The following is a 121359-nucleotide window of genomic DNA, read 5'->3' on the forward strand; positions in this document are numbered from 1 at the left end:
ACGTTATTTGTCTAATCCACTGTTTAACTATGCACTATTTGAAGAAGTAATTTCTTTTGTCTGTCTTGAAATATTTAAGCCTGCAGCTTAAATACAAGTCCCAAGGCCTAGTATTATGGGCGGGGGCGGGACTTTTCTCCATCCACTTGCCCCATGACATGTTTAATTTTATACATCTCAGTCATGTCTCCTCTTACTTGTCCTTTTTTTCTAAATTGAAAAGCTGCCGACTTTATGCATCATGCAACTTGAGCACTATGTTACTTCGGCATCAAACCTTGACTCAGCTACCTCCTCCAGGTTGGTAGCTTTGAATTCTCAGCCAGGAGTCACAGGTTGTGCGCATGTGAGTGTGTTCAGTTAGTGTGATGCAAGGATTTCTGGTGCAAACCATGACAGCTGCTCAGAAATTGTCAGATCTTGGAGCAAAAAAAGAAAGAAAAGAAAAGCATTTCAGTTTTGAAATCAGTAATTAAAAATTAGTGCAGTTTTGAAAGGTTTCCAATTGTATCCAGGCACAGACAAAACCTGCTCCTTCTTCTCAGGGACTATCATGCAAAATTTGCTTAAAGGTAAAGGTAAAGGTACCCCTGCCCGTACGGGCCAGTCTTGACAGACTCTAGGGTTGTGCGCCCATCTCACTTAAGAGGCCGGGGGCCAGCGCTGTCCGGAGACACTTCCGGGTCACGTGGCCAGCGTGACAAGCTGCATCTGGCGAGCCAGCGCAGCACATGGAACGCCGTTTACCTTCCCGCTGGTAAGCAGTCCCTATTTATCTACTTGCACCCGGGAGAGCTTTCGAACTGCTAGGTTGGCAGGCGCTGGGACCGAGCAACGGGAGCGCACCCCGCCGCGGGGATTCGAACCGCCAACCTTTCGATCGGCAAGTCCTAGGCGCTGAGGCTTTAACCCACAGCGCCACCCGCGTCCCATTTAAAATTTGTTTACAATATCTTAAATCTGGTTAAAATCAATACAGCTTTGAAAGGTTTAGTTCGCTGTCTTGATTCAGAATAGTTTCCAAATGTATCCAGACATAGACAAAAAACCGTTTCCTTGAACTGAGGAACCACCATGCAAAATTTAGCTATGAGACAACTTTTCTGAAAAAGGATTCAAATTATAAGAATGGAAATTCCAACTGAACACCAAGAGTAACTTTTGGGCAGTAAGAGCTGTTCAACAGTGGAACAGACTCCCTTGGAAGCTGGTGGAGACTCCTTTCATGGAGGTTTTAATGCAGAGGCTGGATGGTAATCTGTCAAGGATTATTTAGATTTGATGCCTGCATTGCAGGGGGCTGGACTAGATGACCCTTGGGGGTCCTTTCCAACTCTACAATTTACTTACTTACTTACTTACTTACTTACTCTAGTAGATGTATTTTATTGATATTTACCTAAATATGTTCAGATGTATAGAGGTTCTGGCTGTTCTATAATGACCTGCGCATGTCCCCTATCTATACCACCCCACAGGAAGGCCCCCTCAGTAAAAAATGACCGGCTATGGGCCTGCACTCAACTCTTTGCTCAATATGATACCCAGTTCCCTCAAACGTTCCTCTTAAGTACTGGTTTCCAGACCCTTTGTCACCTTCCTCTGCACAGATTCCATAACTGGACACAGTATTTCAGGTATGGTCTGACCAAGGAAGAATTGGGCATTAATATAGCTTCCCTTGATCTGGACACTATACAGTGGACACTTGGGTTGCGAACGTGATCCATGCGGGAGGCACGTTCGCAACCCGCAGCGTTCACAACCCGCTGCGCCGCATCTGCGCATGCGTGGGTAGCAATTTGGTGCTTCTGTGCATGCGTAAAGCGCGATTTAGTGCTTCTGAGCATGCGCGCCAGTTGAAACCCAGAAGTAACCTATTCCGGTACTTCCCGGCTCTGACGTGTCCGTAACCTGAAAAAACATAACCTGAAGTGTCTGTAACCCAAGGTATGACTGTACTTCTGTTGATGCAGGTTTTTTTGCTGCTGTGTTACACTGTTGATTCACGTTGTTGTCTACTAGGACCCCCTAGAACAGCCTTTCTCAACCTGTGGGTCCCCAGATGTTGTTGAACTACAACTCCCATCACCCCTAGCTAGCAAGGCCAGGGATTATGGGAGTTGTAGTCCAACAACATCTGGGGACCCACAGGTTGAGAACCACTGCCCTAGAAACTTTTCACACATACTGTTGGCAATCCAAGTGTATCCCGCATCCTGTATTTGTGAAGCTGGTTTTTCCTGCCTAAGTGTAGAGCCTATTGAAATTCATTTTGTTGGTTTGGGCCCAGTTCTCCAGTCTCTTAAGCTCTCACCAACTTGGGGAACAACCAGCAATGCTTCTTCAGATGGTCTCAGTGATTGAGCTGGGATATAAGAGTTCAGGCAATCCCTGAGATACCCTTGACCTAAGCTGTTGTTCAGGGCTCTGCAAATTAATACAAGAACCCTGAATCTGGCTCAGTAGTAGATGGGCAGCCAATGCAGCTGTTGGAACAATGGTGTTACATGATCTCAGCCAGAAGCTGTCAGCTGTCTGGCCACCACATTCTGCACCAGCTGGAGCTTCCAAGGCAGATCCAAGATCAGCCCCACATAGAAAAACATTACACCAACCCAGACTTGACCAGTGCATGGACTACAGTGGTCAGGGTATCCCAGACCAGGAGTAGTCATAGTTGCAACCTATATGAAGATGGTAATAATAATAATAATAATAATTTATTTATACCCCACCCTTCCTGGTTCAAAAACCATGCTCGGGGCAGCTAACAACAAATTTAAAACACTTAATTGTAAAAGCAGCATAAAATACAGTATAAAAACATGGATAACAATAAAATTCAAAATTCAGAAATCAATTTGGGGAAATAAGCATTAGAATAATCCCCAGGGCTAGCTGGCTAAATTGGTCCTACTTGGGCCAGCGAGGAGGCGAGGGGAGAATTAGCTGTGGGATCTCAGAGCAGGTAATCTTCATAAAAGGGGAAGGGGAAGGAAGAGAAGGGAAATAAAATAAAATAAAATAAAAGGCCAGGCGGAATAGCTCTGTCTTACAGGCCCGGCGAAAGGAGGTGAAATCCTGAAGGGCCCTAGTCTCATAGGACAGAGCATTCAAACAGGTCGGAGCCATCACTGAAAAGGCCCTGGCAGAGGATAGTCTGACTTCCTTAGGGCCCAGGACCTCTAAACTATGGTTATTCATGGACCTTAAGGTCTTTGCGGGGCATGCCAGGAGAGGCGGTCCCATAAATATGAGGGCCCAAAGCCACAAAGGGCTTTAAAGGTCAAGACCAGCACCTTGAACCTGACCCTATACTCCACCGGGAGCCAGTGCAACTGGTAAAGTACTCCTAGCCACAGAAGACACTTTGGCGTCTGGTGACAGAGACATACTTGGACCTGGAGCATCAGCCCAGCCACATGATGGTTAAGAAGTGCAAGGGTTATGCAGTTGGGTCATCATGAGAGCACTGGGTGTGTGGATTTCTGCAGCATGCCCTTTCATACACAGCGCTTTCTCAGCCTCAGTTCAGCAAATGGAAATAGCACTGAGACAGATGATTTCCTGTTTCACAACATCATGGCCAGATTTACACAACCACTTTGCAGACTTCTTTTCTTCTTCTTGAAAAAATTGTGAACAGTAAGCATGTTTCTTTAGAGGTTAAGTAGGTCCCCATCCACATTCTGCATTTAAAAGACTACCATATGACCATATGCAGTCATGGCTCCCCTCGCCCCCAATCCTGGGAAGTGTAGCTTGTTAAGGGTACTGAAAGTTGTTAGAAGACTCCCTATTAACTACAATTCCTAGAGTTCACTGGGAAGAGAGACTGACTCTTAAACCACTCGGGAAAACGTAGCTCTGCAGCAGACACCAACTTTGATGGAGGACGCGGCAGTCAACAACTTCTGGTCGTGATGGCTGGTTACTGCTTCCAGTCCTGGTGGTGATATGCTTCTTAATTAGGCCATGTCCGCATTCCTGTTTACTTTGTGTTTCCGAGGGCTGAGAAACATCAGTCTTCACCTGATGTCATCCAAAAGGCATATGTATCTTGTATTTTGTTAGAAAATACAATTGCTTGATATGTTGTTTCTCAAACCAGCTTCACACCCATAGGAGTCCCTAAGCTGTTCTGAAGTCATCTCTAGTCAAGGTGTGAACAGCTTTGCATAGGGCACATATATCCTCACCCCATCAACCTCTCCTGGAGTGTACAGAAATGAAGCTGATACTAATGAAGCTGTGCTGATGTGAACAGTTGTTGTGCGTGTGGGTGGGGAATAGCTGTGAAACACACTGCAAAAAAACTAACTTAACTGAGCTCTAAGTGTGGTATAGAGGTTAGAGGGGTCAATTAGGGGTGGGGACCTGGATCCATTGAGCACACCAGGTCCTTACTTCCTCCATGGGACATGTTTTTGACAAGTGAGCCCTGCCCACTTGTCACTCACATGATGTCGCAGTGATGCCAGGTGACCCATGACGCAGTTTGGAAGCAAAGAAACAGCATTTTGCAAGTGTTGATGATCAGTTGGGCAGGTGCCAGGCATCCTCATTTGGCCTGTGAGATTGTTCTGGCTAAGCTACATGCACCTGCCCCTACACCTGATATCCAGTGTGACATCAGATGTGGGGCAGGTGAAGATGTGGTTGGGCAGAAAGTGGGCTTTGCGGGCCACTGAAAAACCTGCACGTGGGTTGAAATCAGCACTCAGCAATGATGCCCACTGGTTCATTGTAGGGTCTGATGGGAAGAGTAAAATGGAGGAAAGACACATGTATACCACCTTGAACTTTTTGGAGGAAAGGTGGGGTGTAAATGTAATTAAAATGGTGACAACAACAACAACAACAACCAGTTGCTATGGAATAACACTGGGAACGGTTTTATTATTGGGTGCAAAACAGGAAAAAAGATGCTATGACTCTCAGGCTGTGCACCCAATTACTGTTTACTCCAGTTCCAATGTGCTCTGGCATTTGAAGCCACACACATGTTTAGCCACAATCCACCTGTGTCCTTCAGTTTCTTGAGATGCCTTTTCTCTCAGCCATTCCACCCAGTTTGAACATGTAAGCCATGGCTAAGCTGAGGTGTGTACATTTCAGACATCCATTGCACACCCAGATTACAGCGTGCGCGCAGAGGGTGGCTTCATTGAAAAGGAGCTTGCAGGAATTGCAGGCATGGGAAAACAAATCAGGCCATTTGCATCAGGTTAAGAAATTCATTTCCCCTCCCTGCAGTCTACAGCAAGATTAAATTGTGACATGAAAAGTCTCAGCCTAGCCTTGATCTGATGCAGCAGGCCTCCTGGCTCTCTCCTGCTTTTCTCTCCCACTTCAGTATTGATAATGTTCATAGGTGCACAAGCTAGAGGCTGAAAGGCGCTCCCCCCACCATCTCCTTTAGCAGCAGTGTAGCAGTTAGAAATTCAACAGGTGAAACTTCTCCATCTCATGCCTATGCTGGGATAGCCACATATGTTGAATTTCTGCCTGCAGCAATTAAAGGCACAGGTCAGGACCTCCTGTAACGGCGGCCGCTGGTTAAGTTACAACCCTACTGCTGATCAAGCGAGGAGTTGCAGATGGCGGCGTCTTAAGGAATGTAACTCTGCCCTGTAGCAGGCGTGCACTAGGACCCAGCGTTGCCGCCAACAGCGAGTGCAGACACACCTGTTTTCCAAGATAAGACCAAACAGACAGGGCGAGCGAGTGCGCAGGGGGCGAGACGGAGAAGGGGAGAAATCTCACGTCTGGCTCCCAATCGGGCTGCGCAAAGGGGCTCTTTCTGGCCAGCCTTTCCCTCTGCTTGCTCTGCCAATTCGCGCGCTTCGCGGAGCGCACGGATCGGTCGCTAGCAAGACAGCTGGAAGGAAGCGATCGCCGACGCCTCCAGCCCGACGTCTTTCGTCGTGGCATCTGGGCTGCTTCTCGCCCCCGCCCTCCGCCTCTGACTTCTTGTCGTTTTCTCTTTTTTCCCCTTCAGCGGAGCTGAGCTGGCCCGAAGACCCCCGACGGCGACAGCGCGCTCTGGCGGAGTGAGAGTGACTGCGGACGCCGCCGTCTTCTTCTCAGCGGAGAAGGGAGACACGCCTCCCTCAGTTAAAAAGCGAGGGACTTCGGGTTTCGCTGCGCTTTAGAGCCGGAGGGTGCTGGAACTCCCACGTGGCTTTTGGAGCGAAGGAAATAAAAAGCGGCTGTTTCTGGGAAGACCCTCTTCGCCTTGAATCGGTCGCGAGGGACTCAGGACTTCTTTGGAGGCTGGAAACACGAAGTCCCTCTGCAGGATCGATGCCGGAGAAGCCACCGGGATCAAGCCTGGGTTTCTTCGTGTGAATGTTCTTGACCTCATCGAAGCCTCCTTTCTCCCTCTGAGTCATCTGACTCGCTGATTTCTGGATCTGTCTAGGGTCGCCTTTGCGCTTGGCTTCCCGGTTGTGTCTCTGGGAAAGAGCCATACTAAGTTTTCTGGCGTTTTGGAAGAACAGCCTCTGAAGCCGCGCCCCGGTTGCCGTAGAAACTCGGTTGCCGGGGTCTCAGTTTTGCGCTTCCCTTCCCTTCCGCAAATGGGTGTGGGTGTAAAGGGGAAAGAACGCTTCTGGAGCTGGACCCATTAATCGCCCGCTCTTCACTCCATATTGTAGGCTGGAGCCTGAAAAAAGAGAAACTGTGCAGAGTGGTGCATGTGCTGGTTTGTTTGCAGAGACAGACTACCTGCTGGTGGAAAGAGACTGTTGTCTGTAAAAAGGAACTTGGGTCAAAATTACTGGTCGCCTCCTCTTTAGGGTCCCAAAGCCTCCATTGGAGGAGATCAGCTCTGGACTGGCGGGTCAGTGGGCCCCAGGATGGACACTGTGTGTAACCTTTCCAGTGGGGAATGGTCAGACCAGGTCCTTCCCAGGGTGACAGGGTACAAACCCCGCCACGTAGTGCGCAGAGTCGCATCCCAGACTGTGACCAAGGTGAACCCACCCATAGGGATTGCCTTTATCACCCTCCTCTACTGTGCAGAGATTTCTTCTGCCTGCGTCGTGAGCTATGCCTACAGCTGCTCCAATGATGTCTTCTGGCTCTCCCTGACTCTCCTCTTGATGCTGATACCTGCCGTCATGGACCAACTTACCCTCATCTTTGTGAACCGGGACCTGACTAGTGACCAGCCCTTTATCCTTTTCATGCATCTTGTGTTGCTGGGTCCTCTCATCAGGTGAGCCGTGCTAGGAACTTTGTTTGGAGAAGGTGCCATATAGCTCAGTGGTGGAGCATCTGCCTCACTAACAGGGGGGTCCCAGGTTTGATCCCCAGCATTTCCAGGTAGCATTGGGAATCCCCCCTGCCTGAACTCCTGGAGAAACCCCTGCTGTAGATAGTACTAAGCTAGATGAAGCAGTGGCTAGGGAAGGACTGTAGTAGCTCAGCGGTAGAGCATCTGATTTGCATGCAGAAGGTTCCAGGTTCAGTCCCTGGCATCTCCAGGGAGGGCTGGGGAAATACTTTCTGCTTGAAACCCTGGAGAGACCCTGCCTGTCAGTGCAGACATTACTGAGCTAGAAGGGTCAATTGCCTGCCTCCGTATGGCAGCTTCCTAACTCCCTCCCCCTGCCCACCCCCCTCAACTTTACTCAGCAGGGAGCTTTACCCAGCAGGGAGCTGGAGGGTTCTTTGTGTAGAACTGCAGTCGTAAAATCTGAGCTTAGAAAGAAGAAAGGGGACATGGGTGGCGCTGTGGGTTAAACCACTGAGCCTAGGACTTGCCAATCAGAAGGTCAGCGGTTCGAATCCCCATGAGGGGGTGAGCTCCCGTTGCTCGGTCCCTGCTCCTGCCAACCTAGCAGTTCGAAAGCACGTCAAAGTGCAAGTAGATAAATAGGTACCACTCCGGCGGGAAGGTAAACGGTGTTTCTGTGTGCTGCTCTGGTTCACCAGAAGTGGCTTAGTCATGCTGGCCACATGACCCGGAAGCTGTACGCCGGCTCCCTTGGCCAATAAAGTGAGATGAGCACTGCAACCCCAGAGTCGGCCATGACGGGACCTAATGGTCAGGGGTCCCTTTACCTTGACCTTAGAAAGAAGAAAGCCAAAGGCAGTGGCAAGGTACTGTGCGTGTGTGTCCTGAAAACAGGCAATACCATATTTAATTGAATGTAATGCACACCTTTTTTGGCCAAATTATGGTGTGCATTAGGGTGCGCATTAGATTTGATGGCGGCAGCAAATACTTTTTTGGTTTCATGGTTTTGAAAATTGAGTTGTGCGTTAGATTCGATGGTGCATTGGTTTCGTATAAATACGGTAACATCTTCCATAAATGATACAGCACCCTATTATGCTTCTTAAGGTTGCTGCTCCTGTTCATTCTGCTGAGTGGGGCCCTGGACCTTTGCCACTCAGTAGTGGGGCAGGAGAGCTGGAAGAAAATTCACATCTGGCAGCCAATGTGCCCCTTTGGTTTCAAATAGTACATGGGTAGAAGAGTCTAAAAAGCCTGGAACAAAAATCTTTACAGCCCTCTAGTGACTAGGTTGGCTTATTTACCAGAAGTAGTGTACTGTATTTAGTGTTAACTTCTGACTAAACTAAGCGTCCCAGAGCAAAATATACATCAGGAAGCTGCGTTTGGTCAGAATCAAGTATATACTTCCAGAGTTAATGCTAAATACATTGCTTCTGGTAAATGAGCCACTATAGCTGCTAGAGGGCCATGAAAATTTGTGCCCTGGACTTTTGAGACTCTTTTACCCATGTACTATCAGAAACCAAAGGAGCAAATTGGAAGCCAGGTGTTAAATATATTGGCATTATTTCATCTCTCCTACCCCACCACACAATTCTAGCCTCAGAGGCAGTTTTAGGGTAGTGCAACCCGTTAGGCCACATTGGGCATTGTGCTGCACGGGCCATCACAACAATGCTGTAGAACGGAACGCAGAGGGCACCCCAATTTTAGCATCACACAGGGTAGTGCTGAAATTTGAGAGCCCAAAGCTTGCCACTGCTAGCCTGATGGTAGCTCTGGCCAAGTGCCATTCAGAATGCTAAAAACTCATCTGTCCATTTGGAAGTGCCATTCGGCACTCCTAGCATCATTGCATAGGAATGGGGAACTTCAGGTCTGGGGGGCCAAATACGGCCCTCTAGACATATCTAACTGGCTCTCGAGACTCTCACTAGGCCACGCCCCTTCTCCAGGCCACATCCCCATTCACGGTGCTCTGCTTTTGCTTGGCTGGAATGTGCCCTTGTTAACAATGCCTTTCACTTTCCTGGAGGGGTGACACAAGTGGTGTGTGTGGTGTGTGTGTGTAGGAACCTTTGAATTTTTTTGCAGCTATAATGTAGACCACTATAGAAATGTAAGTATCACACCTGTTGCTCCATCCTCTGACCCTGCCCACCACCAGCAGGCAGCCTACCAGAAGACTGTCTGCAAGGGCTTACAGCTCTTACTCTGACAAAGGTTCCCCACCCCTGAACGAACAGGAGCCCCGGCCCCCACTTCCAGTCCTGTCTTTGCAAGGGCTAAAACACCAATTTCACTATGAAACTGGAAAGCTGCAGGATTCATTGACTTGCAGAAGATGCTGCACTTTTGGGCTGTGATTTTTGAAGCATAAAGCATGCACAGCCCTTGGTTGTCCCACACCTTGGTCCAATTGACACATGGCGCACATGGGGCCAGATTGCCCAACTCAAACAAGCAAAACCTAGCCTTCATGGGATGGGGGCGGTGGGACTGAATGGGGCAGCAGTGCTGGAAGGAGGCAATTTAATCCCCGCACTCCACATGCCATTTTCACGAGCAGAATTTATTCTCCAAAGATATTTTTAGTTCCACTGTGGGGAGAAAAGTTCCTGTTCCCACGGTGCTGCTGTCCTGATCCAATTAGACCTCCCTCCATGAATCTCTTCCAAGTTAAGAAACAAAACAGCAGGAGATCCAATCACATAGGAAGCTGCCTTATACAAAGTCAGACTATTGGACCATGGTGTTGTGTACACTGGCTGGCAGTGGCTGTTAGGGTTTCAGATGAGGAGCTTTTCCTAGCCCTACCTGGAGATGCTGGGATTTGAACCTGGAACCATCCGCATGCAAAGCAGGTGCTCTGCCCCTGAGCTATGATGGTCCCCATTGAACTACCACCCTCACAGATGTATCATCATGTCTACTTTGTCCCTCCATCGTTTATACTACTGTAGGACTTCAGACACAGGTGTAGTGGAGGAGCCAGAGACTGACATGCAAGTTGGACTGATGGGTTAATTGGGTGGCAGTGCAGGAGCAGGTAAAAGGTGAGCAGCCTGCTACTCGAATCACATCCAAAGGCTCTTGTCCAAATGTTTTCAGGTGGGACCCCAGAAGTGAAGGGAGAAGAACTCCAGAGTTTTGAAAAGCTGCTTCACACTAGTTTCTTAAGGGAGCTGGGAGTTGTTAGAAGACCCCTACTCCCCTCACAGAGCAACAATTCATGGGGAAGAGGGATTGACTGTTAAACTGGGAATTGAAGTTCTTTGAGGGGAATAGTGTTAAGTTGTGGGCGAACATATCAGACGACACAGCGATTCCTCAAACAGCTCTTGTTTATTCAAAGGCCAGAACAGAACTGAACTAATGAGCTCAGTCAGCCTGCTTATATAGAGCTCCAGAACAACATAACTGTAGCAACTTTCTAAAACTATCCAATCACTGAACGTCACTTTCAATCCTTCATTTGCATAACTATCTACAGTATCCCCCTGCTGGCCCAGGGTGAGAACTTCAGTACATAACGAATAGGTGTCTCCTAACAACTCTTAGCACCCCTAACAAATTACAGTACCCAGGATTCTTTGCAGAAAGCCTGACTGTTTGAAGCAGGGTTCGCCAAACTTGGGTCTCCAGCTGTTTCTGGACTACAGTTCCCACCATCCCTGATCACTGTTTCTGCTAGCTAGGGATGATGGGAGTTGTAGTCCAGCAACAGGGGAGAGCCAGTTTTGGGAAACCCTGGTTTAAAGTATGATACTTTCTTTTTGCCTTGTGAGCACATCCCAGCTGCCTTCAGAGAATCTTATGCGCTCTGTAACGATGGGAACTTGCTGTTTTCAATCTGCTTGCTTTCCAAGGTGAAAGGTCGTTGGCTGCCTCCTTTAGGCAGCATAACAAGGAAACTGGTTTGATCCCATGAGTCAAACAGGGGGGTGGGTGTCAGCAAAGGCTATAATTCTTAACTCTGCCTCTGCTTGTCCAGATGTTTCATTCTCCACTCCCCACCCCCAGTCTCTGCTTTGCTCTTCTTTCACCTCTTTGAGTGCAGGAAGGGAACTGGGTGGGGAGCTCATTTTTGGAATGCTCTTCACATTGGAACCCCACCCCCCACAAACTTTGGAGGCTGCTGTTCTGTCACTTGTGAATGTGGTTGTTGTGGAACACAGTGCAGAAGAGAAATAACATGCATAAATTTTACATTCATTGTTATAGACAGATGTGGTTTTCCTTGCTCAAGACGCAAGGCTTTGTGTTATTAATTAAAAACATTTATATCTGCTTTTGTCACGCTGATGCCCTCTTGATATTTTGGGCTGCAACTGCAATCATGCTGCTGCCAGCATGGGTTGGAGGCTGATGGGAGTTGTAGTCCAAAACGTTTGGAGGGCACCAGGTTGGGTAAGGCTCCTTTGTAGCCTGCCACCTACCAGCTTTACAATCCACAAGGCAGCTTAACAAAATACTTTTGTTTTGTTACTTGATGCATTAATATTCCACCTCTTCAAGACACTCAAGGCAGCAGATATAATTCTCCTGAACTCCATTTAATCCTCTCAACAACCCTGTGAGGTTGATAAGACAGAGAGATAGTGACTGGCCCAACTTCACCCAGTGAATTTCACGGCTGAGTGGGTGATTTGAACCCTGGTCCTAGTCTGCACACTCCTAATCACTACAATGAATTGGCTGCAATTAAATGATGCAGACTATCAGATCATCATCTATTATTATTAGCCAACCAAAGCAGCAAAAGCATGGCACTCCTTACAAATTAAAATGGCCAGGACACTCCGAAAGCTCCTTGGAAGAGAACTGCCTTGGGTGGCCACCTGAAAGCCAGCAGGGAAGGAGTGAGGCAAATGTGTCCCTGCAAAGGAAGTCCCTCAGTTGCAGTGGACCTGATGAGGAGTCCCATGTACTCATCTACTGTACTTTGGGTGGTGAGAGCCCATGGAGCAGAGCCTCCACACAAAAAACCCACACCTTAAGTTATCAAACAATCCTATGCATGTCTATTCTGAAGAAAGCCCCACTGAGTTCAATGGGACTTGCTCCCAGGTAAAAGTGTGTAATATTGCAGCCTATATATACTTAAGAGAAAGGAGCGGATCTGTAGGTATGCTGGCTCCAGATCATTTGGGATTTTAGAATTCAAACTTTGAATTGGGCTGGAGAACTAACTTGAAGCCAGTGATGTTGTTTATGGTTTAGTGGAACATGCACAGGTTGGAACAAGACCAGGCAAGCCCCAGTGTTGTGTGTTTCCTTTCTTCCACGTGGCCAGGTGTACTTTAGCAGTGTTTACTTGCTGTTTCCCTTAAAGTTAGCATGTTCCTGTGTCTGACTCCAGGATTGTGGTTTGCTGCAACTAATGGTTCATTTAAGCAAGCTAGCTTCTTGCCAAATGCTTCTTCTTTCTCCAGCTTAAGCCTGAAGTACAAATCATTAGGGTTCTTCCTCTCTGTCCTGCCAGCCCTGTTGGCCAGCATTCCTGACTGGCCAAGCCGGGAAGGTCCTCTTCTCTGCCTTCTTTTACCCTGTGCTTTATTTAGCCCTCATTTATTTGCCCTGTGCTCTACCCTTCAATTTCAGTCTTCCCCCTCCCTCTCTCACTGGTGAGGGAATGGAGTGAAGCTGCCGTCAGTACTATTCTTAGCATATGGAACTCGTCAAAGAGCCATTCTTTAAGTTTTCTGTTTGCGGACTTCGCCTCCCTTTCATTCCAGGTTGAACCAAGCTTTGAAAGCATAATGTACAAGGCAGTTTATGGGGCCTTGGGAGGAGTGGGCAAAGACAGAGGGATGCAAATTTAGCATGTTTTGGGGCTGGATCATTCGTGTGAGATGACGAGAGGCTCCCGGATCCCCCAAAATAACAAAAAGTCTCGTGGCAGCTTAAAGACTTTAACACTTATTTTGTGACATAAAAGGCAAATGTAGCCAAGGTTGGTCCATAAGGGAGAAAAATTAAATCCAAAAGCTGTGTCACAACTTTTATTAGAACCAACCAAAATGCCACAAAAATGTGGCAACTTTTTGAATTCTCCCATCAGGTGAGGTATTATACAAAGCAGGGAGGGTGGCAGTGGGAGGTAGGAATGAAGGAAAACCAAAACAGTGCAGAAATTAGGTTGGATGTGGTAGCCATGAGGCCAAATTATAGACTTGGTTCCAAGGTGGTGATTGCAGGCTGATGTGAGTCCCTCCCAGGTGTTACAGGTATGAAGTCACACACCTATGGTTCTGAGGTGGAGAAGCCATGGCTGCTCCTCCCCACCTCTGAGAAATTAATACCTGGTTTGTCATTTCCGGCATCTAACTTGAAGGATTGCTACATTTTCTTGACAATTTGGTTGGTCCCAAAAAGGTTTTTTCCCCAAATTTAGGCTGTGTTCAGACATGGGGGTTTATTGCATCCATTTCTAATGCTCCCATTTATACCTCATTACCTGTCATTTTGATTAACAAGCTGCCATGTTGCACTAAATCTTAGATGGTGGGGAAGAGTTGCATGCTCGTCCCATGAGCAGCAGTGGCATGATCATGAGAAACACAGGGAAGTTAACAGGGCTGTGACATAGACTTCCATGAACAAGAGTTCACTTCATCAGATGTGTGAAGTGGATATACAGACAGACACACATAAAGGAATAAAATGGTAAACAGAGAAGTCAGAAAGTCGGTGAAAGGCAAGGGGTACAGTCTCAAATGTTTCTATGCAAAGCTGAGATGTATACAAAATAAACATATTGACGAATATCTTCCAGCTAAGGACACACCTCATGTATCTGATGTAGGCTGTAGCCTACAAAAACACTGACAGACACATATCAAAATCCGATGCATGCTTGCATCTGAGTAATAATTCCCAGGATCTATTCACTTGGAATGGCCTATGAGGTTATGTTCTGCAATTGCTGAACACAGGTTCTGTCTGAACTTTCCTGGTCTCATCCCAAGTCCCTGTAACCTTTGAGTTATGCAGAAGTTTCCAGGTTCTGTCCCCTGCATCTCCAGCTAGAAGCCGGGAAAGACTTGAGTTTCCTGTTTGAAACCCAGAAAAGCTGCTGCCAGTTGGCGTAAACACTGCTGAGGTAGACAGATCAAAGGTTTAACTCTGTATATAAGGCTGCTTCCTACATCTGAGAATCCTGTGTATGGCAGCACAGGGATGGGGAAAGCTTTACCAGTTGATATTTGGCTGCTGTGGAGCCATGAAAAACACAGAATCTATGTCTGGGGCTGTGTGGACACCATACATTTAAAGCACATGGCTTTTCCCTCAAAGAATCCTGGGAAATGTAGTTTGCTAATGGTGCTGGGAATTGTAGTTCTGTGGGGTGACTACAGTTCCCAGGATTCTTTTGGGGAAGCCATGTGCTATAAATGAATTCTATGGTGTATATGCAGCCTTGGTCAGAGGTACAGCACCTGCTTTGCCTACAAACCGTTCCAGGTTGAATAGGATCAAAACAGACCCTGTTTTGAATCCCTAGAGAGCCTCTTCCTATCCACACAGCTAATACTGGGCTAGATGGCCAAAGGCTAGATGGCTTATTCTGATTCAGAATAAGGCAGCTTCCCATGTTCATATGAGTTGGAGAAAGAGGGGGTCTTTGCCTAAAGGAATGACCTCATGGCTCCCTCAAGACCTCTCTTTCTCTTCTTTTAATTGGCACTGCTGGACCTCAGTGCATTAAACGTTGTCTGCTTTTATAAAAAAAAATATTGAAAAAGAAAAAAAGTCTGCATTAAAAAAAACAAACGGTCAAAAAGCCAAAAAAACAAAACACTGTCAGGTTGGTGAAGCTGAAAGCATGTCGCTCTAGTCGTGGTGAGTCATTCTGGAGGAGAAGCGCTGCTTTGTCCCCATCAAAATGCCTTGCTGGATCATTCGAAGAGGGTGTGTGCTCTCAGTCTCATATTTTGCCTTGGGAGACAGTTGTGGGTGTGCTGCTTTTAAAACTGTGGGAAAGTCCTGAGCGGCGGACGCGTTCAGAAGCTGGATGTTTATCACCTGCTCGTAGCTAACGTTTGAGACCGGCGGCTTCTTGTTATAGTTACTACTACTTCTGCAGCAACAGATAATGAACCGGAAGGAAATAGGCAACCCCAGTGGAGGGCAGAAAGGAGACAAAGCTCTATTTGCAGACCTTTGGGTGATTTGCTATAGATCTGACTCCAAATCGTGCAGCAGCAGCAGCAGCAGCAGTGGCAACAACAACAAAAATAATCATTTTTTAACTATTCTAAATCAGGCTGAAAAATTGTGTGTAAAAAGACATTGAGTTCAGATCTGGTACGATAACCTATTTCTTGGCCAAAATGTATCCAGAGGTATTATTATTAGTATGAAATATTGTTTTATTATATTTACATTTCACATTTCCTCCTGGGAGCTCTGAGCAGTGCAGATGGTTCATTCCCTCTCCCTGCAAGGTAGGTTAGATTGAGAAATGGCGACTGTCCAAGGTCATCCATTGAGCTTTAATGCCTGAGTGGGAATTTGAAACCTGGGCTTCCGGGCACTAGTTCAACACTCTAGCCACTACACCAAGTGTTGCTCTTCTCCCTTTCCCTCCACATCACTATTTTACACCTGGCTTTGGTTGAGAATGATGGTGTTGGACTATATCAGAGTTCTTCAGCTTTGGGTCTCCAGGTGTTTTGGGACTACATCATCCCCAACCACCTTAGCCAATGGTTTAGGATGATGGTGGGAATTGTCCAACTACACCTGGGGACTCAAGGCTGAAGAAGGCTGGACTAAGAGTATTCCAATATCCTTTGCAACCCTAAAGTCCTATGGCTGAAACCCTAGCTCAAAATACTAGCTCACCCATCAGACTTTTACCCTCCCCCCGCTCCCAAAACAACACATGAATATTCATGAGTATGTCTGTTTGCTTCTCCCTTGTGAAGACCTTAAGAGAAGGGCTGGTGGCTTCTATACTGATCCTGACTCTTTCTCTCATGCAGGTGCTTAGAGGCCATAGTGATGTTCTGCAGGTTGGGGAAGGAGGAAGAGCCCTACGTCACCATCACTCGCAAGAAGCAGATCTACAAGGACGCTGAGATTGAGCTGGAGCAGGAAGTGGGTCACCTGGTGCGCAGGCTGGTCACCCACCGCAACGCTTTCAAGCGCATGGCTGTCATCCAGGCCTTCCTAGGTTCTACTCCGCAGCTCACGTTGCAGCTCTATGTCAGCGTTGTGGAGCAGGAGGTCCCCACCAGCAGAGGTAAAATGGAGGGGACTTAAAGGGCACAGGTTTTCAGCTAGGAGCCAGTTTGCTTGTCTGGTGCAAACTATAAAGGGCTTGGGAGGAGGGTCGTGGGGACGCGGGTGGTGCTGTGGTCTAAACCACAGAGCCTAGAGCTTGCCGATCAGAAGGTCAGCTGTTCGAATCTCCGCGAGGGGGTGAGCTCCCGTTGCTCGGTCCCAGCTCCTGCCAACCTAGCATTTCAAAAGCACGTCAAAGTGCAAGTAGATAAATAGGTACCTCTCCGGTGGGAAGGTAAACGGCATTTCCGTGCGCTGCTCTGGTTCGCCAGAAGCGGCTTAGTCATGCTGGCCACATGACCCGGAAGCTGTACGCCTGCTCCCTCGGCCAGTAAAGCGAGATGAGCACCGCAACCCCATAGTCATCCGCGACTGGACCTAATGGTCAGGGGTCACTTTACCTTTACCCTTTTATACCATTTTAATAGCCCTGCAGAGTCCTGGCAGCCACAGTTTGTTTACATTGCTGCCCTCACAGAATGGCAGTTCCCAGAACCCTTAACAAACTATGATTCTGATGATTATCCAGGATTGCTGGATAGTGACATAATAGTGCTTCAAATGTATGGTGTGATTGTAACCTTTCTCTCTCTCACTGCTGTCTCCTGACTCAAACAGGGTCTAGACTTGCAACAGAATAAGGCATTGCAAATGCTAGGATGGTAAGGGTGGGCAGTTGCACTTCAGAATGCATGGGGTGCATATTCCTCATTCAAACAAACAAAACAAAAACACAGTGCTAATAGAAAATTAAGGCATATGGCACAGAAGGCTTCTATCCCAGCTTTGTACCTGCAGTGCTAGGTTTCTGTTTGCAGGGAGTTTGTTCTTGTTTTAAAAAATTTTTTTAACAAGATTTGTATACCACTTAATCTAAAAATGAATCACTACGCAGTTTACAAAAACGTATAAAATCTTCATTAAATAATATTCGTTTAGAGTAGCAATAAAAGTAGATGTAATAAAATTGCTAAAATATAGATACAATCAGATTTTTAAATTAAAAAAAACCCATATATGATAAAATTACATGTCCAGGTAGATTTGTTTAAACCAAAAAGTTTTAAGCAGGTGGCAAAGACATGTAAGGGAACGTTAAAAAATGCAGCCATGTTGCCCAGCTTTCTACAGGCTCTGTTCTTCCACCTTTAATAACCGTGCACCCTGCAGAAAGTAAGCAGGTAGGTGAAGCTTATTTTAGAAGGGAGTTAAAGCATAGCTGTCAACCGTCCCTTATTTGGCGGGAAACTCCCTTATCCCAGCACCATTTCCCGCTGCTGTCCCTTATTGATGATGTCCCTTAAATTTCCTGGGTTTCAAAGGAAGCAGCTCCTCTCCCTCCCTCCCTGCCGGCCAGGGAGGAGGGAGGCTCCAACTGGGTTGCTTGGCTGCGTTGCTCTCCCAATAAGGAGTCTAAGAACGACTGGGGGTGGAGCTTGCATGCCTTGTGCTGATCAAATCAGCCACGTTGCCTGGGGACTCGCCTTTGCTCAGCGCTTCCCAGCAGAGAGGTGACGGTGGTTTCCTTGCTGCATCCCCTTTGCCGGGTTGCTGCGCTGTGGGAACCACCGCTTGAGGCTTCGTTTGGCTGCTGGCTGGGCTTTTTCTGCCTTTGGCTCGGAGGGGCTCAGAAGTTGAACATACCCGTGCCCTAAAAATTCATTGTTTTGGCTGCTGATCCCTTATTTTCAAGGCTGCTCGTCCCTTATTTTCAAATCTGTAAGTTGACAGCTATGAGTTAAAGTAACAGAAAAAAGGAAAACTAACATGAAAAAGCTTCAGATCCTTAAGTTAGCATCTGGCTGCTGCTAAAGGCATGGGAGCACGATTGGTAAGTGAAGCTGACAACTCTCACTGAAGTTATTTGTATACTCTGGGCTTCCATCACAGTGATAACCTGCCTTTTGGCTGGTGCCTGCTGGGCTTGCTACATCCCTGGTGAAGTTCGTCTATGGCTTCCTTATGGTTACAGAAACAGGCTTTCTCTTTCAAAGTGAACTGGAGCATTACAAAACGAAAGCTTTGCCAATGGGCCTGAAGCAGACCTTAAGAACCCCACCCCAGACAGAACAAAAGGACATTAAATCAATGATATTAACAATTGATATGGTCTGCCCAGCAGAGGTCTATAAGAACATAAGGAACACCTTACTGGTTGAGGCCAAAGTCCTATCTAATCCAGCATCCTCTTTCCCACAGCTGCCAAACAGAAGCATCTGGGAAGGCAAAAAGCAGGACACAGGGGGTGGGAGGGAGGAAGAGTCCTCTCCCACTGTTGCTCCACAGCAGCTGCAATTCAGAGTCATGTTGCCTCTCATACTGGAGGTAATAGGCAGCCATTGTAACTAGCAGCCACTGATGGCCTTTTGCACCACAATATTTTCTAACCCTCTTCTAAAGCCATGCAAGTTGATGGCCATCGCTAGTACCTCTTGTGAAAACAACGGCTGGATGCACACCATAAATTTAAAGCACGCTCTCCCACAAAAGCAACCTGGCAGCTGTAGTTCCCCCCCCTCACAGCGCTACAATTCCCAGCACCCTTAACTAACTACAGTTCCCAGGATCCTTTATTTGGGCAGGGGTTGCTTTTAATGTACGGTGTGTAAAAGTTCTATTTATTGTATGAAGAAGTACTTCCTTTTGTCCGCTATGAACCTGTCACTGTTCCAGCGTCATTTCATGATCCTGGATTCTAGTATTATGAGAGAGAGAGAGAAAAAAGGTCTCTCCTCTCCTCTTTTCTCCACACTATGCATGGTTTTCTACATATCTATCATGTCGCCCCCTTTTTTTCCAAAATTTACAATGCCCCAAACATTGCAGCCTTTACTTACAGGGAAGATGCTCCAGCCATTTTATTATTTTTCAACCACTCTCTCTCTCTCTCCCCTCTCTCTGTATTTATAGCCTGCCTTTCTATAGTGAGCTCAGGGTTGCACGCCTGGTTCTCCCCATCAGTTTTATCTTTCCAACAGCCCTATGCGGTGGGTTAGGCTAAGAGACTGTGACTGGCCCAAACTCACCAGTGAGTGAGGACTTGAACAGTGGTCTCCTGGGTCCTTGCCCAGCTGCTACACCACACCTGGAAAAGCACATAGAGCTGGAGGAGGAATGTGAGAAGTGATGCTCTTTCCTCTTTTACCTCTGTCTGCTTTTGGAAGCTCAGTTTGATTCTACAGGGTTTGCGTGCCCAAAGTATTCACACAAGAATCCAAATGTACAGTATGTACCCATGGGACTAAAACGGTCAGCAACCACCGATCTAACTGATTCCACTGGCTTCTACTGTGCAACCCCAAATAAGAACAATAATGGCAATCCTATAGGACTTTTTTTTTTTTGCATCGCCCAAGCCTGATTTTGCTGAATCAGGATGTAGTACTAGCCTACCTTGGAAGCAAAATGAAAATTTTAAAATGGGGCCTCGACTTTGAACTTTTTTTTTATTTTTAAAACAGTTTTTATTGGGTGGGTTTTGTGTTACAAAGCAAACAGATAAACAGGGGATGGTACAGCTATTGTCTCCACGTCAACTTGTTTTTTAAAAAACAATACAGGGCTGGGTATAGGTCCCCATTGAAATATTGCTGTGGAAGTTGCAGCATCAAGGCTACTCCGATTTCATCATAAGTCGAGTGAGGTTTATTGCTTATTTTCAGACTGCAGCTCATAGAGTTATATAATAGTTCTGAAAAAAACTTGTTGATGCTGCCTCAGAATATTGTTCCAAAACTAGAAAAATCAAACTAGAATGATAAACTCATCCTATATTTTCCCCACTCTCAAATTTTATCATCCATTTCATTATTTATAGCAATATACTGCATGTCATTCTGAATGAGCATCGTGCTTTACAGGGGGGGGGGGGACCCACAAGTCCCTATCCTGAGGCTCATACAATCTAAGAGCCAAGATATACTTAATCATGACTTTGTTTGTTTGTTAAAATTTAAAAGCAGCTACAAGAGTATTTTTAAAAAATGCAAATGTGTTAAAGAAAGAAAGAAAGAACAGAGAGAAAAAATAGGATGAGAGAAAGAAAAAACAAACCCAGAGAACCTCTACTGCCCTTCCAGCTCACGTTAACAATACAATACCCCATCCATACATCCATCAGAGGGCAGCACATTATTCTTCCTGACCTGTTAATATTTGCATTTTATGTGGTCTTTCACATGACATAAAAGCCACTCTGGAAATGCAGTTGAATCCCGCAGAAGTTTAGCACTCATTTATGTATTACTTGTTTCCAGAAAACAACAACAACTGTTTGCCACCCTGTTAAATATTTATATATGTATGTTCAAATGTAGCAAGAGTGTTAAGGTCACCAGACTATTGCATAATATATGGCACTGTTTGTCCTTCCAGGCTCAGAGTAGAAGTCTCTTGGTGACCGTAAAGTATTGCAAATTTCTTTTCTCTTGCCATTAATCTCCATGCTACAGGACTATAATTGTAAAGTGCATGAACACCTGCAAATATCAAGGATTTTGCCAAACAAATTTCATATGGACACTACATGGGAATTTTGACAGGAGTATACCTAATCTAATTCATGCCTCCAAACTCCTAAACGTCCTGCACTGGGGGAACATAATACATGTACAGCATCAGGGTCACCTGAGACTCCATTCCTGGATAAACCAAACCAGCTACACATTCTTAGGCTCACTTACAGTAGGGTCATCTTCCGCAACCTGGTGCTCTCCAGATGTTTTTGAACTACAACTCCCATCAGCCCCAGCCAGCAGCTGATGGGAATTGTAGTCCCAAATGTCTGAAGGGCACCGGGGAAGGCAGGTAAGGAGATGGTGCCAAAAGATTCATGGAAAAGGTGGGCTTTGAAGAGGGAACTGGAGGAAGTAGGAGAGAAGGCATCCTAGGAGTGTTCTGAGAGTGTTCCAGGCATAAGGGGCAACTCATTTGTGCGAGTCTGATATCCAAGGCTGATGGAGCTAGAGGAGTGAAGGTCCTAGGCAGAGTTGTAATGTGATACAAGAGTGAACAGGGAGAGTGCAAGATTGTGAAAGGCTTGGAAGGTAAGGGATAAGGGGTCAGGGTTTGGACAGGATGTCCCCATAGGGATTTAAGGATGTGCATCCTTTGGCTAGAATGATGAGAGATTTTGCAGTGATGCAGCTTGGTAATTTTAGATTCTGAGCTCAATGGTCTCAGGGGAGCCTCTCTTTGAACTAGGGGTGAGGAATCTTTTGCAGCCTGGAAGTCACATTGCCACTGGTGCGTGGTGCCAGTAGTAAAAGTAGGTGGAGTCGTCAATCCAATGCTTAATCTTTGTAGAGTTACAATGCAGCCACATAACAGCCAGCACCTTCTGCACACTCGCCCATACTTCACTGTCAGTGGCGTAGGAAGGCAGGGTACGGACCGCCCCGGGTGTCATCACTGAGGGGGGTGACGTCAGGGCCTGGCCTGCAGTGCACCCGAGCCACACGTCTCTCCTGGGGAGTGACACGGTGGCTCGGGCACCTGCAGGCTCCGCGCTGCCCGAAACGGCATGTGGGGCTTGCGGACTCCATGGAGGTTCTGCGCAGTGTGCTCTGCCCTGGCTTGCCCTGCCCACGGGTGCGCCGAGCAGCTAGCTACACTGCTGTTCACTGTCCTCCATCCAGTCAAGCGAGAGGGCATGGACACCGTTCAAGATCATGAAGCGGAGCTGGTGAGGAGGTGTGGCCTGGGGAGAGTTCTAAGAGCCAGTTAGAGATGCTTGGAGGGCCACATTCAGCCCCACACTGAGGTTCCCCCACTCCTGCTTTGGATGGTAATGTGTATCGCTCCACCTACTCCAAAGGATGGAGTTGTGCTTGGAGGCCTTCCAGCTCATTCTGCTTATTGGGGCCCTGGACTGCTGCCCTCGGAGACCTGCCCTGTGCACAGACTGGATATTGGCAGCAGACATTTGGACAAAGATGAAGAGGGCTGAGATGTGACAACTGCAGACTGCAGGGAGGAGAAGGCATCAAGGCAGGAGATGACACTTACCCATGTTTGGCATTTTCAGGATGGGAGATTAGCCCAGGATGAGAGTTAGCCATATTTTCTTGGCCTGCTCCCAGGCGGTTGCTGCTTTCAGGTGGGATTCCAATTGCATACCAGCAAGTTCAGGTTGTGCTACTATAATTGATTGGGAGGTCTTGCACAGCAAACCCTCTTCCCAAAAAGGTGGGGCTTTATTTATTTTTTTTGCAATAAGGGAAGAGATGGAAAAATGCACTGACACAACGGCAGCTAAGCTTCCCTGCAAACAAATCAGAATGACTACTTGTTAAATAGCTAGGGTTGCAGAATTTCCCTGCCAACAAATCAGGACGAACAATTAATAAACTAGAAGGGTTGGATGCAATGTAGCGCTAGGTTAAAGCCACTAGCAACCTACTGTACTTGTTCCGAGGGTGAGATGTTTCGTGCCAGTATAAGGGTGCTGCAGAGAATACACAATTGAGTTGCTAGTAACTTCTTTGCAGAATAGATTGTGCAATCTTTTGCAATGCACAGTGATTTTCCTCTGGTGCAGCTGTTGCATTGGAACCCTCTGTTGCGTGGCAAGGTCCCTAACCCTCCCAGGAAGTTAGAATAAAGACACATGAAACAGTATTTAGAGTTAATGGGCGGAAAAGGTCACAACTTTATTGGTTACAGAATGTGAGTGGTATTGGCTTAGGCATTGGAAACCACGCGACTATATCTGACTCCTGCCCGTCTGCAGGAAGTCTTGGAAGGGTTAACCACCAGTAGGGGGAGCCCTGCCAATGCACATCAACTAGGAAGTCCCCCAGGATCACCACTAGGGGTCATGCCATGGCCCTAGCTCCCTGTCTGTGGCTTTGGACAGAGACCACGCCCCTCGGATTCCTTTAACGGAATACCCTTGAATTAGGAGGGGTAGGTGATGGCCACTACCTCCATTCACCTTCAACGAAACACTCCAATGCCTAACCACCAAACCTTACAAAGTTGTGACGATTTGCTACGAGGTAGGCAAAAAACCAATTGGCCGGTGCCAATTTGCCAAGTGGAAAAAAAATCCTACCAGGCCCCTTTGACAGGCGACCAACTGTGGTCCATAGCAAGGTCAACAGATAAAGAGCCTAACCTGAGCGAGCAGGAAGAAAAGGAGTGAGTCTTCGGCCACGGCCAGTTTAAATCTGGATTGGACGGCCAAGGAATGACGCTGCGAGGACTCCCCAATGGCGCAGGAACTATACCGCCCCGTGTACGTGGGGCAGGCTTGCTCCCAGTCTGCAACATCAGCTCCCCAGGAATGGGAAATGGCTTTGTCTAACATTAAAATTTGCCTTACACTAGCAGACATAGAACATTGGATGGAGCTTGTAGTCTGGAAGCTCCCTAAGTTTATATTCCCTTGCCCCTGCAGTCAAGGTAGTGAGGTTGGGATTGCCTCACTTTGTCCCCAAAGCTATCCGTAAGTAAGCTTTACCACTGAGAAGTGATTTGAACTTAGGTCTTCTCTGTCAAATCCTCTATCAACCACGTCTCCCACAGCCTAGCACGTAGATCTTACTTTGTGTACTTGAGAAGGAGAAACAGACTGGCTTAGTTGGTTGGAACAACTTGGGGAAGTCTGACTGAACCAGGCTCAAACAGGAATGCCCAGCAAACTAAAATTGCTAATAGTTTGGTGCCAGATTCCACTGCCTAGTATAAATGGCCATTTAGCTATCCCCTAAGGTTATCAGAACCCCCAAGAGCCCTTCTTTTTAGGCATGGTAGAAGCAGAAGTGTAGACAAGCCCAAAGTTTCAGCTAATAGACAGGAGTGCTTGTGGCTTCATGTTATTCCTGTTTAAGCACTTCAGAAAAGAAGGGATTGTGTACAGGAAGCCTCTGAAGCACACGGTACACTATTAGCCAGCTCTCTCCAGTGCTTGTATCTTAAATTATTATAGCTAAAAATCAAGCTGTGTGTAAGATCCCCTGCACAAAAGCCTCTTGAAATGGCCTGCATGTTCTCTTCCTGCAGACAGCTGATAAAGTGAGTGCCTGGAGACGGTTGGAGGATGGATGGCGGCTAACAGATTGAGGTTGAATCCTGACAAGACAGAAGTACTGTTTTTGGGGGACAGGGAGCGGGTTGGTGTGGGGGATTCCCTGGTCTTGAATGGGGTAACTGTGCCCCTGAAGGACCAGGTGCGCAGCCTGGGAGTCATTTTGGACTCACAGCTGTCCATGGAGGTGCAGGTTAATTCTGTGTCCAGGGCAGCTGTCTACCAGCTCCACCTGGTACGCAGGCTAAGACCCTACCTGCCCGCGGGCTGTCTTGCCAGAGTGGTGCATGCTCTAGTTATCTCACGCTTGGACTACTGCAACGCGCTCTACATGGGGCTACCTTTGAAGGTGACCCGGAAACTGCAATTAATCCAGAATGGGGCAGCTAGACTGGTGACTGGGAGTGGCTGCCGGGACCACATAACACCGGTTCTGAGAGATCTGCATTGGCTCCCAGTACGTTTCCGAGCACAATTCAAAGTCTTGGTGCTGACCTTTAAAGCCCTAAACGGCCTCGGTCCTGTATACCTGAAGGAGCGTCTCCACCCCCATCGTTCAGCCCGGACACTGAGATCCAGCGCCGAGGGCCTTCTGGCAGTTCCCTCATTGCAAGAAGTGAGGCTACAGGGAACCAGACAGAGGGCCTTCTCGGTAGTGGCGCCCGCCCTGTGGAACGCCCTCCCATCAGATGTCAAAGAGATAAATAATTACCTGACATTCAGAAGACATCTTAAGGCAGCCCTGTTCAGGGAAGTTTTTAATATGTAACGCTGTACTGTTTTTAACACTGATTGGGAGCCGCCCAGAGTGGCTGGGGAAACTCAGCCAGATGGGCGGGGTATAAATAATAAATTATTATTATTATTATTATTATTATTATTATTATTATTATTAAGCTCTTTCTGGATTGTACCACTGGTTGATAGTATTCCTATGAAAATAGTTCACTGCACATAGCAGGCTAGCATATGAGGGACAGGGTTAGGCTGGAATTCTTGCCCCCAGACACTCAGGTTATTAAAATATTTTGCCTATATGTATGTCTTTTTTAAGGGGAAGTAAACTGTGTGGTTATGCATAGAAAATTCAGCTGAGATATGCACATTCCCCAAGACCTGTTGAGTGTTATGTAGATAGATTGCGAAATGTGCACAATTCCCTCTTGACAGAAGGGTTATGTATACATTTTCCATGAAGCATGGTGAATGTACACAGTGCCTGCTTGTTATGCCCATTAACTGCTCAACTTACATTACACAGACACACACATAAATATATGTATTGGCAAAGCATTCTGTCCTCTGACCTGCCATGGAACAATCGTGAGATAGTTATCGCTAAATCTGAAGACCCACATGTGGGTCTGTCAGCTGCTCAGACAGCTAAGATATAAATGCCACAAACGCACCTGCCCTTTCTGTGAACTATGTGTTGGTTGTGAAATGCAAAACAGCTTTTCACATGAATTGTCATTATAGAAAGGGTTTTTCTGCAAAGGATATGCATGCAGTCAGTAATGGTGATCCATCTGGTTAGCTGTTGCATATGTTGCAACTGCCACGGATGACTGAAAAGTTTCTGTCAAATCACTAGTTGAACCCTTCCCCTGATGTGTGATGCTTTATGTTAGGGATGGAGAACCTGTGGCTCTCCAGATGCTGTGGGACTCCAACCTCCACCATCTCCAGCCAGCATAGCCAATGGTCAAGAATGATGGGAATGGCCATCAAGTCACATCTGGAGAGCCACAGGTTCTCCATCCTTGCTTTATGCATTAAATTGTAACCCAAACTACATATCAATACCTCTACAAATCTGTGTGTTTCTTTCAATGAGGGTGTGCCAGAAGTGAGCTAAAGGCTAGAACAGACTTCTGGCTGATGATGAAAATGCACCTTGAAACATAGGCCTAGATCAGCTGCAAGTGGCGTAGCTGGTAAATTCCACAGAAATAGTCAAGGATGAGTCAAGAGTGTCTGCTCTCTTTGCAACCAAGAGTGTGACTCTTTGGGTGTGACTCAGTTCTGGCACCTGTTTAATATAGGATTCTGCCCAACTCCCAGGGGTGTGGTTGCAGTAATGAATACCTGTGAAGAGGCAGCAGGTGTTCCCATTGCTTAGATTCAAGCAGTGCTGCTCTGTGCTTTCGGTGCTGGAGATCAGCCTTGGAGCATACAAACAAGAATGCTTCCACAACACTGGCCTGGGTCACACTGCACGTTGAGCCATACCGTAGCTTGATGGGATTGTGTGAATCTGCAAGCTCCTGGAGAGTTCATAGGCTCTTTGCTTCTTCCTGGCCTTTCTCTCTGTCCTGCTGCACTGAGCTAAGCCAAGGGTTAGCATAGCATGCCTTCTGAACTGGGTCTCACGGTTAATCTCTCTCCTCATTAACCAAGGTTTGTTCTTGGCCTTAGCTTATGGTGAGTGAGGGGAGAGTTTAGCACACTAAAAAAAGACACACTGAATCATGGCTTAGCATAGCACAGTGTGAGAGCGAAAAGGATAAAGGGGGCAGCAAAGCAGCGGTGAGCTCCTCACTGGGAGCCTGCCCATATGCAAAGTCCTGGTAAGCATAATTCAGAGCTTTCCAAACTGTGCATTGAGACACGTTAGTGTGTTGGCTGTAGTGTGTAGGTATGTTGCATGAATGCTCCCAGTGTTCCTCCTGGGGGTGGAAAAGGGTTAGTTCAACCTCCGGTTTGCTAGTAAAACTGAATTACTGTGTCGCGAAATGATACATGTCTAAAAAAAAAATGTGTCACCAACATGAAAAGTTTGGAAAGCTCTGGCCTAATTACTATGTGATGTGAACCATGCAGTTAAACCAGACGGAATAAACAGCTTCAGGTCCCTTGTCAGCTATGAAGTGCACTGGGTGAGCGTCAGTGCCTCTGCCCATGTGTAAAATACCTTTCCCTTACCACTGTTTATGTTTAACTGAACAACCTGAACGTGTCAATACATGTGATGGAATCCCATGTGAAAATAGTGACAATCTGGAAGTGCCCAGTGTGGGTCAAGGTGATGGAATAATAATGGGTTTACCAGCTCTTAGCTTCTTTAGGTATTGAATGATGAACAGTAACTCAGCAGCCACTTCTGTGGAGTTAATGCTGCTTGCATAGTTTCCATGTGGGGTGACAGCACATCAGAGAAATGGAAGATGCTTCTCCAAAGACAGTCCTACCCACCCCCACATCACTGCTGCTGGTCTTCCTGTAAATAAGTTCCCAGTGTTACAGAAGTCTTGTCACTCTGCAGGTATCTTGTGCCCTTCCCTGGGGTTTCTGGCTCACAATTCATGTTTGCTTATTGTTGATTTGCATAATCTATTTTGAAAGCCAAATGGTATTTCCTGGGAGCAGTATTTGGAACTGGGTGTGACCAAAGCCCTGAGCAGAGCCTCTTTCCATTTGAATGAGACTGCCTAGCCAGTTCTGAATGAGGAAATTCAGAACACATTTCTCCCTATCTAGAGTCCCCTTTGAAAAGTAAAGAATAAAAAGGAAAGTGGCCATCCTAGTAGGTGAGCTGATTTCAAAATTTACAAATGTTTTTCATCTGTATGTGCAGGAAGACCTGTTGCGTTTCCAGCAGGAAACAGCTGGATTCTTTTTTAAAAAAAAAAAAAACAAACAAAAGCTTGTGCTACACAAAAGATACAGATCAGCCATTGATCTTTAGCCATACCTTTACATGAACCTCTGGCTTTGTTTGTGTGGTTGTTGTATAAATATTTAGCACAGCAACAGCCACCAGTGACCTTGGAATGGTAAGGCAAATTAAATGAAGGGTAGTTTGCTGGACCAACAGTTCGTGATTGGCTGCTGGCCTGATTTGGTCAAAGGGCTGCCATTGTACATGCCTGGTCTGTACAATGTGGCTGCTTGCACATTTTCCAGCTATGTTCAGCAGATGATGAGAGACACATACTTGCCATTGCAGAACAAGCCAAAACCTCTGCATCAGGACATTCTTTCCCCATTTCAACAGAGCTACTACTTAGGCTATTTCGGGCCTGAATATCTAGCGCTCTTACCTCTTTGGCAGCAGCTGACCGAACACCTGCCCTGAGCAATCTGTGTCTAACCATCTCATCTCTGCCATCTCCCAGTGTGTGCCTCTTGCCCCAGCTGACACTCTGTAAACTATCTGAGCAGCTCCAGTTTCAACACATTGCAGAGAAGAATGAGCAGCCAGTTAGCACCAAGTTAATAATAAATATAAATAATTTTTTATTTATACCCCACCCTTCCCGGTTCAGAAAACCGGGCTCAGGGTGGCTAACAACAAATTTAAAACACTTAATTGATGCAACAAAAACTAACATAAAATACAGTATAAAACGTGAATACCAGTAAATTCAGAATTCAAATATCAGTTTAAGAAAATCCATCCAATAAACATTAGATGATCACCAGGGCTAGCTGGCTAAATTAGTCCTATTTGGGCCAGTGAAGAAACCAGGGGAGAATTAGCTGTGGGATCCCAGAGTGGGTAATCTTCATAAAAAGGGGAGGGGGAAGGAAGGAAGGAAGGGAAATAAAAGATCAGGCTAAGTTCAAATTGAAAGCCAGACGGAATAGCTCTGTCTTACAGGCCCTGCAGAAGGAAGTTAAATCCTACAGGGCCCTGGTCTCATGGGACAGAGCATTCCACCAGGTCAGAGCCATCAATGAGAAGGCCCTGGCCCTGGTGGAGGATAATCTGACTTCCTTAGGGCCCGAGACCTCTAAACTATGATTATTCATGGACCTTAAGGTCCTTTGTGAGGCATACCAGGAGAGGTGGTCCCGTAAATACGAGGGCCCTAAGCCACAAAGTTACTACTAACGTTGCTCCTAAGTGAGCTCCAATGGGCTAGTAACTTTTGTGGGCTTAATTGCAAGGCAGAAGTACACCGAGGTGTGACAATAATTGTGCAGTGAACACTTATTGGGCTGATTCTGTGTGCTCACTCTTTGGCCTTCCTTCCTACCTCTTTTAGCAGTCCTGATGTGCATCTGCTTGGTGTCGGTCACCTATGGAGCTTTGGTCTGCAACGTCCTGGCCATCCAGATCAAGTATGACGACTACAAGATCCGCCTGCACCCGCTGGCCTTCATCTGCATCATCCTGTGGCGTAGCCTGGAGATCTCCACCCGCATCACCATCTTGGTCCTCTTTGGGAGTGTCTTCAAGTACTATGCCATGGGCATTGGTGGGGCCAACTTCCTGCTCTTCTTCTTCTTGCCCTGGGTGCAGTTTTGGTGGAGTGGTGCCCAGCTGCCTGACAATGTGGAGAAGAACTTCAGCCGGGTGGGCACCCTCTCGGTCCTGTTCTCCATCACTTTGCTTTACGCTGGCATCAATATCTTCTGCTGGTCAGCCGTGCAGCTCAGGCTGGGTGACCGGGAATTGATTGCCAAGTCACAAAACTGGGGATGCTTGGCTCTCTTCTATGTGTTCCGAGGGCTGGAGAACAGTGTGCTGCTTGTCGTCTGGTACTTCTTTATGACGGACGTCTACGCATACTTCTGTGCCCCCTTTCTGGTGCTGCAGCTGATTGTAGCCTACTGCTTGGCTATCGCCTTCATGCTCTTCTTCATGCAGTATCTCCACCCCTGCCGCAGCCTCTTTACGCACAACGTCTCTGACTTCTTGCAGTGCGTCTGCTGTAAGCGGGACGAAGCACCTGAACCCCTGCACCTTGAGCCTCCCTGGGAGCCTGGCGTGAAGCATAGCATTGTCTGATGGGACATAAGTCGAAATCAAATCATAAACCATTCTGCTGAAGGTGGAACGGAAACTATATCCTAACATCTCATCAGGGACATACCCCATACCTGGCCTCAGCAGGTATAATTTATCAACAAGGGACAATGTAGGGAGTCATAGTGGCAGGACTGAGCCTTCCAGAGCATCATCTGAACTGACAGATCAAATTGGGATGGGCAATAAGGGGAGCAATTTCAATTTCCTTATCTGCCTGCAGAGCCTGGAGTAGTCTGCATTGCACACCAATGCAGCAGGGTCAGTTATTATGTTCAGAAGGACTGTGTTGTCATTTCTAGATGATAACCATTGACTGATGTTATGTCAGATGTTTGAAGAAGAAGAAAAAGCCTAGTTGAAGGATACTCAATTGGGTTGAACTCACGGTTAGCTTAAGTAAGGGGAGATCCTTTGGAAGGGTGGTTAATGGGTCTTGCTGCGGCAGCCATCTGTTTACACCACTGCATCCACATGGGCACCATGGTCTGTCTTCAGATGGATAGAATTGTGGCCCCGCATTTTCAAGGATAGTCCTGACAGTCGTGACAGCTGAGGCTCTAAGACTTGGTTGTCCTTCAGCACCCTTGGTGCTCCTCCCCCATTTGTAGTTCTGTGTTTATTTATATGTTGAGCTGAGAATAGACATTTTTAAGTGCTTTTTTTTCATTTTAAAGGAATTTGGCCTCTCTTTATACTCAATTTAAACACAATTTAGGTTCCTTCAGAACTTCTGGATTTCTGTTGTTTAGTATCTTGACTGCAGCTGTTTTCCAGTTACCTATGTTTGGGTGACATGAAACATTTATTTTCTTTTTTTAAAAAAACTTCTTTTCTTGCTCAAGACCAGGTGGGCCTTGTTCAAATATATGTTATTTAAATTCTCTTAATGACCTGTGAATTTCCTTTTCCACAAATAAAGTACCTTTATTTATTAGTTATATGTGTTATATGGGCACTGGTGTGCTTGCCAATGCTTTCTGTGGCGCTTGTGAAAGGTCTCAGTAAATAACCCTTCCAAAAATTCACAACACACAAGAGACCATTTGCTTCCTGCTTGGTTCCTGCTTGCACTCACTCAGCCTTTCCTACCTTGAACACAACTCCTTCATTGGATGCAAGGACTGGACACCCACCTTCCCTTCCATTCTGAACTGAGTAGAGGAACAAAATGTTTCTCTGTGCTTAAACACTGCAGTGGGCAATGGATGTGCACTTTCAGAAGTGGCAGCCACTTTGCGTTTATGCCATTCCACCACCACCCCACTCCCCATAGCTATTTTGTGACTGCTTATCAAAATTCCAAATGTGTGTCCACTGGTCCCAAAAGGTTCCTGACCCTTAAGGATTGCAGTAGAGAATAAAAAATTGGTTGCAGAGAGGATCTGGACACCTCATCCATCATGATTTTGAACTGAAGCTTCTCTCTTTCTCATACAACACATGGTACAAAGTAAGAACATATCTCAAGGAAGCCAATTCAACAACTGATAAAGAGTTCCACAGAAACATATCTCTACACCCATGGGTAGAATTTCACAGTCTCCTATCTAGAATGTACCAACATCAGCAATGGAAGACCTAGCCAGAGATAAGAGTTGAGTGCAGACCAGCCCTTAGGAAAATCTTGATCTCAGTTTGCACCTCACAACTTTCTGGTTCTTGATTATTGCTTTGCACCAGACTTACAGACCAACAGGGCTGTGAATTCAGAAAACTCTAGGCTCAGGTGTCACATGTGATATACTCTGCTTTTATGCATGTTTTCTAAAAACAACAACACATATCTCCCCACAGATTTTCTGTATGCCAAGGATTATTTAAATGCAGCACTGGAGACCTTAGCCCAGAGGTTTCCAAACTTCCCACTGTCCGCCAGTCACTTGAAAACTACTGTTGGTTTTTGCAAACCACTTAATGATTTTTATGCCTCTTCTAGCAATTATAGGGTTGCCATATTTCAAATAGTGAAAATCTGACAGAAAAGTGGTTGTCAAGCTTTTTTTTTTTTTTAGTTTTGCCCAAAGTTGTTGAGCTATTTATGAAAAAAAATCTGCAAAAAACAACACTGTCAACATGGGTTGCCATACGTCCAGATTTTCCCAGACATTCCATCAATTTCCACTCGGACACTGCCTGTGGCTGCAGTATTCCATGCATGTCTGGTACTTTCCGGACTTCTGGCAACCCTAAGCAATTACAATGAGGTATGATTTTTTATTTTATTTTTTATTGATTCTTTTATTGCTTTTATTGCATTTTATTGTATTACACAGTTTGCATTCCTCAGAATTCAAGTTGTAAATCATTAAAATGCAATATAAGCAATAAAAGAAGCAACAAAGATACAATTAAAACTAAGTAATGGATCGTTAATGTGGGCATGTTGCTGACTACCTGAAGAAGGCTTATGCGTCCTTAGACCACAGCTTGGGAACCCCTAATCCAGAGGTTTTAGGGTGGCACTGTGGTCTAAACCACAGAGCCTAGGGCTTGCCAATCGGAAGGTCGGCAGTTCGAATCCCCTTGACGGGGTGAGCTCCCGTTGTTCAGTCCCAGCTCCTGCCAACCTAGCAGTTCAAAAGCATACCACTGCAAGTAGATAAATAGGTACCGCTCCGGCGGGGAAGGTAAACGGTGTTTCTGTGTGCTGCTCTGGTTCGCCAGAAGTGGCTTAGTCATGCTGGCCACATGACCCGGAAGCTGTCTGCGGAAAAATGCCGGCTCCCTCGGCCTATAGAGTGAGATGAGCGCACAACCTCAGAGTCGTTTGCGACTGGACCTAACCTTTACCTAATGGAGACATAGACAGGGGTGGGGACAAATTGGTCAAGTGTTGCAGCAAGAAATGTTACAATATGCATTCTATGCAATCACTTTTAATAATAATAATAATAATAATAATAATAATAATAATAATAATAAATTTTATTTATAATAATAATAATAAATTTTATTATTATTATTATTATTATTAATAATAATAATAAATTTATTTATAATAATAAAAAAAATTATTTATACCCCGCCCTTCCCAGCCAAGACCGGGCTCAGGGCCCGGGGATGGGGACATCATGGGGATGTCATGGGTGGGGAACCTCTGATCCTCTATATATTACTTGGATTACAACTCCAATCATCCCTGCCCATTGGCCATGCTGCCTGGGGCTGATGGGTGTTGGAATCTAGCAACATCCGGAGGGCCACAGGTTCCCATCCCTGGTCTACAGTGATTGGCAGTGGCTCTCCAGGGTTTCAGGCAGAAAACTTTACCAACCGTCCCTAGAGATCCCAAGGATTGAACCGATGGCATTCTGCATGCAGAGCATGGGCCTAGCAGCCCCTAGCCCTTTACCCCAGATAGCAGTTGTAAAATACAGCTTTTTCAGACTGGAAGAGGAAGATAACATGTTGGAGATGTACACGCACATAGAAAGTCAAGGAAAAGGCTAGAGTAGATTACAGTGGTACCTTGGGTCACAGACGCTTCAGGTTACAGACTCCGCTAACCCAGAAATAGTACCTCAGGTTAAGAACTTTACCTCAGAATGAGAAGAAGAAATTGTGCAGCGGCAGCGGCAGGCCCCATTAGCTAAAGTGGTACCTCAGGTTAAGAATAGTTTCAGGTTAAGAACGGACCTCCAGAACGAATTCAGTTCTTAACCTGAGGTACCACTGTATTGGTCTATCGATCTGCTGCTGCTGCTGCTCTGGTGAGTGCTGGGAAAACTGCTCCCTCTCCTGCCAATTCCATCGGGCCTAGGGGGCAGGGCCTGCACTCACCACTACAGTTTAGAGGCCTGAGCAGCTACCTGCAGCAAGTGGCAAAAATGGTTTTAAATGTTTTAAGTGCTTTTAATTTGCTGCACCTTAAATGGTGGTTGTTGTTTTTTTATAATATATTATTTTATTAGTTTATTTCTGCTTGGGGTGGGATAAGTATTTAGTCAGGGTGGGGCAGGGTGGGGAGTAGTTTAATTTGAGCACTATTGTTTCTTGCTTTGTTTTTATTTTTATTCTTCTGTTAAGTTATTATATAGTTTGTATTTTGCTTTTTAAGGGGAAGGGTCAGGGCTGCCTGGGAGTGGGCCTCAGTCAATAGAATGGCTGGGGCAGGTTCCACAGGAGGGAATGTATTGGGACACCCGATCTCAGTGATCACGGGCCGGAGGAGGAGTTACGCTAAGACCAGACCATGTCATTACCGAGGAGGCAGGTTTAGTCGTTGGTTGAGGACTATCCCTGCCTCCAGGTCTGGTCCTGACCGGAAGGATACTGGAATCAGCAAGGGAAACCCACATGACCTGAAAGTGTTGCTGTGCAATGCCAGGTCAATGATGAATAAAACCACTGCCATCCATGACCTGATTGTGGATGGAGGATTTGACCTGGCATGTGTGACAGAGACCTGGTTGGATGAAGCAGATGGGCCTGTCCTTGCCGCTGCTTGCCCACCAGGTTTCTCCTACGCACAGCAACCCAGGTCATGTGGGTGGGGAGGGGGGGGTTGCAGTGATTTTTAGGAAGTCATTAGTCTGCACCAGGTGTCCTATTGGGAAGACCTAGTTTTCTGAGTGCATGTTCTGGAAGTTGGGCAATAGGGGCAGTACAGGATTCCTTTTGGTGTACCGACCTCCCCGCTGCACCAAGGATTCCCTGCCCGAGCTGCTTCGGGTTGTGGCGGATATGCTCCTGGAGACACCTAGTTTGGTTGTCCTGGGGGATTTTAACATCCATGCCGACACGACCTTACAAGGGGCCGCTCAGGACTTCGTGGAAAGCATGGCCTCCATGGGGCTGTCCCTGAATAAGTTGGGCCCAACTCATAGCCGCGGACATGCCTTAGACTTGGTGTTTACCTCTACAGATGTTGATGATCTGACACTAACTAAAAGTGAAACAAAAGAAGTGCCATGGTCAGATCACTTCCTGGTGCAACTGGACTTCTCCGCGACCCTTCCCCTCTGCAGGGAGGTGGGACCGATTTGGATGGTCCACCCCCGCTACTTAATGGACCCAATTGGCGACTAGTGAGCGGTAGGGGATGTTTTATCCCAAGTTGATGGCCTTTCAGCTGAGTCCCTGGTGGCCCGCTGGAATACAGAGTTAACCAGGGCTATTGACTGTCTGGCTCTGAAGTGCCCTCTCTGATTGCATGGAGCCCAGACAGCCCCATGGTTTTCCCTGGAGCTGAGGGCGATGAAACAATCACTGAGACGGCTAGAGCGCCAGTGGCGGAAAACTCATTCTGAATCAGACCTGACACAGGCTAGAGCTCAACGTCGAGCCTACCAAGTGGCAATGGCAACGGCAAAGAGGGCCTTCTTCGCCGCCTCCATTGCATCTGCAGAAAACAGCAGCAGGAGAATTTTTCAGGTGGTTCGCAATCTATTGGAACCACCTGCACCACCGGGGCCTGGTAGGGACACCAAGATCTCCTGCAATGCTTTTGCAAAGTTTTTTGCAGATAAAGTTGCTCAGATTCAGAAGGAGGTAGACTCTACCATGGGAGCAGGGCCAGGGCGGGAGACTGTTAGAGTTCTGTCTAGTCATGTTACATGGGATCAATTCCAATCTGTTCCCTCTGAGGATGTGGACAGGCTGCTTGGACGCGTGAAACCAACCACTTGTCTCCTTGATCCTTGCCCATCTGGCTAATAAAAGCCCGGAAGGGCTGGGCGATGGGCTCTGCGGGGTGGTGAATGCTTCCCTCTGCAAGGGAGCCTTCCCAGACCTGGTGAAAAACAGCTTCTTAAAAAAACATCTTTAGACCTGACCAATATAGCCAAGTATCGCCCAGTCTCAAATCTACCATTCTTGGGCAAGATGATTGAACGGGTGGTTGCTGAACAACTCCAAGGACGCCTGGAGGATGCGGACCATTTGGATCCCTTCTAGTCGGGATTCAGGCCTCACCATGCGACTGAAACTGCCTTGGTCGCACTGGACGATGAACTCTGGCAGGCTAGGGATAAAGGTGAGAGCTGTTTCCTTGTTCTACTGGATCTCTTAGCATCCTTTGACACCATCAACCATAACATCCTTCTGGACCGTCTTGAGGGGCTGGGAGCTGGGGGCACTGTTATACAGTGGTTCCGCTCCTTTCTCCTGGGCCATGTCCAGAAAGTGGTGGTGGGGGATGAGTGTTCAGACCCCTGGGCTCTCACTTGTGGGGTGCCTCAGGGTTCCATCCTCTCCCCCGTGCTTTTTAATATCTATATGAAGCTGCTGGGAGAGATCATCAGGGGGTTTGGGCTGGGTGTTCATCAGTATGCAGATGACACCCAGCTCTTCCTCTCTTAAATCAGAATCAGTGAAGGCGGTGAAGGTCCTGTGTGAGTGCCTGGAGGCGGTTGGAGGGTGGATGCCAGCTAACAGATTGAGGTTGAATCCTGACAAGACAGAAGTACTGTTTTGGGGGGACAGGGGGCGGGTGGGTGTGGGGGACTCCCTGTTCCTGAATGGGGTAAATGTGCCCCTGAAGTACCAGGTGCGCAGCCTCGGAGTTATTTTGGACTCACAGCTGTCCATGGAGGTGCAGGTTAATTCTGTGTCCAGGGTGGCTGTCTACCAGCTCCACCTGGTACACAGGCTAAGACCCTACCTGCCCGCGGGCTGTCTTGCCAGAGTGGTGCATGCTCTAGTTATCTCCCGCTTGGACTACTGCAATGCGCTCTACATGGTGCTACCTTTGAAGGTGACCCGGAAACTGCAATTAATCCAGAATGGGGCAGCTAGACTGGTGACTGGGAGTAGCCGCCGGGACCACATAACACTGGTCCTGAGAGATCTGCATTGGCTCCCAGTACATTTCCGAGCACAATTCAAAGTGTTGGTGCTAACCTTTAAAGCCCTAAATGGCCTCAGTCCTGTATACCTGAAGGAGCATCTCTACCCCCATCGTTCAGCCCAGACACTGAGATCCAGCGGCGAGGGCCTTCTGGCGGTTCCCTCATTGCGAGAAGTGAGGTTACCGGGAACCAGACAGAGGGCCTTCTTGGTAGTGGCGCCCGCCCTGTGGAACACCCTCCCTTCAGATGTGAAGGAAATAAGCAGCTATCCTATTTTTAAAAGACATCTGAAGGCAGCCCTGTTCAGGAAAGGTTTTAATATTTAATGCTGTACTGTTTTTAACACTTGATTGGGAGCCGCCCAGAGTGGCTGGGGAAACTCAGCCAGATGGGCGGGGCATAAATAAACAAACAAACAAACAAATAAATAAATATTATTACTGGTCTAAGGGAGCAGAACCTGCAGCCTTCAGGATGATACTGGACTACAACTCTCAAATCTTCTTGGCCGTTGGCCATGCTGTCCGTGGCTGATGACAGTTGGGAGTCTGACGTTTGAAGGCCACTCTGTTCCCTATCCCTGCGTCATTAAGATAAATATAACACCCCTGATTTAATAAGTACAATAATATATTGCTCATGTTTTATGCTTAGGCTTATCAGCCTTATGCTTATCAGGTGCCTAAAACAGCAGCCAAGGTAGTTTTGGAACGTTAAGTTAGTGTTTTCACTTTTCTCTGGATTTGAAACGAAACAGATGAAGAGGACCTCTCTTCTCAAAAGATTGGTCCTTGATCCTGTAATGCAGTAAGGCTAGCATAATAGAACTGGGGCCCACATGTTTTCCAGAATATTATTTTATGGAATCTCGGGTCGACATGGGTTTAGTAAGCGTCTTCAGTCTAAAACTGAGAAGATACAGAAATCAACCACTAGATGGCAGCTGTGATTTGGTTTAGGCTAGAAGCAGAGAAAGATGCAAGGCCTCAGAGCGGTGCTCAAAATAAGAATAACTGAACTTTTAAAAACAATATAGTTATATCATTACTGAAATGCCCAATGTGTTTGTATTAAAGGTTGCAGAAAGGCCATAGTTCAATGGTAGAGTATCTGATTTGCACATTGAAGTTACAAGGTTTATTCCCTGCATCCTCAGGTAGGTCTGAAAAGATTCTACTGTATGTCTGACATCCTGGAGAGCTGCTGCCAGTCCGTGCAGACACTACTGACCTAGATGGACCAATTCTCTGACTCAGTAGAAGGCAGTTTCCTCTGTTAACATTCTGCTCTCAAGTGTATTGGGCTTTTTGCTATTATATAGAATTATATTATTTGATAGCTTGATTTTTTTAAAAGCACCGTTTTACAAACTTACCGTATTTTTTGCCCTATAGGACGCACTTTCCCCCCTTCAAAAATGAAAGGGAAACCTGTGTGTGTCCTATGGGGCGAATACAGGCTTACGCTGAAGCTTGGAGAGTGAGAGGGGTCGGTGCGCACCAACCCCTCTCGCTCTCCAGGCTTCAGGAAGTTATCTGCAAGCCTGGGGAGCCCGCGGGAGTTCCCGCAGGGCTCTCTAGGCTGCGGATAGCAGCCTGCCGCCCGGCGCGCGGAGCGCCCTGAAGCGGAGCGCCCCGCACGCCGGCAGACACCCACAGCCTGGGGAGCCCTGCGGGTAGCAGCCTGCTGCACGGAGTGCGGGGCGCGCTGAAGCAGAGCGCCCCGCGCTGAAGCAGAGCGCCCCGCGCTTCGGGCAGACATCGGCCAGCCCCACAAGCTCGGGGGACAGCGGGGAGGCACAGCGCCGCCATCCCGCTGTTCCTCAACCTGGTTTTGGGGGGGAAATAAAGGAAATCCCCCCCCCAAAAAACTAGGTGCATCCTATGGGACAGAGCGTCCTATGGGACGAAAAATACGGGAGCCCTTCCTCAACTTCTTTTGGTTTTGGGTGCTGCCCCACTTTCCCCACTGTGACCTAGAGCAAAAATGTAGAGCTGAAAAGAAAGTTTGAAATTGTCCAGAATTTCAAGTTTTGCTATTCCTGTTTGGAATGTGAAATATTGAACTCCCAACACTGAAATATGCATTTTGAATTTGAAATTTTACCTCAATATTCAAGTGCTTTATTCACATTGTGTCTCAGCAGATATCAAATATGGAATCTCAAAAGCTGTCAAATCCTAAATGTATGTTGTCTGTCAAATGCTGTCAAGTGCCAAATATTATTTCATGTTAACCATAGTATGCAATCAAACACTAAATATTATTGCATGCCAATCATAAAATATTGTTGAATCATTACACGACAGGTATTAAATATTGTGAAAGGTCAACTACTGAAACAAAATGTTGTAGGATGTCAAATACTTGGCAGATATCCTACTTAAGAAAATGATCTGGAGACTATTTCACAAAAGTGGCAGAGGAAAAATTCTGAGGTTTTTTTTTGTTTTGTTTTTTGATAAGTTGGAAGCAACTTTTGGTTCAGCTCTACTAGCTGTAGAGTGCGTACAAGCACTATCTTGCTCAAGGTTCTTCCGGGCAAGAAAAATCATGAAATTTGCAAACAAATCAAACCACAGAAAACAAAACAGCAATGTAAGGCTTTGCTTAGAAGTACTTGCAAGTTCGCTGTCTGAGATGTTGGAGAATTCCATCAGCAATAGAAATGGGAGTAGAAATTACTGCACTTCTATGTTTGCTGGAGGTCAGGAACAGAAATCATGCCAGAAAGTATTAGTAGTATTCACTATCGGGGGAGGGAGGCACCTGCAAATTATGTTTCTTTCTCCATTGTTTGTGGGGAGGTTATACAACAATGAACAGTCATCCTCCCCCCCAATTAATATTTTTCCGAGCTTAAATATTACATTTTGTCACTCAACAATTGTGTCCAATTCTAGTTGTATCATTTTCTAGTTGTACAACACCCATTTTGAGGTGAGGTGACCATAATAGCATTATGCTAGCAAAAGTTTAATTTTAAATTCCTTTCCTAGCATGAAATTTGCCTGCTTCACAGCTGCTGAACACTGCATCAAAATCTTCATCAAGCTATCTACTATGACTCCAAGGTCTCATTCCTGGTGAGCATATATGTGAAATTAAGGTATTTTTGCTCCAACACGTATCACCTTACACTTGTTGACATTTAATCACATTTGCCATTTTCTGCCTGTTCACTCAGTTTGGGAGAGGTCCTTTTGGAGCGCTTCACAGTCTATTTTTGTTTTAATGACCTGGACAATTTAGTATCATCCACAAACTTGGGCACCTCATTCCTCACTCCTAACTCTAGATCATATATGAAAAGTTAGAATGTACAGGCCCCAATACTGAACCTTGAGGGACTTCACTTTTTACATCTCTCCATTTGGATAACTGTCCATTTATTCCTATTCTTTGCTTCCTGAGACTTAACCAATAGATGCAAGAGGCCCTTGGTTGGAAGTCCAAGTAAACCTGTCCAGGTCCATTAGGGGCAGGGATAAAAGAATCTAATAATAATAATAATATTTTATTTATATCCCGCCTCCCCAGCCCAAGCCGGGCTCATAGCGGCTAACAACAGTAAAGTAATACAGAATTCTAAAATCAATTCATTATAAAATCAGTTCAAATAAAATTAATGGCAACCATTGGGCTAGAGTTCTGTGAGGATTACCAAAGGAGGGGGTCAGGCTGTGCCTTGGCCAAAGGCCTGGTGGAACAGCTCTGTCTTTCAGGCCCTGCGAAAAGATGTCAAGTCCCACAGGGCCCTAGTCTCTTGTGACAGAGCGTTCCACCAGATCGGAGCCACAGCCGAAAAAGCCCTGGCTCTGGTTGAGGCCAGCCTAAATTCCCTGTGGCCCAGGACCTCTAAGATGTTTCTGTTTGAAGACTGTAAGGTCCTCCGTGGGATATAGCAGGAGAGGCAGTCCCATAGGTACGAGGGTCCCAGGACGTACAAGGCTTTAAAAGTTATAACCAGTACCTTAAACCTGATCCTGTACTCCACTGGGAGCCAGTGCAGCTGGTATAGCACTGGGTGAATATGATCCCACAGCGAGGACCCTGTAAGGAGTCTCGCCGCGGCATTCTGCACCTGCTGGAGTTTCTGGGTCAGTCTCAAGGGCAGCCCCATGTAGAGTGAGTTACAATAATCCAGTCTGGAGGTGACCGTTGTGTGGATCACAGTGGCTAGGTCAGGGCAAGAGAGGTAAGGAGCCAACTGCTTAGCTTGGCGGAGATGAAAAAATGCCGCCTTTGTTATAGCTGCAATCTGCGCCTCCATGGAAAGGGAGGTGTTGAAGATTACACCCAAACTCTTAACGGACGGTGCTGGCACTAATTGTGCCCCCGCAAGAGATGGGCATTGCCCCCCCATACCATATCATCCTGACCCAGCCAAAGGACCTCTGTCTTCGAAGGATTTAACTTCAACCGGCTCCCACGTAAGCATCCAGCCACAGCTTCCAAACATCTGATCAGTGTGTCTGGGGCCGAGTCAGGATGGTCATCCATCAACAGATAGAGCTAGGTGTCATCAGCATACTGATGGCAGCCCAACCCAAAACTCCAGACAAGCTGGGCGAGGGGGCGCATAAAGATGTTGAAAAGCATCGGAGAGAGTATCACACCCTGTGGCACTCCACACACCAAGGAGTGGTGCGATGACAATTCCCCCCAAGCGCCACCCTCTGTCCCCGACCAGAGAGAAACGAGCGCAGCCATTGAAGGACTGTGCCTTGGATCCCCACATTGGTGAGGCAGTGGTCCAGGAGTTCGTGACTGACCATGTCAAAGGCTGCTGACAGGTCTAAAAGAATCAGCAGCCCCAACCCGCCTCGATCCAGCTGCCTATGGAGATCATCTGTTAGGGCGAACAGAGCCGTCTCGGTCCTATGACCAGAGCGGAAGCCAGATTGGAATGGATCCAGAGCCAATGTTTCATCCAGAAACCCACCAAGCTGTTCAGAAACCGCTCTCTCAATCACCTTACCCAGGAATGGAAGATTCGAAACCGGGCGGTAATTAATTAATTAAATTGGAAAATAAACCACAAAACATTCCACAGCTAAACAGAACTACCATATAACATACATTCAGGGAAGAAAAACCACCTAAATAGTAGGAGAACAACAATCAAGCATCTAACAGTAAACAAGCAAAACTTAAATATAATCATGAAACAATGGACTATAAAGAACTAAAACAGATGGCAAAGGAAGGGGCGAGGGGGGGAGAGAGAAAAAAGAAAAAGGGTTCTTGTAGCAGATGAAGTTCTTGTAGCATCACGCGCCAGCTTGAGTCTACTCAAATGATCTGCCAACCTGGACAACCAGGCAACATCGGGGGATGGGCAAAACAAGGAGGGGCAGGCTCAGTAAATGCCCTGTTCGGTGTCGATGCCGTGCCTGATGGTCTCAGGGGGTCATCCCCTTGCTGTTGCGCTAGGACTTGTAGTGGCAGAGAAAGTGTTCCTCTTAGCATCAGGAGTCCTCAGGTTTCCCCCACAGCTGGTATTCTCAGGGCCATGGGATGATACCTCCGGGGGGGGGGGGAGAGCCTCCATTACATCATCCTTCTCCATGCCAGGGTGGGAGCCACCAGTGTTGCTACCTCCAGGACTGACCGTCCCCCAGCTGCCACCTGGGTAGGTTCAATCTTTGGTGTCTCGAGACCTGAGAGGTTCAGAATTGGCCTCATCCTAAACTCCAGCTGCCACCTGAAGAATGGATGTCAACTCACCCCCAGGTGGAAGGCCCTCACCACAAAGGCCCCTGAGAGCCTTGGCCTCACGTAAGTTCTGTTGGTTACCCCCTCTGCTATGGCCAGCTGCCAGCCCTGTGGCTTAAGAGCCTCTGGCATCTTCAGAGTGGAACCTACCCCCCTCTGGCTTCCCTAAGTGCCTTTCAGTAGTATATTTTGACCCAGGCTCCATGCCGTGCATTTAATCAGTCTGTTTCAGTTAGGAGTACAGTGGTACCTCGGGTTACATACACTTCAGGTAACATACGCTTCAGGTTACAGACTCCGCTAACCCAGAAATATTACCTCGGGTTAAGAACTTTGCTTCAGGATGAAAACAGAAATCGTGCAGTGGCGGCGCAGTGGCAGTGGGAAGCGCCATTAGCTAAAGTGGTACCTCAGCTTAAGAACAGTTTCAGGTTAAGAACAGACCTCCAGAACGAATTAAGTTCTTAACCCGAGGTACCACTGTACTGCTGGCATGCAGGACAGTTGGATTCACAAGTGGGAATATAGAAGCAAGGCATACAGCACAGATGGATTCACAAGCTAAGAAGCTAGAGGCAAGCCCAAATGGAACACTCTTTTAACATAGCGTCTTCGGTAGCAATAACCTTTCTCCACCTCCCTTAGTTCATTTAAAAAGCCGAGTCAAAGCCTGTGTCAGAGTCAGTTCGGAAAAAAGTTCTGAAGATTAATTAAAATTGTTTAGAGTTACGAGTCCTTGAAATAGGCTGGGCAGCAGCTATTCAGCTGTTCGACTTCGTTAGATCTAATTTATGGTGCCAACTTCACAAGTTCTCTGATATAAGAGCCCAGGTTACCAAACACATAAAACATACCCTACTTTCGATAAGAAGAGGGTTTAAAAGTTACAAAATTGAAAAGTTAAAAAAGTTAAAAGGAGTAGGAGCCCCCAACATACAATTGAGGAGAGCTCTAACAAGCGCGTCTAATCTAGCGTACCATCTGGATCCAGTACTCCAAGGAGAATTAGTAGTAAATTCCCTTCCTTCTCTCTCTCGGTCTCTCTCCCCCTTGTTAGTTAATGACACTTTTGACCCTTGAAAACACACACATAAAAATGCTGAATTCCCCTCTGCTCTCATTAAAACCTGAAGCTAGTATTCATGCACTAATTTGAATAGATTGATCACAGAGATTTATCTCTGAACTTCCTGGTAGTGGCAAACCTTTTAAACCTTAAAATTGTGGTGTGTTCCTATGCATGCCTCAGAAGTAACTCATCATAATCAAATATAAGCCAGGTTTTCCCAGTCAAGCCCAGATTGGTGTAATATGCTCAAATCATCTTGCCTCAGTGAGCATCCAGATTGCTGAATTCTGCACCTGCTGAAGCTTCTGAACTGTTCTCAGAGGCAGCCCCACATATAATACATTGCAGTAATCCAACCTAGAGGTTATAGAAAATAGGAAGAGTATAAAGAAAGAGTACAGTTGTACCTTGGAAGACGAACGGAATCCTTTCCGGAAGTCTGTTCAACTTCCAAAATGTTCAGAAACCAAAGTGTGGCTTCTGATTGGCTGCAGGAAGCTCCTGCAGCCAATCGTAAGCCGTGGAAGCCCCGTCAGACGTTTGACTTCCAAAAATAGAGTTGCAAACCGGAACATTCACTTCCGGGTTTGCAGCGTTTGGGAGCCAAAACATTCAAGAACTAAGCTGTTCGAAAACCAAGGTACGACTGTATTAGATAAATTCACAGAGCAGAAGGCTATCAATGGCTGTTAGCCATGATGACTATGCTCTGCCTCCATGACCGGAGGCAGTAATGGTTCCGGATTCCAATTTATGGGAATCACAGGTGGGGAGAGCACTGTTGTACTCAGGTTCTGTTTGTGGGCTACCCATGGGCATCTTGGTGGCCACTGTGGGAACAGGAGTCTGAACTACATAGGCCATGTGCCTGACCCAGCAGGCACATGGCCCATGTTCTTACATTTGACGTTCTTGATGTTATTACATTTTTGTGGGGTTACAAAACTGTATCACAAAATTAGAAGTATTGAGTTCCAAAGGATAACTGTGTTGCATTTTGCTTATTAGTCCAGGATGTATAAACTAGGTTGGTTTGCAGAACCAAAGAAATCTGCTCTCCACCCCTAGTACCTATATTTTAGAGAGATTAGATAGATGATGATAGATGATAGATAGATAGATAGATAGATGATAGATAGATAGATAGATAGATAGATGATAGATAGATAGATAGATAGATAGATAGATAGATAGATAGATAGATAGATATGTATGTATGTATGTATGTATGTATGTATGTATGTATGTATGCTGATCAGCATCCTTTTTCTTTCCCCAGTAGGGGAAGGGAGACTGAAAACTACTACTCAGCTCAAAATCCCTGACTACAGTTCTCCCCACTTCCATCATAATTCTCCAGTTCAAACAGACCCTTCTCTGAAAGCAAGAAGTGGCTCTGCTGTGAAGGTGATTGATATAGTCTATACCAGGGGTCAGCAACCTAAGGCCCATGGGGGTCGTTTAACCGGCCCATGGACCCCTGCCGCCCACTCGGTCGGCTCCTGTGCACCGCACTAAATCAGCACAGAGCACAGAGGGGACTGCCTTCCACGACGCTGACCAGCTTCCCATTGGCTGCAGGAAGCTCCTGCTGCCAATGGAAACCTGTGCGTGCCTCCTCTGTGCCGGAAGGAGCGCTGGAAATAGCGTTTGCGCATGCGTGTGCGCACTCCGGCCCACCGCGGCGTCTGCGGGACCGTGAACCGGCCCAAGCCCCAAATACTTTGCCAACCCCGGTCTATACTTACCCTTCTATAGCTCAAGTTTCATTTTGCTTTTAATTGGGTCTTTATAGGCAATATTTATAGGCAGCAGTGACCATGCCATTGCTGGGTGTAGCAATAAAATTTTCATATCCTTGTTCTATTTTTAAAAAACAAGTCATTCCCAAAGAACATTCGAGAAACACAGTATTCCTACTTTACCTTTACCTTTACATTAAACTTGTCATCTTAAAAGGCTGGTCTTCACTCATTAAAAGGGCAGACAAACATTGTAAAATTAAAATAAATCATGCCTGAATTTTTTATCACTACAAGAAATCTATACCCACCCAAAGTACACAGTAAACTATTCTAACCTCAATGTTTTGGAGTGCAAATGTATTGTGGAAGGCACCTCTGAAAGCTGAGAAGTAGCAGTTGTTTTGGCAGCTAAGTCCAGGGTTCAGGTTCTACACTCTTATTGACTAAGAAATATTTAAGAGCTATTAGGACACTCGGAAATACAGGATGGCAGCTATTCATGCTTCTGATGTGGGACACACAAAGAGATGTAGACAGACATCAACCATCTGATGTGAAACTCACATCTGCTCCAGACTAATGACTTAACTGCACTATACATTTAAAGCACCATTGTACCGCTTTAAACAGTCATTCCTCCAAATAATTCTTAAGGGTACTGAGCAGGGCTTTTTTCCCCAGCCAGAATTCACCTGAACTCAGTTCTGGCCCCTCTCAGGTGGGCGCCATTGCCATTATAAGAGAACAAGGGAGGAGTTCATGGTGAGTTCCGGCACCTCTTTTTCTAGAAAAATGGCACTGGTAGTGAGAGTTGTTAGGGGACCCCCTCCCCCAACAGAGTTACAGATCAGCCACAGTTCCCTAGTAAGAGGGATTGATTGTTAAGCCATTCTGTATTTTGTTGCATGCCATCCCAATCTCCAAGAGGTTCCAGATGTTTATCCAGTCTAGGGGTTCACAGCATTAACATGAATTCCTAGTAAAGCCAGGCTAACTTCCTGGTCAGGTGATGGCCCTCTAAGTGTAGGAATTCATAGGATCAAAGAATTGTAAAGTTGGAAGGGGCCACAAGGGTAATCTAGTCACAGCCCCTGCAATGCAGGAATCTTTTTGCCCAGCGTGGGGCTTGAACTCATAACCCTGAAATTAAGAGTCTCATGCTCTACCAACTGAGCTAATGCCTGCTGGATCCAGGAATTAGAAGGAGGCTCATGTGTACAGCCTATCCCTGCATCCCCCGCAACTCATAACAACATTATAGCTCTGTCACAGGGTGCCTTAAATAGCTTGACTGCAAAGCTCTGGCTCTAGACACGTCAAAGAAGCGATTCAGATAAGCGTGTTGTAAACTCATACAGGGAAATCCGGTTGTGAAAGACGGGACTGCACAGCGCCATCTGGTGTCATAGTGTTATATCACATATACAGTGGTACCTCGGGTTACAGAGACTTCAGGTTACAGACTCCGCTAACCCAGAAACAGTACCTTGGGTTAAGAACTTTGCTTCAGGATGAGAACAGAAATCGCATGGCTGCAGCACGAGGCCCTATTAGCTAAAGTGGTACTTCAGGTTAAGAACAGTTTCAGGTTAAGAACGGACCTCCAGAACAAATTAAGTTCTTATCCCGAGGTACCACTGTAATACGCTTTTTCTTTACCAATCTATCTGAGTTCTCTGTTTGAAATAACCTCCCTACCCCATTTAAAGGGGTGTAAATCCCCAGAGAGGGACACGGGTGGCGCTGTGGGTAAAAGCCTCAGCGTCTAGGGCTTGCCGATCGAAAGGTCGGCGGTTCGAATCCCCGCGGCAGGGTGCGCTCCCGTTGCTCGGTCCCAGCACCTGCCAACCTAGCAGTTCGAAAGCACCCCCGGGTGCAAGTAGATAAATAGGGACCGCTTACTGGCGGGAAGGTAAACGGCGTTTCCGTGTGCTGCGCTAGCTCGCCAGATGCAGCTTTGTCACGCTGGCCACGTGACCCGGAAGTGTCTCCGGACAGCGCTGGCCCCCGGCCTCTTAAGTGAGATGGGCGCACAACCCTAGAGTCTGTCAAGACTGGCCTGTACGAGCAGGGGTACCTTTACCTTTACCTAAATCCCCAGAGAGGATACCAGATATTGGGCAGCTGGGTACCCACAACCATGTCAAATTTGGCCTGTGAAGTGGATCCTCATAATGATATGGTCTGTGGAACCAAACAGCTTCCCCACCCCTATGTTGCATTACAAACTGAATGCTGTTGCTATGCCAGCATCCTGCCCATGATAACACAGGGTCATGATAACACAAGGTCCAGGCTGACATTATTTTGTAGAAGGGAGTCAAGGACATACTGGAACTTCAAGTTTGTGCATTTGATGTGGATTAAAGTGCTGGTGCTCTAACACACCAAATCCATTATGAACCACCTTCACCCCATAGTTTTTGCTATTAGAAAAACAATGAGCAAATGCATTAAAAGGTGTGGGAACAACGAACGATGAAAAGGAAGATGCTTAAACACCCCACAACCAAGATCAGGATAAATGTTCATGGCCATAACCAAATCAGAATGAATGCTCAATAAAGGCTGCTGACTGACTACCAAGCAAATCAGGATGAATGTAAATAAACAGTGTCACACCCACACCACACATTTAAAACACGCTTATACCACTTTAAATGGAATTGTTAGAAGACCCATTAGCAAACTACAGTTCCCGGGATTATTTGGGGAAAGCCATGACGGTTAAAGTGGCATGAGAGTGCTTTAAATGTCAGGTGTGGATGTGATAGCGCAAGTCTGGAGGAGCCCTTTATTAGAAGGATTGATGTTTCTAAGTTGCTTTGAGAGGTTATTGCGGTTAGGCCTGAAAAGCTAGATGTGCGCCGCACCCCATAGTCACCTTTGACAGGACTTAAGCATCTAGGGGGTCCTTTACATTTACCTTTGCTGTGGTTAGAAAGCACACTACAATGTTTACATGAAAGAAACACTTAGAAGTACTCAAATTATTTCATAGAAAGTGTTTATCTATAATGAATCTATAATCAACTCATCTTGATTATTTTGAACAAGTACTTACCAGAACTGAAGTGAGTGAGAAATACCGTAATTTTTGTAGCTTTTGGAGTTAATACACACACACACACACACACACACACACACACACAAACACAGCACGCGCAACCATTTCCTTTTAAAAAGCTGAGCAGGGGAAAACCCAACAATACTTATGGGCTTGGCTTAGGACATCACATCCCTGCCCAGTTCATAAAATCAATGAAGCAGGTGAAAAGAAGCAAATTTTCTATTTCCCAGAAGGAGACTCTACAGGTAGAAGGACTCCTGAGAGCAGTTCCAAAACAGGAAGCCCTGCCAGGGTCACAGGCGTGCCAGATAAGAGACATTGCAGACTCTCTGATGGGGAACTGGGCCGTCAACCATTGGTTTTCAGCTCTTGTGATTGTAAGTAACTCTTGTTAAGCTCTAAAGGGATAGATTTGAGAAGCAAGGAAGATGCCAGTCTCTGGGAACTGTAACTCTGTGAGGGGAAGAGAGGTCTCCATATAACTCTCAGTACCCCTAACAAACCACAGTCCCCACGATAGTTTAAAGTGGTATGATGCTGTTTTACATCTTATAGTGCAGATGGGGCCTAAGTTTTAGGTATGTGCTTGAATCGCTCCTACAAAATAATGAAAGTCTTGAGGTACCTTAATAGGACTTCTGTCTGAACTCGCAGGACCCTCCTTAGGTATTTTAAGGAAATTTTACAGTTGTGGTGCCACTACTGAGAAGGCACCTGCTCCCAGTTAAGCATGCAGGGTATCTTTTGACATTTATTAACATAATATGCATGCAGTTCTTTTTTCTGGGAGGGGGGACGCATACCCCTAAACATTTTGTGAATCTAAATTTGGCCTCATTGAGGGGCAGTATTTCAATATGAGTAGGAAAATGAGAGTACAATCTTGTATTCAGTTTCCTATATTTCTACAGCAATTTGTGACTTTCTTTTAAAAAAATCTTCATTAAAAATCTTCATCATTTTTGAGTGAATTACTCCCAATAAATGCATTTTTAACACAGTCTTAACTGAAGTACACATTTATGCAAGTAACTTCTTCGAATATAATGCAATTTTGAGTGTCATTTTCACTCACATTTTTATTTTAATGCAGGTTTCCCCCTCATACTTGCATTTTCTGTAAACACTGTTAGTTGGAAAACTGTATTGCAAATTTGGATTTGTGCAAATTTTGAAGATGGCTGTGTTTCAGTTCTTACAACTGTTTAGTCTATTTATTTTTTTGTTTATCATTCATTAATTCATTAATTTTAATTATTACATTTGTATCTTGTCCTTCTTTCGGAAGGAGTCCAGGGGGGCAAGCATTTCTGCAACAACAAGAAAAACAAATAAAGTTAATAAAAACAAATTTAGAACATCTTAAAAACCTGTCAAAAACATTAAAAAAACATCTAAAGCAAATTGAAGGACAGAGGCAACTAAATCATGTGTCAGCAGGGGTGAGTGAAGGAAGGCAGTGATGGTGCCCGCCCAGTGTCAATATTATTTATTTTATTTCATAGAACCATAGAATTGTAGAGTTGGGAGGGACTTCGGGGCTCATCTAATTCAATCCCCAGCAATGCAGTAATCTGAACTAGCTCATACATGACAGATGGCCCAGTCAACCTCTGCTTAAAAACCTCCAAGGAAGGAGAGCCCACAACCTCTCTTGGGATTCAGATCCACTGTTAAACAGCTCTTACTGTCAGAAAGTTCTTCTTGATGTTCTTGCAACCTGAAGTCATTGGTTTGGATCAGGGGTCAGCAGCCTTTTTCAGCTGTGGGCCGGTCCACCATCCCTCAGACCATGTGGTAGGCCGGACTATGTTTTGAAGGGGGAAAATGAACAAATTCCTATGCCCCACAAATAACCCAGAGATGCACTTTAAACAAAAGCACACATTCTACTCATTTTAAAAACACGATGATTCCCAAACCATCCGCGGGCCGGAGTGAGAAGGCAATTGGGCCGCATCCGGCCCACAGGCCTTAGGTTGCCTACCCCTGGTTTGGATCCTACCCTCCAGAGAAAAAAAAGCTTGTTCCCTCTTCCATGGGACAGCCTGTTTGATACTTGAAGATGGCTGTTGTATCTCCTCTCAGTCTCCTGTTTTCCAGGTTAACCCTACCCAGCTCCTTCAGCTGCTCCTCAAAAGGCTTAGTTTCCAGATCCTTGATCATCTTGGTCACCCTCCTCTGCACTCATTCCAGCTTGTCAATATCCTTCTTAAATCTTGTCTTTCCCCCAGAACCCGGAACTTGAGGCAGTTCACATAAATCAACACAAATACAGATAAAGCACATGTTGCTTAAAGCGCAAACAGTACAATGTTACTGTTGAAAATGGAATGCAATAGTGTAAATTACAGGCCTGTTAAAATGCAGATAGTTATGGCAAACAAACACAAACAGTGCAACACATTATTAAAACCCTTTTCTTAAAAGCAATTGGTTCCTCATAGTCTGCTGGAATAAAGGAGTCTACACTTGCCAGCGGAAGGACAACAAGGAAGGAGCCAGTCCATCCTCTTTGGGAAGGGAGTTCCAAAACCTGGGAGCAGCCACCGAGAAGGCCATTTCCCACATCAGTTGGCGTGGAGTTCCAAAATACAAGTGTTGTCACAAGCAATGAGTCCTTTACCTACAATGATAAAATAAAATCAATATTTACCAAAACAAAGAGAGAAAGTATAAACCTGTTCAAAACCTCCATAACATCCTAACTTCCTCATACTTTATGGTGCAGGAATGTTCAAGAGCCAGTTGCAAAGTTGACTCAGAAGAACAAATTTGCTCTTCCTCCCTGCCAAGGCTGCTGCTTCTGTGCACACTGAGTGACATTTGCTGGCTGTGGGAATGCAGCTAATGGCCTGAGCAGTAGCCCCAGAGCTTGCTGGTGCCTGCGGCTGTTTCCAGCCATTGCTCTTAATGGAATTTGGATCAGTCCTTAAGTAGTTTGAACCGGAAAGGCAGTTCAAATATGTGATATGGTCAAACATAGAGAAGTTGTAAGTAGTTTACATATTAAGTCTGTATTTGACTGATCAGAAATTGATAAGAGACACATAGCGTCATGAGCACAAACAGTGACGGAAGAGCAATAAAAAGGAGATCAGTCTCAGCAGTGGGGCGGTTAGCTAATTTTAGACTCTGAACATAAATGGTTTTTATGGGACTCTCTCTTTATAGATGGCAATTGCTTCATTTGCTTTAAAGCTGACCCTGCTATATTTGAGCTCCCTCCTGAGCACTCTGCTGGATGGGCCTCTGCCCCAGAGTTATGCACCGGAGGCTGAACTGTTCCTGGATATTTCAGGAACTGAACCCAGAACCTTCTGTATGCAAGGCACATAGGAGCCAACTCCTAGGGGCTGTGGGGGATTTGCCCCCCCTAAAATATCTGAGGGGCCTAAGCCCCCGCAAAATTAATGGGCATTCCTATTCAAATAGTGTGTATTCATTGTGCCATGTGATTTATATATTTATGAGAAATGATCTTAACTGATATCCTAACAAGCATGACATTGATTTGATTATTTTCTGCTTGCAATTCTGCTGTAGGCTCACTTGTGGAGATGAAGCCAATCGCTTCTTTTTCTTAGACATTTTCACAGAAATGCAGCTGCTACTATTTTCAGCTGTAAATCAGGAAACTCAGCATCCTTCCAAGATTAGGGCGTTTGAACTCCTCTCCTGCTGATAAGTAGTTGGTACATTGAGTCGAGCTGTAGCTAATTAAGGCTTTCTCCGGGACTTTCCAGGACTTTCTCTAAAACTTTTAGTTTTAGTTTATCGCTTGGTATCTTAGTTATTTTAAACTACCAAGCAATAAACTAAAGCTAGTAAAAATTAATAAAAAGCTGATAAAACTGGTAAAAACTAATAAAAACCTCACAACTAACGCAGAGCTCAAATCAGTGCTTCCTCTAACGACGGCATCTTGGCTCCTCCTCCTGATAATCAGGATCATGCCACTTTTACTCTCGCGGATGAGTGGCCTCCTGTCTCCATCACCAAAGTTATAAGTTTAATCGACCAGATGAAACTAGGAAAGGCTGCTGGCCCTGATGCCATTCTATCTGAATTGATCAAAGCCAAGTCAGAGTGGTGGGCTCTGATACTAGCGGAACTTTTCACTATGATAGATAGATATTGTATTATGCCTAACTCATGGCAGCAATCTATAATTATTCCAATCTTTAAAAAGGGTGATAAAAAGCTGCCTTCCAACTATCGGCCAATAAGCCGCTAAGTACATGTGGCTCCACAAAGAACATCTCTATGTGGCCTTCCTAGATATTAAAGCTGCTTTTGACATTGTTGGCAGGGGGCTGTTATGGACCAAATTGGAGACAATGGGCCTAGAACCCAGATTACTCTACTGGTGACAGTCCTTGGTGACAGTCATGGGGCTAAAACCTTTGCCCATTCCCCCAACCCCCCAATATTCTAAAGTGTATTGGGTTTAGTAAGCCAACTCAACTATGTTTTCTCCTTCTGTGTTCTAGGTTGCTTGGCTGGGAGTAAACATTTCCCTCTTTGTGGTTTATTTCTTGACCTTTGACAGAGGTGAAAAGTACTTCTACACCCGCCAGATCCTTGGGGTGAGCATCATCTCCTCAATTTCTGATTGCCTCTGCTCTTAGGAGATGAATAATCTTGGCAAAGGATAGCAAGATACGCTTGTTTGAAAATCCTAATTCATTGACAGGATTAATACCCTGCATATTGTTAATTAATATAGCATATGAATCATTGGGCTGTTGGGGCAGAAGGTAAGGAGCCTAAAAAGTAGGTGGAACCTGAGCCAATGGGAGTCAGAGTCAACTAATCCTAGTTTTGACACACATACCCCATCCTTCCGGCTGAGGAGAAATACCTGAGACTGAAGAAGAGGAAGTTGTTGGTAGTACAACCCCTTGGAAGTTGGAAGTCAGGCATGTGGGGGCTGGTTAGGGGTTGGATAGCACCACACTTGCCCTAATTGGACCAGCTTCTACCGATGCAAAATAAGCCTTGCAATTGGCCGTTGGGGATAATAAACTACCTAAATTACAAATGATGGCAAGCATTACCAACTACAATGGTACTTGGGGTTACAGACGCTTCAGGTTACAGACTCCGCTAACCCAGAAATAGTACCTTGGGTTAAGAACTTTGCTTCAGGATGAGAACAGAAATTGGGGGGCGGCGGTGTGGCGGCAGTGGGAGGCCTCATTAGCTAAAGTGGTACCTCAGGTTGAGAACAGTTTCAGGTTAAGAACGGACCTCCGGAACGAATTAAGTTCTTAACCAGAGCTACCACTGTAGTTAGCTCTTGTGCACAGGCTGAGAGCATAGTGTGAGGAGTAGGCAGGTAGAGGAGGAAATGTGGCATAGGTAGATGGGAGGAAAAGACAATTGAAGGCATGCACTGTGATTTGCATAGAGCAGGTCATATGTTATATGCCCCTGAACAATTTTCTACTTTCCGCCATGCCCCACCCAGCATGTTCCACCTATCAATTTCAGTTTCTCATTTTCCAAATCTTAAGCTCGGCTCTTCTAGGATTGCCATATTGTTGAACTTTTTAAAAAACAACAACAACCAGGAACACAAAATTTTGATTGACGTATGGCAGCCCTCAGCTATTCACAATTTTGCATTAGTTTGTAAATTTCAATTATTTTTCTAAAGTTCTCTTTAATTAGCATCTTCGTGCAAATTTCTCTGGATATAAACCTTTTTTTGTAAACAAATTTCCCAAATGCGATGCATTTTTCTACGTATATTTTCACTAACGTGCAGTTTAAGGCACACTTTCCCCTAATAGGCACACATTTTTATTACCAATTATTTTATTGGAGAACTGTAGTGCAAAATTCGGAAGAGTGAGAGAGTGGAAAGATGTTAAGGTTTGCATATTGTTTCAGGAAGTACAAACGGGGGAGTTTCACATTAAAATGCAAACTGAGCCAAATTTCTGGGGGGGCCCTCCATCCCTACACTAGAGGCAGCTGCCTCTCTTTACCTAATGGTAGAGCCAGACCGGAGTATAAAACAGTTACAAGTTTGTAGTAAAAAAACCAACACCCTTCTGCAGCTTATCCTCTTTTTATTTGTAGTCTGCCCTGCCTTGGGCACGTGCTTCAGCCAAATGCCTCAACTTCAACAGCATGCTGATCTTGCTGCCTGTTTGCCGGAACCTTCTCTCCTTTCTGAGGGGCAGCTGTTGGGTGAGCAAGAAATGGATCTCAACTGCACCTCCAATTTGTTGCTTATAATTTATTTATTCAATTTCTATACTGCCCTTCATTTGAGGATCACAGGGCGGTTTACAATATAAAAATATAGAGGCCACATTCACACCTTACATTTACAACCAACAGCTCCCAGGATTATTTGGGGGGGAGGTCATAACTGTTTAAAGAGGCATCACAGTGGTGTTGATGTATGGTGTGAATGTGGTCAAGGAGGCTGTCTTTCCAGCTAGGTTTCCTTCGTCCAGTTTTCAATCTCCGAGGAAATCATGGTGTTTGGGACCTCTGGGCTGTTTATTACCTCAATATCTGTTGAGTTAATGGATAGGTGAGTTTTAAGGAACCCAACACAATAGTTGTGGCTTGCAGAAAACTATTGCGCAACAGATAGCTCAGCCCCACAATGAACTTATGGAATCTCTTGGGGGGGAAAAGGTCTGCTGGTGCAAAACATTTCACCGGCGAAACAAGTGCACCGCTAAGTGACGCTAACACAGCTGTACATTGGATACAACTCTCTGTGTATTTCTCATACTGTGTCATTAGAATGGAAGAAGCCCTTTAAATCTTGGGAGAGAGACAGAATATAAATACCGTATTTTTCGCCCTATAGGACGCCATTTTTCCCCTCCAAAAATGAAGGGGAAATGTGTGTGCATCCTATGGGGCGAATGCAGGCTTTCGCTGAAGCCTGGAGAGCGAGAGGAGTCGGTGCGCACCGACCCCTCTCACTCTCCAGGCTTCAGGAAGCTATCCGCAAGCCTTGCGCGCCCGGGGGGAGGTCCCGCCGGGCGCGCAAGGCTTGGGGCGGCAGCCTGCAGCCTGAAGCACGGGCCCTCCGGAGGACGCCCTGTGCTTCAGGCAGGTGTCCGCAAGCCTTGCACGCCTGGGGGGAGTTCCCCCCGGGCGGCAAGGCTTGCAGGCAACAGCCTGTTCTGGGGGCTGGGGTCGGGGGAAGCTCGGGCTTCCCCCGCCCCCAGCTCCCAGCCCCTCAAGTAAGCTCCGGGAGCGATGGCGAGGTTGTACAGCCTCGCCATCGCTCCCGGACCCGTTCTGGGGGCTGGGGATGGGGGAAGCTCGGGCTTCCCCTGCCCCCAGCCCCCAGCCCTGCAAGCAAGCTCCGGGAGCAATGGCAAGCCCTGCCCCCAGCCCTGCAAGCAAGCTCCGGGAGCAATGGTTTCCCCTGCCCCCAGCCCCGCAAGCTCCGGGAGCGATGGCAAGGTTGCGCAACCTCGCCTTCGCTCCCGGACCCCGAGCCCTGAGGCTAAAAACGAAGCCAGGACAGCAAGCAGGATCCATCCCGCTTGCTGTCCTGGCTTCTTTGCTCTTTGGGGCTCGGGGGGAAAATAATTTTTTTTCTTTATTCCCCCCCCCCCCCAAATAAGTGCGTCCTATGGGCCGATGCGTCCTATAGGGCGAAAAATACGGTACATGAAACAACATCTACTACAACAACAACAATCCAAACCATTTCCTCCAGCCCCCTTTGCTGATCAGCTCCACTTCGTCATCGTCATCATCATCATCATCATGTTACAATAGTAACAATAATCCAAATAATTTCTTCCATTCCCTTCTGCTGATCAGCTGCATATCACAGGGAGTCCTGTATGCAAAGGAGCAATCTCCTGTTAAGCTCCTGATTCCTGCTGTGAAATTGCTTTGTAGTCACATATCATGTCAGGTCTGGGGCAGATGAACGTTGCTTGGGCGATCCTTTGGGTGAAGTTGGGGCCAATGCTGGGGTGCCCACCCTGTGTGATACCCACATTGAATTTTACACCCCAGTCTGCTAGCTGGCCTGTTTTTTTGCTTCCATTCAGTGTTGCAGACGCACCATGAGGAAACAACTAGATCACAACTTGACCTTCCACAAGCTGGTGGCCTACATGATTGCCCTCCACTCAGGTAAAATGACTTCTGTTCTAGAGAAATCGAAAGGGCCCAACATTCGTTTTCATGAGTACAATAAGAACTGTAAGGCACCCCACAAATGTCCAGTGATAAACACTGATGTCACCAGTGGAACTTAAATGAATTGGGGGTGGGAAGGAAATATGTTGCCAAACTAGAGCATTTACATTGTGCTTCAAATTGATTCCCAACTAAGGGTTCTGTTGAGCTCACAGTTTATGTTTGTAATGGATTGGGTAGGTTAATACTCACAACATTTTGCTAAGAAGCCTTGACATCTTTTTATACCAAAAATAAAATAAAATAAAAGGTATTCAAAATAACAATTTCAAAAGCATTTAACTATTGTTTTTTTATTTAAAAAATGGGTGCAGAATGGTGGGGGCAGAAGTCAGGGTGGTCAACAGTAGGCGGAGCCAGGGGCAATGACTGATTCTAAGTTTGGCCACATCCTCCTTCCTGTTGAGTTCTGCAGGGACAAGACTGAGGGTGGATCTAAACACGGGGGGTGGGGTGGGGGAAGGTATAAATAAGTCAGGAATTAGATCATTATAACAAAAGAAAGAAATCTCTATGGAAAACCATGTTTTAAAATTTCCTGCTCTATGGCGCAATCTAGTGATGCATGTTTATAGCACATTCATATCACCATCTTTACTAACATAGCTGAGTCCTGAGACTGGAAAGGAGGAAGTGGAAAACCAGTGCCTAATATTGACATTTCTGCAAGGAATTTTCATTAGCATGACATAACTGTAGTACATTGTTCTCGCCAATACGTGTATTGTTATGTACACGTTTGGGTTGGAGACCTGCATCACACAATGCAGAGAAGTATACATTTCAAAGTATAGTTGCATTCTTCTTCAAATTAGATACTGTAGATTCCGGCATATAAGACGACTTTTTAACCCCGGAAAATCCTCTAAAAAGTTGGGGGTCGTCTTATACACCAGGTATGGGTTTGCTGGGCAGCGGCAGTGGGCGGCGGGCTCCGCGCCGGGAGGAAGCTGCCCGGCGAAGCTGCCCAGCGATGCTAATCCGGCTTCGCTGAGCAGCTTCCTCCCACCGCCCACTGCTGCAGCTGCCAATTTGGCGAGTCGTCTTATACGCCCAGTCGCCTAATACGCCGGAATCTACGGTACTGTCCTTCATCAAAAGATTCTCAGGGTGGTTCACAGAATAAAATGCAAGATAAAACACAAGTTATAAATTAAACCAAAGGAGCAAAATAATAACTCCCCCTCCCCCTCCCTACATTTAAAGGGCTGTAGGATATTAATCAGCCAAAGGCCTTTCTGAAGAGGAATATTTTCACCTTGCATCTGAAGATGTATAATGAAGGTGCCAGGAAAGCCTCCCTGGGAGAGCATTCCACGGATGGGGAGCCACTGCAGAGAAGGCCCTGTTCTTGTGTTGCCACCCTTGTGGAGGAGGCACATGAAGAAGGGCCTCAGAGGATGATCCCCGAATATGGGATGGTTTTTATGTTGAGAGGCAGTCCTTGAGATCCATGATTGCAGTTTGCTCACTGGTTCAGGAAGTTCATATTAGGTAGGTTCGTATAAAAATGCGAACTGAATCACTTTCTCCCCCATCCCTACATGGGAATGTGCATGCATGGAAACATACACACTGAGTCAGCAAGGGCAGATAGCTGCGTGCATTTAACCCCAATTACTGGTAGTATAGAAAGAGAACATCAGTATAGAAATAGCCCCTTTGCTGGTGTCAGCATATTGTATAATTTGGCTGTCTACAAGGACGCAGTTCAGGTTTTTCTTGCCCTCTCTTCCAGCGGTTCACATCATTGCTCACCTGCTCAACTTTGAGTGGTACAACCGTGCTAAGCAAGCAACAGACGGAGACCTGGCTTCCACCCTCTCACACTTACATGAGGACGATGGGTTGTGGCTAAACCCCATCCATTCAAACACTACGGTTGGTGCCTCACAAGCTTTGCTCAATAAACATCATTGAAGTTCTGAAAGGGAAAGTTGCTGGTGCTTCAGCCTTGCTGAAAGCTTCCTTTCCTTTTGACTGTAAGCAATAACTTGTCAGTGTTATGCATTTTGTTCTATTTAGAGCCTACTGGTGATTAGTTTTCATCTGGGTGTTATTAGTTCGTTGGTGTTATTTTTAAGGAGAATTTCAGCGGTGCGCTTGTATGTTCTGGGTTACTAGGATGTGTGAACGCAACCTAAGAGTCTATAGCCCTTATGAAGAAGACACCCCACTCAGCCTTGCTTGGACCAATCACCATCTCTCAACCTTACCTAACTTATTATTATTATTATTAAGCGGCTTCCAACAGAGTATTTAAAAAATGATACATTAAAATGTCTTCTAAAAGTCAAATATTTGTATGTCTGTTGGACATCTGATGGGAGAGTATTCCACAAGGTAGGCACCGCTACTGAGAAGGCGCTCTGTCTGGTTCCCTGTAACTTCATTTCTTGCAATGAGGAAACCCACCAGAAGGCCTCAGAGCTGGACCTCAGTCTCCATGCTGAACAATGGGGATGGAGACGCTCCTTCATGTATACAGCTATCTTTCAGTGTCATGGACCATGTACACCACCTTGAGCTCCTGGGAGAAAAGGTGGTATATAAATGTCATCGTTAAACCTTGTCTGTAAGCCAGAGCTTTTATCAAGCACAACTTTACATGTCATAATCTGGCTTTCATCTGCAGACACCCTTGTATGTGGCATTCACCACCATTCCTGGTATAACAGGTGTGATCATCACCTTGTCCTTCATCCTTATGGTCACTTCTTCTATGCAGTTCATCCGCAGAAACTACTTTGAGGTCTTCTGGTACACCCATCATCTCTTTGTTATCTACTTTCTGGGCCTCGTCATCCACGGCATTGCGTAAGGCACTTCTGCAATTGTGGGATAGGCTAGCTAGGATAGCTAGGAGTGGGCGAATCTAACCATTTCATGTTCCTCTTTTCCCTAAGAGGAATGTTAGGCTCTCCACAAATCAAAAGCAGTATTTGTGTGTCTCTCTGTGTGTGTTTTAAGTAGTCTTCCTGAAAATTCATTAGTTTTTTAGTGCGAATTTCTCCTAACATGCACATCTTGTTGTGTTGTTTTGCCTAATATACACCTTTTTTGTGAAACAATTTATCCACATATGGTGCATTTGAATGTTATTTTCACTAATATGTGTTTCTATGTGCACACTTCCCCACTGCTGATTTAAAGCAAAGAGCAACCTTTTTGCAACCCACACCTTACAACTGAAAACCAAACACAATATGAGCTGAAAGAGTCTATTGGAAAGGTTTGCTTAGCTCACATGGCCTGTATGAGCAAACCTCCTTTTCCACTACAGTGGTACCTTGGGTTACATACGCTTCAGGTTACAAACTCTACTAACCCAGAAATAGTGCTTCAGGTTAAGAACTTTGCTTCAGGATAAGAACACAATAGTGCTCCGGTGGCGCGGCAGCAGCAGGAGGCCCCATTGGCTAAAGTGGTGCTTCAGGTTAAGAACAGTTTCAGGTGAAGAACAGACCTCTGGAATGAATTAAGTACTTAACCCGAGGTACCACTGTACTGGGCTTTTGTTCCTTTCTTTCACATTTGCAGTTTTGATGGTTCTGTTCTTTTTTCCCAGAGGTCTTGTTCGTGGGCAGACAGACAAAAGCTTGGAGGAGAGCAATCCTAAGCTCTGTGCTGGGCAGTATACAGAGTGGGCTCAAGGCAACAGCACTCATTGCAAAGTGCCTGAGTTTCAGGGTCTTCCTGCTGAGGTAAGAATGACATACCATATTTTTCGCCCTATAGGACGCACTTTTCCCCCTCCAAAAATGAAGGGGAAATGTGTGTGCGTCCAATGGGGCGAATGCAGACTTTCGCACCGACCCCTCTCGCACTCCAGGCTTCAGGAAGTTATCCGCAAGCCTTGGGAGCACTGCGGGAGTTCCCGCTGGGCTCCCTAGGCTTGCGGAGAGCTGCCTGCAGCGCGCCCCAGGCTTTGGGCTTCGCGCAGCTCTGCACAAGCCATGGGAGCCCGGTGCGACTTCGCGCCGGGCTCCCACGGCTTGCGGAGAGCTGCCTGCATCCCTGCGGATAGCAGCCTGTTCTGGGGGCTGGGGTCGGGGGAAGCTCGGGCTTCTCCCGCCCCAGCCCCACGCCTGGGGGGGAAATAAATTTTTTTCTTTATTCCCCCCCCAAAAAAACACTAGGTGCGCCCTATGGGCCGGTGCGCCCTATGGGGCGAAAAATACGGTACAACATGAGGAAAGCACTGAAGGGATGAAGGTGGAAGGTTTCACAAGTGGGAAAATGCTGGCCCCGCAATTAAACTGTCCATTCTAACGTGGATGTTGTTTCTTTAAAGTCCTGGAAGTGGGTGTTGGCCCCGATAATTCTCTATGCCTTTGAGAGAGCCTTGAGGATTTGGCGTTCCTGCCAGAAGGTGGTTGTTGTAAAGGTAAGCATCTCTGCTTTCTTCTTCTTCTTGGCTTTGAGTTGGATACATAGGACACATTAAGTGTGCCTCAAGATGGAAGCACACCATACAACTGAAAGCAGACAGCTTCCCCCAAAGATTCATGGGAACTGTTGTTTGTTAAGGTTGTCGGGAATTGTAGCTCTGTGAGAGGTAAACAACAACAGTTCCCAGGATTCTCTGGGGGAAGTCATCTGTTTTAAACGTTCATCAAATGTGTTTTAAATATGTGGTGTGGATCTGCCCTCAGCTAGAGCTCAAGGAAATCAAGACAAGTTCTTCGTGTCAGTGGTAAATTGAGGGCACTTTCAGACTGCTGGTGTTTTCAGGTGGGATTCAATCGTATACCGGTTCAGCTTGTGAGTCAAGGCCCCGCTCCCCACTTGGTGATGAAATAAGATACATGGACACAAGTATTCGGGTTAATGGGCTAAAAAAGGCCACAACTTTATTGGTTACAGAATGTGAGTGGTATTGGCTTAGGCATTGGATCCGAACAGACTATACTTGACTCCTGCCCGCTCTGCAGGGAGTCATGCAAGGGTTAACAACCTGTAGGGGGAGCTTGTTGATGCGAATCAACTGGAAGCTTTCCCCTAGAGCAGCCTTTCTCAACCTGTGGGTCCCCAGATGTTGTTGAACTACAACTCCCATCACCCCTAGCTATCAAGGCCAGAGCTCAGGGATGATGGGAGTTGTAGTCCAACAAAATCTGGGGACCCACATGTTGAGAACCGCTGCCCTAGAGTCACCGGAGGGTCGTGCCATGGCCCTAGCCACCACCTAGGTGTCAGACAGGAACCACAACCGCCGGATTCCTTTAATGGAATACCCTTCAAGAGGAGGGGTGGGTGATGGTCACTGTGCCTAACCACCAAGTTGTGACAATTTGCTATGAGGTAGGCAATAAACCAAGCGGCTAGTTCCAATCTGCCAAGTGGAAAAAATTCCTACCAGGCCCCTTGGACAACCAAGGCGACCAGCCGAAGTCCATAGCAAGGGAAGGAGCTGAAGCAAAACCTAGAGGGTGGGTGGGCGGGTTGGTAATCCATGGAAGCCGTAAAAGCAAGGGAGAGCTCATGGGCCTGCGGCTGTTTAAATCCGGCTAAACCACGCCCCCCAGCGAGCTGGATTGGCTGGCTGAGGGGCGTGACGCGGGCCCAGGGCTCCAGTGACGGGGGGGCCTAGCCACACCCCCCCCCTGTGACTGCAGGAAGTGATTCCCGCTCACAACCCCTTCCCTCTGGGAAGAGCAGAGGCTTTCTGCAACTAAAGCTGATTTGGAACTGTTATACAGCAAACCTGCCCCCCCCCATCAGACTCTTTATGATAAATTGTGGGAAAATGCACTGGTAAGTATGGGGAAATCTTTGCTTGACACAATGTCATCCTACCACTCTGCAACCTGTTTACTGTTTACATCCTGATTTATTCGTTGGGGTACCAGACAACGTTATCTATTTAACAAGCACAGATTCTGATTTGTTTGCGGGGAAATTCTATGACGTTCTGCCATAGCAAGTCTTGTCCTCAAGTTTCCAGCGCATTTCCCTATCCCTTTCCTTATCACGGAATGTCTGGTCTTTTGGGGGAAGTGGGCTTGTTGTGCAAGACACCTCACCACCCCCGACTATAATGATGCAATATGAGTTTGCTAGAGTGTGATTGGAACTCCACCTGGAAACAGCCAGAGTCTGGAAGTGCTCCTGGCCTAATCAGATTGGGATGAAAGCTGACTAAAGCACAGCATCAAGAAGACACTGGACTTAAGTGGTCTTATGAGGGGCTCCTTCCGCCTCTACAGTGGACGCTCGGGTTGCGAACGTGATCCGTGTGGGATGCACGTCCACAACCCACAGTGTTCGCAACCCACAGCAGCGCGTTTGTGCACGCACGGGTTGTGATTTGGTGCTTCTGCGCATGCGCATAGCGCGATGTAGCACTTCTGTGCCTGCATGAACCCGAAACCCAGAAGTAGCCTGTTCTGGTACTTCCAGGTTTCAGCTGGTCCGTAACCTGAAAAAAACGCAACCTGAAGTGTCTGTAAGCCGAGGTATGACTGTACTGGCCCGCTCTGTTTGGGTGGGAGAATAGGTGGGGGGGGGGCCTTCCTGCTCATTCTGCTGGGTGGGGTCCTTGGCCTCTGTTCCAAAGTCCTGCATGGATGGGCCACTTCTTTCTGCCCTCTGAGGAAAAAGAGAGATCAAGAATGAGAAATGTAATTCTAAGTGTGTGCACATGTGCGCAGCCAACCCTCCCATGAAGCAGCTGCCTTCGGTGGTGGTAGTGGAAGAAGTGTACTCACCCACCCCACTAGCAGCCAAGGTAAGGAAGGCTTCAGCGGTGGCAGGGTGGTACAGTGTAGCTGCACAGCGTAGCTGCTGGTCTCCCTCGTCCCCCAGAAAAACCTCCCTTTAGCTGAGCCTTGGTAAGAGATTAGTGTTCTAGGAAGCCCTTGCAGGCCTACGTATTTTGCCTCAGGCGACAAAACATTCCTGGCTTCCTCTATAGCCAGTTTGTGAATAGATAACAGGAATCCTTGACAAAGAATACTGTAGGCTTTAGCTGTTATCTCCAGGACTTTTTATTTACTAAGAAAGTCTGGTGAGGAATAAATGAATAGGGGAGAGGGCAGAAACCTTATGATCCTGTTCTGCAACCCTGGTGTCATATGACATCTGCTTAGTAGGAATAAAGGTGAATTTTTTTCTTTTTTTCGGGGTGCCCCGCCTGCTTGGTGAGAGCTGGTTGGAATGCATTGCAATGCTTTTTCAATAAAGATGGCCTGTTTTGCTGACAATTTGTGTCCATATTCAGTTGGTTGATCCAGGCAGCCCTGTGTATCAGGCTTGAACCCTGAAATTTCCCTAACACATCAATAATAATAATAATTTATTATTTATACCCTGCCCATCTGGTTGGGTTTCCCCAGCCACTCTGGGCAGCTCCCAACCAAATATTCCCCATTTGTTGAATGCTCTTCGCAGGGAGACTTGCTTGGCTCCTTCATTACACCTCTTTTGGCACCAGACAAAAACATTCCTCTTCCCCTAGGCCTTTGGCTAATTAAAGAAACTATGGGCTTTTAAACTGTGTGTTGTTGTAAATAAAAATAATGCCCTTTTCCCTTATGGGGTATCCAAGAGCCCATATAGAGTCCTTACATAGGTTCCCTATTGGTAGGAGAAAATAACAGAGGCCAACCAGAGAATATTGAGAAGCAAAGCAGCTAGTAAGCTTGATCTTTATTGATCTGTTGCAACAGGGTACTCCCTCACACGCAGGAGAGGAGGAGGACCCAGAAAGATGGTGTGCAAGAGCTTATAAAGACTTTTGAAATTCCCATTATCTAGATCAAGACCACCCCCAGAAACATTATGCATACATCACAGAAGGGGTGTAATCTAAGACCACCCCTCAGATACATCCCACCTACATCACAGAAATTTAAATGTTGTTTTTCTCTTGTCACAGTTTATCTCCTGTCTGGCAAGTTACTTGATTGGATTTCCCGGGGAGCCTGGCCATTCTTTTGTAGTGGTAAAATATTTATTTCCTGGGCCAGGTCACAGGCTCACACCTTATTCAAACAGACATATCCTTGAGACAGGATTTGTGAGGAAAGAGACAATGGGGAGACTTTTCCAGTTTGACCTTGCAGAGACAACATTTGGTCAGTTTGGGAATCAAAATGGTTCCAGGTTGGCTTTCCTGTGCTGATCTATGTACGTGTGGTTATGAATGTTGCCATATATCTAAGACCATAAAATTCCTATCACATTATCCCCCCTTTGGGGCTAGAATTTTTCTTAAAAATTTTTGCCCCACAAATAATAACATCGTATGTTGTAAATGGATGTCTTTGGATGTCTTTGTATAAATATATCATATAAAAATAACACATGTTGCATTTTGCTACTAAATTACTTGTGGCATTCTAGCTCTTGGGAGAAACATTTTCTCAATAGTGGCTATGCTTTACATTTATCAGGAAGGTCCACTACTGACTGAAAAATGCAGTTGGTGTTTTGTCCTTCGCCATTTTTGTGTGTTTCTCAGGTGTCAAGCTAGCTCTTCTGTGGTCTCACACTGACATAGTGCTACAGCAACACATCCTGTCTGTTGAATCCCCTCGGGGCTTTCATTTAACCATGTCGCCTGGCATTCACCATAGCTGGCACAGGTTTGGACATCTCGTGAGGGAGATGCCTTGGCCTTGGCCTTTCTATGGGATTTTATTATAGGCTGTGGTCTTGCACTCATGGAAGTTGCTCACTTGCACTTAAAGGACCAAAAAGCTAATTGCAGCCTGGATACACTTGCCCAATTCAAACTGAGTCCAATTTGAATTTATCTTGCCCCATGGTTCTCAACTCTTCAAACCAATCTGTTAAAAGAAAACCATTCTTAAAAGGGCACTTTGTCCAAATAAGTCAATTTAACTCTATAAGGGATCATTCCTGCTAAACCAAAGCATTTGCACCTTCATGTACCTGGTGTTTTATGGATCCAGAAGCTTGTCCTTGGCAAAACGAGGTTTAACACATTTTAAAATGGATAGGGAAAGTTGGCAGAGTGCCAGGTGGAACAATGAAATGTGGTTATAAATTGAGCTAAACATTGGACTACACAATAGTGTGAGCTATTAGCAAGTATAAAATGCATGAGAATTCTCCATTGGTGTGTAAGCAATAAGACATTAAACATAAAAACACAAAAATTGCCCCCCTTTGTGGAAATCACACTGTCAGACACATTTCAACATTCTTACATAATAACACATAATACAAAAAAAAAAAACTAATTAAATATCAGTTGCATATCTTGACACAATTGTGATCTTTTACACATGTATCTTTTGAATCCTGGAGCACAGTCTTAAGGTTCAAAAGTGGGAAAATGTCCTTGCAATTCAAGTCCTCCCCCCTTTGTCAGCCCCACTCCCCATCAGTCTATATCATTTTAAAGAGATAGCTGTGGCCACTTTGAAAACTCTGGTGTTGCAGGTCTTGTGATGGCGAAGAACTCTGAGTTGAGGGGTTGTTGCTGCTTTTTCATCATCGCACATCTGTAGAAGTGATATCCTGTAAGGGGGCAGGGTTTTGGGGGGACTTAAAAGACAGAGTTAGGAAAAGGAAGGAGCAAAAGCCCCCTCCCCAAGAAAATCTCCTTGAGTTATTAGCTGCAAATAATAAAATCTTAGCATGTTAAGCATTTTACTCATTTTAATATTATTATCACATTTTCATATAATTACTGTTATTATCTGCTAAGTTTGTTTGCTTTCCTTCACTTAGTTTTTGTTGTCCCCCCCCATATTATTACATAAAAAATTACTCCACGTGTATAGAAAGAGAACTGTAAAAAATACAACAAAGGTTAAAAAATAAAAAAGAAAGCAAAAAATTAGATTACCAGTCAGATGAAAACATACTTGACACAAAGACATCAAATTTAGAAAAGAATTATTATTAAATAATAATAAGATATTATCAAAACCACACAGATTACCACTGGACTGAAAAAAATGGTAAAACAATGGAAAAAAGGTTCAAATTCAGCATGTGCTATCTGATAAGTAGAACTTGATGAAAATGACTTTCAACATGTGATGGACATGTCCCCAAAAGTAACACGCACACACACACACACACACACACACACACAATGACCTATGAGGAACCAAAGATAATTAAATGCTAAGACACACAATTTGTTTTTTGTTTAAACCTGAAGTCACCTGAAGTAACCTGTTTTGGCATTCTAACAACCCAATGAAAAACTGATTAATAAATGAACAATTATTTGTAACCTAAAAAAGTGTCAAAGCCACAAAGAGATAGAGGGAAATAAACTAATATAGCAGGGATTCAGACTTGTTTTGCTGAACAGAAGGAAAGTGACTGTTTGGCTTTAAGGTAAGAAAGACGAAAAGAAATACAAATGCAATTACTTTTTATAGAGTATTTAAATCACTGTTTGCATCCCCTCATTATCATTTGTGCTGTGGGAGAAAAGAAGGGACAAACACTTTGTTAATGGGGTTCACATATCCTGTTAAAAGAGAAAATTATTTCATGTGAGAAGTCTGCCAGGAAATGCTGTTCCTAAAATGCATAGACATATACACAAACAAACAAAAAAACCTGTTAAATCCCATTGGGGAGGCAAACTACTCAAGAGAGGAACTCACAGTGGGAGTGCTTTGATATTTACCTGTGAAAAGAACTCGGCATGTCAAGACCTGAAACCTGGCAACCTCTTGACCCTTGATGGTCCAGTACCCAACCCCTTTGTCTTAATTAGCCCCTGGAGCAAAAGACACATCAAGGATGATCTCCCCAATGGTTCCAAGTTCCACACAAGGAAATTTGAATAGGTTTCTCCCCACAGCACACTCTCCAAACCTCCTCTCCCCCCTCCTTCCTCTCTCTCTCTCTCTTTTAAGCTGATCTAGCCTCTGTGCATGTGCAGAGTTCATGTCTCAGCAAACCTTTTATACTATTGAAAATGTTGCATCTTTTGGCTAAATTAGAATTTGAATAAGGGAAGGGAAGGGTAAGGAGTAGATTTTAAAAATAGGGTTAGATTTTAAAACAAAAAGGAGAAACTCAGCAATTCAAGTATTCACCAAAGCTAGCAATTGCAGCCCAAGCAAAGGACTGCTTCCTTTATGTACAGGAAAGGGCTAATATCCCTCTGGCTATTCGCGGAACAATGCCACGCCCTTATATATGGGGAAAATGGCCAGAGAATTATTATTATTATTTTAAATATTCTCAGTCATTTCAGCCTCACCATTTGCAGACAAATTTTACTGCCCTTTATTTACAGGATTGGTCAAGGCTAATTCTACTTGATTATTCATTTGTATGTGCTTAAACTTTGAGTAGACTTTTAAGTCTGATTTTTGTAAATAATAGACAAAACGATAAACACTGTAATCACTTAAATGCCTGATATCACCAGTTCTGCTTCAAACATCATGGCTTCACCTCACACCTTTTAAAAAAACAAAGAGCAAATCTGGGCTCAGCCTCACCATTTGCAGACAAATTTTACTGCCCTTTATTTACAGGATTGGTCAAGGCTAATTCTACTTGATTATTCATTTGTATGTGCTTAAACTTTGAGTAGACTTTTAAGTCTGATTTTTGTAAATAATAGACAAAACGATAAACACTGTAATCACTTAAATGCCTGATATCACCAGTTCTGCTTCAAACATCATGGCTTCACCTCACACCTTTTAAAAAAACAAAGAGCAAATCTGGGCTGAATTTCAACACATCACCTCACCAGAATTTAAGAATTACCCTCCAATGCTTGCGAACACATGGCCTTCCCCACAGCCACAAATTGGGAGAGTTGAAAGGGACCCTGGGGTCATCTAGTCCAACCCTAAAATACAGGGTTCATAGCAAGATTTGTACTACCAGAGAGACACACACATACTTATGTACACAGACACAACTGGGGAAGAGATCACAAGCCATGCGCCTATCACAAACCATGCGCCTATCATGTACTAAGGAAGAGGAAAATAAAAGTACCCATAATTAAAACAGCCATAGATTTGATTTAAAAGGAATACAAGAGTGAACAATTTTCCTGAACTTGCAGAGGAATAGTAAGCCTAATCTATACCCCCGCCCCCCCTTTGCAGTTTCCTTTAAAGGAAGCTTACTCGGGAGTAAATTTACCTGGCACAGAATAAGAAGAAGGAAAAAAAAACCTGAAAGAGACAGAATGAAACAAGGGGGGGCATTTTCTAAGAAAAGAGGCCAGGACGTCTTATAGAGACTGATATCAGGAGCCTTACAATAATTCTTCTGTCCAACCAAATCAAAGTTAAAACTGGACTCACATATTTTTCTTAGAAGGAACACCATACTTTCATAGGCATATGCTTAATGAAATACATACACTGCATTTTAGCTTGAGAGAGCAGTTGGCTCAACTAGGCTTTTGCAGCAGAAACATTAGGTTAACTTCACATTCCAAGATAGACTGGAACACAGGTGTAGTCACAAACTCAAAAGTTACAACACAACATCATTTACCATTAGACTTAAAATCACCCTCCCCACTGAAACTAGAGGAAGGAGGTGGGGTAATCCTCCTTTCAGAACACAAGTAACACGTATACAGGATTTTACCACTTGGGAGAAAAACTCTCTTTTAGAGCCTCTTTCAAATAACAAACATTTGCACACTTCATTCTCAATTTTTGTCTTGTTTAAGATTGATAACGTTCAACATGGCTTTCTTAGATTTAGAACTTGGAGCAAGCTTGCATTTTTATTTTAGATGGCACATTCAAGATAAGCAGCTGCTGGATGTTACCTAAGTACAATTTAAACACAGGAAAAACGTTTCTTAAACACAAATTGAAGGGGACCGTCAGAGTCCAGGCGGGAAGTAAGCGCCAACTGGGCTTCTTTCCCAGCAGGAGTCTGTGGGTTCATTTCTTTTGATTGAGGTGCACCCATTTTATTAAGAATTTTTAATAGCGCTAGCTTTTACTTTTATACTGCAGTCGGGGTTTTATCCCCACTTTTCAGGAAACACAATAAATAACCCACAGTAGACTCAATTTGGACAACTCCGAGAATTAGTACTGTGACACACCGCCGTTCGTCTGGCCTGACTTACTAGGCTGGTACAGCTGTTGGCCTTTCCTGGCTACTAAGCTAACAGTGCGGTCAGCGATCTCAAACCCCCCCTTTGGTCATTACTCAGCCAGGGAGCCCACAGCAACCTCCTGCCTCTTACAATCTAACCTGAGAGTTCCCTACTGGACGCTTGCGTAGCGCAGTGCCAGATTGGGACTCAGAAATGACAAAGAAGGAAAGGAATCAGGTGCCCTTGCTTTCTCTGCTCACAGGTCATCTCTAACAAAGATCGCCATGGCAGAGGTGCGGCTGCACCTGGGAGTTATAGTTTTCAGTACAGAAGAAAAAGCACGACCTTTTTCTGGGCAAAACTCCGAAGGAATAGGTCGGCATATAGACTGTAGAAGGGAAATAAAAGAAGTCACACACAACTTTTGCCTGGGCATACTCCGAAGGGCTAGGGCTGGTGTTGAGATTGAGGGGACAGAAAGGAGGAGAAGACAATTTTTAGATGAGGAAAGAAGTAGAAAGTTTAGATTTGAAGGAAAAAGGAAGAGTTAAAGAATTTTGGTTGCTGTGGTTTAGAGACCCCAACCCACTCCCAGTGTTTCCTACTTAATACTCACTTCCGCATGCGCTGTTCCTGGTGATCCCACGATCTCTTGACTGGTTGTTTAAGGCCGGCCTGATCAAGCGTTGCTTCCTCTGGTTAGCCCCGCTGAACCTCCAGTTATTTCCAGACCCTGGGATCGATGGAGGACTGGTTATTCCTCCTGGCAAACTGCCTGGTGCGCGCTGGATAACCAGTCCTTCCTCGCTTCCAGAATCCGGGTAACCAAAAGTCCCTTCGTGCGTGGTCGCCATCTGTTGTAAATAAAAATAATGCCCTTTTCCCTTATGGGGTATCCAAGAGCCCATATAGAGTCCTTACATAGGTTCCCTATTGGTAGGAGAAAATAACAGAGGCCAACCAGAGAATATTGAGAAGCAAAGCAGCTAGTAAGCTTGATCTTTATTGATCTGTTGCAACAGGGTACTCCCTCACACGCAGGAGAGGAGGAGGACCCAGAAAGATGGTGTGCAAGAGCTTATAAAGACTTTTGAAATTCCCATTATCTAGATCAAGACCACCCCCAGAAACATTATGCATACATCACAGAAGGGGTGTAATCTAAGACCACCCCTCAGATACATCCCACCTACATCACAGAAATTTAAATGTTGTTTTTCTCTTGTCACAGTTTATCTCCTGTCTGGCAAGTTACTTGATTGGATTTCCCGGGGAGCCTGGCCATTCTTTTGTAGTGGTAAAATATTTATTTCCTGGGCCAGGTCACAGGCTCACACCTTATTCAAACAGACATATCCTTGAGACAGGATTTGTGAGGAAAGAGACAATGGGGAGACTTTTCCAGTTTGACCTTGCAGAGACAACATTTGGTCAGTTTGGGAATCAAAATGGTTCCAGGTTGGCTTTCCTGTGCTGATCTATGTACGTGTGGTTATGAATGTTGCCATATATCTAAGACCATAAAATTCCTATCACAGTGTGTGGTGGTTGGGTTATTGTTTTATTTGTTACAGTAGAACCTCAGTTGTTTAATGTCTCCATTGACAAATGTTTCGGCTTTCGAACGCCCAAAACCCGGAAGTAACTGCTTAGGTTTTCGAACGATTTTCGGAAGCCGAACATGCCGTCCAGCTTCCGTTTTGAGTTTCCCTGTTGTATTGAGGCTTACGCTTTCAGTTTTCAGACATTTTGGAAGTCGAGTGGTCTTCCGGAATGGATCACGTTCAAATACTGAGGTTCCAGTGTATTATGTTATGTGTTTTTATACTGTAAACTGCCCCGTGATCCTCGAATGATGGTTGGTATACAAATTTAATACATTAAATAATAAATAAATGAGTTTTGTTGCTTCTCCACTCTGAGCATAATGTGGGAATGTGGAAGCCTGTGGCTGTTGCTTGCTGCGAGATCCTTTAGCCGCGGGTTATTTATGCTGTGGGTAAAAGCCTCAGCGCCTAGGGCTTGCCGATCGAAAGGTCGGCGGTTCGAATCCCCGCGGCGGGGTGCGCTCCCGTTGCTCGGTCCCAGCGCCTGCCAACCTAGCAGTTCGAAAGCACCCCCGGGTGCAAGTAGATAAATAGGGACCGCTTACTAGCGGGAAGGTAAACGGCGTTCTGTGTGCGGCTCTGGCTCGCCAGAGCAGCGATGTCACGCTGGCCACGTGACCCGGAAGTGTCTCCGGACAGCGCTGGCCCCCGGCCTCTTGAGTGAGATGGGCGCACAACCCTAGAGTCTGTCAAGACTGGCCCATACGGGCAGGGGTACCTTTACCTTTACCTTTATATTTATTTATGACTTCCCAGGAGGCACCCAATACAGTTTACAGTACAACAACAAAAGACAAATGGCAGCGGAATGTTTTAAAAGCAGCTAAAATTTTTGCATATATAAAAACCAATCTTAAACAAGTCATAGGAATATTAAAAAGAAATCTAAAAAGAGCAACCAACAACAACAAACCGTATGTCAAACCAATTAAAATCCAATAGAGATGCAAGCCAGGATAAAAGCCTCCATGTAAAATTCTTGTTGAAAATGTTCAGCAGGTGCCAAAATGACAGTTACGGCTCACGTCCTCCAAGAGTGGGCGGGGTTTGCGACACTGCGCAGGGCTTCCCAGGACCAGGGTGCCACCCACCTTGGCTACAGGATGGCCATGGGGGTAGGCTCCAGGGACAGGGTTTAGCATGTGGGCTCACAATGGCGAACTTCTGTACAGTGGTACCTCGGGTTACAGATGCTTCAGGTTACATACGCTTCAGGTTACAGATACCGCTAACCCAGAAATATTACCTCGGGTTAAGAACTTTGCTTCAGGATGAGAACAGAAATCGTGCTCCGGCGGCGCAGCAGCAGCAGGAGGCCCCATTAGCTAAAGTGGTACTTCAGGTTAAGACGTAGCTGTCAACTTTTCCCTTTTCTTGCAAGGAATCCTATTCGGAATAAGGGAATTTCCCTTAAAAAAGGGAAACGTTGACAGCTATGGGTTAAGAACAGTTTCAGGTTAAGAATGGACCTCCAGAATGAATTAAGTTCTTAAACCTGAGGTATTTCTGTAGTTGGGTGGCTTGTCTATTGCCTTTTAAGTGCTTTTAAGTGCCAGGAAAAGACCTTGGGCATTGAGATTTCTGGCCCCAGAAGAAGGCCAGCTGCTTTAAAGTCAAGACCAATTAATATTTCCTTTCGGATGGTAGAGGGAGTTTTCCTCACCCTTTCGATGTCAGCATGACTTTTGTTTGCAGGCCATTATGCACCCTTCAAATGTCCTTGAGCTGCAGTTGTACAAGAAAGGATTCAGCATGGAAGTAGGGCAGTATGTTTTCCTCAACTGCCCATCTATCTACTATTTGGAGTGGCATCCATTCACCCTCACATCTGCTCCAGAGGAAAAGTTATTCTCTGTCCACATCAGGGCAGCAGGCGATTGGACAGAGGCTCTGATTGACAACTTTAAGCAGCCGAACCCGGTGATGCCCAGGTGAGTAGCTGCGTAAACCAGCAACCATTTGCCTTCGATGAGGCCATTGGGGGGTGAAGCAGCAGCAACTCCCTCTTATGCTCAGGCTCAGGTACATGAGCTGCTCAGTTACTGTGTGGCCTGCAGATGCGAAGGGCTTTGGAGAGGAGAAATATCAAGGCAGTCCAGCCAAACAGGAAAGAAACTGCTGTACAAATCCAAAAATATTTCCATCATTAGAACAAAGTTTGCAATGGGCCATTGAAGGATGGATTTGGAGACAGGGCGAGGAGAAGGCAAAAGGACTGGGAAGAACATTGGTGGCAAGACAACAATGCCCATTTACACCACAAAGAACTCATAACCCACCTACTTTCAGCAGCCAGAAACACCATAACCAGACACTGGAGAGACCTGTCAGGAGTGAGCATAGACCAATGGTACCAAATAGTATGGGAAACAGCCCTACTAGAAAAATTAACCAATAAACTGAAACTGACACAGGGACAAACAGAAGAAGAGGCCTTTACCCCTGTATGGCTCCCCTTTATCACATACACAGCCCAACAAGACAATGACAATAATCCACCAACAGCATACAAATCAATATGGCTAACCTGATCCAAAACACCCACCCACCCCACGAAAACAAAGACCACCACAGCCAACCACAAATGAACAGCCACACCCTAGGCCAACCCCAACCTCTCTCAACACCAAAGGAACACAAGCGAACAGCATGAGCAACACTGACACCAAACCCTACATACATTAAACAAAATAGAAACATCACCACCTGATCCCCCCCCACCCATATCCCCCCCCCCCCCAATGTCTCAAGAAATGAAACTGATTTGTAAAAATGTTACATGGAAAAAATATGAGAGACATTACACTTACTTCTGTAAAACAAGAAAATCTTTAATATTTTTTTTTTAAAAAAAAGGAAAAACGTTGGTGGATAGGCACAGCAGAACTGGTCATAGGTGAGGTCTATGGGTAAAAGGAAGATCATTAGGGGTCTGGCCTGGAAGCGTTAAATGTGGAATGCACCAGAATAACATTCCTGCTAAAGGTAAACTATTTTTTGCAGGCTTTCTTGAGACGGCTTCCCCTGAAAGGCTGCATACTTTCAGTAATAAATTGATTATTGATTCAGTTTGTGGAACTAAATTTTTCTGAGCACAAAGTTCTATGCAGCACATAGATTTTCTCAACTTTCCAGGATTGAAGTAGATGGTCCCTTTGGCACTGCCAGCGAAGATGTGTTCCAGTACGAGGTGGCCATGTTGGTGGGAGCTGGGATTGGAGTGACACCATTTGCCTCTGTGCTGAAATCCATCTGGTACAAGTTCCAGCACGGTGACCAGGGTCTCCAAACAAAAACGGTATGGTGGATCGCCCCATTGCACTGAGACCAATATGAAATAAATTCGGTTTGCTAGAGAATGCTAGTCTTTGAGTTGCAGGGAGTGAAGACTCCCTCTGACATGTAGTATCTCGCAGCCTCAAACTAGGGACAGGTTATATCCCCACCCTGCCCCCGCTCAGAATATTGAAAATGACTGGAAATGTAATTGCATCACCACCCACCTCTTTTCCAAACAATTCTGCAGGTTTTGGATTGCTTCAAAAATGTACAAGCCAGAAACACACATCAAGAAACCAGAAAGATGCAAAAAAGAAAAGAAAACGATAGTGAAATGAAAAAGAGATGGAACTTGTTCTCAAAAGTGCCAACCATTTGGATTTATTAGTGCACCTAAAAGCTTTCAGACTGTTACATGCCACACCAATCTCTGAGTGGTCCGAGATTCCAGGGGTCCAGGCAGTTACCCAGGGTTCGTGTTTCCTTTGGAAATGAGGCACAGGCAGTGGTGCCTTTAGGATATATGGTTCATTTACACAGATACAGTGGTGCCCCGCAAGACGAATGCCTCACAAGACGAAAAACTCGCTAGACGAAAGGGTTTTCCGTTTTTTTGAGTTGTTCCGCAAGACGAATTTCCCTATGGGCTTGCTTCGCAAGACGAAACGTCTTGCGAGTTCTTGCGAGTTTGTTTCCTTTTTCTTAAAGCTGCTAAGCCGCTAATAGCCGCTAAGCCGCTAATAGCCGCTAAACCACTAATAGCCGTGCTTCGCAAGATGAAAAAACCGCAAGACGAAGAGACTCGCGGAACGAACAGATTAATTTCGTCTTGCGAGGCACCACTGTAAATAACCTGAACCTATGATGGAGGAGCTTCTAGCATATTGTACTCTGAGCCCCATTTCTCCAGTTTTCAGCCACTTGCAAACTGCAACTACTTTTCCTTTTGCGATCTTCCCAAAGACCATGGTGGGGCTCCACCCATTTGCTGGCTTGGTTGATGGCTTTCTTAATGGGTTATCTCCCCTTTGTCTCTATTGATGGAGCCAACCGGGCTTATATTTCAACCTGGCTTAGATTTTAACATTTGCTGGGTGCAGGAGTTAGAATCATACAATTGTGGAGTTGGAAGGGACCACGAGGGTCATCTAGTCCAACCCCCTGCATTGCAGGAATCATTTGCCCAATGTGGGGCTCGAACCCCCAACCCTGCGACCCCACAGATCACGTTCGCAACCCGAGGTATGACTGTAGCTGTCTTATCTGGCACCATGAGGAAGATGATGGCGTAAGGTAGATAATTAGCATTTGTACAAGCACGTTCAACTGTCATAAAACCTAATGGCTAAGCTGTACTGAGGCATATTAGTTGGCATTTTTTTGAACATAACAAAATAGGACAGAAGCAATGAGTGGTGCTGTGGGTTAAACCACAGAGCCTAGGACTTGCTGATCGAAAGGTCGGCGGTTCGAATCCCCGCGGCGGGGTGAGCTCCCGTCATTCGGTCCCAGCTCCTGCCCACCTAGCAGTTCGAAAGCATGTCAAAGTGCAAGTAGATAAATAGGGACCGCTTTCTAGCGGGAAGGTAAACAGTGTTTCCGTGTGCGGCGCTTGTGCTGGCTCGCCAGATGCAGCTTCGTCACGCTGGCCACGTGACCTGGAAGTGTCTCCGGACAGCGCCGGCTCCCAGCCTCTTGAGCGAGATGAGCGCGCAACCCTAGAGTCGGTAGGGCAGGGGTACCTTTACCTTTTTAATGAGTATAACGGGACGCGGGTGGTGCTGTGGTCTAAACCACAGAGCCTAGGGCTTGCCAATCAGAAGGTTGGCGGTTCGAATCCCTGTGACGGGGTGAGCTCCCATTGCTTGGTCCCCGCTCCTGCCAACCTAGCAGTTCGAAAGCACGTCAGAGTGCAAGTAGATAAATAGGTACCACTCAGGCGGGAAGGTAAAAGGCATTTCCGTGCGCTGCTCTGGTTCGCCAGAAGTGGCTTAGTCATGCTGGCCACATGACCTGGAAGGTGTACTCCGTCCCCCTCGACCAGTAAAGCGAGACGAGCGCCACAACCCCAGAGTCGTTCGCGACTGGACCTAACGGTCAGGGGTCCCTTTACCTTTAATAACACAATAGGTAACCATGGCTCTGTTGTATCTTCTTAAAAGGTCTCTGTGATGGCACAGGTTGTTGCCTGCACTATGGGAAGGAAGTGGGGAAAACTACCCAGTCAAACCAAGCTCTCCTCCTTAACTCGACCGCTGTCACTAAATGGATGTCTGTTTTTATTAAGTTGACAAAGCAGACGACACAGAGATTTCTCCAAGTAGTTCTTTATAGTAAGCTGGAACTGAACTGAACTGAACACAGCTCAGCCAGCCTGCTTTTATAGGCAGCCGGCTGTCACATTGTAACAACAACAGCCCAGGGTTTCCCGCCTAAATTAACTGATGTGGACCTGAGTGAAAACTATATACACAATACCCCCAATGGCCAGGGTGAGAACTTCAATACATAACAGTTTTCTTTGGCTGCCTCCACTAAACAACTTTTAAAACTCGTGGACTTTAACTGGCCCAACCTGGGTGGAACACTTAAATATTGCTAAACAACAAGCTGCAGACAGGTGTGTGTGTCCCCCAGCATTTTTCTTAAAGCAATAAGTGGGACTGGGGGTGTCGTGTGAGTAGGCCTGCTGGGTGCATTTTTCTGGTGGCGTTGGCAGGGTGGTGTGAGGAGGATGCAACAGGCATGCACCCATCAAATCGGTCCCATCGGACTGATTGGAAGGGCGCATGCCTACCCGGCTGTGTCCTCCTCACGTTGCCCTCCATGCCCCCCCTCCCACTGGGCACCATGAAGACACGCCCTACCACTGAGTTGGACAGTTTAGAGAAAATGGTTTTAGGGGAAAATGCATTCTAATTTTATAAGAACAAATGAAAATAACCAGAAGTAAGTGTGCCCGGCTATGCTTATTCTGGGCTTTTCCCAACCAAGCCAGTAGTTACCACCTTGTACCCCTCAGTTCATCCCTTCATAATCCTTTCCTAGTTTTGTCTTCCTGCTGCTCTTCAGCTTTAAAAGTCTTGCTCCACGACCTTCTGACCCCACAATAACTGTTTTACTCAGTTTCCTAGCTTGCTTATACAGTGGTACCTTGGGTTACAGACGCTTCAGGTTACATACGCTTCACGTTACAGACTCCGCTAACCCAGAAATAGTACCTCGGGTTAAAAACTTTGCTTCAGGATGAGAACAGAAACTGTGCTTTGGTGGCGCAGCAGCAGCAGGAGGCCCAATTAGCTAAAGTGGTGCTTCAGGTTAAGAACAGTTTTAGGTGAAGAACAGACCTCCGTAACGAATTAAGTACTTAACCTGAGGTACCACTGTATATGCAGTTTGTCTCTCCCAACCTTCAGTCACTCAGAAGGCGAATAACCTTCTGTTTTACTTTTTATTTTCCCTTAATCACCTGGTTAACTAGGCTGAATCTTTGACCCTCCCCTGCAAAAATTTCCTGAATGAAACTTCCTCTTCACCTTTTAGTTTTGCTTTGAAACTTTGTCTTTCCTGTGCCTTTAAAATGAAAAACAACATTAAAAAAAACCATTTTGCAATCAAAAGACAAACACAAAGATGGGATGGGCAGTATGCAGTGCTTTTTTAAAAAGAAAAGAAAAAAGTTGCTGGTACTCACCACAAAGTTGTTACAGTATGTGCCATGTTTTTAACCTTTGGTGAAAAAAAGTTGCCAATACTGCGTATCCTTGGGTACCACCAGGAGGGGGTGGGGAAAGCACTGGGTGTATATGTAAAATGGAACTGGGTCTAATTCTGAAATGCCCTTGCTGTTGCTAAATCTTTGTGTTTCTCAGTTAACAGTTATAAAGGTTAAAGAGAGACATTTGTTCTCATTATGGAGCTCTGGGAAGCCAAAATGTGTATAATTCGTAGCACCAAGTCTGCAGTTCCCAGGTGTGAAGGAAGGCGCGACAACTAAGCTATTACACAACCAGTATAAATTTGTAGCATACCCATAGCCTCTCTCTTGCTTCATCCCCCATAATCCTTCTACTTCACAATAGAAAAATAAAAAAGCAGCAGCAAACATTGCAAAGCTGCTAGTGCCGTCCACAGTCAGCTAACCAACCTACTCCTTGCAAACCATTGTCTTAAAAGTTGTCTCCAGTTTCAATAGCTCTTCTCTTCCTCTGTGTTCTTAAGATTTACTTCTACTGGATCTGTCGAGAGACAGGGGCCTTTGCCTGGTTCAGGGATCTGCTGGCCTCTCTGGAACAAGAGATGGATGAGTCTGGCAGGGCAGGCATGCTCAGCTACCATCTCTACCTCACAGGCTGGAACAGCAGTATGGTGAGTCACGCAGCATCCCCCTTGTGAACTTGCTTCCATTGGCAGGCTGTGCACACCCTTCTCAGAAGAGCAAGCTTCTGAAAGTGCCCTGATCCTTTTGTCAAGGAAACACACACAAAACGTGCAGCAGCTTTTGTTTGAGACGTCAGCAATGTACCACATTGTCCTTTTGCAAGGGCTGAAGTTCGAAGCATAGCTGTCAACTTTCAGATTTGAAAATAAGGGATCAGCAGCCTCGAAAATAAGGGATCAGCAGCCTCACCTGTCCTGGGGACAGTCCACGGGATATCTAACAATCTGGGATAGCAGCGGGAAACAGCACTGGGATAAGGGAATTTCCTGAAAAAAAGGGAAGGTTGACAGCTATGGTTCCAAGGCACTTTCAAGTACCAGTCTCTTCTAGAGCAGCTATGAGGCAGCGGCACTTTCTGATTTCTGCTGTGCCACCACAACTCTGATCATCCCTGTCCGCTGCTGGAGCTGCTGGGAGTTGGAATCCAACAATACGTGGATGGCTGGAGGTTAGGATGGCCAGTTGTGCATTGCCCCCCCAAAAGAGGATTAGCTTCACACACACAAAATAGCCGATAAAAGATGGGATCGATTTGCATAAAATGTATTGACGCAAATCTGGAAATATTTACTAGAATTCAGAGAGAAATATCAATGCAGTAAGCCCGCAACTTAAAATCACTTTTCTTATGCGATGGCATCCCTATGCAGGTATCTGAAATAAATAAATAAATAAATAAATAATAGAGAAAATTCTGAGAAAATCAAAATACACAGTTGAAAAATGTTGGGAGGCGGGAGAATGGAACACAACAGTTGGCAACAGCCATTTCACTCACCTTGGGAGTGTGTTTGGGCATCGTCAGAGAGTTGGAGCTGGAGAGTGAGGTAAAGGTAAAGGGACCACTGACCATTAGGTCCAGTCGTGGCCAACTCTGGGGTTGCGGCACTCATCTCGCTTTATTGGCCAAGGGAGCCAGTGTACAGCTTCCGGGTCATGTGGCCAGCATGACTAAGCCGCTTCTGGTGAACCAGAGCAGCGCACGGAAACGCTGTTTACCTTCCCGCCAGAGTGGTACCTATTTATCTACTTGCACTTTGACGTGCTTTCGAACTTCTAGGTTGGCAGGAGCAGGGACTGAGCAATGGGAGCTCACTCCCTCACGGGGATTCGAACCGCCGACTTCTGATTGGCAAGTCCTAGGCTCTGTGGTTTAACCCACAGCACCACCCGCGTCTCACGGAGAGTGAGATAGGGCCTTGCAAAAGCACGGAGAGCAAGCAGTTAGAGGTGATCTGAGAAAGAGGATGTGCAGGGTTTTGTTTTTGTTTTTTACATTTTTAGGGTTTTTTTACGGGTTGTTTTAAGGTGTTTTCCAGGCTTTATGTGCTTGGACGTTTGCATGTGGTTCCCAGGAGCAGAACCCTTGCATAAATTGTAGGCTTACAAGGGCAGCCACACTAAAAGCCCTGTTCTCAGAAGTCTGCTCCCCAGTAACTTGAGAGATCTTTGGAACTTGCAGGAGAAGCTGCAAGTACTCTTTGGTGAGAGAACCCCAGCAGAGATTTGAAGTTTCAAAACATGCGGCAAAGTAAAGCGTGGAAATATAGGTTGTAAAGCTTTAAAATGTGCTCTTTAAAGCAAGTTCCAAAAGTTCCCTAAAAAGTTTCTTTCCAAAGTTTCCCTCTTCCCCAAGCATAGGGAAAAGACCACACGTGTGGTAAGTTAAGAAATAGTTTACTAACAAACTCTCCAAAGGTCTATTCTGCATTTCAGAATAGTTGCACAGGCTGTAAAACTAAGCTTAGTTACAAAATGGAGAAAGTTCCTAAATTATTAGTATCAGAATGCAGGAATGGCATGCAACAGCCATGAATTTGAGAAGGAGCAACCAGCTCAAACCTCTTCACCCGCTGAGCTTCTCAGGTAGACTAGGAGACACCAAAAGCTTGATTACTTAGTTCCTCCCATAGTAAGGGGAAGTGGACACATCTAAGCCTGGCAGAACAGCTTAGTCTATGCTATTAACCCCTTCCTGCATTAATCAGACTTAAGCATGTTGGTTATATGAAGCTCATTTCCCCATAATCTGCACAAACTTTCCTCCTTAAAAGTGATACCATAGCCCCTTGCCTCTGGAGCAGAGCCTCAGAAAATGGCCTGGGCAGGTTCCTTTGGGAGCAGAGTGCTTGTTCAGATACCCAGGGGCCAAGCATCTATAGTTTGTGCAGCAGACAATGGCGGAGGAAGCCTCTGCAGCCCCCAGGGCAGGATTGCGCATGCGTGGCACCCATGCGGATACCGTGTGTGTGCCCTCAGCTGCTCTATAGCTGGGGGGGGGCAGCGGGCCATCTTGTCACACTCCCCCCAGGGTGGCACCAGGGGTGAGCTGCCCCTCCAACACCTGCCTTCGTACGCCCTGGCAGCAGAAGGAAGGGCAGAATCCTGGAATATGTACAGCCAGACTTAATATTCCATGAAAACTACTGTGCTGAGATCCATTACTTAGCCCGTTAGCATGAACATCAGAAAGCAGCTGAAGGGTCAATTTTAAGAAATTGTATGAAATACTTATGCAGCTGCTGTGAGGCCTGCCCAATTTTTTGCTGCTTTTCTAGGTTGGTCACGCAGCGGTCAACTTTGACAGGTCCACCGACATGGTGACGGGCCTGCGGCAGAAAACTTTCTTTGGGAGGCCCATGTGGAGCAATGAATTCTCAGCGGTGGCAGCTGCCCATCCCAGGTGAGGTCTGCTGCTGTGTTCCCAGGTTGTCGGAGCGGAGTCCATAGCTATACATACAGATCTCCTTTCTGTTGCTCCCATTTGTTGGGAATTCCGCAGAAAAGACAGCCAGATCCTGTCATCTAAATGGAATGATTCAGCTTGCACAACATTGCTGCGTATTATTCTTCCCTTCTCCCTTTCCTCAAAGCAATCCATTAGTAACATTTGTTTCCTGACATTAATTGCTTCTTCCTTGGGCTTTGCAGGTCTGTAGTGGGTGTATTTCTGTGTGGCCCAGAGAGCCTGGCTAAGACTCTGCAAAAGTACTGCCATCAACACTCCAGCCTAGATCCCAGAAACGTCCAGTTTTACTTCAATAAAGAGAATTTTTAAGTCAAGCACAGGAATACCGCCCCTCCCCAGCACGTCTTGCAGCCAGAAACTGGCCAAACTTGTGGACCTGAATGCTGCCAAATGCTGTTGTTGTAGCTTGACCCAGACTCGGACCTCTGCACGGCATTGTTTTGGCAGGACCACCCACCCTCGCCCCAATATGCTTCTTTGGGCAAAAGCTGCAGACTACAAACATTTTCAAGTAGGAGATGGGGGTGTTATTGGGTTGTCCTTGTTTTTATTCTTACATGTATTGTGGTTTTATATTACCATTTTATGTTGTCATTTTATATTGTCATTTTATGTTGAGACCTGTGGGTATAGGGCGGTATAGAAATTTAATAAATGAATAAATAAAATAAATAATTTTCTGATTTAATGGTCCATCAATAAACCAGCAGTTTCTGCAATCATCTCGGCTTTAAAGGAGTTGCCAGTTGAAAAACCAAGTTGTTAACAAAGAGACTCTGAAATGCACTGCATTCTCTATGTTTGATCCTTCCTTAATCTGCACAGGACATGAATCTCTAGTTTGAAATCCTATGGCTGAAAAATGTATTCTGTGGCTAAATATTCAGAACTGTAATGCTCTCTCTTAATACCTCCCATGATACCTGCCCTTTAATGGGTAAGGCCAAAATCAGTTCAGACACCAAATATGCATTTGCACACTGTATTAAAGCAATCAGCCTGCCAGGGAGATCTTTGTCCCCTGAAAGGATTCCTCCAGTGAGAAAATTGCAAGGGCAAACTTCATAAAAAGCACAGAGAGGGAATCTGATGAGGAATTGTTTTATTGCTGAGAGATGGACTTCAAGGATCAATTAATCTGGCTGTGTGCAGTCTATGATGCTGGTGTCCCAGGAAAGGTATATGCAGCAGGGAAAGACTTGTTTGATTTTCCAGGGAACTGGGACTGCGCCCCACCCCCCATGAGGGAAGGTGAGGCAACTGCCTCAGGTAGCAAGATCCAAGGGGCAGCAGATTCAGCTTCTAAGAAATGCATTGCTCAGTGCTGCTGCTGCTGCTGCTGCTGCTGCTGCAACTGTGGTGGCAGACACAGCTGTGGTGTACTCCTTGGAGGCCAGAACGGCTGCCTCCTTTGCAGCACCCCCTACATGCCGCTGCTACTGTGTCTTCTTGATGAATGGGAGGGGTCTCCCACCCCTAGGGAGAAAATGGCAGGCGCTGACCTCTGTAGTCTACTGGACTGTACACTTGCTTGTCGTGATTCAAAGTGGGCCCATTCTCAAAGACTCTATGATGGGGGAAAGTCCATTTGATTCCCCTCCTTGTTCCCAGTGTAGATCTTCACCCAACCCTTCTTCCCTGGCAAGGGGCATTTTGTGGTTCGCCTCAGGTGCCCAAATGTCTTGGGCTTGTGCTGTGAGAAGCACCTCATAGCCTAGTCAAGGGTGGCTAAACTGTGGCCTTCCAGCTGTTGGACTCCAGCTGCCATCAGTCCTAGGCAGCGTAGCCAATGGCAAGGAGTGGTGGGGCCAGTAGTCCAACAGCATCTAGAAGATGAGTTACCCACCCCTGACTTAGAGATCAGTCTTCAGCACCAGGAATCTGTGGGCTTGTATATCATAATGTATGTTGAATTTCTTCTTAAAAAAATAAATGAGAGGGGGGATGATGGAAAGCATAAATGGGAATCCTTTTTTGTTTTGCAGGTTAGATGTTGTCCAGGGACAAAATGGTCCGGTGCCACATTCTCACACAAAAAAATTCTTGTGAGCATGTAGCCACCTTAGCTCTTGGGAGAAAATATTGGAATTAAATGTGGGTCTCATGTTGCAGATTTGGGTTAACCGGCTTCAGAGCTGTGGTGAGGGAACTGTGTCCCTTCTGATGCTGTTGGACCTCAACTCCCATCAGCCCCAGCCAACATGGCCAGTGATGATGGGAGTTGCAGTCCAACATTGGGAGGGTCAAAGGTCCCGCTTCCCTGTGTTGGTGCATGCATGTGCATGTATGGAGGGAATGAGTGTCCTCTAGCCCTGACAGGGTCCTCTCGATAACATGCCATGTTAGGACAGAATGGGTGCACACTTTGCTGACCCTCCTCAGCGGTCATGGAACAAACTTTCCTTAGCAGTCCATAAAGAAGTCCTATCCTGCCCCATTTTTCAGGAGTGCTGTAGGAGTTCCTTGTCTAGATCAGCTTTTACTTTGCTGGTTAGATAAGAGTAGGAGAATTTTAATCTAGTGCCTTTGAAAAAATAATTGGGCAGCAGTGGGGATGACACAAAAGGCAGAATGTGTGGAAACGACTTCATGGGAACGTAAGCTAAGCTTTGATCTACAAGGGAGGATGAGGCGACTGGGGAAGCAAGTGCAATACAGATGTACAACAAGCCACACGGTTTTGCCAAACCCAATTTTTAATTGAAACTCAAGGAAGTAAACAAAATGACGGGAGAAGTAAGATAAACAAGGGGAAGGGAGCCCCCTTCCCCTCAGTACTGCTGTGGTTCAGACATAGGAAGGGTGTAGAAGCCATTTTCTATGCTGTCTTCAACATGCCATTTGGTTAGACTTTTTTCAAAAGGATTCTACAGTGGTATCTCAGGTTACATAAGCTTCAGGTTACAAATGCTTGAGGTTACAGACTCTGTTAACCCAGAAATAGTACCTCGGATTAAGAACTTTGCTTCAGGATGAGAACAGAAATCATGCTCCGATGGCGCGGTGGCAGCAGGAGGCCCCATTAGCTAAAGTGGTGCTTCAGTGGTGCTTAACAGTTTGAGGTTAAGAACGGACCTCTGGAACGAATTAAGTTCTTCTCCCAAGTTACCAATGTATTAACAAGATGGATCAGGCTCCCATCACACCAATCTGCTGCTGAGAAACACCTAAACGTTGAGTTCAGCCGGACTGATCCCTGAAAGGAGAAAGAGAAACAGCTGTTCAACATATGGACCACTAATGGAACAAGCAGCAAAAGCTAAACTGCAGAGAAGTTGGTGAACATTTGTGAGGGATTTTGTGAGCAAAAGACCAATTAGGGACTATGAAGGGTACTGAGAGGGCAGTTTGCTGCTCTTTAAAGGTTGGGCATGCATCAGTTTGGAGCTGCTTGGAGTAAGGAATGGTGCCTTGCTCCACGTCCGGCTGCTGGCTACACTTGCCATCAGATCTCTTGCAATTCTGCAGTTGCCAATGAGCATGCCTCTGAGCGCTCTTCCAAGCCTGCCATTCAACCATTGTTTTTCTTTGGCTTTTTCAGCATAGTTTTCTTCATATGGAAGGTCTTCTAGAAGTGCTAGAGAAACATGTTGAGGCATATTAAAGAACTGTGCCTCTTTGCCGACCCTTTATAGAAATCTGGGACTGTGGGCACAACCTTTTCCCTCAAAGGTGCAATGTTCCTTTTTTTTTTTTTTATAAATATTTTTTATTGCTTTGTTTTCCAAAGTCAAGTTACATCATCAATAACCCAACAAAAGCTGTTTTTTACAGAAAAATAGAAGAAAAAGACAGACAGAAACAGAAGAAAAGCTCATTTTTCCAAATCTTTTTTTCATTATCCTCAGGACTTCCCCATCTCCTCCGTCCCTGTATTTTTTACAATAAAAGTTAAATAGCAAATTATTACCTTGTTTCGTGTATTTTTATATTTTCATCTAATTATTCACTTCAAAAAATTAAACTTTTCTCAGTCATAACTCAGTCACAATGATATCCGAATTTCAATATTGAGGCATGTTTTTCTCAAAACTTAGCAAATTCTCAACATTCAAATATCTTATAGTGTTTTTGTAAATAGTCCTTAAATTTTCTCCAATCCTCCTCCACTGCGTCCTCTCCCAGGTCTCGAATTCTGCCGGTCATCTCAGCTAGTTCCATATAGTCCATCAGTTGCGTATGCCATTCTTCCAGCGTGGGTAGCTCCTGTGCCTTCCAGTATTTGGCTAAAAGGATTCTTGCTGCTGTAGTTGCGTATAAAAAGAAAGTTCTATCTTTCTTTGGCACTCTCTGGCCTACAATGCCCAGGAGGAAGGCCTCTGGTTTCTTCTGAAAGGTATACCTAAATACCTTTTTCAACTCATTATAAATCATTTCCCAAAAGGCCTTCACCCTCGGGCATGTCCACCAGAGGTGAAAGAACGTTCCTTCAGCCTCCTTGCATTTCCAACATTTGTTGTCAGACAAATGGTATATCTTTGCAAGTTTGACTGGGGTCATGTACCACCTGTACATCATTTTCATAATGTTTTCTTTTAAGGCACTGCATGCCGTAAATTTCATACCGGTGGTCCATAACCTTTCCCAGTCTTCAAACATAATGTTGTGTCCAATATCTTGTGCCCATTTTATCATGGCTGATTTAACTATCTCATCTTGGGTATTCCATTTAAGCAACAAGTTATACATTCTTGAAAGCACTTTCGTCTTAGGTTCAAGTAGTTCTGACTCTAATTTTGATTTTTCCACCTGGAAACCAATTTTTTTATCTTTTTTGAAGATCTCTAAAATTTGGGCATAATGAAACCAGTCTCGCACCTTTTCTTTCAATTTTTCAAAACTCTGCAACCTCCAAGTGTCACCCACTCTTTCTATTATTTCACAGTATTTTGCCCAGCCACCCCCCATATTGAATATTTTTATGGCCTTAGCCTCCACCGGTGATAACCACCTCGGAGTCTTGCTTTCGAGTAAGTCCTTGTATTTAGTCCAGACATTAAACAAAGATTTCCTTACAATATGGTTTTTAAATAACTTATGAACCTTTACCTTGTCGTACCACAAATATGCATGCCACCCGAAAGCATTGTTAAACCCTTCCAGATCTAGGACATCAGTGTTTTCTAACAGAAACCAATCTTTCAACCAGCAGAAGGATGCAGCTTCATAATACAACCTTAGGTCCGGCAGGGCAAATCCCCCTCTTTCCTTTGCATCTGTTAGTATTTTAAGTTTTATTCGGGGCTTTTTGCCCTGCCAGACAAACTTCATAATGTCCCTCTGCCACTTTCCAAAACACTCCACTCTGTCCACGATCTGGAGGGTCTGAAACAGAAACAGCATTCTTGGCAATACATTCATCTTAACTGCTGCAATTCTTCCCAACAAGGAAAGTTTCAATCTTGACCAAATATCTAGATCCTTTTTGATTTCAGACCAACATTTTTCATAATTATCTTTGAACAAATTCAGATTTCTCCCAGTCAGATTAACCCCCAGGTATCTCACTTTTTTTGCCACATTTAATTCAGTTTCCTTCTGAAACCCATCTATTTCTAAAGGTGTCAAGTTTTTTACCAAAACCTTGGTTTTTTGTTTGTTTAACTTGAATCCCGCCACCCGACCAAACTCAGAAATTAATTCCAAGACTCTTTTTGTACTAGGCACTGGCTCCTGTAATGTCAATACCAAATCGTCCGCAAAGGCCTTCAATTTATATTGTTTTCCTCCGACCTGTATTCCTTCTACCTGCTGGTCCTTTCTGATCAAGTTCAGCAAGACCTCCAGGACCGAAATAAATAGCAAGGGTGATAGGGGGCACCCCTGTCGTGTTCCTTTTTCAATTTTGAACTCTTCTGTCACCACATTGTTTACTATCAATTTAGCTTTTTGTTCTGAATAGATTGCTTCAATACCATTTTGAAACGCCCTTCCCACTCCCATCCCTTCTAAATTTTTCTTCATAAATTTCCAAGATATGTTGTCAAAGGCCTTCTCCGCATCAATGAATATTAAAGCTGCTTTTGTATTTAGATTTGTCTGTAATAGTTCCAAAACATCCACAATGTTTCTAGTGTTATCTGACAAATGCCTGCCAGGGAGAAAGCCTGCTTGATCCTTATGAATTACATCGTTTAAAACTTTTTTCAGTCTATTTGCCAATATATCAGCGAAAATTTTATAATCCACATTTAGGAGTGAGATAGGGCGATAGTTCTTAAGCTGAGTCTTTTCAGATTCTGATTTTGGTATCAACGTGATGAATGCCTCTTTCCACGATTCTGGTGCTCCCTTCCCTTCCATAATTTGGTTGCATACCTCCAACAATGGATGGATCAGGTATTCCTTCAATGTCTTGTAGTATTTGGAGGTAAGTCCGTCTGGGCCCGGAGATTTGCCTAATTGCATATTCTGAATGGCACTTTCAATTTCTTGTTCTGTTATTTTGTAATTCAGGGTTGTTTGTTTATCATGAGTCAATTTTTGCAGGCCATAACTTTTTAAGAATTTATTTATCTCATTCTCTTCTTGATGACCTTGTGTATACAGTTTTTTGAAATATCTCTGGAAGCACTTTCTAATTTCCTCCGGTTTCTGAATACATTCACCTTCAACCTCTAGGTTGGTAACAAAGTTCAATTTCTGTCTCTTTTTCAGCTGCCATGACAGTAGCTTTCCACATTTGTTTGCCGATTCGAATGATCTTTGTTTCATCTGTTTAATCTTCCATTCTACTTCTTGATTTATCAATTTCGCATATTGTGCTTGGTGAAATTTTATTTCTCTTAAGATTTCTTTTGATTTTGGGTTCAATCTCAGCCTTTTCTCTCCATCTTTTATCTTCTCCAAGATCTTGTCCTTTTTACCATTCCAGAGTTTTTTCCTAATGGTATTCTGTTGTATCAGAAACCCTCTCATAACGGCTTTACTTGCGTCCCAGATTGTTTTTTTCCCCACCGAAGTGTTCAAATTAATTTCAAAATAATCCTTCATCATTTTTTGGGCCTTCTTCACAATCTCCTGATCTCTAAACAAAGAGTCATTCATTCTCCATCTGAAGGATCCAGTTGGTGTGAGTCTCAAGTCCATTTTCAAAGCGTTGTGGTCGGAACAAGTTTTGGGACAAATCTCTATTTTTTTAGTCTTAGGTGCCAGTCCTCTAGATACCCAGATTTGGTCGATTCGTGACCAAGATAGGTGGGCCTCAGAAAAGAATGTTCCCTCTTTACCTAGAGGGTTCTTTACTCTCCAGATGTCAATCAAATCCATATTGTCTGTAAGTTCGAAAAAAGTCTTTGGTAGTCTGCCATCTTTAGTCAAGTTTTGGTTTTGTGACTTATCCATATGTGTGGAGACAACTCCATTCATATCTCCCATCAAAATGATGTTGTTATAATCAATATAATCCAGCATTATCTCATGCAGCTTCTTGTAGAATTCTGATTTCCCATCATTTGGTGCATAGATTCCTACTATCAGGAATTTTTCTCCTTGTGCTTGTATTTCAATCGCCAAAATTCTTCCTTGTTCATCTTTAAAAACAAATTTTGGTGCTAGGCTCTCCTTTGCATATATCACTACTCCTCTTTTCTTTACTTTGTCTGATGAAATAAATTCTTGGCCTAGTCTCTTGTTAGTTAGTACTCTTCTATGAAGCCTAGTTACATGAGTTTCCTGTAGGCATATAACGTCTAATTGTTCCTTCTTCAATATGTGGAAGATCCTTTTCCTTTTTTCAGGGGAATTTGCACCATGAATGTTCCAACTGAAAAGCTGCAGAGACATCCTGGATCAGTTTGTCAGCCAATGGGTTTGTCTCCCTTGTCGTCTATGTCTGGAGGTGGGTCTTTTACGTCGGGCGTGGGGTGTGCCCAGGCACCTGCTGTTCCTTTTCGAAGGTCCTCCCCGTAGTCACTTAGAAACTTATCTTGCTCCTCTACTGTTCTGATTCTGACCTTCTTCCCTTTCAAGTTGAAAGATAGTCCTTGCGGGAATTCCCACCTGTAACGGATTGAGTTGTTTCTCAGTAGTCTTGCTAGATCTTTGTATGTAGTTCTTAAATCCAACAGCTGTTTTGGTATGTCTCTGAAGATTTCTGCTATCTTTCCCTGTACCACCAATGGATTTTTAAAGTGTAGGCCGAGTATATTATCTTTTTCTTGCTTGTATCTCAAAATGATCAAGCAATCTCTTGGTTTGTCCTTCCTGGCCACACTTCCCAATCTAAAGGCGGTAACAATTTTGAAGTCCTTCTCTTCTGCCAGACCCCAGAATTTGGATATTTCTGCTGTCAAAAAACCAGCCAAATCTTCCTTTTCTTGTTCTGGGATATTTCTAATCCTAAGATTGCTCTCCCGATTTTTCAATTCTGCCATAGACAGATAGGCCTGTTGTTCAGTAATCTGTCTACTCAGTGGTCTTACTTCCCCTCTTAATTCCTCTATCCTTTTTTTATTTTGGTCTGCTTTTGTATTCACTTCCTCGACTAGTCTTCGATTTTCTGTCGCAGTTTTTTCAATATTTCCTATTGCCTGTGTGTTTTGGGCAACTTGGTCTGTCAATTTATTAATTGTAGCTGTCACTTGATCAAATTTAACCGCTTGATCGTCGGCCTTCTTATTTAATGCAGCCAGTTGCTCCAGTATTTCTTTAGAGACAGGGTCAAGCCCTCCTGCAGCCATATCCTCCAGAACTGGCTGTTTAGATTGTTCTTCCTGCAGACCTGTCACAATTGGGACAGATGATCTACGTGCCTGCACAGGCAAAGTTGATTGCAATAGTTCAGTCTGTTTTGCTTTCTTGCCAGCCCTTGTTTTTGCTGCACCACTCATTCCACAGCTGTCAAGGCTTCAAGGTCAAATTGTAAATCCCATGGGAAAAGCAATCCAAAAGGAAAGTAAACATCCAAGCATAAAAGTTCCAAAACAACCAGCAGTTCTCAGAGACTAATATTTCCACAATCCAGCAGGGGGAGCTCCCCAAAAGTTAAGGAAAGATGGAATTTTCCACCAAAAAGTTCCCAAATAAAGTAAAATCCAAAATAAAGGGGGGGACCCTCTGAGTTCACTTTAAACTGCAGAGAGTATAAGTTCTTTATCGGAATATGTGCAACAGTTCCTTTTTTATAACTTGCAGAGTAGCCCAATGAAAGTTTGTATCTCTATATACAGTCACCGCAATCTGATGCTACTTTGTATCCAGGCAGCTCGAGAGCTGGGTCTCGCAACTTTGTAATCCACAACAAATGAAGGGGAATAACACAGTCTCTGTCCACTTATAACACAGTTCTAACTTTTCCTTGACTTTTAATCAATCCAGTCCGAATTTGCAGGGTAAATTCTAACTTCTTTTGAACTCCTTTCAGCGCTTCAACTTTAAAGGGGCTTTGCTCAGTACTTTAAACAGGGACGGAAGACTGACTTCCTTTTTAGCGTCTCCCGTTTTCAGCCAAATTGCAGAAAATTGCTGTTCAAATAGAGTCTCAAGTTTCTTACTCACGAGTATGTAGTCTCAAGCCGATTGATCTTAGAAGAAAGGTCAGCGCTCATCAGCAGCAGCCGCGCGGCTTCACTTCCGCGGAAAGAGCGATGGATTCACAGCACCGCTACCCCCTCCACGTTCCGGAGCCCCTTACGGGGTCCCTTCTTCGTTTCTGGGGTCGCTCTTGGTACCCGCCGAATCCCACGGCCACGGGCTCACTCTACCCGTGGTTTTTCTTGCTGGGTCGTCGCTGTGCCGCAGCGCACGACCCTTTTCCGCGGAGCCCCTCTTCAGCAACTGAAGAGGACCGCCATTGCTGTTTCGCGCCGCCTCCGGAAGTCCAAAGGTGCAATGTTCCAAGACCCTGAAATGGTCAGCTGAAAATGAGGGCATGGGGGTGTTTGTACACCTGCCTTCATTTCAAGGGGGTTTGAACAGGAGAAATAAGTGCTGGATTCTGCCCTTTAGTATAAGAAGAAGAAGAGTTTGGATTTGATATCCCGCCTTTCACTCCCCTTCAGGAGTCTCAAAGCGGCTAACAATCTCCTTTCCCTTCCTCCCCTACAACAAACACTCTGTGAGGTGAGTGGGGCTGAGAGACTTCAAAGAAGTGTGACTGGCCCAAGGTCACCCAGCAGCTGCATGTGGAGGAGCGGAGACGCGAACCCGGTTCCCCAGATTACGTGACTACCGCTCTTAACCACTACACCACACTGGCTCTCTGATTGTTCATTGGAAAAAGAAGGCAATGGGAGTACTAGCACAGCCTTTGCTAATGAGATGATCGACTGGGTGAGACTGTGAAGCAAGTGCCATCCAAGCTGGGCTTGGCACGGTCTTAGGATGTTTTGTAGAGCCCAGCTCCCCTCTTACCCCATGGCATTGTCGGAGCCATTCGGTGTATCGTCTTTCATTTCGAAAGTGCTCAGCCATTCCTCTGAGTGAAAATTAGCCAACTCTTCGTCCGTCATATTGAGGAATTGTTCAATGCATTCGGCCTATGGAGAGATGAAAGAAACTGATAAGGATGCATTCAGACCAATATGTTTTTTCAGTAGAAAAGACGGTAATCTCTTTGGGATTTTTCAGAGTGGTTATTAAACCGTGGTCACTTATTCTCTCCCTCTGTCCCCCACATAACCATAGCATTAATAACCATGCTGACAATTGCATCTGAACTGGAGATTCACAGATTCACAGAATTGTAGAGCTGGGAAGGATCCCAAGGGTCATCTAGTCGAAATCTCAACACACAGCCCCCCATCCCATTTGAAACCAGACTTACCCTGCTTACCTTTGCAAACGTGCTAGCAGTTGCTGCACCACTAGGAGACTCAAGCGGGCCATTTCGGTCCCATGTTAAGAAGTGGGTAAGCTAATAAGCAAGAAGGGTTATATTGTCTCCAGGATGAGAGGAAGCCTACCTCTGTGTACCACTTGCCGGATTGTGAGTGGGAGAGTGCTACAGCTTTCTTTTCCTGCTTGTGGAGTTTCCAAAGGCACCTGGCTGGCCACTGTGAGAACAGAACACTGGACTAAATAGACCTTTGATCTGACCCCAAATCACCTGCACTCTAATTGGAACAAGTGGTGAAATTCTTGCTGCTCATATTTCTTTTCTTATTTCAGAAATCATAGTTTATTATACACAACTTATTAGCAATACCCCCCCCCCCCCCAATATTAGGACAGCATATTACACTCTAAAAGCTAGTTTGAAAAGATCTGCAAAGCACATTACATCAACATATTAGAGGGATGTGTTCTACCACACTCATTCCAGAGTTTGGGGGTAGCTGCTGAAAAGACCTTGATGCTACTGCCAGTGGTATTGCCCCCCAGCACTGGCCAGCAGCATTTAGCTGACCTTCTGTCACTGGTGCCACTGCGGAGTACAGGGAGGGAGGGGGCCATGAGGTGGGGGACTGGTGGGACCACAGGATTGGCCCCACCAGTGCATTTTGCACTGTTCTGACCTCACCTGTGATGGGTCAGGTAAGTGCTGCCACCCCATCCTGCAGACTGTCGCTGCTTGCCTCTTTAATAGAGAGCTCAAAGAAGGCAACATTGTTTGGCTTACGTCATCTGTATCCAGGTGTTCTCCTTCATCTTGGCCAGGACTGAAGCCCTCAGGTTGGCTGGCTGCTTGCTCGCTTGCTCCTGGCATGCCTGCAACTTGTTCTGCTGCTGCTATAGGCATGCTGACCACCTGTGAACACAAAGGAAGATTTCAGAAAGTTTGCTGACCCCTCCTCAATCATGTGGTTTACATGGACAACATTCACATGGTGTCTGAAAACAGCTCCAGACACTACTAGCTGCACTACCTCTGGACACTAAGAGCTGGGAGACACGCATGGGGAAAATAAAGGGCAGTTATTTGATTAGAAAAGCACACAGGGACATGGTCCACTGTCCCATCACTGGAGGCAATTTACCTTCTGAATACCACTTCAAAAGAAATAAAGTGCCACTCCTGCTCCTTTGTCCAATCCATGGATTTTCCTGCCAACATCACGTAAAGGAGAAGTATGTTGACAGCTGGGGAAAGTTCAGGAGAGTACCGGGCAACAGAGGCAGAAGGGTGCATGACAGCTGGCCTGAAATCCCTGATACAATTTCCAAAGGTAGGAACTTAGCTCTCTCTAATGATCTCTCTCATTGCTGGGTTTCAGCCTTTGCACTGCGAGCAGTTTTCTGCTTTGAAGGTGCAGGGCCTGCCAGAGTGTTTGCCTTTTCTTTCAGGGCAGAAGTTGGGCACCTGTGACACAGACACCCCCCCCCCCCAGTAATCACTGGCCAAACTGGCTGGGGCTGATAAGAGCTGGAGTCCAGCAACACCTGGAGGGATGCAAGTTCCCCATCCTAGAGTCATATCTAAGTGATAGGTCAACCACTGTAGCCCCCCCCCCCCCCCGCTGCTCAGGAACAAAAAAGAATGGGGGTAATGATGAAAATTGCACCTACCCACTCCCATCTCCATTGGGAAATAAATCACTATACCAATCGTCTGGCCATGACCCTATGAGGCTGTTCATGTTCTGGCACCAAGAATGTGTCTAGGAACCCATTGGGGAATATGAAACAGCACACGGTTACTCCACATACCTGTTGAGGTTCCTGCAGATCAGTTGCTGCCTTGCTCAAAGCTCCAGGACCTTGAATTTCTCCAGTCGTTGGCTCCATGCCCTGGGGAGGCTCTATGGCTTTGGGTTCCATGCCCTGGGGAGGCTCTATGGCTTTGGGTTCCATGCCCTGGGGAGGCTCTATGGCTTTGGGTTCCATGCCCTGGGGAGGCTCTATGGCTTTGGGTTCCATGCCCTGGGGAGGCTCTATGGCTTTGGGTTCCATGCCCTGGGGAGGCTCTATGGCTCTGGGAGCTATTCCATGAGGCTGTGTGCCTTGATTGTTCATGACTCTAGGTGGCTCCATGGCTCTAGGGAGCAACATGACCAAGAATTCCATCTGTCTGGCCTCCGTGCCTTGATAATTCATGGCTCTGGGGGGCACGATGACTATAGGGAGCACCTTGACCACGTATTCCCTCCATCTGGGCTCCATGCCTTGATAATTGATGGCTCTGGGATCTATTCCATGAGGCTGTGTGCCTTGATAGTTCATGCCTCTAGGTGGCTCCATGCCTCTAGGGAGCACCTTGACCACGTATTCCACCGCTCTGGGCTCCATCCCTTGATATTCCATTCCTCTGGGCCTCATGCCTCTAGGGGGCTCCATGTCCCTCTCTCCCATCTCTCCCCTGCCTCTAGTGGGCGCCCTGTCCCTCACTCTGCACTCCATGACTTGAAATGTCATGTGTCTGGGCTCCCTGCCTCTAGTGGGCACCATGTCCCTCTCTCCCATCTCTCCCCTGCCTCTAGTGGGCACCACGTCCCTCTCTCTGCGCTCCATGCCTTGATATTCCATGCGTTGGGGCTCCCTGTCTCTAGTGGGCACCATGTCCCTCTCTCCCATCTCTCCCCTGCCTCTAGTGGGCGCCACGTCCCTCTCTCTGCGCTCCATGCCTTGATATTCCATGCGCCGGGGCTCCCTGCCTCTAGTGGGCACCATGTCCCTCTCTCCCATCTCTCCCCTGCCGCTAGTGGGCGCCACGTCCCTCTCTCTGCGCTCCATGCCTTGATATTCCATGCGTCGGGGCTCCCTGCCTCTAGTGGGCTCCACGTGCCTCTCTCCCATCTCTCTGCGCTCCATGCCTTGATATATCATGCCCCTGCCATCCATGCCTCTTCCACCTGCATTGAAGACAATTACACTTACACAAACAGTGCTGGGAGTTACCTGCCCAAGACCATGCAAGGTGCCCATGCCAATACAGTGAAAATGCCCACCTACTACAGGAATAGAGGAGCTTTGAATGAAGCTTCATGTATTTCAGACAGAAGTGGGCTCCCTTCAGACAGAAGAAGGCAATAGGTGTAAGAGTGCAGAGACGCATTTCCTCACACACCCTTGGAAGCAGTGGTGCTGATTATGATGGCACAGGGGGGGATTTTTGGACCTCTTTGTCCTCCCATAAGGCCTACTCTCCCCAGGGCATAATGTTTAAGGAACTTAATAATCATTGCCTGAGATCTAGCAACTCAATCAAAATTGTCACTTTAAATGCTGTCTCTTATTCATCAATATTTTATAATTTGGCACTTCCGAACAGGCATTTATTCTGTTTAGATCCAATTATTAACAAAAATGTCTGCAGAGAATTTGCTGTTCTGCTAAGACGTTGCATTAGATAACAATAGGATTAAGAGTGTTTCTTTTTCTTGTGGATACATTTCCGTTTTATTTTATCGAATTTTTATTTTCTTTTTTAAAGTATGGATAGCATTATGCTTTACTTTTACAATCTCCATTGAGTTTAAGGAAAGTATGAGGGAACTAAAAATGGATTGCACCAGCCTGGTTTAACACCCTTTGTGCTTTGATTTTTTGTGTGTTTATAGTTTACAGGGTTCCTTAGCCAGGATGTTTCTAGGAACTGTTTTTCAATATGATCCTCTGTAACATGGTATACCCTTTATAATTATTTATATTTGTTATTGTGCAGTATATTGTATGAGATACAGCATTGTTTATTTTAGCTACACTGCTATTTGTTTCATATATCACCCCTGCCGATGAATCCCTTACTGTGCTGTGATTTATACCAGTAAATGATCCTTCTCATTTAAGCCTGAAACCTCTTACCTTGGACATACATCAAGGGCACTTGACTATGTCCTCTCATTGGTCCGCCACTTGTTACACGGGGTGGCGGTCCACGGGTGTCATAACCAGCCATGCCGTGCATGCGGGGACCCTGGTAGAGAGACCTCTGGTGCATTGTCCCAAGATAATCCCTGCAGAAGAGGATGAGAAGCAAGGAGGCGGTGGGAGAAGACATCAGAAAATCTAGGGAGAGAAGACTGACAGCACAGTACTATTCCAGTACAAGTGCATCACCACTGTGCCACCGCTTTGCTCAAGAAGCAACATGCACTGTCCTAAGTCAGGCTGCGAAGGACAAAGTGCCGCCTTTGGGAAATTCCCCCTGGATGTCAATTCTGCCATTGAAATCCCAGTCATGTCCAGGAAAATCCGGGCGAATGGCAGCCCAAGCTTGAGAAGGAACATGCACTGTGCTAAGTCAGGTTGCAAAGGGGCATAGCTGTCAACTTTCAGATTTGAAAATAAGGGATCAGCAGCCTCACCTGTCCTGGGCAGAGTCTAAGGGATATCTAACAATCCGGGATAGCAGTGGGAAGCAGTTGGAAACGGTGCTGGAATAAGGGAATTTCCTGCAAAAAAAGGGAAGGTTGACAGCTATGCAAAGGGATGGTGTGTGTATCACATGACTGTTATTTTGTACAGTGGTGCCCCGCAAGACGAATGCCTCGCAAGACGGAAAACCCGCTAGATGAAAGGGTTTTCTGTTTTTGAGTTGCTTCGCAAGACGATTTTCCCTATGGGCTTGCTTCGCAAGACGAAAACGTCTTGCAAGTCTTGCGATTTTTTTTCGCTTCCCCCCCTTTTTCTAAGCCGCTAATCCGCTAATAGCCTTTTAGCCGCTAAGCCGCTAAGCCTTTAATAGCCGCTAAGCCGCTAAAACGCTAATAGCGCTAATCCGCTAAGCCGCTAATAGGGTTGCTTCGCAAGACGAAAAAACCGCTAGACGAAGAGACTCGCAGAACGGATTATTTTCGTCTTGCGAGGCACCACTGTATCCCCAAACCCACAAACACAGTACCGTGGTACCTCGGGTTACATATGCTTCAGGTTACATACGCTTCAGGTTACACACTCCGCTAACCCAGAAACAGTGCTTCGGGTTAAGAACTTTTCTTCAGGATGAGAACAGAAATCGCGCTCCGGTGGCACGGCAGCAGCAGGAGGCCCCATTAGCTAAAGCGGTGCTTCAGGTTAAGAACAGTTTCAGGTTAAGTACGGACCTCCGGAATGAATTAAGTACTTAACCCGAGGTACCACTGTAATCATAAAACCCCTGCATTCACGTCCCCCAACAGCAAACAATATGGCTAACCTGACCCAACAACCTACCCCCCCCCACCCCCACCCCACCCACACATACAAACAAGGCACACTGCAATCACCTGAATGCAACCAACCAAGCTCAACCCCTTAATCTCTTGCATTATCAATAAAAATAAATAAATAGATACATAAACAAAGGAACTCCCCACATGATGCTGACACAAACCCCTACACTAATAAAAGGCAACAGAAAAATAACCCCATCTCTTCCCCAACTGAAAGCTGTCTATGACAAAGGTCTATCGCACCAATTGTAAACAGTGAAAAAGACTATGAAATGAAAGTGGAGACAACAGATGTACCATTCACTGTTGAGCTATTTGTTTTGTAACACAAAAAAACTTCCGTAAAATTTTTTTGAGAAAAAACACACAACAACCCAATTCAGAAATTGGTAACACCAAGAGAAAGGCTTACACAGTCTAGCAATGTCTTCATATATGCTAGTGTTCAACCTGTAGGAAATCTTTCTGCACAGTGCAGCATGCAAACATGGGAAACCAGCCCCCAGGTGGATCACTTCCGACACCTCAATCAGCAACAAACAGGAGAACCGCTCAATGCTATTCTGCAAACACGCATCACCCCAATAAGCCCAACAACCTCCCTCCCTCTCTCCCTCTCTCATAAAGCTCCTGAAGTACTATACATGAGCTTGTGCAAATCACAATTCCCCCCTTCATTATTTATTGTAAGTAATAAATATTAGTTGAACATTTAACATTCAATCAACCAACCTAGGACTTCCCATCCATGGCTTCCCCAAAGTTCCAATTCTTACTGCATATTATATTTATTCTATGCCTTAGCTTCTTCACAAAAAACTCCACCAGACTTTCCACTGCAGTTCTTACTCAAATCCTACTTGCATTTTAACATGTTACCATTGAGTTTAAAAAATCTACATTTTCCAGTCCTCCTTAAAGTCAGTCTCTTTTTGATCTCTAATTTTCCAAGTCAAACTTGCCAGTTGTACACATTCTGTCAATTGCAGTTGCCATTCTGTTTTAGTAGGTACAGTCTCCTCAAGCCATTTTTGTGCATATAATATTCAGATAATATATATTCCCAACAAAATCAACTGTTAAAGCCAGCTATGTTCTTCATTCAGAATATGCTAGTGTCCTGACTCTTCCCAACCATTAAAATCCAGGCAGTGGACGAGGAGGGCAAAAGCACTCTCCAAGACCAGAAACAGAGAGGGACCCCTGCTTTCAGATACTGTCAGTCATCAAATGGAATTTCTCCAGATGACACTGGGTGGCTCTCTCTTTTTAGAGGAGAGCATTGCTGAAGAAATAGGAAAGATCAAAACCTTAAGGTTACTTGGCTCTGTAAAAGATTCCCCTTATTGTGGGCTGGGACCACAATTTCCTACAAAGATAACTCTTACTGTTGTTGAAAAGGACTAGTTCGGAATGAGGAAGGGAAACCCCTTTGAGATTTTAATTGCATCCCATAACATTGGTTGTGGCCAGCCTAGTTCTACATTCCAAGTCCCAAATTTTGCCCAGACTCACCAGAGCTTCAGTATCGTGCCTTCTCCGCTGAGAAACTGTTGGGAAATGCGAGAGGAGGTCAGGAATAATATTGTGTTGAATCAACTGCTGCATACACAACCTTGATTCAAAAGAAGTGGCAAAGCATGATTGGCTGCTTTTTCTACCCCATGGTATCTCCCAATGTTGTTATCTGTTACAAAGCTTCTCCATTCCGTTCAAGGATGTCTGGTGTAGCCTTGTTTTTATTCCATCTAACTTTTTGTCCTCAATGCAAATGATTAAATTATTTTGGTTTCTTCCAGCTGCTCCTGGCGACAAAACTAGGGGAAAGGATACCCTGCCTTGCTTCCAAAGAGTCCAGGGTTTTTCCCCGCTCACCCAGACCTGCACAACACCACTTGTGAGGCCGCTTACTGTATGTCAAGAGATAGCAAGTGGCCCAAAGTCACCCAGGGAGCTTCATGGATTTCCTCAGTTCTAGCCACCACAGCACACTGGTTTTCAGCCTGTTTAAGGAATGTAGAAAGTAGACCCCCATCCTCCAACACAACAGCAATCAAACCACTGACATGCAGGCAATACAGTGTTCAGATCTGCACATAATGCTAACCCTTGGATTCTTTAACAAACTACAAGCTAACCATGAGTTGTTCCACAGATGTCACACCATAGCTTGCTCTTGCTTTGTGACTTTGTAGTTTATCTAGTGCAATCCTTCACATAGTTTCTTGAAAATGTCATGGAAATAGGTAAGATCTAACTTATATTAAATCAACAGATGGGACCATTGATAACCAACAAGGCGTCTATTGGGTACCCTTTATTAATTCTGCTGCAGCAGGACAGCACCTTGAGAGCCAGTGTGGTATAGTGGTTAAGAGCGGTAGACTCAACTGGGTTCATGTCTCCACTCCTCCACATGCAGCTGCTGGGTGACCTTCGGCTAGACTCTGAAGTCTCTCAGCCCCACTCATCTCACAGAGTGTTTGTTGTGAGGGAGGAAGGGAAAGGAGAATGTCAGCCGCTTTGAGACTCCTTCAGGTAGTGATAAAGCAGGGTATCAAATCCAAACTCTTCTTCTTCTTCTCTAGGTCAAATCCCAAAAGCACTGCCCAAGCAAGGAAATCATCAAGACTTTTATACAACTTTGTAACTAGTAAATTATTAGTAAATATTAGCAAAAAAATGCATCAAAATGAGTGAAGAAAGTTTGCCTCACCCTGCCTCACAGGTGGGCCAGCCCTATGTTACAGAGAGCCTTGGAGAGTGCAGTTGCAGGTGAGGGATACCTTGATAGAAAGCCCCTCCTCACCTCAAACTTGTCAGTAGGTCGGCCTGGAAAAGTGGGATCATAACTAGGCACTGATGGATTATCTGCTTTACCCCAAACTTGTTTCAACATCATCGTGCCACCTCCTGCCATGCCACCTGGGGAGAAAAATAGTCATCAAAGGAGGCATTAGGTGGATTATGAGGATGGGTGGAGGGGAAATGTCAGGAAAAAATGAAAAGCAAACTCGGTGATTTAAAACCACTCTTGCAAATAAGTCAACAACAAGCCTGCAATTTATTTCTTTCTACTAGTCTGCTATGAGACTAGAATTGTAGAATCATAGATCTGGAAGGGACCTCAAGGGTCATCTAGTCCAAACCCCTGCCATGCAGAAATCACCACCTTCTGATGGATTTGAGTAGATGGATTGAGTGTTAAATGAGAATTATTGTGATTTTGGCACAAGCCAAAATCTGCTTTGCCTTTTTCAGTCCTTAGCTGAAAATATGCAAACCACAAGGGTTTTTGGTAAGGAACAAGTGGACAGTGATGAGACAAATTCATGGGGAAGGAGGGTCCACACAGTGGCTGGTGCTCAAATGGCTGAACAGAACATTCACAGTCAGAGAGTCTACATAGAATAATCAAGTGTCAAGGGTCTTCGCTTTGGGTCTTCCCACTGGGTCACACGCACTGGCGGAGGATCTCTGAGCTCCTTAGATAGGGAGGAGTGTGTGTCCATGCTAACTGTGGTAAAAGGGGGAAGCCTCATGGAAGAGAAGAGAAGAGAAGAGAAGAGAAGAGAAGAGAAGAGAAGAGAAGCCTTCCACTGAGTTCTTCCCTCTTCCTCAAGTATTCTCCATGGAGAAATAAGCTTTCCTTCTCCCATATCTTGCGCAGAAGCTGTAGCGAGGTGTGTGTGTGTGTGTGATCCATCCCTCCTTCCCCAGCTGCCTCGTGCCCCACCATGGAATTCTAGGTTGCCTGCATCCGATGAGTTGTTTAATAAAAGCCCCGTTTAAAACAGAAAAGCAAAAGCACAGCAAAACATTAAAAAAGATAAAGCAATCATTTTTAAAACACCCTACTCCAGCCTTCCTAAGGTTTTGTAACACTAGGTTGGGGAAGTCCTGTGGAGGACTTGTACAGACTGTGGAGGTCCTCATTAATTTAGCTCTTGATTAAAGTTTTATATTATGGGATTGGGTTGAGTGACTGATTGTCTGTCAGACATTATTGAGTACAGAATTTCGTGGATTTCTAGATTTGTTTCTTAGCTGGCAGTGAATCAAATGAATAAGAGTTTTTAATATGTTTCAAAATGAAAACAAACACACTGCATTATAATTCTCCACATCAGATCTCTATACCTATCAGTTCTCCAAATTTTCTACCTGGCCCCACAACTTAATCTTACACATGTTTCTTAATAAAGATGTTATTTTACATTCACTGGTGTTTACCAACGGTTAAGTGTGCCTAGGATTGCAGTCTTACCTTAGTTGCCATCTCTGGCCAAATCAAGCCCTTTCCTGCCTCAAGGTTTCCTCTGTCTCCTTACTCCTGACCCCACAGACCCATTTTTAAAATTAAATTTTCTGTTTTACAATTTAAATACTCATTTTACATCCTTAAGATATCAGTGACTTCCCTATTTCTTTTGAATCCCTGCATATTTTACAAAAACTATACCAATCACTATTCCATTATTGCATCAATCAAATTTATTTACACTGCTGAATTAATCTCTTCAGCTGTACACAATTATTTCCCACATATTCAAAAAACATTTTCCAATCTTCTTTAAACGTATGTTTCTTCTTGTTCTCTTATTCTATATGTTAAGTCTGCAAGTTGCACATATTTTGTCAACTTAAGTTGCCATTCTTCTTTGGTCGGGACCTTGCTCGTTTTCCATTTGGGGGCTAACAAAACACGGGCCGCAGTTGTTCATACATAAATAACCTTTTCTGGGAGCAGGGGGTGCTCCTACTCCCAGTGACCCTCGGTCACTGCTAAATCAAGGACAAACATTGGGAAGACTGTTATGTACTGAGTTGAATAGGATCCAAAATGCAGCAGTCTGATTGGCCCTAGAACAATAGGATTCAGAATGCAGCAGTCTGATTGGTCCACAGGAGCTACCCAATCCAGCTGCAGGTGGAAGTGAATCCGCAACCTGATTGGCCAACAGGTGAATCCCGGAATAAGCCAATCACGTGGGGCCCATTGTGTAAATAATGTATATAAAGCAGACATTCTCGGGGAACTTCCATTCTTCCTCACCACTATGAGCAGAATAAAGAGCATTAAATCCACTCTCGACTCTGAGTATATTTCAAAGACACACACACACACACACAGAAAGACTCACCTCCTGGAGCCAAGGGGCTGGGGCCAGGTATGCAGGTTGGCATCTACCTTGGGACTGGCACTCCTGCCTGGATTGGCTGTTGCATGAGAGGAGGGGTTTCACTGACATGCATACTCCCTCAGCTTAAGAGAGAGAGAAAGAAAACACATTGAGGGGAGCAATCTGTGTCTGGGCTGTCCTAAGTCAGACTGAAGAAGGGTGGTGTGAATTGCACATGACTGTTACTTCACATCCCCAACCCAACCCCACAAATAATCATAAAACACCTGCATTCAGAAAGTGGGAATGTCAGGGTTAATAGCGTAGCCATCACTTCTACAGAAAAAGTTTATGCACTTTGAAGCATTCAATCATGGGGCTCTAGCCCACAGGTGGACCATATCCAACACCTCACACAGCAACACACATGAGAACAAATGACCATGTGGCATCCACATCATTGTCCACCCAAGCAGACACGGAAAAGGAAGTACTTTTCCACCCTATGCATGGCTAACTATGGAATTTGTTACGAATTGTAGTGATGGCTGCCCAGATTCTGCCAAACTAGCAGTTCAAAAGCATACCAGGGCAAGTAGATAAATAGGTGATGCTGTGGTGGGAAGGTAAATGGCTTTTCCGTGCGCTCTGGCACTTGTCACGTTCCTCCATGCGCCAGTAGCGGTTTAGTCCTCTGGCCACATGACCTAGATAGCTTTCTGTGGACAAATGCCGGCTCCCTTGGCCTGAAACAAGATGAGTGCCGCACCCCATAGTCCAGCCTTTGACTGGATTTAACCATCCAGGGGTCCTTTACCTTTTACCTTAAAAGGGGATTAGACAAATTCATAGAGGATAAGGCTACCAATGCTAGCAGCCATAACGGCTGCAAAATAAAACAGGCATCATGTCCCTGGTTGCCAGTTGCAGGGTAACAACAGCAGGAGAGAACATATGGTTGGCCTCTGTGGGAAAGAGGGTGCTGGGCTAATTAATTAGGCGCACATGGCAGCAGGATTGGCATCTCCAGTGGAGGAACTTCATGCTCCGGCACCAAGGGGCGGAGAGCAGGCGGGGGTGGGGCTGGCACGAGTCCCGGGGGCGTGGTACGCCACCCGCAGGGGCAGGGCACGTGCCCTGGGGGCGGGGCATGCCTCCTGCAGAGGTGTGGCATCCAGCATGGGTGGGGGGGTTGCCGTGATGGCACCCCACTGGGATAGCGCTGCCGGGGGTGGTGCGCTCCCCCCGCACTCCTCTTCCTCTGCCAGTGGGCATCTGCTAGCTTTTAATGCAGGTGTTGGGAATCTTTGTCCTTCCAATGTTGCTAAACCCTTAGTCCCATTAGCCCTAGCAAGCATGGCCAATGGGCAGGTGTGGTAGGACTGCAGTTCAGCAACCTTGGGAGGGACCAAGATAAAAGAAACATACTGACGGGTGCATCTGCAAGCAGACTGCCTTGCAGAGCTCTTGGAAAGAAGAATGTAGCCGGTCGGTGCCAGCGCTTAATGGCGGTCCTACCTCCGAGCTCCGGAGAAGGACTGCTCCGCAAGTTCGGGTCTTACCCGCTACGGCGAGCGGGGGACCCCTAAAATCTCAGGCGCGGAAACCTGAGAGCAAGGAGACTCGGTGGGCACCTTTGCGCCCCCCGGTACTGTGAAAGAGCCTTTTTAAAGGCTCCGGAGCGGCATCGGGAGTGAGCGCGGTGCTGAGAGTCGCTACCCAGCCTGCGGAGTGAAGCCGCGTCGCCATTAGCGGAGAGCGCCGATTCCTTCCTGAAAAGAAAATCTGGACTGGATTCCCGTGAGTAAGAAGGGAAAAAATTAGGAACCTTTAAAAATTGAAATTTGGCTGAAAACGGGAGGGCAAAAAATAAGGAAGTCTGCCCCCCCCGGACTGCAGGAATTTAAAGCAACGAAAGACCTCGCTGCAGTTATTAGAGACTTAGTTGCGAACTGTCAAACCTGAGCTGTCAAAAGTATCTCTCCCCTCCAGATTGGCAGGAGAAGGGGGAAAAAAAGACAGTCTTGCGAAGATACTTTTAATTTAAAGGGAAACAAAGTTTTTCACTGCTCTGATCCCCGGGACGACCTGCCAGGACTTATCACCGGGAAAACTGTTCTTTAAAACAACTTTGAAGTGGATATAGACTATACCTTAAATGGTGGAAAAATTTTAAGACATTTAAGATTTAAATGGGACTTTGTTACCGATATTGGACTAACCAAATTTAAATTGGAGAAAAAGTTTTACAACTTTAATGGCGGACTTGAGATTTTCTACATCCGGCTTTCTGTCTCTTTGTTGTTTCTAACTTGGAAACTTTTAACTGCTCCCTCTTGAGGGCTAAGAGGGAAAATTGTAAAGTAACTGACTAATACTGGGATTTTCCATTGCAAGTTTTTCCTGTGAGAACGGCCTTGGGATATGAGTGGCACGGCAGAGGAGATAAGAACCAGAGCTAAAGCTAAACTAACACAAAAGAAAAGAGGCTCAATCTCTGGCAACACAGTGCCTGTATCAGACACTGGGACAGCAGCATCAATGGAATCTATGACACAGGCACTGCTTAAAATAAATCAATCCCTTGAGGCCTTAACAAAGCAATCAGCAGAAAATTCAAAGAAATTGACAGAACTTACAGCAAGATTGGATTTGAATACCACATCAGTGGCAACAAATACAGAATCTATAAATAGACTGATTCAGGAATCTTCAGAAACAAGGAAAATTGCAGAGAGTGCAAAATCTGTCGCAGGTGAGACACAGGAAAGACTTGTGCCGATTGAGAAAAAGGTGAATGAGCATGAAGCGGCCCTCTCCTTACTGGAATTACAACGGAAAGAACGAAATCTGAAATTTAGACAGGTTCCAGAGAAAGAAGAGGACAATCTGGCGGAATTTCTCACAGAGGCAATTCTGGAAAATTGGCAAGAAGATCTGGAGGAAGATGAAGTGGGGATAACAACTGCTTTCAGACTTGGTAGAAAGCAAAGCAAGAAGTCAAGGGATTGTCTGATCACCTTTAGAACCAAAGAGGAAAGAGACAAGATACTGAACCTTCATTATCAAAAAGCTTTGGTGATTGGAAACATTCAAGTCCAAATCTTTAAGGACATCCCTAAATACATCTTGGAAGTGAGGACCTTTTATAGAGATCTTGCCAATTTGCTGAGGAAGAACTTCATACCTTTCAGGTGGGAATTCCCACAGGGGTTGTCCTTTAACTACAAAGGGAAGAAAGTAAGAATAAGAACAGTACAGGAGAAAGAGTACTTTTTGGAGAGAAACCTAGAGGACCTACAGAAAGGTACGGTGGATCCGGCAAGAGAAGGGCAAGGATTAACACCAGAAGGAGGAGGGCTAACAGACATTGCAAATCTATCATTTGGACTACCACAACTGCCAACTGAAGAGGAAGAAAAACTTGGAGCAGTCGGAGGATCAAACATCTAACAAACAAAATGTCTCTGCAACTTCTAAGCTGGAATTGCAACGGTTTGAACCATCCCAGAAAAAAACGACAGGTTTTCCACATTTTGAAAAGGGAACAACTGGATCTGATATGTCTACAGGAAACTCACATAACTAGAGCACACAGGAAATTGTTGGTGAACAAAAGACTGGGACAAGAATTTATATCTTCCGATAAAGTAAAAAAGAGAGGAGTAGTGATTTATGCAAAGGAAAAATTGGACCCAAAGTTAAAATTTAAGGATGAAGAAGGAAGATACCTGGCAATTGAAGTACAGATCCAGGGGGAAAAATATTTGATAATTGGAGTATATGCACCAAATGATGGGAAGGCAGAATTTTTTAAGAAGTTGCATGAGACCTTACTAGATTATCTCGACTGCAAAATAATAATGATGGGGGACATGAATGGAGTGGTTTCTACAAACATGGACAAGGCACAAAGACAGACAATATCTAAAGAAGGAAGATTACCAAAGACTTTCTTCGAGATGACGGAAAATATGGACTTGATTGATATTTGGAGAACAAAGAATCCTCTCGAGAGAGAGGGAACTTTTTTCTCGGAATCTAAAATGACATGGACGAGAATCGACCAAATCTGGGTATCTAGTGTGATGGCTACAAAGATTAAAAAAGTAGAAATCTGCCCAAAAACCTGCTCCGACCATAATGCCGTAAAGATGGAAATGAAAATGACAACAACTGGATCCTTTAGATGGAGAATGAATGACTCCCTATTTAGAGATGAACAATTCTGTATAAAGGCCCTAAAGACATTGAAAGATTACTTCGAGATAAATTTGAGAACAGATGTGGAAAAAAGAACAATTTGGGACGCAAGTAAAGCCGTGATGAGAGGCTTCCTGATACAACAGAATTCAATCAAGAGGAAAAAGCAAAATGAAAGGAAAGAAAGAATTTTAGAAAAAATGAAGGAAGGAGAAAAGAAACTGAGGTCAAAACCAAAGTCTCAAGAAATTTTGAGAGAAATAAAATATTATCAGACGCAATATATGGAACTGACAAATCAAGAGATAGAATGGAAAATTAAACAAATGAGACAAAGGACTTTTGAGTCTGCAGATAAGTGTGGGAAGCTCCTTGCATGGCAATTGAAAAAGAGACAAAAATTGAACACAGTTACTTGTTTGGAGATAGAGGGAAAGAATGTTCATAAGCCAAATGAGATAAGTAACTGTTTCCAAAGTTTTTTTAGGAAATTATACACACAAGGGCCAGTAAATGAACAAGAAATAGAAGAATTTCTTAAAAATTATGGACTACCGAAAATTCCAGAACAGGGCAAATTGATTTTGAATGAGAAAATAACAGAACAGGAAATAGAGGAGGCCATACAAAAGGCACAACTGGGAAAGTCTCCAGGACCAGACGGACTGACGGCTAGATATTATAAAGCTTTGAGAGAAGGTCTAGTGCAACCACTAAAAGAAGTTTGCAATGAAATATTGGAGGGGAAAAAGGCACCTGAAACGTGGAAAGAGGCTTTTATCTCACTTATACCAAAGACCGAGACTGAAAAGAACCAGGTTAAGAACTACCGCCCGATATCATTATTAAATGTGGATTACAAAATTTTTGCAGACATTTTAGCAAAAAGACTGAAGAAAGTATTGACAGGTGAGATTCATAAGGATCAATCTGGCTTTCTCCCGGGTAGACACATGTTTGACAATGTGAGGAACATAATAGACATTGTGGAACTGTTGGAAATGAACATTAACAGAAAAGCGGTTTTGATTTTTGTGGACGCGGAGAAAGCCTTTGACAATATTTGTTGGAGTTTTATGAAAAAGAATCTCCAAGGGATGGGGGTAGGCCAAGGTTTTGAAAATGGTATAGGTGCAATTTATTCTGAGCAGAAGGCAAAGCTAATTGTGAACAATGTGGTAACGGAAGAGATAGCCATAGAGAAAGGAACACGACAGGGATGTCCTATTTCCCCCCTACTTTTTATACTAGTTCTGGAGGTTTTGTTAAATATGATTAGAAAGGACCAGTTGGTTAAAGGAATTCAGGTCGGAGTGAAAGAGTATAAATTAAGGGCATTTGCAGATGACCTAGTTTTGACTTTGCAACAGCCAATCACTAGTACAAAAAGAGTTTTAGAACTGATCGAGATATTTGGTCAAGTTGCAGGATTTAAGCTGAACAAACAAAAAACTAAAGTATTGGAAAAAAACCTAACAAATGAAGAAAAAGAGACATTCCAGAATGAAACAGGTTTGGAGATAGCAAAAAAAGTGAAGTACCTGGGGGTGAATTTGACATCGAAAAATGTGAATCTTTTTAAAGACAATTATGATAAATGTTGGACAGAAGTTAAGAAAGATTTAGACATATGGTCAAGGCTGAAACTTTCCTTGTTAGGCAGAATTGCTGTTATCAAAATGAATGTATTGCCTAGAATGTTATTTCTGTTTCAGACATTACAAATAATAGACAAGATGGACTGTTTCAAGAGGTGGCAGAAAGACATATCGAAATTTGTTTGGCAGGGCAAAAAGCCAAGAATAAAATTTAAGACATTAACAGATGCGAAAGATAGAGGGGGTTTTGCCCTGCCGGACTTAAGACTCTACTATGAATCAGCAGCGTTTTGCTGGTTGAAAGATTGGCTGCTCCTCGAGAATACAGACATTTTGGACCTTGAAGGATTTGACAACAGATTTGGTTGGCATGCATATATATGGTATGACAAGGTAAAATTGCATAAAGGTTTTAAGAACCATATGGTGAGGAAAGCTGTGTATAATGTTTGGATTAAGTATAAAGACCTGTTTGAAAGTAAAACCCCCAGGTGGTTGTCACCAATGGAAGCAAAAGAGGTGAAAAAATTGAATATGGGTTCTAATTGGCCTAAATATTGTGAAATTATAGAACAAGATGGTGAAAATGTAAAATTGCAGAGTTTTGAGAAACTGAAATTTAAGGTGAGAGATTGGTTACATTATCGACAGATAAATGAAGTATTTAAACAGGACAGAAAGAAAGGCTTCCAGGTGGAGAAGTCAAAACTAGAAACAGAACTGTTAGAACCCAATACTAAAAATTTGTCAAGAATGTACAACTTGCTGTTGAAATGGAATACTCAAGATGAAATGGTGAAATCTAATATGATTAAATGGGCTCAGGACATTGGGCATGACATTGAATTTGCAGACTGGGAGCAGTTATGGACCACTGGTGTTAAATTCACGGCATGCAATGCCTTAAAAGAAAACATTATGAAAATGATCTACAGGTGGTACATGACTCCTGCTAAGTTAGCAAAGATCTATCATTTGCCCAATAACAAGTGTTGGAAGTGCAATGAAACGGAGGGAACCTTCTATCACCTTTGGTGGACCTGCCCGAAGATTAAGGCTTTCTGGGAAATGATCTATAATGAAATAAAAAAAGTTCTGAAGAGAACGTTTGTTAAAAAACCAGAGGCCTTTCTCTTGGGTATGGTGGGCCAAATGGTGCCAAAGAAGGATAGGACATTTTTTATGTACGCCACCACAGCAGCAAGAATTCTTTTAGCAAAGTATTGGAAAACGCAAGATTTACCCACGTTGGAAGAATGGCAGACGAAGGTGATCGACTATATGGGACTGGCAGAGATGACTGGCAGAATTCGAGACCGGGGGAAAGAGGCGGTGGATGAAGATTGGAACAAATTTAAAGTTTATCTTAAAAACTGTTGTAATTTGGAAAATTAGGGGCTCAGAGTTATAAGAGATAAAGAACTACAGTTGTATTAATAACTAACTGAAGTTAAATACATGAAATATATTTAAGTTATGATCAGAGGGTTGCTGAAAAATCTTGAAACAAGAATGCAGAAAAGGGGTGGTATGGGGAAGTCATGTTTTTGTTTGTTTATGTCTATGTTTTTGTTTTGTTTATTCTTTATTTATGGAAAACTAATAAAAATTTATTATAAAAAAAATAAAAAAAAATGGAAAGAAGAATGTAGCCCAAGAGCTCAGACTCCATTGCGTTGGACAATTTTCCTGGCCGACTAGTTTGAAAGTTAAAGTTTTTAACAGAGGTTCAGGACATATTCAAAGCTGTGATCTGTAGCATTCTCATAAGTGAAAGCAGACTTTTAAAAGAGAAACATAATGCAAACCTCCAATTAGATCAAGTGCTAAACTGCCTACTCTAGATGAGGTTGCACTTTCCCTGAAGGAGCAGGTTTGCAGTTTGGGGGTGCTTCTGAATGCAACTGTCACTGAAGCTACAAGTGCCTTCTCCCAACTATGATTGGTTTGACAGTTATGGTCATTCGTAGATTTATAGAATCCAGATCAGGAAAACCTTGGCACTGGAGTTCCTTATCTTTAAACCAGATTTGTGTGGGATGTTAGCATCGAAAACGCCTATGTAAAGGGTTAATTCCAAGAACTGCAGAACTCTGTGATGTCGTACACTCTGTGTCAGTTACAGAGTTGGTACAGTTATGGCAGTTAGCGGAACAGTCTCAGCTGACCAGCAGATATGTTCCGTTGTGCTGATGTCTGCCTCAGAGTTAGATTCAGGTGGAAAGCCGTGTTGATCTGTCAAAGTCATAATAAATAACAAGATGGAAGATGGAAAAATCTTTTTTAATAATTCCAGTGGCACCTTTAAGATCAACTAAATATAAGCTTTCAAGGTATGAGCTTTCATGTTTAATCTAATTACCGTATTTTTCGTCCTATAGTGCGCACCAGCCCATAGGACGCACCTCGTTTTTTTTGGGGGGGGGGGAAATGAATAAAAACAATTTATTCCCACCCCCCAGCTGCAGGCTGCCGCCCCAAGCCTCGCGCGCCCAGCGGGACCTCCCGCCGGGCGCGCCAGGCTTGCGGACACCTACCCGAAGCATGAGGCACCCTCCAGAGGGTGCCCCGTGCTTCGGGCTGCAGGCTGCTGCCCGCAAGCCTTGTGAGCCCACGGGAACTCCTGCCGGGCTTGCAAGGCTTGCGGATAGCTTCCTGAAGCCTGGAGAGCGAGAGGGGTCGGTGCGCACCGACGCCTCTCGCTCTCCAGGCTTCAGCGAAAGCCTGCATTCGCCCCATAGGACGCACACACATTTCCCCTTCATTTTTGCAGGGGGAAAAGTGCGTCCTATGGGGCGAAAAATACGGTACATGTTAAATGTTAGGATGTTAGACGTCCTAGCAAATTAAGTATCATCTACCTACATTGTGAGGGACGCGGGTGGCGCTGTGGGTTAAACCACAGAGCTTAGGGCTTGCCGATCAGAAGGTCAGCAGTTCGAATCCCCGCGACGGGGTGAGCTCCCGTTGCTCGGTCCCTGCTCCTGCCAACCTAGCAGTTCAAAAGCACGTCAAAGTGCAAGTAGATAAATAGGTACCACTCCGGCGGGAAGGTAAACAGCGTTTCCGGGTGCTGCTCTGGTTCACCAGAAGCGGCTTAGTCATGCTGGCCACATGACCCGGAAGCTGTACGCCAGCTCCCTCGGCCAATAAAGCGAGATGAGCTCCGCAACCCCATAGTCGGTCACGACTGGACCTAATGGTCAGCGGTCCCTTTACCTTTACCTACATTGTGTATTTTAATCTACAAGTGCAAGTACACTAAGTAATAGTCGTATGTTATTTTAACTTTAAAAGAGAGTGACTTGCATAGTTTTTATGGGAGAGAAAAGAGAACTAATTAAAGAGTCAAAGGACCCAGGGCTGTCTTCCACATACTCTGCAAATGGGAACTACAGTGTAATTCCCACAATTTGGAATGGACGCAGCTTTCAAATAGAGGGCTGTCCTCTGTAAAACGGGGAGTGTGAGCACTCTGCACAGGTTCCCCACCTGAGTTTTAAAGGACAACATATCTGATAATCATCAAGCGCTGTCCACACACAATAACATGGTAGAAGAATAAACACTCAAGGCAGCACTACACATTACACACACATGGCTTGTTCAATTTGTTTATTCTGCTTTTATGCAGCCATCTCATAACAGAAGTTCTCTGGATGTTGCACAAAGCAACCCTTCCAGTCAAAGTATATAAAACAATAGAAATGACAACTAAATTATTTTTTTAAAACTGAAACAATTAAAAAGCTATGGATTAGATCAGACTAGGTTATATAGCAGACCTGCTGAAAATAGTGGGCTTACTCTGAGCACAGCTAATGTTGGATAGCACCCTACATTTCTTTTCTGCATTTCTTTAGGGTTATTTAGAAACTTATCTTTATTTTGAAATTGCCTCTTAGGAGAAAAGCTGTAACCCAGTGAGCTTCAGGGTCAAACTGGCAGAACCATGAAATGTGTACAGCAAGACTTTATGTTCCCTGAAGACTACTGCGCTCATAATAACAAGATAACATTCAACGCACAGTTGTGTCAAATGGAAGCTTTTAAGTAAAGAATTAGACATAACATCCTCATTGGTGCAATAATAATATAGGAAAATTCCTGCATGCTAATATCCAAGTTTGGGGCAAGTATTCTTTGGTGAGAGAACCCCAGCAGAGATTTAATGTCACAAAATAGTGTTATAGACAGCATAAACCTAGAAATTAATAAATGCTAGGATTTTGGTTATTTGTGGTATGAAGGGACAACGCAAGCTGCAAAGAAATTCCTGGGCTGGCTTATGCAAACCAACCTGGAAGAGCAGACCTGTTAGCATTACAAAAATGTATTGATAGGCCATAGAAGGATCCTTTGGCCTGGGGAGTCAGATGCCACAAAAGTTGCCAGGGTAACTGTGTGTTTGAGGGGACAGGAAAAGGGAGGTTTGAAGCAAAGGTTTCTAGGCAGAAGGAGGAGGAGGCAGTAAGGCTGGGAACCATCTTTGAGGGAAACAGCCTGAAGGTTACTTGTGCTGCTGCTGCTGCTGCTTCTGGAAATGTGCAAGCTTTACGATCTAGACTTCCTCCATGCAAACCTCTTCACCTGCTGAGCTTCTCAGGTAGACTAGGGGACAGCAGAAGCTTGATTACCTAGTTCCTCCCAAAGTAAGGGGAAGTGGACACACCTAAGCCTGGCAGAACAGCTTAGTCTGTGCTATTAACCCCTTCCTGCATTAATTAGAAAGCAGGCTGGTTATATGAAGCTGGTTTTCCCATAATCCGCACAAACTTTCCTCCTTAAAAGTGATTCCACAGCCCCTTGCCTCTGGAGCAGAGCCTCAGAAAATGGCCTGGGCAGGTTCTTTTGGGAGCAGAGTGCTTGTTCAGATAAAGGAAAGAAACGGTAAAAGGTAAAGGACCCTCAGACAATTAAGTCCAGTTAAAGGTGACTATGGGGTGTGGCGCTTATCTCGCTTTTCAAGCCAAGGGAGCTGGCGTTTGCCCACAGACAGCTTTCTGGGTCATGTGGCCAGCATGACTAAACAGCTTTTGATGCAAGGGGACACCGTGACAGAAGCCAGAGCACATGGAAATGCTGTTTGCCTTCCCGCTGCAGATTTATCTGGTGTGATTTGGAACTGCTAAGTTGGCAGAAGCTGTGACAGAGCAATGGGAGCTCACCCCGTTGCACAAATTCGAACCGCCAACCTTCCAATCGGCAAGATACCCGATATATGGATACCTGGGGCTAAGGAATCTATAGTTTGTGCAGCACAAGGAAAGGCGGAATCCTAAAAGGGAGCTTCCTTATAAGAAGGTCCTCTTTGCCATCGCTATCGCCACTTGGTAGGCTCGTCAAATTGAGCTCTAACCCATGTCTGGTCCGATTCAGAATCAGAATCAGTTTTCTGCCACCGGCACTTTAGCTGTCTCAGCAATTGTTTCATTGCCCTCAGCTCTGGGGAAAATCATGGGGCTGTGCGGACTCCATGCAGTCGGAGAGGGCGCTTCAGAGCCAGCCCTGGTTAACTCTGCATTCCAGCAGGCCACCAGGGAATCATCTGAAAGGCCATCAACACGGGATAAAAAACCCCCTACCAATTTTTTGGAAACCATTTAGATCCATGAAGTGGCGGGGGCAGACCATCCAAATCGGTCCCACCTCCCTGCAGAAGGGAAGGGTTGTAGAGAAGTCCACTTGCACCAGGAAGTGATCCGACCATGGCACCTCTTTTGTTTCATTTTACTTAACTGTTGAATCACCCACGTCCACAGACACCAGGTCTAAGGCATGTCCGTGACTATGAGTTGGGCCAAACCTATTCAGGGACAACCCCATGAAGGCCATGCTTTCCACGAAGTCCTGAGTGCCCCTTGTAAAGTCATGTCGAAATAGATGTTAAAATCCCCTAGGACAGGGATGTCCAACCGGTCGACCACAATCAACAGGTCGATCCCCTCTTGACAGAAGTTGACCGCAGGCTCTATTTCCTCCGCGGGGGGGGGGATGAGGCCTGGCCCTACCCCATCACTCTGTCCATTATTTGCACACAATTTCAAGAACGGAAGATGGCGGGATTAAGCGTGTTCTCCTTCATAGAGAACACATGTTGCGGTGGGATCTGAACAGGCCACCCCTCTGTTGCTGGGCGGGTTAGTATGGATGACCATCCGCAGTGATTGGGCGGTTGGGTTACTGGGCAAATTTTGGTGTTGCCATTTAGGGGGATGGACCAAAGGTTATAAAATCAAGTCACGCAGCACTGACTGGGCACTTTTGCTGCGTGCATCGGATCACCTGGAGCACTTGGACTGTCTGGAGGACAGTGGAGCGGTCTGGTTACATTTCTTTATTTCCCCCTTCTTTTTAATCCTCTCTAGTCCCTTAATTAATTTAATTCCCCCTTTCCCCCTTTTGATTTCCCACCCCACCCCTTACCCTGCCCTTTGGAAAGATTCTCCCTGTATCTGTGAGCGTTGCCTATGTGTAATCCTCCTTGGGTTGCCTTTCCCAATAGGGAGAGAGCCCCCATTAGGGGCTTTCTTTTGCAAAAATGTTTCCCCCATTTTGCCAATTTGTTAATTGTGGGGCTAGTCAGGGCTGTTCCCAGCTTAGCTGGAATCACTTTCGTTTATAGTATCCCCAAAGGTTGGCTTTATTTTGGGTGCGTGCAGTGCTGTTGGCTGCATTTTAATCTAGCCTTGGGCGGGAGCACTATTTTGAGCTTCCTTTAATATTGCAATAAGACAAATATTGTTAGGAGCAGAAGCAGGCCTGCACATATCATCCAAGCCTAAGCCTGCTACAGTTAGCAGTACAGTAAATTGTTAAGTCTCTGTGACACGTGACATCTGCTTGCAGGCTCAGTTGCTGCTAATGTATATCTGAGGCAGACAGAGGGAGCCAGAGGCTCTCTGAGCCTCCAATGATTATGAGCACTCTGTGTATGCTCTTGAACTATGCTGCTTCTGAATAAGTTTATTTTCTTCTAGTTTGTTTTGCTCTGATAATGGCAACCGCCATTCTAGAGACGAGCCATTGTGGTTTGTGGCTAGAGTCCAGGACTAAGGACGTGGGAGACAGGGTTCATATCCCCCACTTAGCCATTGTTATAACAAAACAAAACAAGCTTCTCCTTTTGGACTATGGTGGTACGTCTGGCTACGTACTTAATTCGTTCCAGAGGTCCGTTCTTAACCTGAAACTGTTCTTAACCTGAAGCACCACTTTAGCTAATGGGGCCTCCCGCTGCTGCTGTGCTGCCGCTGCATGATTTCTGTTCTCATCCTGAAGCAAATTTCTGGGTTAGCAGAGTCTGTAACCTGAAGCGTATGTAACCTGAAGCGTATGTAACCTGAGGTACCACTGTATTCTGTTGCTGGGTAAAGGTAAAAGGACCCCTGACCTTTAGGTCCAGTCGTGACCGAGACTGGGGTTGCAGCGCTCATCTCACTTTATTGGTCGAGGGAGCCGGCGTACAGCTTCCGGGTCATGTGGCCAGCATGACTAAGCCGCTTCTGGTGAACCAGAGCAGTGCACGGAAACGCTGTTTACCTTCCCGCTGGAGCGGTACCTATTGATCTACTTGCACTTTGACATGCTTTCGAACTGCTAGGTTGACAGGAGCAGGGACCCAACAATGGGAGCTCACCCCGTCGCGGGAATTTGAACCGCCGACCTTCTGATCGGCAAGTCCTAGGCTCTGTGGTTTAACCCACAGCGCCACCTGCGTTATTGGGTAGTTCGGCCCATTAGTGATATTGCTCCCAAAAAAGAACTTTGAGTTTTCCCCATTGGAGTGGCAGCACACATCTGGACTGAGGAGTTAAGGGACCATTGGGTCTGTCTTGGTCTGATAACCAGGCAGTGGTGAGCGTCCTGGCAAAACGGTTATCATGATCCGGCAGAGTCTCCACCCCTTTTATGTGCTTTCCAGCTGCACTGCTTAAGGTTTAATATTGCGTTTCTGCTCTCTTTATTACGGGATCATCTAATGTTTTCGCTGACGCTCTATCCCATTTTTTCAGTTGGAGAGCTTCAGATCCCAGGCGCTGGACGCCCAGCTATAGCCGGATTTTTCTGGAGCTCCTGTGGCACATTGGCAACAATTAATAATTACGGGGAGTAGTAGCTTATGTTTCCCCTTCCGCTTTTAGGTCTTATGAGAAGGCCTGGACTAATTTCTTAGCGTTTAGCTGGCAGTCCTCAGCCATTCAGAGGAACTTGCCCCCATCCTCTGAGCAGGTCCTGCAGTACTTGGCCCAGCTGCTGCAGATCGGATGCACTGCTAAGGGTATCAGAATTCAGTCCGCTGCAATGTCTGTGTTATGTACTGAGTTGAATAGGATCCAAAATGCATCAGTCTGATTGGTCCTAGAACAATAGGATCCAAAATGCAGCAGTCTGATTGGTCCTAGAACAATGCAGCAATATGATTGGTCTGCAGGAGCCACCCAATCCGGCTCCAGATGGAAGCGAATCCACAACCTGATTGGCCTACAGGAGAATTCTGGAATTAGCCAATCACATGCAGCCCATTGTGTAAATAATGTATATAAAGCAGATACTTTGAGGGGGCATTCATTCCTCCTCACCACTATGAGCTGAATAAAAAGGTAAAGGTACCCCTGCCCGTATGGGCCAGTCTTGACAGACTCTAGGGTTGTGCGCCCATCTCACTCTATAGGCCGGGGGCCAGCGCTCTCCGCAGACACTTCCGGGTCACGTGGCCAGCGTGACAAAGCTGCATCTTGCGACCCAGCGCAGCACCTGGAAACGCTGTTTACCTTCCCGCCAGTAAGCGGTCCCTATTTATCTACTTGCACCCGGGGGTGCTTTTGAACTGCTAGGTTGGCAGGCGCTGGGACCGAGCAACGGGAGCGCACCCTGCCGCGGGGATTCGAACCGCCGACCTTTCGATTGGCAAGCCCTAGGTGCTGAGGCTTTTACCCACAGCGCCACCCGCGTCCCATTATGAGCTGAATAAAGAGCATGAAATCCACTCTCGACTCTGAGTATATTTCAGTCTGCTATAGTAAAGCTTTAATTTTTCAGAGACCCTTGTAAAAATAGGCTCCAACCTTCACAGGACAGCAGGCAGGAAGCCAGTCAATTTTTGACCTATGCAGTATCCACAACAAGTTAAGACTTGTCTGCCGGTTCAAGATCAAGGCGAGACTTCTTTCAGTATTCCATTGTAATTTTGGTGTACTGAGGGTTGGGGAAATTGTGTTGGAGCCAGCACCGGGCTGAGAGTTTGGAGGCTTATTTCCTCAGGACTTTTCCTTATCTGCTTTGGAGCTTGTCATTAGTGTCTGGAGCTCTAAGTCAGACCTAGTGGGCAGGGTTGCCACCATCAGGCTTCCAGTCACGGGTGAGGCGGGCCCTTGCCCTGTTATTGGATACCAGAAATATTCGGCTTTTCATTCCCCTGGGGGCTGGCTCGATTCTAGTGCACGGAAATGGGTTCCCGTTAGACAGGCATCTAATTGCTCACGTCGTGCACCAGTTATTGCAGCCTGCGGCTTGCCTACTGCTGAACATGCCTCATTCCTTCCAAATAGGTGCAAAGGCTGCGCACTGGGGCCTGTCAGTAGACAGGATTGTGCATACGGGTCATTGGAAGTCTGACGCTGACAAAGGTTACGTCAGGAAGCATCATCAATGATGCCTGTGCTGATGCCTGTCTGTTATTTCCTTTTTTCATAGGAGCAGCTGTGCGCATTTGGATTGTCGGCCACAGCATCATGCACTGAGCTGACAAGCATGCTGACGAGCCTGGACTGGGGGCGCCATCTTGGCCTTCCTGCCCATGTGAATGTATCCCGGATGTTCAGATGGGGAATGCTTTGAGAGGAGTTCCTTCCTTTGGTGTGGTTGAGTGTGACCTATGTAGGTCCTCCCACAGCGCATGTGGTGCAGCAGGGCGAAAATGATTTGCTGTCTTCCCCTGGCATTTAAGTTTGAGTCCCACATTCATGAGGACTTGGATGAGTTGATGGCAGCTCTCCCTGGACTCAAAATATTTTGGTTGCAATTGCTTCAGCGACATGCGTGGTGCGGTAGCCACGGCCCACCTGCCACCGAGAGGGCCAGAAAGTGTGTGGATAGCGCAGTGGCCATGAAGGTCCTTGCCTTGGGAGGTGTGGTTGTCTGCCATGCAGTGCAGGAAGCACACTAATAGTGCTGTGGCTAAGAGGGTTTATTCCGGGGGGGGTGTGTGCTTAATTTTGCACCCTGACATTAACATCAAGCTTCTTCTTTTTACAGGAATGATGGAGTGCACCTCTCTCCAGCTGGTTATGACATTTGGTTTACTGCTGTGTCGTTGGGGTTGAGGAATTGGGTGCAGTTGTGAGTGGTTTGGCGGCGAGCGTGAGGGCTCGATTGGCGGTTAGGCATTGGTTAAAAAATCGGTTGGTGGAGGGGTAAGCGCCTGCCCCTCCAATGCTGCTGCGGAAAGGGAATTCCATTAAAGGAATCCAGGCGCTTGCCATTCTTTTGTCCGTACCCCTGAATGGGGCTTAGGGCCGCGCAAGCCCCCGGGAGCATGCGGGGGGGGGGTGAGGGTCTGGTGCCCGGCTCCATGCTCTCCCCATTATTGTTTCCCCTCACTGGCTTTCGCTGGAATCCGGAAGTCAGTTCTGTCCCTGGGCGTGGAGACAGATAGTCATAACCAATGCCTAAGCAACCACTCACATTTATGTATTTTAATAAAGTTGTGGCCAAAATTATGCCAAAAACCTTAAACAAAAATTATGTGTGAATTGTGAATTATATAGGGCTGGCTTGGGGGACCTCGACACGCAACTTCTTGTTTAGCGATCCATGTTGCGTTGCCCCCCAAAAGTGGCAGAAGTATTTGCTCGCCCCCCTACAAAAAGCTCAAAAACTTTGGGTTTCCCCCTGCCCCCGAATGGGTAGATCACTGCTAGGTTTTTTTCCTGGGAGTAGATTGCAGTCTCTTGGAAGTTGGATGTTCCTGCCCTAGGACAACCAAACTAGGTGTCTCCAGGAGAACATCTGCCTCGACCTGAAGCAGCTTGGGCAGGGAGTCCTTGGCGCAGCAGGGAAGTCAGTACCCCAAAAGGAATCCTGTACTGCCCCTATTGCCCAGCGTCCAGAACATGCACTCAGAAAACTGGGTCTTTCCAATAGGATGCCTGGAGCAAGCTACCGACTTCCTAAAAATAACTGCAACACCCCCCTCCCCTTCCATATGATCTCGGTTGCTGTGTGTAAGAGAAACCTGGCAAGAACAGGCCCATCTGCTTCATCCAGCCAAGTCGCTGTTATACATGCCAGGTCAAGTCCTGTATCCATGATCAAGTCGTGGATGACAGCGGTCTTGTGAATCATTGACCTGGCATTGCACAGCAGCACCTTCAGGTCATGTGGTCTCCCTTGTTGGTTCCGGTATCTTTCTGGTCAAGACCAGACCCAGAGGCAAGGATAGTCTTCAAACAATGACTAAACCTGCCTCCTTGGTAATGACATGATGTGGTCTTAGCGTAACTCTTCCTCCTACCCGTGATCACTGAGATCGGGTGTCCCAGTGCATCCCCTCTGTGGAACCTGCCCCAGCCATTCATTATACCATTTCCATTCCTTTATAACAAGTTTGTTATCCTGATTTCTTATTCTTCTGGTAAGTTTCACCATTTTTGCATAGTCCATACGTTTTTGTAACCAATCTTTTGTTCATTCCTTCATCGTTCCATTTTTGGGCAAATAACATTATTGCACCTGTGGTTTCATACATAAATATATTTCTATACTATCTATACTGTACCTATAATTCCCAAAAGAAAAGCTTCTGTTTTTTTAAAACAAATGTTAACTTAAACATCTTTTCCCATTCATTATATATCATTTCCCAGTACGTTTTTACCTTATTGCAAGACGACCACATATGATAAAAGGTGCCTTCTTTACGTTTCCAACACTTGTTTGATTTTGATTTATACATTTTTGCCAATCTACTAGGTGTTAGATTCCATCTATATAACATTTTCATAGTGTTTCCCCTCACACTATAATGTGCAGTAAATTTTATATCCATATTCCACAGTCGCTTCCATACATCCATATCAGTGTTATGACCCATATCAATTGTCCAGTGTATTGTTGAAGATTATACCGTATTGGCCCGCATATAAGCCGCACCCGCATATAAGCCGCACCTTTAAAATGAGCGTGGCGGAGAAAAAATACTCAAATATAAGCTGCTCCATTCCTCACTGCTCCTGGCTGCATACTGGGCGGGGTGGGGGGAGCTGCGCTGCGTTGCCAGCGGTCTTTTCCCTTCCTCACTCTCTCCCTTCCCGGCCTTGGGGGAGAGGACGGGGGACTACGTGACGGGGGGGGGGGGGGCGCTGCTTTGCTCCTGGAG

At 45.5% G+C, this 121359-nt stretch overlaps 3 protein-coding genes and 1 long non-coding RNA gene across 5 annotated transcripts; 2 read left to right on the forward strand and 2 right to left on the reverse strand.

Annotated features, from left to right (window-relative positions):
- The first annotated feature begins 5684 nt into the window (after positions 1-5684).
- XKRX (XK related X-linked) lies at positions 5685-31264 on the forward strand. Its single transcript, XM_028715301.2, has 3 exons — positions 5685-7225; positions 16243-16502; positions 29564-31264. The coding sequence occupies exons 1-3, from the start codon at positions 6864-6866 to the stop codon at positions 30307-30309; spliced, it is 1368 nt and encodes a 455-aa protein (XP_028571134.2). The 5' UTR covers positions 5685-6863; the 3' UTR covers positions 30310-31264.
- On the reverse strand, positions 30202-34069 carry LOC144326234 (uncharacterized). The gene is made up of 3 exons (XR_013391443.1): positions 33870-34069; positions 32942-33120; positions 30202-30305 (listed from the first exon to the last, which is right to left on the reverse strand). It is a non-coding gene; the product is annotated as an uncharacterized LOC144326234 (long non-coding RNA).
- A 35-nt stretch (positions 34070-34104) lies between these two features.
- Positions 34105-82708, forward strand: NOX1 (NADPH oxidase 1). 2 transcript variants are annotated; one of them, XM_077922747.1, is made up of 16 exons: positions 34105-34204; positions 38195-38274; positions 40118-40204; positions 48951-49097; positions 53214-53309; positions 54811-54921; positions 56769-56853; positions 58658-58800; positions 59555-59736; positions 60488-60623; positions 61214-61306; positions 73252-73487; positions 74692-74854; positions 79057-79203; positions 81835-81959; positions 82208-82708. In XM_077922747.1, exons 4-16 carry the CDS (start codon positions 49053-49055, stop codon positions 82332-82334), a joined length of 1689 nt encoding a protein of 562 aa, XP_077778873.1. In that variant the 5' UTR covers positions 34105-34204; positions 38195-38274; positions 40118-40204; positions 48951-49052; the 3' UTR covers positions 82335-82708. The 2 variants fall into 2 exon arrangements, with proteins under 2 accessions (XP_077778873.1, XP_077778872.1); XM_077922746.1 differs by lacking the exons at positions 34105-34204; positions 38195-38274; positions 40118-40204 and having other exon boundaries at positions 48906-49097.
- An 11714-nt stretch (positions 82709-94422) lies between these two features.
- On the reverse strand, positions 94423-96991 carry CSTF2 (cleavage stimulation factor subunit 2). The gene is made up of 2 exons (XM_028715577.2): positions 96708-96991; positions 94423-95755 (listed from the first exon to the last, which is right to left on the reverse strand). The coding sequence occupies exons 1-2, from the start codon at positions 96901-96903 to the stop codon at positions 94503-94505; spliced, it is 1449 nt and encodes a 482-aa protein (XP_028571410.2). The 5' UTR covers positions 96904-96991; the 3' UTR covers positions 94423-94502.
- Between the last annotated feature and the right edge of the window lie 24368 nt (positions 96992-121359).

The sequence above is a fragment of the Podarcis muralis genome, chromosome Z (genome assembly GCF_964188315.1).
Source record: "Podarcis muralis chromosome Z, rPodMur119.hap1.1, whole genome shotgun sequence".
NCBI lineage: Eukaryota > Metazoa > Chordata > Lepidosauria > Squamata > Lacertidae > Podarcis > Podarcis muralis.

Bases quoted from the DNA above. Each gene is read 5' to 3' on its own strand.
- XKRX (XM_028715301.2), top strand. From the start codon at position 6,864: ATGGACACTGTGTGTAACCTTTCCAGTGGGGAATGGTCAGACCAGGTC. The intron at 7,226-16,242 runs GTGAGCCGTGCT...TCTCTCATGCAG, and splicing joins TTGCTGGGTCCTCTCATCAG to GTGCTTAGAGGCCATAGTGA. The intron at 16,503-29,563 runs GTAAAATGGAGG...TACCTCTTTTAG, and splicing joins GGAGGTCCCCACCAGCAGAG to CAGTCCTGATGTGCATCTGC.
- NOX1 (XM_077922746.1), top strand. From the start codon at position 48,912: ATGAAGCAGGTGAAAAGAAGCAAATTTTCTATTTCCCAGAAGGAGACT. The intron at 49,098-53,213 runs GTAAGTAACTCT...TCTGTGTTCTAG, and splicing joins GGTTTTCAGCTCTTGTGATT to GTTGCTTGGCTGGGAGTAAA. The intron at 53,310-54,810 runs GTGAGCATCATC...TTTTATTTGTAG, and splicing joins ACACCCGCCAGATCCTTGGG to TCTGCCCTGCCTTGGGCACG.
- CSTF2 (XM_028715577.2), bottom strand. From the start codon at position 96,903: ATGTCTTCTCCCACCGCCTCCTTGCTTCTCATCCTCTTCTGCAGGGAT. The intron at 95,756-96,707 runs GTAAGAGGTTTC...TCTTCAATGCAG, and splicing joins GCCCTTGATGTATGTCCAAG to GTGGAAGAGGCATGGATGGC.